The 144,179-nt window shown below is 39.2% G+C and overlaps 4 protein-coding genes and 1 long non-coding RNA gene across 12 annotated transcripts; 2 read left to right on the top strand and 3 right to left on the bottom strand.

The window, feature by feature from the left end:
* Nucleotides 1-57,890: 57,890 nt before the first annotated feature.
* Nucleotides 57,891-98,519, bottom strand: bcl11ba (BCL11 transcription factor B a). Its single transcript, XM_028000020.1, has 3 exons — nucleotides 97,707-98,519; nucleotides 91,337-91,813; nucleotides 57,891-62,815 (listed from the first exon to the last, which is right to left on the bottom strand). The coding sequence occupies exons 1-3, from the start codon at nucleotides 97,759-97,761 to the stop codon at nucleotides 60,813-60,815; spliced, it is 2,535 nt and encodes an 844-aa protein (XP_027855821.1). The 5' UTR covers nucleotides 97,762-98,519; the 3' UTR covers nucleotides 57,891-60,812.
* Nucleotides 98,451-100,587, top strand: LOC114133889 (uncharacterized). 2 transcript variants are annotated; one of them, XR_003593304.1, is made up of 2 exons: nucleotides 98,451-98,550; nucleotides 99,667-100,587. It is a non-coding gene; the product is annotated as an uncharacterized LOC114133889 (long non-coding RNA). The 2 variants fall into 2 exon arrangements; XR_003593303.1 differs by having other exon boundaries at nucleotides 98,484-98,596.
* A 10,458-nt stretch (nucleotides 100,588-111,045) lies between these two features.
* Nucleotides 111,046-124,109, bottom strand: setd3 (SET domain containing 3, actin histidine methyltransferase). The gene is made up of 13 exons (XM_028000021.1): nucleotides 123,983-124,109; nucleotides 121,925-122,063; nucleotides 121,751-121,843; nucleotides 121,520-121,668; nucleotides 121,345-121,417; nucleotides 120,631-120,887; nucleotides 117,194-117,252; nucleotides 116,961-117,075; nucleotides 116,201-116,275; nucleotides 115,818-115,984; nucleotides 114,297-114,382; nucleotides 113,350-113,510; nucleotides 111,046-112,350 (listed from the first exon to the last, which is right to left on the bottom strand). The coding sequence occupies exons 2-13, from the start codon at nucleotides 122,025-122,027 to the stop codon at nucleotides 111,922-111,924; spliced, it is 1,767 nt and encodes a 588-aa protein (XP_027855822.1). The 5' UTR covers nucleotides 122,028-122,063; nucleotides 123,983-124,109; the 3' UTR covers nucleotides 111,046-111,921.
* Nucleotides 124,110-124,738: 629 nt separating this feature from the next.
* Nucleotides 124,739-126,850, top strand: LOC114133827 (protein YIPF7-like). 6 transcript variants are annotated; one of them, XM_027999926.1, is made up of 6 exons: nucleotides 124,739-124,935; nucleotides 125,158-125,260; nucleotides 125,600-125,721; nucleotides 125,983-126,128; nucleotides 126,219-126,400; nucleotides 126,503-126,850. In XM_027999926.1, exons 2-6 carry the CDS (start codon nucleotides 125,169-125,171, stop codon nucleotides 126,663-126,665), a joined length of 705 nt encoding a protein of 234 aa, XP_027855727.1. In that variant the 5' UTR covers nucleotides 124,739-124,935; nucleotides 125,158-125,168; the 3' UTR covers nucleotides 126,666-126,850. The 6 variants fall into 6 exon arrangements, with proteins under 6 accessions (XP_027855727.1, XP_027855725.1, XP_027855726.1 ...); XM_027999924.1 differs by having other exon boundaries at nucleotides 125,597-125,721; XM_027999925.1 differs by having other exon boundaries at nucleotides 125,148-125,260.
* Nucleotides 126,851-132,894: 6,044 nt separating this feature from the next.
* Nucleotides 132,895-137,799, bottom strand: LOC114133731 (retinol dehydrogenase 14). 2 transcript variants are annotated; one of them, XR_003593258.1, is made up of 3 exons: nucleotides 137,219-137,799; nucleotides 134,211-136,650; nucleotides 132,895-134,123 (listed from the first exon to the last, which is right to left on the bottom strand). XR_003593258.1 is itself a non-coding variant. In XM_027999776.1 (2 exons), the coding sequence occupies exons 1-2, from the start codon at nucleotides 137,459-137,461 to the stop codon at nucleotides 136,033-136,035; spliced, it is 861 nt and encodes a 286-aa protein (XP_027855577.1). In that variant the 5' UTR covers nucleotides 137,462-137,799; the 3' UTR covers nucleotides 132,895-136,032. The 2 variants fall into 2 exon arrangements, 1 of the variants encoding a protein (XP_027855577.1); XM_027999776.1 differs by having other exon boundaries at nucleotides 132,895-136,650.
* Nucleotides 137,800-144,179: the final 6,380 nt, after the last annotated feature.

Here is a 144,179-nt window from a genome sequence, read left to right as displayed (position 1 = left end):
TAGAAAATTGCAAAATGACATCCACTGTCCATCATTCCTCATGAAAGCCAATTTTGTGTAAGCCAATATTATTGACCATTGTAGTACTGTAGTGAGTTGTAGCTTCATCAGGATATGAAGAAGACATTCAACTGCCTGGAGGTGAGTAAAGCAAACAAAGAATAAGCTGGTCTGAGACTGTGTTGTGCATAAAACATGTGTCAAGAAAATCCGAGCTCATCCCACTTCCCCATGCTGGAGATTTTAGTTTAACAGTAATAATAAATAAAGTTATCTTTAAAATTAATCACTCAAGTGACATCAGGGCCCAACAGTAGACTTAAGTGTCAATAAAGTTAGTTTAACAGTAATAATAAATAAAGTTATCTTTAAAATGAATCACTCAAGTGACATCAAGGCCCAACAGTAGACTTAAGTGTCAATAAAGTTAGTTTAACAGTAATAATAAATAAAGTTATCTTTAAAATGAATCACTCAAGTGACATCAAGGCCCAACAGTAGACTTAAGTGTCAATAAAATAAATCTAGTTGTGTGTGTTGTTTTTGTCTCATGCAAACTTTGCTTTAATTCTACTTTTTTCTATCTAATCATAAGAAATCATAGTCAGTCAGAGAGATTCATTAAACAGGAAAAGCAGGTTTCCTGGAAAAAGAGGAAGTTTCCAGCCTGCAGATTTATAAAAATAGCTGAGACTATTTTAAAGCATGAAAGTTTTAAAGAATGAAATCTAAACATTATTAGTAATTGGATAAGATTCAAAGTAAAATACTTATATGAATATTGGTTTACTTGTAATAATACACTTATATTTGTGGGAACTACAAGAAAAACAAGTAACTGTAACTTTAGTAGTAAATAATTAGAATCATGTATTATTCTTGGTTTCTTTTCAGAAAAACATCTGTAATAACTCACATTAAGATTATAATAAGAATAATTAATAAGTTATGGTTATAAAATCATAAATGAATGATAGATCAGAGAAGCTGAAGAAAATAAATGTGATATAAGTTATGGTTATAAAATTATAAATGAATGCTAAATCAGAGAAGCTAAAGAAAATAAATGTGATATAAATGTGATTTTGACATTAAACTTGAAATGGTGTAAAAAGGTGTAACTGCAATTAAACATCACTGATATGTTGGAGGTAGAGAGTAGGTGAAAGGTTGTGCAGGCAAGGGACACAGGAGGTTGAGCAACCCTGAGACATTGGCACAGACATCAGGAAATGTCTGTAAGACAGTGATGGATATGAGATCATCTGTCTAAGCAGACAGCAGGCGCACCAGGGGGGTGGATAAACCCTATAAAAGGTGGGTGCAAAAGAGGAACCTTTTGTTGGATCCTCCGGGCAGCTTCGAGCCAAGATCGAGATGGACAAAGAACTCTGCAGCTGAAGAAGAGCCGGGGCCACGGAGCCGGAGACTGTCCTGCACATGGAGACCAACCCGTCTGGCCCACAATCTGTGGCTTCGAATCGCACTTCTCTCATCGGCTGGGTTCAGACCCCAAAGACAAAGATGAAGACAAAGACAAGGAAGAAGAACTGGTGCCTTTTTTCCTGCCAGCACCAAGTCCTGTGTGACCTCAGCATCCATGCGGAGAAGAAGCTCATCGGACCTGCGGAGATCCTGGCCTTCGCCGATCAACATCTTCCTCCTGCTGCCACACCTTCTTCATCATCAAGCCAGGTCTGGGGTTCGAAACGCCAAACTCCGTCCGTCTCGCTCTAAGGTTCCTTTTTTAGTACTCAGTATCAGCAGTAGGGAAAGATAGACTAGATGATTGATTTTACTTATTTGATTATTTCTGCTACTGAATTAAGCTGTACTGACCCTTGCAAAAATGCCTTACTAATAAAATATTTAGCATAAAGAAAATCTAAAAGATGTTGTGGACATTCAGTTAATGAGTCACCTTAAAGTTCTTTGATGGTTGTAAAATAGCTGTGATGTTTGATTCTGGAGAGGAAGAGGTGGAAAATGTTTTTAGGTTGCTGGTAGCCCATATTTAAAACCTCATCCTTGGGACTCGACCGAGTCACTAAAACCTACCTGGTTCAATAACAAATGCAAGTTGCAAAATAGAGAACGAGCGACCGTTAACAGGTGTGCTCTGTGAAACTAGTTGGCTGTAGGCTGCTCAGTCTGGCTAATTCACAGGGGGAAGAAGGGTGGGACACCTGGATGTAGGCCGTCAGATAACCAGGCGAATCGTTTCTCGAAACCAGCTTAAACAGAGTTTACTTCAGTTCTGGACAGGGTAAATCCCAGCAGATTTAGGAAACTCAACGGACCCGTTAGACGGAGAGCTGGTAGCACATCTCCCCTCTCAGAAGAGGAAGTACGAGAGTGAGAGAGTATAGACAGAAAGAAGGGGGGGGGGGTGTTGCGCAACAACACATGTCTTTACATATTTTTGAGCAAAAGGGTTAGGGTGACTCACATTCAATGGTATTTGACTCTTTATCTTTAACCCACATTGCTTTGGATTACTAATCTATTTATTGAGAAATACATCTCTGAATTATATAGTATGACTCAGAGGCCTTTTCACTCAGTTTTCTCAGGGTCAGAACTGAACAAGGTGAGGGAGCATTTAGTTTCTATGCTTCTCAACTTTGAGCAAAGTCCCTGAAAATCAGAGGTGTCCAGAATCTGCTGGTTCCTTTGGAATAGGAAGTAAAATATTATTGTTTACTGCAGCTTTTAATTAAAGTATCACTTGCAAAATTTTGTCCAAAGGCTGATGAGTAATACATGGGAAAACCTTTCTTTTGAATGTTTTCATGACAGCATTTGTTATTTTAATATTTCTTCTGTGTTTGCAAAGTACTTCAGATTGCCTGGTGAATGAATGGTGTGATATTAGCTATCTCTATATCAACTTGTCTTGTCTTCAAACTGAGGATCAGTGAAGTTTGCAAAGCAACTGTGAGGGATTAATTTCAAAGTTTTCTGCACGGTCGGCTGTAGTTTCATCTTCACTGATTCAATGTCTGCACCTTCAAGTGAACAGCTCTCCCTAACGGTCTGTAAAGTCACACACACAGAGTGAGTGAGGCTCCTTTTCAACCACGTGCAACCAGAATTACAGTGTGATATTACAGCCTAGCCTGCAGTTGTGCTATATTGATAGGCCCATACATCAAAGCAATTCCTGACAATCACAGATGGCTAATTGGGACATTTTACAACCTTGCAGTTTACGCAGGGATTTTGGTATAAATTAAGCACACAAGGCAGCGTCCCCTTTCATGAAGCTGTACTTGGACAGGGCTTCATCTGATGAATACCTGCTTTTATTGGCACAAAGACCTCCCAGCCCTCTGTGAGTTGGAATATTGTTTTTCATACATACCTGTCTATGGTAATTAATTATAGTTTACTGTTTCGCCTACAGTCAAACTTGGAAGAAAAATATCTGCCTTCACCTCTCTTCTTGACTCTTCTTCTTCCTCACCTTTTTTTATTCTATTTGTCTGTCTTTTATTCCTCCCATCGTTCAGAGTTTGATGAACCAATAGTACAGTTCTGCAAGGCAATGCATCTACCTTATTTTAGCTGCTCAGCACTTATAGGGCTCAGTTGCAGCAAATTTTCACATTGGGATTTATTGTTGGACAATTTAGAAAGTATATATTCAGCTTTTCTTTTCATTTTGTCTTTAACTGTTGCTTTTTATCAAATTGGTGTACACAAACTTAAGTTCTCTCACACAAAGTAATACGTTTTACTTTTAAATGCACTGGAGAATATGCCCACCCACAACCCCCTTTTATCTTAAAAAACTTCAAACATTTGTTCCCTAAAATTTGTATTTTTAATACTTAAGGCCCAACATAAATGTTAGATATTCTCAGCATCAATTCAAATAGACACTAACCTGATAGATTTAATCCGCTTTTTAACACATTATTATTTGTTCCCTAATTGCTAAAAACACAAATTCTCCAGAGATGTAAATAAAGTAACCATAGAAGAAATAGCTGCTATTTCGGAAAAGCAGAGTTCAGAAAGGATAATAACAGGAAGTGGAGAAGTGTTTGGAGAAAAAATGAGATCTGAATTGGAAGTTGGAGGATAGGGGAGGATGGGAAGTGGAAGAATTGGTTTACACTCTCCAGTTTTGTTCCACTTTCTTCAATTACCAGAACATCATTATAGGATAGTCGGATAGAAGTGGAGGAAGAGGGATGCTCCAGAGAAACTGTGTTCAGCCAGCTTAGGCTGTGAGTCAGCAGAGGAAACAAAGAACCAGAAAAACACTTGTCTCCTGACCTGGACACACTGATCTGCAAACATATGCACACACACACACATATTCTACAGCAGTCTGCCTGGTCCCAGGTTAATATAGCAGCACCCCCTCTTTATCATTACACAGATGGCCATGGGAGAACTTAATTCTTCCTCTATTGACTGAGTTTGCATCCCTGGTCCCTGCTGTAATGACTGATCCATCAACAAACTGACTGGTGGATCAGGATAAGGAAGCATTACATTAAATGAGATAGAGAGACTGAAAAAGGGATATGCCACCTGCATATATATTCTGTATGTGTTCCTTTGCTGGATCATTTTTACATGTATTGAATTTCTCCTGCAAAGAAAGACTTTTTTCCTGATATATTTCAATGTATTTGAACCCCCTCAGAGGACTTAGTTTTACATCTAGTAAACACAAAGAAAATCTGCCACAATGTATAAAAATATAAATGTTTTGTTATTAAGAGCATTTTATACTGAAGATCTGCTACAGGAAAATTTTGTGTGACCAATAAACCTAATGTCCAAGTTTTTTGTATAGTAGAGTACCCATATATGCAGGGACAGAGCATACAAATGTCACACAAAGAGGCCTGGGAGCAATACAATTCTACTAACATAATCTACTTGCAAAGCTAAAATGCAAATTAACAGAACTTTTGATGAATAAATTTTTGTTTTTCACATGTTGTCCCATGAAAACATATCACAGTTTGAGTACAAAATGGACTTTTTGTACTCAAATTCAAACTTTTACCACCGTTTGTCACCGTTAGAGAAAGCGAGTCTGAAGAAGCTTCAATAAATCATCATAGAAGAGAGGAAACCTGCTAACAATAGTCTAACTTTTCAGCAAACCACCCAGCCTGAAAGCCAGAGAAAAATTAGATATATAATTAGAAACAAATTATGAAGTTATGGTGACGTGAGAAAAAAAACGAACCTTGTTAGCCTAGTTAACCTGTATTGGAACAGATCATTGATACTGAACTGCAGAAACTATAGTCGGGATTTAATATCTGGTGCATTCAAGAAAATAAAAAAAGAAGGAAGAGCAGGATATGTATATATATATATGGCCCACAAAGTGTGACCTGCAGAAGGTCAATGATTTCCATCTCACTTAAACTGTGGGTTTTGTAAACCTTATCTGTCTTTAAAAAAATTAAGCCAAATATTTTTTTTTAGAAAGAAAAAAATAAAGTCTCTATGTCTATGCTTAATGTCTGCATGCTTCAAGCTCTTGAAACCGAAGTCAACTTTCTTGTTTGGACACACAATCTTGCCATATAAAGCAAATTCTTATTCACTTCCAGGTAAAACAGTTTCTTTGAAGTAACAGCAACAACCTATTTGAACAGTTAAATCTTTGTAGACACCCCTTCTCAATTAGTTCATGAGAAGTGAGTTGAGATTGTTGAAAGCCAACCAAAGGATGGCTTGAGCCTGAACAATTGTTCTCCTGCACCAGTACTTCCCTGCAAACATCTTCTAACTCCCCCGCCCCCACCCCTCAACGTCAGACAGATTAAGCATACAGTTTTATCCAGGTTTTCCCTCAATCCATGGAAGCACACTCCTAAAATTTTTCTGCACTCAAACGCAAATAAACACTAGATGATGACACACGTATAATTAGATTTAGTCCCATTTGGGAGACGTCACTATGGCCGATTTGGTATTTAATAAAAATTGTCTGTGGTTAATTCCCCAAGGATTATTCCTAAAGAAGTGGAATGCAGTTAAATGAACTCCTTGCTGCCTTTTAAAGCCCACACCAAGAGGAGGCAAAGGGTTAACCGACTGCCTCATAGGCCTGTTAAATTCTGTTAACTCCGACAAGTCCAGACTTCTGCAGCCAAATATGATGGATGCTGTCTAGCTGTTGGTCTTTTCCACTTTGCAGACACATGCAGCCCTGTCGCTTCTTTGCTTTCACCTTTTCTTAAAGATGCCTGCGAGATGAAAGGCTGCGGCCCTTCGCCTTATCACTGTCTTTAGAGCTTGTGAAAACTTGGCAGCACCTCAGCTTTTTAAGGGAGAGAGAGAGAGGGAGAGACGGGGAAGAGAAATAGCATTGGGGATTATAGTTCTGAGGACAAACCTGACTATTCACACTTGGCATTAGCAAGACAGCCCGGGTACAAGAAGGATATTTTTTATTCCCTTCAATTTAACTTTAATTACTCAAATCTCGGCGAGGGCACACAAGAAAAGCCCAGGCATTTGTGTCTGGGAGATTAGCAGACTGCCCTGCCAAGTCCTCGCCGGCGCTGCATCGTTAGATAGAATTCAAATTCAAATCCAGGCTAAAGACAGTGCAGCTGTCGCCCCCCTGGCCTGAAAACCCCCTGGATCAGGAACGAGCTGTCCTCCCTCCTCCTTGCTTTCCCCAGGAGAAACCTAATCCTGCCTCCCTCGCTTCCTATATTTCCATTGCTATGTCTCTGCCTCTGATGACTGTGACAGCTCAAATAAAGCCATTAAAGCCTCTCTGAAATAATTAGTAATTAAAAATAAAAAGTGGGTTGTTTTGTATTTCTCTGGCATCTCTCCTCAGGCAGGAAGAAGAGGCTGAGTCTGGAGGTGTTGGGGGGCTGAGGCGCCTTTCACACCTCTTCAGATCGTTTTTCCAAGTGTGGCTAAAGGAAGGATTTCTTCATGGACATATCGGGTTAAACAAACACTTCCACTTCACACCTCCTCCCGACTCTCCAGGGAAAAACTTGCAGGGCTTTCCTCTCCTCAGGAAGTTTGATGACATGCCCAAATTCTGATTTCTGTGACGTGTAATACTGCAAGTCCTCTCTGTGGGCTTTATAATCTTGTCAGTGTGCCGCTTTTTCTCCTCCCCAGCTTCTTTTCTTACTCCTCTATCCGGAGCTCGTTTTGGTAGGTGGTTCCAATGTGAGGATGTCTCATAGAACGCCAAAATCCCCACTAGTTGTTCGCCTTTCACCCGCAATTGACTTTGTGAACACCTGCAATGTCTTCGATAAGTAGCTAGTCTTATCTTCTTTGGGTAGAGCAGACCCCATTATTATGGGTTCGAGGGCAGATACCCCCGTCGTGCTTCAGGCCGCAAATGATAATCCAGGCTGCCACACCGCTGAAATCCTGCTAAAGTGATCCTAAATTGACAAAACCCTTGGATCTTCTGGAATAGGTTAAGCCTCATCTATTAGTGCTACAGTGGCTTGGGATAAAGGTTTGTCAGCCTCTTGCCACCGCTGAGAACGTCGTCGGCAATGCCGTCCTTTCACTTATCTTTTAATCCCTGCAGACACAGCAATGCAGAAAGGGGCAAAGAGTTTATCTCACTTCCTTTAAAGTCTTTAGGTAATTTCTAACTCAAGTTCTGTAGCTGTCTGTGGAAAAACATCATTGGGACAAAAATATTGGAGGAGACGGCTCAAGCAAAGAGTGCTGCAACTGTTTTTTTTTTTTAATTGCTCAAGATGCCATTAAAACAGAAACTGATTGGCATTAGAAAGAGCACTAGTGGTTGTGAATGTGAGAGCAGACTATGTTTCTCAGTTAAAGAGCCTCAAGAGTCCCCATAGGTATTCACAATGCTGGTAGGAGGAGCAACAGCTCTGGATTGAGTCATGTCAAGCCAGCCTTTTTACAGATTCTGGAAAAATCTGAAATAATTTGGGGTGCCCACATATTGCTAAAGAAAAGGGATTATAGGAAAATATCTATTAAATTCCTGCCTGACATTCAAATAAAGAATTTATTTGGATGTCTGTTGGATGTTCTTACATCCAGACAGACATTTTGGCTTGAAGAATGTCTAAACTGCCCGGAATATTAGTGTACTTATTTCATAGCCAGGAAAATCTACAACAAAATAACAGCAAAGTCAGTGATAACATATAGGTGACCAGGAAAAACTCGCCGGCCTCTGCATTAAGGTCCATGGTAAGTAAAGAATTTTAAAAAGCTGGAAGAGTCAAGTTAATAACCCCATATCCAGACTTTTTTTCTGTTCCTCCATCCCGGTTTTCCATCATCCCTCCTTACACCCCTCACTCATCCTCTCTCCCAGTCTGCACGGGCCTAAGGGAGAGAATAGCGATTAATATCAGCCTAAGTTGTTACCTAATTCATTATGGAATAGCAGTTAATTTGATTTGATATTATTTTAATAAAATTCTGTAATATATTAGATTGTTTCAGGCTATCAAAATCATTTTCCAATTATTACGGTTACTCAACCAAGTCCAGCTTTCCCCTCCCTTTGTGTCAAACGGCAGTTGGTCTCAGTGTGAATACATTAGCTACTCCGATTCCATCCCTCCGACTGATGGGAGACGAAACGTATGTATATGCATGATTAAACTCCAAATGTTATTAGTGTTATTGATCTGCACTGCTGCAGTAGATTGGTGTGTGACTGGCTCAGCAAGGTGTCTTAAATGTGTTTGATTGAGCCCTGCACAGAGGAATGAAGAGACCTAAATTTTTTATTTTATTTCTCTTTCTCGGTGAGTGTGTGTGTGTGTGTGTGTGTGTGTATGTTACTCTAATCTTTTGACTCTGTATTAATTAGAAACATGCTTCAGTGACCCTGCCCTTTTCTGAGGCATCAGGACTTCAGATTGGAGGGAAGCGATCTAAGTCATCCCTAACCATGGCCAAGCAAGTTCAACGCAACTTAATATCCACACCTCAGCCAGTCCTGCTTCCAAAATCTTTACTGAAAATAATAATAATAATAAAACTTACCATCATAGTTCTGATTGAAAAACCTTAAAACATACAATTGTCCATTTGTACTTTACAGTTTTACATGCCAAGTCGAAATTCTGAGGTGAAAGACGGAAACCAGGGGAATCTTGCTTATGCCATTTACAACATTACTAATCGGGCTCATTTCTATCACCGCTTTGAGTTATTTCACTGCTGGAAAAAGATGGAATGATGGTTCCTGGTTAGGTGTGAGATTCCAGTAAAGAATTGCAAGTACATTGGTCCCCAAATGGGAAAAGAAGCAGAAGATGAATTCATAAATCAGAACTTTTCTTGGAGTTATGAGAGTGATCATCCAATTGATCATATTGAAGAAGGAGATGAGTTATGATATGAAACTCTGGATTGAGTGGTCCATCTATGTTTCACAATCCAGAGAGAGATTATGACCAACAAAACAAGACTCTGGATATAAGCTTGCCTCTGATGTGGGTCTGTACTGTCTTAAGATCTCAAACTATTGCTATACAAATGGTTTTTAAATTTCATCTTTATATTTTGCTAAACTGCTAAAATGAGCCCTACTTTGCAGAAGAAACTCAACATGTTTGTTGCTGTTTCTTCTCCACTTTGAAAAGCAGTCAGCTTTCATGGTTTATATGGTCAAGATTCCTCCCGATGTCCATTTTTTATAGACATATGGAAAAGACTTTATTGGTCTTTTCCAGGCACATCTCAAAGGCAGGAGAACTTAGAACATATTCAGAACTCATCACAGGGACAACATATATCAAACTGTATCTCGTCTCACAATAACTTGAGATCTTACAGGAGGACCTAAAGAGTGTTACAGTAGCGAGTCTGGGCTTCCCTCATGAACGTCTATAATCCAGTGTAGGATAAATAGGAGATTTTTGTGTGGACTGCAATCAGCTTGTCTGTAGACCATAATCTACATTGAATAAATAGAATGGAAAGTTTAACAAAAAGAAAACAATTAGTGTGCTTGATTCTGGCTCTCTAAATTAGCTTTTAGACCAAGTTTATACATCAGAAACACCAAATCAGGGAACAAACTTTCACTGTATGAAAGTTCTCTTGTGAGATTTTTTCTATCCTGCTTCAGCTTGTTTAATAATTAAAAGAAAATGATAAGACCAAGTTATTCAGTTTGGTCTCCATTTACTTATATTGTATAGGGTTTTTAATCAAGCCTCAAAGTTTTTGTTTTATTTTTTGTTCCCACATGAAGAAATAAAAACTGATGCAAACAGTGTTCCTTCATTCGTAATGCATGTCCTCACAATTTAACTTTGAGTCCCTCAGGGCAAAAGGCTCTTAAGGCTCAGCATGAGTTCATACAACTGTCATCTCTTTAGTTGGTCAAAAAATATGCAGAATTAATAATACAAAGCACAGTTTCTCTCCTAATATAAGCTTTGTACAGTCAGGGATGGGGAAATTTCCAAAGCCCACCACGTCAAGACGAGAAATGTCTGCATAATTATGGGCCACACACTGAATTACACCCAGCTGGAACAGCAGAGGCAGACTGATACCGACAGCCTTTATTTAACCACAGACCGGTTTACCGTTTCACCTCTTTGTCCAGCAGCTCTGATGTCTGTCCCAAGGGTTGCCCCAGGGTAGCCAGTGAGGGGCCCTGTCTCGTTTCAGGATTTCTACCTCTCTGAAGCTCGTAAGTGTTTTGATGAGCCATTGGCACCTTCCCATAAGGACGCCGGTCTCCGGCCAATGTGCACATTCCATTTTACTCCCCACCCCCCGCGCAACGACAATGGAGTTCACTTTTTTAACGCCCTACTTTTTATCTCTTATTGCATAGCCGCCCCCTTCTCTTTTCTCCCTGCAGTCACAGTATTATCATGATTTATAGAAGAGTCCATTTTGTTTTCGGTTCCAAGACGCTCAAATCAAAGTACCAGAGCTGTGCTTTATCTTGCTTTATTGGAAGCCACTGCATACTCCCCTCTTGGTCAGTTAAATGTATTTAAGTGTATATTTAGATAAAAAATAGTCTCTGAGCCGCAGATTTCATTGTTTTCTGTGTCAGTGATGAATCTCTCTCTTTTGATAGTTACTCAGGGAGAAGAGAAATGCAAGCTTGAGTGTGCTGCAATTTCCTCTAGAGGGAGAAAAAAAAGAGAAGCAAGGCTACTCATGGCACAAGACAAAAAGAGCCAAAAGTACACTTATTTAACCACCCGGCAGACTATGGAGTTCATCCACAATTGTCTTCTGATTGATCTTAACATGATCAAATATTTCTCTTTATCAATGTTGGGCCAAAATTATACCATTCAAAGTGCCTATCTTTAAAGAAACCAATGAAAAGTTTTGTTCATTTCGTCTTGGAGAGCACGTCAGAATAAAGCAAAAGAAAAAAAAAACTGCTTACTCTCCAATTCTCCGAAACTCATGGCGCTTCAACAGTCAAAGAATTGGAGAAAACCACTCACTACACAGAAAACACGAAAGCCTACCTTTGTCTAAATCAGGTAACAATACCACGCTGTCTGTCAGGCCAACACAAAAGCCTTAAAGATACACCCTGCTGTGTCTACGATTCTCGGAGAAAGCATCTGTATAGGTGGATGTCGTTTTATGATTTATGCCACGAGGACACGGTATAATAGAACAATGGCCTGAGTGTTTGGCTGTAACAAAGAGGACTGCAGGAGAGCTCCAGAATGGCAAGACGCTGTCATTTATTGCTGGTATTATGAATGGAGAGAAGCCAAAATTGATTTCCTGGATACAATACCTGCGTAAGGTGTTTGTTGGTCATCACTTGAAATGGGGGAAAAAAGCGGTGATTAAGGGCCACAAAAACCTCACACGCTAAGAAAAATCCAAAGGTAAAGCTGAAAAAGACGAGTATTTCAGGTCCAAGTTTGCATTTATTATATGCTGTGCTGTAAAGATGGGGAAATTTTGAATAATCCTACCCCAGTTCATGATGAAACTGCAAGAAAAATGAACATGTGGAACGACTTCCACAAACAAAATATTTAACTGTTTTAGGAGGCGACGTTTTCCCAATAACCTCTATATCTGAAGCCATGCTCAACACAGAAAAAAATGTCAGTAGACTTAATGACACCATTGTTAGATTGGATATCAGGCAGATGCCACTGATCCATTCACTGATACAGACATAAACCAATGCTTAAAATATTTCATATAATTTTAAACTTTGGCAGATTCCTAATGTATTTATTTTTTTGTTTAAACATACAAGCAGAGCTCATTTGCAAAGCATTCCCTTCTTGTCATATCTGTTAATTATAGAAGTGAAATTTAGAGAGACATTTAATTCCAACTGTGCTAATCACAAATAAAAGCAGTTAAAATTAGCTTAATAAATGTCAAAATTATATGTATTTTATAACTTCGTTTGACTGAAAAAGTACTAATATTGAGTTGCTACGTGTGACTTCTTGCAAGCAATCTCTTATGAACACACAATCTCTTATGGTTCATGAATAATTACTGCATATGGACTTAGCTGTGTAGCATACTTCTAATGCAATCATAACGGAACTGGTCTGAGGCTTAATTTGTAATTTTCAATCATAAATTCCAGAAACCATGTGTACAGTTTTCTTTAATTTGTTTAGAACAATGGAAAAAAAAAACTTAAATAAAACTGTTCATTAAGATTATCTAATCTAATCACAGTTGTTGCAACTGTTGAACTCCAGCAAGAAAGTTTCACATTTGAAACCCAACCATGGCCTTTCCGTGTGGAGTTCCCCATGATTTCTTGGCTTTTCTTTGGGTACTGTGTTGAAAAACACACATATAAGGTTAATTGAAAGTTAAATTGCCATTTGAAGTACATTGTGTTGACCTGTGTTGACCCAATGGAGAAATACACCATTGGGTGAACCTAAAAACCTTTCAACCATCAGGCAGGTATTAAAGATGGATGGATGTGGGTTTTTTAATGATTTGTGCAACTTATACAAGAGAGCCTGTAAATATGAAATAAACATCCTTTATGAATAATGCCTGTTTAAGTAAAAAAAAGAAAGAAAACAAGAACAAACAGAGTCCACCAGTATGCTTCCATTTATCTGTTTGGTGTCTGTTTCTTTTTGTCGCTGCATGACAAGATTGTGTTTTCGTCTGGGTACGATTGGCTTATTCAACGCAGAGAAAGCACAGAGAAGCCAGCGATGTTGGTTTTACATTCAGCCCACCTCTTTGGTCAGCCCAACTTTTGAGTTTAACCTCCATCTGACTTCAGCACACGTTTTTTTCAACAGCTCTCCACTGAGGCATCCGGGGGCACTGTGTGCGCTTCCTGCACCCTGTGCATTAAAACCTTCCTCTTATGTTCTGGGAGATTGAAAGTGTCCAGCGTATTATTCAAATGACATGCTGCCTCACCGGGCTCCTCTTTTCTTTCTCCTATCTCTTTCCCTTCGTCCCCTCCTTCTCCCCCACATTATTTTTGAAGACAACTGGAGGCTAGAGGATAAGAATACTGGTTGCGGTGCTTGCCGGCACTTCCTCCTCAGCCCTGATTTGAATAAAGAGCTTTGAAATTAAGTGGACAGGCCCCGTCAGGAAAGCAGCGGTGCGCCTTTAAGAAAGCAACCGTGCCTGGGTAAATTATTTTGATTGACGGTACCAGGATTTTTTTTTTTCCTTTTTTACGAGCTGGCTGATTTAATTGTGAGAGCCAGGGGGCATCTTTTGGGGCCAGGTACCGGCGCTCTTCGCTGCAGCCCGTTTGATCTCCTCTAGCCGTCTCCCGGTGGTACCGGCAGCCTGGGCACTGAGGGCCAGAGGGCAGACGAACAAAGGCAACTGTGTCTGTGAGCCACACTCCGTTCGCCTCCTATGAAATAGAAAAAAAAAAAATACAAAGCTTTGGAATGGGCAGCCAAAAGTGTGAAAATGGATTTCCAAGCTCATTTGATGTTAAGTCTTTAGTGTCAGGAGTGGTATATTCATTGATAAAAAGAAAGGAGGGAAGGAGGGGGCCAAAAGGTGGATAGAAGAGACGAAGAGCAAGAGAGCAAAGGCAAAAAGAGCCGGAGCATCTTCTAACAAATAGCTTTTCTTTTTTTCTCACTGACGGAGAAGAGGTGTGGACCGGGTTTCAAACGAGGCAGAGGATTAGGGAGAGGGGGCTTAATGAGAAAAGGATCCCTTGTCAATGGACAGGCCCTGTCAAAAAAGAAGAGGCCGATATTCACTCCCAAAAGCCAGCAAATACACACAAATGTACAGACCCGTCCAGGAGCCCAAGAGCAGCCAGAATAAGCTTCTATCTGCAGCCGCCTGTCTGCCTCACACTCACTCTGTCAGCAGAGTAAACCAGCTGCACACTCGGCCGTCCTTATCAGCGCCGCTGCTCAAAGTACCGCGCTCACGTCAAGTCTCCAAGTCCACACGCCTCTGCTCTCAGACTCAATCCTGCTGCGACGGCTGCCTGGCTGATTTACCGCCTTGTTTACTGACAACATTAGCAGAGCCATTTTTCCTCCATCTGCTGTACATCAGAACAATGCCTCAGTGCAATAACCAAAGACTCTGGAATAACCTGCAAGCTAAACAGCACCAAAGCCAGGTTGAATGTTGACGACTGCACAAAGTACCACATATACAGAATAATAAGAGACTAAAGTTTTGCTTGATGTACTTTTTATTTTTTTTTATGTTTCCTACAATATATCTAATTATATAAAGGGCTTAGATATTTTCTTTTCAATAATTTCTTCAAATAATTGTTCACATGCCTTTGTTTTCTGTTTACACCCATAATTGTTTGTTCTACATCTTTATGTTTTCCAGTGATGGGCAGGTAACTTGTCCAGGTCCGCTTCTTGCCAATGACCTTTGCAGACATGCACCAACTCCCCTGCAACCACGCACAGATAAGAAGGGATGAATGGATGGATGGTGATAAACAAACACTGAATTTGGGTCCACCAACCCAGAGTGTTGTCTTTCTTCTTAAATCAAATCTCTACTAAGCAATCTGTTGCCTAGAGCTCATTCAACTCTGAGTAGTTGCAATGAGATTAATTCAGAAGTGTTGTAGGTCATATTCTGTGAATAAAGAGCTAAATTTCCCATCCATGAGTCACTCATACTTCACACTTATATTCAAGCAAAAGTAAACAAAGGTGATTCGTGACAACATAGTAGGAACAAAAAAGGTAAATTTTCTTTTTTTTATCATACACAAACGGTAAAAGGTCACATTCATTTACAAAAGAAATGTTTCTGTATTTGGATGCAGAGGAAAAGGAGATAGCTAAACAGCTAAAACTCAAGATTTCTCCACAGCAGTTAGAGTTGGGAGTGTTTCTGGAACAGTTGTGTAATGCAGATCCTATTTTTGTTTGATAAGGGAGCTATAACTTTGTTTTAAGTTGACACTTGATTGGCTTTGGCATCAAATCTTGATAGTTTTGGTTAGAAAACAATATTTGTTTGAGAGCACACCAAGTACCAAGTAATTAAACTTTATTTGTGGTCAGTACTTGTAATTTAGAGTAAAAATCTCCAGCTTTTTAAAAGTAATGAAACTTTGCTGTATTGGAACTGCACCACTGGCGGCATTTATTATTTTTATTTTTATTTGCATACATGGAATCTTAGTTATATGGGATCTTGAAAAAAAAGCTGCATCCGTCTGTGGGCTGAGACGTTCAGTATATTCTAATCTACATGTCGATAAAAAGCAGGGAGATTTCCCATTTCCTCTTGGAAGATGCACCCTTTTATGGAAAGATTCCAAAAGGCAGAGTTATAGCTATACATGTGATTACACTGCTTCTACACAGCAAACAGAAAGATGGAGCTGCTCATGGTTGATAGAGAGGAAACTGTGTGCTTATGAAAATCTCACATACCAGTTGAGGAAAATAATTTAATTTGCAAAGAAAAGACCCTAAGTCGTCCCCAAATGAAAGCCCCGGGGCTTCTACCTCCGCACAATAGCCCTTTAATCCAATGAGTCTCATGCACACATACTTGCACAGTTCTCAAAAATAATGTGTTGTTCTTTACATTTTTAAAGAATATTTGTCAATGCTTCATCTTGCTATATTTATTTTTTTGTCTTTTGCATATATAGTCAGAATTTGCCAGTATAGAGTCTTTAAATCTTCTCTGATTCTTTTTTTTCCAGATATTTTAATCAATGGAATAAAGAAAAAATGTATACAAATGTCTTGTTCAGAGGCATATTTCTCATAAAAATGCGAAAAATTAGGACTATTTAACTAATACTATTCACTTCAGATATATTTTCATAACCTCTACCTTTAAATTGTTCTTTAGGTCAAACCACAGTTTTATCCAGAAACCAGGAGATACTTGATCTTCACCTGCCCCTGTGCATTTGAATTCAAATCCATGTTTAAAGATCCTCTAAAATGATCCTGTTTATAATGTAAAATGCCCTTGTGTCTCTAGTAGAGAACTGATGGATGGATGTTCAGAGATTTGGCATTTTGAGGGAGTGATTTCAGATTTAGATGTAGATTTATGCATTATCTTTTGAAATGCTCACCTCTTGTAAAAGGCTTTGTTTGCTTCTGAAATCCTCCCCTTCTCCTCTCTCAAACACAGTTCTCCTTTTATAAATCCGTGGAGCATTCCTTTGCCATTTAATTGACTTTGAATAAAGAGGCCTCCTCAAAACTGGGGTAATAATGTCAAGTTGACCCTGTAAACTTTGCATAGGGAAATTGAGCGTTCGCTGCAGATAAATCAAACAGAATAGAAATTATTGCAGCAAACCATCTGGATTGGGCAAGAGAGAAATTTGTCATGTACCTTTTATTTGACACAATATCTCTAGAATTTGATCAAGCTCAACATCTTTTAGTGCAAATTTAGTTTTTTTTTTCTTTAGAGCAGCGTAGTGTGTGGATAAACTCACCAACCGTCTGCTGTCTAACTGATGCTGTTCATCTAATTCCCACAAGCTGATTTTAGCCCAAGATGATTTAACCACAGACCTGCATTGTTTATTTTGGTAAATAAATCAGTAATCTCCCCACACACACCCTTCTCTCTTTTTGTCCCTTTACTAGATTTAGAAAATCTGTCTAATTATAAATTAGCATTCTTCACAGAAACATCCAGATTTTCGAATGGGGATGAAGCTTACTGAAGACGGCTAAATCTGTTGGTGTTAGCTGAATGGAGTCTTTGTGTCAGACTGTCGACCTGTCCTCTTTCTGGAGGACATTATGATAACTCTACCTGGAAACTTAACTTGACTATCTGCATTTCACAGTAAAAACATTCACAGTAAAATAGGAGAGGGGGGAGGACATGCGGCAAAGGTCTCCAGGACCGGGAGTCAAACCTGCAACGTCCACGTCGAGGACTGTGGCCTCCAAACGTGGGGTGTGCTAACCCCCTGCGCCACCACAGCACCCCCCTGCATCAGCTTTTTAACACTGTCAGCAAGCTAGGTCAGAGATGATGCTCTTGCGGGGACTTCAGGTTTTTTTTGTTTTTTTTTGCTTGATGTAGCATGACATACTCTGTGCTTAAAGTTGAAAATATATATGCATCTCTACCAAGTCAGGTGTGTGAATTGTAATCTGTCAAAATTAAAGATGGACTTGCATTTTTTTTGTCACTGTTTTAAGAACAAAGACCAAAAATCGTCGTTTACCATGACCCCTGCTTCAAAGAGAATTGTAGCAAATAATAGTATTAATGACTCAACAGGGAAAAGAGAAACAAGTAAACATCGAGACGCTGGATAAGGGGTACAATTCTGTGCAAAAGACAAAAAAGTAGCACAAAAAGTTAATTCCCCTGGGTCAAGAAGCACTTCTTTATGAAATAATGGATAAATGGAAAACATAGAGTAGAGTGCTGAGTAAAAATAGTGGCTAGTATGTCACTACATAATCCAAACTTTTGCTGTGTTGAAATTAGCTTAATATTTTCATAAATGAGAGCTAAAATATGTTTTTTCTAGTCTCAAAAATGTTTTTGTAATGTTTCCATAAACCGAAAATCAGGAATACGTACTTTTATCACCTGAAGGAACTCTACCTGTTTTATCCTATCAAAAAAAGCTGTGGTTTCTTAGCATCATGCTCTTTAAAAGGTTAAAACCTTTACACAACCCCCCCCCCCAAAAAAAATTAAAAAGAGGGAAATACACTACCCCTAGCACCAAGAGAAACAGTAAAATGCTATTTAAGGAAAACACAAAATGATTTTTGTGGTAATAATTGTAAGTTGTCTATTACTTTTCTTGCTAACTCATTTGTTGGTTTATAAGTCTGCTCTCATTAACATCTTACATTCTGATGTGTTTTGTTGTTTCTGTAAGTTTCTGGTTTACCTTTCCTCACTGCTGTTGGTGGAAACATGTTGAATTTTCTTCAAACTGTTTGCCTGACTTAAATGTGGTCCCAAAAACTGAACTGACAAACAATTTTAGCAGGGAAGTCAAAAATATTCAGCAAGATTAACTATATTAAACTTCCTCATTGATCTGTGCTCTGTAAGGGTGCAGCAGATTATTAGGGTTGCCAACTAAAATATTTTTTGGATGAACTTCATAGATGAGAAAGGTAACTATGACAGTCAGGAATCAGATATGATGAACTTGATCAAAGCGGCTGAGTTAGCATGTCTTCCAGCAATAAAAAAAAAAACAAGCTGTGCCCTTTTTTTGCCCTCGACTCTGGAGTCGAGGGCAGCGGGGCAAGAAATACACAGATTTCAGAAAGCAATCAACAGCCCCTCTCTCCACCCCATCCCGAGCTGATTTGCATCTGATCCCCAGATCATGTTTTATTTATCAGTAATCACAACCAATCAGGGAAGAAATTAATCAATGAAGGTGCAAGGCAGGAGCGATATCCGCCATCTGGGGGCTGCGCTGATCCCTCCACCCCCTGGAAGGCGCACACGCTTCCACGCACACAAACAGGCATGTCCGACAAACGGATACACTTGTGTTCGTGCATAGATACACACACATAGACAGGAAGCAGAAGACGCAAACATGATGTGAGAAAAACATGCATTCACACATGCATGGACACACAGAAGACCCAACAAAAACAAGGGCCAACATCACATACACACACACATATCCACTGGCTTGTCATAGGCCCATATTTAGGTGACTGATATTTTTCTCTCCCCCTACCAATGAGCTCCGAGCAAGTCCATATGGCCTGGATCAAAGGTGTTGCTGGGTGCATGCTTCTGCTTTATTGCCAGCCGCTGCTGTTAATTAGGAAACAAGATCACAGGCAGTATTAAAATCCAATTAAATTGATATGAACAGATTGCCAAGTGATGTTCGCTAATGTATAATTGAGCACCATGCAAATTTCTCTGGCTGCCTTTTGTTTTGCCGTGTCTCTGCCTCTATCTCACTGGCCCACAATGAGCAGCGAAGCTTGAAACTTTTCCTCTGTCGTCACCAGCAGTGAGATAAACAAGTAAATGTCCATTGCTTTCATCGGATAACTGATATCCATCCCATCATAAATCAACAGCACTGTGGAGTCTCCAAGCAGTAATTATAGGGTCCACTTTACATTTAGTTAGGTATACAGCAGGCTCCAATCCAGGGCCTTGCTTCAGGAGAGTTCCCTTCTGCAGGTGAGCTGAACTGTGACTTTCAGTCATCCTTTACCAAGGTCATGGATAAAAGTTAATAAAGATTTTCAGGGTAACAGTTTGGAGAAGTCTAAAAGCTAATGCATCTTTGTTGTCTTGTTATTAAATAATGAAAGCAAGTGAAAAACAAACAAATCAATTCCCTGTATGCAGTAATGAGGTTGTTGCTCCACTTGGATGTGGTGAAGGAGGAGCGAAAATAAAAAGGAAGACTCTTGTTTTACTGGAGCATTTATGTTCAAAGCCTTTCACATTGTCGTCAGATATACATCATGATTTAAAATGTGCTTTTTGTAAGCAGCTGCAATGAGTGTCATGTTGTGAAGGACTTGTGTACATATATACATATATATATATACTCTCCCCTGTATATATTTTGCCCTGGTTTGGTATTTTCTTTTGTAAATACCTTTGTCAAGTTGTCTTCTGTTTCTACCTGTGTCCTCACTGTGGTTGGATTTTGTTGTCTACTTTGCTGTTCCATAAGTTGGACTTTAAAAACTTTTACTTTATACATTTTTATTTATATGACAGAATCTAGTTCTTCTAAATACAAAATTATAGAGTGTGGCCTGAGCGCAGTTTTTAGTCTCTGGAATGCTTTTGTTTGGCAAACTGCCCAAATGTAAGAATAGTGCAATTGTTTTTACAAGATTTTGACAAATTTTTAAAAATATATATATTAGGCAAAGTTTTTCACTTTTATTTTAAGCTAATTTCCGGTTTACAATAATTTTAAACAAAAGTGATTTTAGAGTGACTTTTATAAAAGCAGCCCCTGGCAAACTCACTCAATAAAAGTGGCCATATAAAAAAGACAGTTTTTATAGACCACTACACCAAAATTTGGGAAAGTTGTATGACTTTCTTTTTGTCCTCATGATTTATTTGCTCTTTTCTTGGCAAATCCCACATTGTATTAAATATGTGAAAATCTTGTCTAAGATGGTATAGAGAAGCAGTAAATATAAAATATTACTTGTAGCAAACACTGACACTAGGATTTAGTCATAAGTAAACAGATTGCAGTTTGTGTTTTTAGTGTTCATGAATTGCATGCAAATAATAAAAACAAATTCTTGTAATCTGCTGTCTGCTGTTATTTCACATGGTATTGTGTTTTTACCATAGAAACCTATCAAAAGATATACAACATAGAACATGCATAATGTTTTCTCAATTCCCTCTATGAAAAAAAATACAGTAACTATACTGTTTTACAGTTAGACGTTAGCTATCTGGTTTGGGTCAGAAAATGATCATACGTAAGGCTCAAATACTCTGCAATCAGTTGTTGCTGGTTACATTTTCTTCCCAAAAGCTCATCATTAAAAAAATAAATTGAAATAAATCTACTTTTGGTTGATGTGACTTGAGCTACCAAGTTTAGCAATAAAGAAATATGAATCTCAAATATTTGTTAAATTGGAAGTAATTTCATTTATACAGGTAATAGAGCGAGTAGAGCTGGCAGAGAAGCAGGAGAATTGCACATGGCAGACAATATAAGCTCCCAAAGTCCTCAAAAGAAAGTGAATTCCTCAGTCAATGTCTAACTTTAACACTGATCTCATCAGCCTCCTGTAACATGGCAGGGCAGCCAGGTTATGAAATTGGACACATTAGGGATTAAGGATTAAAAAGTCGATTATAAGGTCCCCCGACCCAGGATTTGCTATGCGACATACCCAACACATGAAGATGTGACTGGTCAGACTGGTTAAGAAGAGATGGATTTTCTCTCTGAGCTTTAATCCAGTCCATCGTTGGACTGAAAGGTTTCAACAATGGGACTTAGTACAAGGGGAATTATGAGTGGCTCGAATGATGATCAGGTTGTCCAACAGTGCAGCACAGTAAAGCTGTCTTTTTCCTCATCTCCCTTTTTACTCAGACACTTTTGATAAGTAGTTTCTTTGATTATGTTCTATCTATTTTCAGAGAACAATAGACAAGGCCAGTGTTTGGATTTTCAGAGACAAGTGTGTTTTTATGAAGACTTCCTGGAGCTCATTATGAAGCCTCATGTGTGGAATCGGTTAGTTTATTTAAAATCTATGGGCCGCAAAAACTTTATTCATTACAGATTATTAATTTTCAACACTTGGTTGGACATGGACAGAGTTGCATAAAATATTCAATTTAAAATGGTAAGAAGTGATATTTGCTCATATAGAACTTTATTTGTAATACTTAGATTGTGGCATTGTTTTATTATGTTTTTGAATGCAAAATACAGTAACGTTAAACTAAAAGTATTGTTAGCAATGGTTACCACATGTTACTTTAATATACAAACTACTTATATGTTTATTATTATTATAATGATCTAACTTTGGCTTCAGAAGATGTAAAGGCACAGGGACCTATTTAAAGGGCATCCATTATCCTTAATTAGAACAAGTTTGTGGGCTATGCAAAACATATTCATTACCCATATTGAACCAAATAATTTTCAGATAATGAGATTTTACATTCTCAGAAATTTGTTTAGCTTCTCCTTTTACATTCCCTTTTTACACATAAAAATGGATGCACACAGATTTGCAATTGTCTAACCATACATTTTTGATCTTGAGTCCTGAGACCCAGTAGAAGTGAAGCCTTCTGCAAAACCATCAAGGACGGCGGAAGCAGTTTCTAATGGGAAGTCAACAACAAAACACTTGTGTTTTCCAGCAGTCATTGGAAAACATGGCTGCTGGAAAACACAAGTGGGCGGAGCTCCACTTCAGTATTGCTATGTGGAGTTGTTATGTGAGGCCAAATGTAAAGTTACACTTGGAAGGTTTTTGAAATGGCTCATTTTCCACACACCAAAAAAAGATGAACTTATTGCCAGAAAACTGCAATAATTGCAGGAGACCCAAATGAAAAAAAACATCCAAAAAGTGACATCTGCATAACAGGTCCCTTTTAATACCGCAAGTTTTAAATTTACTGGTAAAAATAAACAGTATTTCAGGTACGTGCTATAACCATACTATTTCAACAGTGTTCATTACAAATTGGGGAAAAAAATGCTCAGAGATCCATAGTGAAGTTTCAGAGGAGAAAAGAGATTATGGTCATTTAGAATTGTTTGCCAGGAAGGATTGAGGATCTTCTAGAAATCATTGCAATAGGCCCTTTTGAGGAGTTTTTTCTATGTTGAAGGTTTGACTATGTTAGACTTTGAGGGCTACTTTGATTGGATTTCAAAGGTTTTGCGGGAAAGTCACGCTGGAACTTGATTTGCCAAGGTCCGATGGGCTTTTAAAGGGATTTTGAAAGGATGTCATGAACCACTTTTACAGCACTGCAAATAATGGGGGAAGGTGGGGAAAGGGCCAATGTTTCATTGGCTTTTAGATGGTTCCAGTAGTCCCAAATGAAGGATGCTACAGTCACATGGGCCTTCTGGGAGCTCCACTATATTCCATTCATTAGGAGTTGGCTCACACATCCCCAAACATGTCTATCTGTTCTGGCTGAGTCCGTTTAATGGTCCCAAACCTTTTCTGGAAAAGCAAACTGAATGATCACAGAGTCAGGGAGGTTTGCCTTTCTCATTCCAAGCCATGCCAATTACAACATTATCAGCTGTTAAATACTTCTCAGCTGAATGAGCCTAATCACATATATTGTTGGCATATCATTTCACACTAAAAACAAGAAGCAGAAACGCTTGGATGTAAACTGAAAAACAACAGTTTCTCTGTCAGATGCCACGTTGCCAGAGTCTCGGCTGTTGGCCAAGTCCAAACCTACAGAGAATGTCTGGATGTCTTTAAGTCAGGCCAACCATGGAATGGTGGAAAAAAAGACAGCGATGAACAGAGAAAAGAGGTGGATGAGAAGTGGGTGCAGCTGGTGCCCTTTGTCGCTCTTGAGTAGTGGATGGTCCTTGGAGCATCAGATCCACTGGGAGAGCAGAGAAAGCCCCAGTAATGACATGCTAATGTGACTGTCAAGAAAGAATACTGGAGAGATCGGAAATTGCGCCAATTCTCCACTGTAAATGGGCAACATTGCAAAAAGGAGGGGAAATACTCCCACTCCCTTTTCCGTGAAACATGATAAAAGCCTTGATAAAAGCTCAATAAAAAGAGATTTGGGGATACGAAGAAAGCACATAAAAGTGGTGAAGTGGGATGCAGGTGGAAGAGGATGGATAAAGGTGTAATTTTGGTTAGAAAGAGTGTTGGAGGCCTGCTGGGAAATCTGCATGCCGAGCTGACTGTTTTTTTGGCATTGCAAACAAATTGTGATTACTACCTGTTTGAAACTGTGAAAAACATTGAACAATGATCTCCAAAGGATAGGTTCTGAAATTCATGTGGATATTTAACCAGGATGCTGCAACACAAGGAACAAGATAAAAAAATAAAATAAATAAACATATGGCACTGATTTTGGGCTTAAACATCAGTCCCAAACATGAAGGATCCATGTTTAAAAAAGTCAAGATCCGACTTAATCAGATGCACTGCAAATATAAACCAATAATTTCATCATATTCATGTGAAACAGCAACATGATCAGGAATTAAAAGCGCTGCTTCCAAGCTGTTATAAAATAAACTTAATTCAGATTTTCCTACTTGCTCATTAAAGAATCTACCAGGATACTAATTCCTACATGCTGTCTAACAAACAAACACGCATGACCCTACTTCTAATTCAGCCGCTGATAATTCATTCACCAATAGCTCTGCATTCAATTCACACTGTAAAAGCTGTTTGTCTTTTTAAATATCACAACACTGCTTTGTAAGAAATAAATTACCAGTGTTTATAGTTGCTTTAAAAAGATTTTGTGTTTAATTAAAAGATCCCTAAATTTCCCCAAGACAGTCACCACCTCCCTCTCCTCTGCTTTGTTAAGTCTTTGTGATGAATAATTATGCCATTACCTCTATTAATACTTCATGGTACTCATTTTTCCAGATACAGAATGGTGTAATTAAAAAAATACAGTGAAGATTTGAATAAAAAAAGAATTAATAAAAAGCATTGGGGTTCACCCAAAACTCCAGTGTGGGAGTAAATGATCAACTTCTGTACAGCAGCTAATAGAAAGGGTGGTGCACTGACCAGCCATTCGCTAAAGGCCATTTGTGAAAAGGTCTTTAGGGAAGTGTTATTTTTATCTACCGTCAAACACCACATGTAGTCCCATCTTTTCAGAGAACACTTCTTGTGCAATCCTCTCCGCCTTTTCTGCATTTTCGTTTATTGTAAGTGGTGTTATTTTCTGAAGCTTGTGTTGAAAAGTAAGATCGGTATCAGAGGGCTACACTGAAGTGGACAAACAGTTATTTCAAACCAACGCACCTTTCTGCTATACTAATCTTTTTATGGTTAAAGCAACAATGGTAAACATCTGCGGTATATGTGCAAGTAGAAGGAACTAAGAATTAACATCATCCCATGGAAATATGTTAGCTCCATCTCTAATCATGTGTAATTTAAGATCTTTTGGTTCTGATTCTGTATTGCTTTGTTTTTATTTCATGTGTTTTGTTTGTGTTTGCACTTTACAAAGGGACACTCATTTAAGTTGCACTTCAGCTGATGTATACCGCTGATGTGTACCAGTTGGGAGTAAAATAGAGGAAAATATGTTTTAAGCTAGCATCATCTTTATCTTCAGAGAACTTATAAAGCAGAATATTAAATGAAAGCTTTCAAACTTGCTCTCATCTTTGTCATAAAAGCAAAAATATTATTTCTGCTTCTGTGTAATTCTTTGCCTAATTTCCCTTCTTTGCTGCTGTTGACCTGCAGCTCAGAAACACTTCCATCCGACACGGTGAATTCGGTTATAATCATGTGTGTCTTTTCTCAGCATAAGACCCTTAAAAGGTTCCAGCTCGGATAAAAGAACAGAGAGAGATATTGGGGTAGCAAATATAGAAAGGTGTTAGGGTGCCTGTGTGTGTCCTAAATATGGCAGATGAGTGTAAGGTGTGGGCGTCTATGAGCACCTAATTGGCCCAGATATCACAGAATGAAATATTCATGGAGGCTCGGCGTCTTGTGAAAAAGGGAATCTGGTGTGTAATGATGGAGTTGGACTGTTTTATCTGCTGTGCACCCCACTGACACACTTACAGCTCGCCACACGACACCACCCACACACAGACACACAGCTATGTTAAGCATCCACATAAACCTGTGATCTGGGTTGTATACAAACCATGAGTACACTTCATATAACAAGTAAACAAACCCTCTTTGGGATAAATCTAAGCAAAGAGGAATGATGTTTTAATGAGCTTAAACTGGATTTATTTAATGTTTATTGTTGGACGTGTTCAAACATAAGGCCCATCAATATGGAGCTCACTGAAGTGCTAAATGTAGTATTGGGTTACAGCCACTTGATGCGTTTTGTTCAATTTAATGTTATGTAGTTAAACCTCCCTTGTTTTTTTTTCCCAAACTGAAAACCTGAGTCATAACTTAGACTCCAATCCAGATTTCACTGAACTAAAACTGTTTGAATATATCTAAGCACCAATAGGATTTTTTTTTAAAAAGGTGCTAATCCATTGGAATGGGATTGGACAGATTAAAAAATACTTCTGGGTTGGGAATGAATGGAGGAAGTTAACTAACCTCAGGTTTTTCTTTAACGAAAGGGATTTTGTACAGTTAGAAAATTATAGCTGGATTGGTAGGACTCTGTATCGGTCAGTCAGTTCAATTTGATTTAGTTTTTTGACAGTGCCAATTTACAGCAAATGTTAATCTTATCTCAAGACACTTTTACATGCAGAAATAATTGCTTCAATCCAATGACAAAGACAAATTTAATTCAGTGAAATACATTCCAATTATATTACCATGCAGTCAAGTCACTTTACTACACCGATGGTTAAAGAAGGTATCTATAAAAAGGAAACTCTGCCATTTGTATTGTCAATGACTTTGCAGCAATCCCTTATACTGAGCATGCATGTGGCAACAACAGAAAGGAAAGACTTTAACAGGAAGCAACCTTTTGGGTCAGTGTGAGCAGCCATCTGCCACAACCAAGAAAGAGTTTGAGAAGACATAGCTAACACAAAAAACACAGAAGCACTGGTCTGAAAGAAAAAGTGAAGGTGACTGTAGCTCTTTCTGTGGTTTTAGCTTGTAGAGAAACAGCCAAGTGGACACGCTAAGAGCCAGTAGATGTCCTGTTAAAGAGGAGTTTGCGCTCATTAGCCGTAGCTTTTATTTTGATCAATGTTCTAACCCTGACCAATAGTCGTGAACTGTGGGTGGTAACTAAATTCAAGGGACTGCTGGAAGTGACCTCCACAAATAGTGATGGACGACAACGCTGCTCCTCTTTGCCAACTCCCAGTAGGTTAATTTATGCTTCAAAAACAATCTGATGGGATGCTGGGAAAGACTGTTCTGTTCTGTGTAACTTGTGCAAAAAGATCACTGAAGCTATTCAAGTCTAAAATGCAATTTCAATGCAAAACAATTTGCAGCAACACACATCTACACAGTTAGTCAGCAAACACAATCCACATTTCTTAATATCTAGTTTTATTTATTTTCTATCTTTTCATCTTACAGTTCAGATTTGGACCAGGATAGACTATGACTATTCTGCTAAGTTGCAGAAGCAGAAAAGTTAGTTTTAAATCTGAATCCAACCCCTGCATTGACAATTAGAAGTCAGGTTTTTCTAAAAAGGCATGAACTAAAAACAAGCTCTTCGAAGAAAAATCAATAAACATGCTGAAAACCTTCCACATTCTGAAGCAGAATAGGTTGGAAAATAGCCAGACCCCTCCGTGGAAACCTCTGGAAACCATTGCAATGGGCTCACACTCTGATTTTCCATCATACACAGCCACTAAAGCTTTGGCAGTGAGCAGTTCAGAGCTTGGCACAGTTTATCTTAATGAGTGGCAGCTTTGAGTCCCTCACCACTGCTGTATGGGCGAGAGAGGTGGGGAGACGAAGACAAACCTAATTGAGCCGAGTGCATTGTGGGATTGGCACGCTGTGGGACTCTGCGCGGCCTTGGCTGGCCGGCTGGCTGTGGAGCACTCAGAGCCTCCCTGAAGTGGTGCCCAACACAGACAGTAAGAGAAATGGAAAAAATAAAAAAACTAACCACAGTGGGGGGCTTTGGCCTTTGTGTGGACAATTAATTAAAATCCATTTGTTTCTTTGATTCATACATTCTGTTTTCATTGTAAACACTGACCACAGAGAGAGGAGATTGCGGCCAAACTGGAAACGTCCCATCCAAACCACAGCCAGCTGACAGCTTTCAGGGAGCTGCTGCTGAATATAAAAGAGAGAGAACAAGTGGCTGCTCTGAATTAAAAAGGACAAAGACAACTGCTGGGATCTATTGGTCCTCTGCAGGAGAGTCAGATCAAATCTGATCAACTTTTAATTTTGATTTAAAGATTCAATTACGTAAAAAAATACTAATTTGTATTTGGAAAACCGACTCATGATGCAAATTGCACTTTGACATCACACTACCTCACTGCACTATATTGAAATTATACTATAAACTGGACTAAGATATAGGTATTGTCATCACATGTCTTGGCTCATGGTTTGTGGTGCAATCCCGATTGATCTGCCTGCTCCCTCTTAAACTCGTCTGTTGGAACCAAAAGTGAACAGCTGTACGGGTATGGGCAGCACATCACTTCTCTCTGTGTCAACTTGTATACCAATTGCCACTTTGAGCAAAGTTGCACAAATGATTGCTTTTGAAAACCTAAGAATTAGATGTATCCATCGTTCATTATGAGTTCTTGGTTGGTCACATCAATATTTTCAAGAAAATGCTTAAAATGCCATAAATAATAATGAAAAAATGTGCAAATGCCAGCTGTGAATTTGCCATTCGTTATTGATTAGAATCAATAATGAATCACAATAATGAGATGACAGAGAAAATGACCAAAACTGCAAGCGTGTTCTCTGCCTGTATGGAGGATGAAGTAACCCAGCAATGGCCTTTAACAATTGTTATCTGGGCTTTCTGGTGTCCTTTAAATATTATCTATTTACTTGGACTTTGGATGCTTTTTCAGTGAATTTCAGTTCTTTTACATATTAAGACTTTTTGTTTTCCCTATTTGTCTTTGGCCTAAATGGCATGACTTTCCTTCTGGTCTTTCTCGGACATTAACTTTAGGTTTTACTAGTCAGATTGAAAAGTTTTCCTGCTAAGTTAACTTGTATAAACTTTATCCCCAATTTTAGATTTTCAAACATTTAAAATCAAATTGTCCTCAGTCTTATGAAAAAAGAATTTTCTTAGCCAAGGATCAATGTTTGCTCTTTCACATGTTTTGTAAAGTGACTTGTTTTGGCTCAGGAGGAGCGGCAACATTTCTGCTTCTTATACGGACGGAGGAAACCTCAGAGGGAGGAAGGATGAAGGCTTTTCCTCCTCCTCCACCTCCCTTCAGCTCTGAGGATGAGACAATGAGAGCTTCAAGGTGGACTTGCAGGATACACACACACACGCACTCATAGTATGTCTTTCTATCTTCACAAGGACTTTGCATTGACTTCCATTCATTTTTTATTCATTTCTCTAATCTAAACCTAACCCTAAGCCTAACCATTATCAGTACATGTCAAACACTTAACCTTACCTAAACTCAGTTCACACATTAGTTTTAAACCTAACCCATAATCCAAAAACAGCACTTCTTCCTTTCCTGAAACAAGGGCCCCTTGAGGAGCAGTTGGTCCGCACAACGTAGTATGTGTTAGGAAAATGGTCCTTACAATGCATCAAATACAAGGCCACACAGACATAGACGTATACACACACATGTGCAGATCCATGACCATGATCCCATAGGGACTGAGAGTAACACCATTGGAAGGTGAATAAAGCAGTACCTTGAAGCTTGGATTTGAATAATTCTGCATCGTAGACACAAGCTGCATAACAAGAGAAAATGGAAAAGGTAAATTAAATTAGATAATAAAGATGATGAGAAAATGAAGCTTTTGTTTCTGTGGCCTTACCTTTTATCAAAGATCAAAGCTGATGATTATCAGTGAGTGCCCCCAAATTACAGTTATTGTTTGTTTTTTTAAATTAATGTTATTTTATTTTATCCTAAACTTCAATTAATAAATTCCTAAACCGAGCAGCTTGTTCAGCATTCCTATACCCTGTCTCATACTTATAAGTTGCATGATCAGCGCCCCCATCTGTTCTTCACTTGCATTAAAAGCTCTTCGTTGGCGGTCTGAAATGTATAATGTGATAACTGAAGCACAGAAACATAAAACATGTATTGTCGCAGTTACTTAAATGTGGATTTCAAAATGCGAGTTCATTACCACTCAATTTCAGCGTTGGTGGAAATCACAAATGGCCGTCTTGTATTGAAAATGATGAACAAAGGATAATCACGTTTTGCAAACTGAAAATATTACCACCTATTAAACAGTAATCTCATCAAGCGCTGATATGTCGAAGATTACAAAAGCCCAAAGAAGGGTCTCCAATGACTGTAATTAAGGCCAACCCATCCAGTTGCAAATAAAGGCTATAAACCCATTATTATGTGGAGAATTAGAGGGAATTCTCTTTTCAGAAATGACTCAAGAATGGAAGTATGATTACCCTTTTCTCTCTTTTACTTGGTCTTTTTTTAATCGCAGCAGAGGGCTAATCTTTGTGCAGCCTCAGACAGAACAGCAACAGCGCCCCGGAGAAATATGTTGGAATAAATGGACGGGGGGATTGTGTGTGTGCCCGGTTGCGTGTGTGCGGTTATGTGTGTGTGCATGAGAAAGCAAGGCAAACCCCCCAAAAATGCCATTTCCTGTTCAACACTCCCTTCTAATAAGAAAGTGAAGAATCTGATGGAGTTTCTTTAATCACAAAGGGATGGATTTGGTGTCTTCTGTGTGCTAATTTATTCATTCAAAAAGTCATAATATCTCAGCAGCAGGCAACGGATCACATAACACGCACCGGGCTTTCTCTCCTCTGTCATTTTCTTTTACTGAAAACCACAGAAATTTTTTTTTTGCTCTTCTCAAAAGCCGGAAGCAAAGTCTTTATTTTGCAATACCATGGAAAAATGTTGTATCAAGTATTTCATAGACAAAATAAAATGTAGATAAAATTTGTAACTCTACTTTAACTTTTCACATGGCAGGCAGTAGAACATGATGCAACACATTGCAAATAAAATGTTTCCAATCATTTTTACAACATTTAAACGTTATGTAGTGTGACTTTTTGGTAGTAATATATCATGATGTAAAAACAGTAAATAAAATGACATTAATTACAATGGGATTGTAATGGGAGAGAAAGCCAGCTCTTTTCAAAGCTCCATTGCTTATTAATAATTTACAGTGAAAACACCCTTTAAAGTTTCTTTATGTAAATGTGTCAAGTGTGTTAAAAAAAAAAAAGAAGGCAGCTTTTCCAGTACTTTCAACATTTACTGTGGCAAAATTTTTGCAAATAGCCTTGACAGGACTATTATAATTATCTCCTTTATTAAGAATCAAATAAAAAAAGACAATTCATTAGGGAAGATATTACCTCTTATTTGTCTGTATAAGCTTTTTTGAGGCATTTAACTTTTCTCTCTTGAAACTCATAATACAGTGTTAAAATACAACACTGACATGTATTTTAAGTATGAACCTGAAGCTTCTTCCTCAGTTAGCTGTGTTTTCTCTTGTCAGCCACCCCAGTTAATATCCAAAGTCAAATTTCCTACTGTAGATCAGGTTGATAGGCTCAGGTTTTTTTTGGAAGGGTCAAAGACTTATTCATTAAAGACATGTCAACATTTTACATGGTGAGCTACCAAAAAACAGCAAGTCTGTAGAGTTGCTGAGAATCCAGGATTACATGTTTTTCTAAAGCTTTCTAAAACACATCGATAGTAAAGAGACATAAATCTGCCCGATTTCAACTTAAACAGGTTTCTGGTAGTTCTTTAACTCTGTCACTCGCAAGTTCTAACAAAAGGGTTGAATTTGTATTTAACTTGGTAAGTGAACAAGTAACTCTCAAAAAAACAAAGGACTGAAGTATGAAAATCTTCCTTTAGTGTAACTTAAAAAAAACTGTTGTGAATTTCGAGTTAAAAATATGTCACAACAAACCTTTTTTTTTTTTTTCACACAAACACACAGCAGCCATTCAACAGTTAAAGCAATTCATCTCCGACTGGTTTTATCTGACCTGAGCCGAGTGTTTTACTCAGCATGGTCTGGCGTGCCGAGCACTCTCACTCTTGGGGATTTGTGTGTGTGTGATTATGTGTGTGTGCCCTCTGCCTTGTTCACCGGCCCTTCTTACAACCTGTCTCAGAGATAAGAGGCAACACTTTTTCATTCCAGGAAACTCTCCGTCTCTGTTCTTGTAGCTGGGACCGGTGAGGTTTCTGACTTCATCCCGTCAATACGATGGGATAAGAAGTCCGACTGAAAGTTCATTAATTCCTGAGTAACCTCTGCCTGGGGTAGGATAATATCCCCTCTGCTCTATTGATGTTGCTGTTCCCAGGGCGAGAGTGCTGGCAGCTTCATCCATGCAGCATACATAGTCATGTCTATCTTGATTTGACTTTTTCTTTCAGCAGTAACTGTCCAATTTTCAACCTGTAGTGTGATTTGCAGGTTGTGAAAGAAGATATTAAAAACATCTAAAGTAAAAAAAAAGAAATAGATCAGAATAAAAAAAATGACCTGAAAACATGTTTTATAGCCCAGGTCTTAATCTTTGACCTCAAATAGAAGGAATAATTTCAGAAATCTGTCCTCGTATATAAAGTTTGAGAGTATGCCACATTGGTAAATCTTCAGAAAAATAAACAGCATATCCTAAATTCTAAAAAGTTATTTTTTTAATAGGGCGGTGTCTCTGCTTTTAAACACTCGCATTAAGAAAATTTAGCCTGTTTTTTTTTTTTCTTCGTCTGCATCAGCAGTTGCAGCTGCCTCTGCTCTAGCGGCACAGTGCAGGACCTTGACCTCTAAGGTCATGCTCCAGGAGGCGTTTCAAAAGCCTGACATGTGTTGCCTCTTGATCAGGGATAACAAAAGAACAGAGTGATGGTCTGTACTGAACATCACCCCTCATTCCAACTCTTCACCCTGTCAGTAACAACATAGATTTGTGATTCTTTTGAAAGTAAAAAGCCTGACACCGCCCGATCCACTATTTTGTTCACAACTGTTTACTCAATGTTTTGCAAAAAAAAAAAAAACAGAAAGTGGGCAGAGATTAAATAAGAGCTGTTGCTTCAGAAGATAGTACAAACAGAAAACTTTTTATTAAAGTCATTTTCTGCCAATATCCATGGCTTATAGGGGTCTTTATGAAATCTCATGGGCACACTGTAAAACAGCTCACCTTCGAGGCCAGTCTTTACAGTTCCATAGATCTCAGGTTAGGTCCTTGAATATTTGTGATGCAGCACAGCAAAACCACAAACAAGCCACCAAAACACAAACGTAAAAACAACGTAAAAACCATAAAGTTTCTAGAAAATATGGAGTGTGGTGATTAAAATACTGGGCTTTACTGTCTAGTCAAACACTGTTGCTATTGGTTTCAGCCAATAAGATGGAAGTTTGAAAGGAACGCATGACTAATTTTCATCACCAAATCATCACGCAACCCCACACTGGTCTGAGCTGTTGGAGGAAAAAGATCCCAACCCAGGTTTACAGGTTTGCTCACCTATATTTAGGTCAGGAACAGAGCAGATAACTTTTGCTGTCAGGGTAAATGCTATGAGAGAAGCAAAGGGAATTCGCTACACTGTCATCCAGCTGCAAACTTTCTCCAGAGTACAACAATCAGATAAATTTCTTCGGAGCAAAAACACAGTAGCAAGACAAAGACACCTTGAAGCTGACAGCCATACAGTCTTACTTTGGAGATGAGAACATCCACCTGAAAGATACTACTGAAAGGAAAACAACACCAAGATAACTTATATGACCAGAGGCATTCATGTCTGAAGGAATAATGTTCAGTTTGGGCAGAGTTTTGGTGTTTATCAATACAATGATACTTCTGGCTAGAAGTTTCAAAATAAAGTCCCTTTTGTTCTATTTGTTCAGAAATTTAACAATTTAGTTTATTTACCAACTGCACTTCGCCTTGATTATTTTGTAAAGTATATTTAAATTTTAGCATTACTATTTAGAACTGAGAACCAATTCCTCCATGTCACCAAATTTCAAACGTCGATTTGCAAATTAGTGCCCCATTGTTATAAATAATTCTCAAACTCTGTGTGAGGAGAAGAAAACCCTATTACAAAATATAATGGAGTTGACAATATAAAGAATATAAAAAGGTGGTAACCTTGTAGATGCTTTCAGAACTTCAACATTAAACGGGTATTCAGGCCTAATAGTTTCCGTAAAGCATAAATACCTGTATTTCTAAAAGCAAATAATACATTTGGTCAATTTTTTTATACAATATAAAATTTGGATTCACTCAGTTTTACCAAAAATACATTCTCTTTGTTGTATGTCCCACATGAATGAGTTTAGGTTTCATTGAAGTAATGGTGCATTTTTATGGGAATTCAAAATCTGCTGCTGAGAGACTTATTCCAGGAGCTGCGCTGCTTATCCCGACCAAAAAGTTATGGAAACAATATGTATGAAAATGAGTCAGAGTGTCAAAAGTAGTTTGTACCATAAGCAGCCTGCTGCTCCCAAACTGATGAGAGGCTTATCCTGGGTTTGTGGGGCCAATAGACTGACGTTTTTCTTCCTTCTTGGGGGTATCTCTACTTTGCCATGCAGAGCCATTTAATAGTTTCTCAGTGCAGTTGGCATGACTACCGGTGCGGAACGGCAACTTAAATCTGCCATCTGAATCTCAGTGAACCTGCAATAATCATCGGACAATCTCTGTATTAACATCCGGCTTCTGTCAGTGTTGCTCGTTCCCCTGCATGCCTTAGACCAGCACAAAGAGGGTCTTTCCCTCTAACAGGAAAATGGATGGAAAATCAGGGTTCTAACATCATTACCTACCAAAGCCTTTCTTATTTTCCCTGACCCTACTCCTGCCATTTGTGTCTTACGATATGAAAAAAAAGAGACACAAGGCGGGAGCGGGTTAACAAAGGGCGGATAGGGTTGTTTCAAACAATAAGAATTGGAATAACAAGGAAAGACAAGAGGCTCTGGTGGATCCATGTAAATCCCCGGAACATGGAGGGGAATGTTACAGGGAATGTAGCAGGCAATGTGCAAACCTAAGCCTTTTAACAGCCGCTGGCCCTGATTAAAGCAGCACATTAAGATGCCACGGGCAGCTGAAAAACATGGCCAAACCCTGGTCCAAACTCTGGGTTATTTATTAGCTGGCGTTGCTAACAAGTATCGACTGGCCTGAATTAATGTGCTCTTTCCTCTTTTGCAGCTCTTGATGTGTTTAGTGCCACAGCCATTTGTAATGGCGCTTAACTCTTGTGACCTCATCCCATAATACAGCGCAGCATGTGAACTTGTGGGCACTGTATTTGATGTCTGACGATAAGGAAACATTGTCCAAAAGAAGTAGACTATGAAGGCTGACACAACAAACCCACAACATCTCTGTCCTCATGCTTTTTAAATCGTCCTGCTTCATCAGTCATCACTTATTTTGCTTGATAAAATGTTTTAAAGATATGCACATTAATCATTTTAGGGTTGCTCATCATTTTGTTCATTCAGTTAAAACGTTGTCATTGTTTGATCTTGGTTTTGTCAGGATCCTGGTCGATGTGTGCGTTTGTGTGCTTGTTAAACTGCTTTCTGGAAGAGAAATGTTCTGCTGGAGGGCGTGGCCAACATATTACACACCTGGCTGCAATTAACTTATCACTTCCAGGAGATTTAAGGAGCTGCTGGAGGATCATTTCTTTGCATAATGGTCAGCCTTTTTCAACTGAAGACTCCTTGCTGGTTTCCACAAATGCTTAAAAAGTCAACAGTCTTACTGAAATATCACCTAAGATGGCAACATATTTCAATCAATCACATTTTCAAAGACTCTGCTTTACTTTTGAAATAATTTTTGATTAAACATTTTGTACCATGATAAGTACCTTCCCCAGAGTTCTGGTACACTTAAAGTTTTCAAAGGCATAATTTACTTTTCTGACTTGACTAAGCCTTCTGGTCCCCTGAAACCTTCAAAGAACATTGCTGAGGTAAAGCCCAGTTGAAGTCACCTTTCAGATACTTCCATCTGTTGCTGACTGGTCTCTCTACACTCGCTCCAATCGCTGCAATGCCATCTGATGTGCTGACCTCCAGAGACCCCAAACAACAAGTCAATATGACTAAACTTAAAGTAGCCTAAACTAAGTTTCTGGGAGTGTGGCCAGCTAGCAGAGAGGCACTGAGGTGATGGACAACAAAGAGAGACCCTTCTCTGCTCCATATGGCAGGTTTGAAAAGGGTGCAGTTGGTAAAGACAAGACATTTTACGCCAGTAATGTTCAGTATTAACAAGCTGGTATGTTCACAAAAAGAAGCTTGCAGAGAATTGAAAGATGGGAGCATTAGGACAAAATGTAGCAGATTTTAAGATTTGTTCAGTATGTAGAAAAAGTCTAATCAGACACATCTTTGAATGCAAGTATATTGCATATAGCGAGTACTGTAGGCTGTGACTAACCTCAAAATACTTTAAATTTTATCCTTCAACCACTTAAGTCTGACATCTGCGATCATAAACAACATCTTTACCAAATATCAAGTCCTATATTTCTATTGTGTCATATACATTTTTCATGTAATAAAGTGATAATTAACTTTAAAAGTCATACAATGTGATTTTTCTGAGTTTTCTCAGATTCTGTTTCTCAAAGTTAAAGTGTACCTGCAAAAAAAAAATTATAGATGTATCTGTGCTTTGTAAATGGAAAAACTGAAATGTCAGCGGTGCATCAAATATACATTTTCCCCAATGTTCAGAAAGCATTAGCAGCATCTAAGAATTAATGGGAGTTTGAAATGTGTAGGATTTGCTATTTTAAATGCTAGAGAATTAGCTGATCAGGTTTAGGATTAAGCAAAAATAAATAACAATGTAGTTTTCAGTGTTTTGCTTTTAGCAACATGTTCTCTAATTGAGGCTATACAGTACCGGAAAGAAATGCTTAATAAGACTCATATCATCCAATGAGCAAAAAAACAACAACAAAATACCTGTTGCTATCACAAAGTCATGTTGAAATTTGAACTCAAGGTTTGTGAGACTTTTCCACTTCATATTCCACCTCTGAGGATACTTCTGGGTAAAGTTTATACTATGTAAAACTAGGACCTGGTGTTCAGGGGGGAATTTGTTTTCAGAGGGAAACTCCGATAATTGGGATTTAATTTTTATACTTAACTTAATCTAAACTAAGAACCTAGAAGTAAACTAACACTCATCTTACGAGTAGGGAAACGTATTTGTCCATTTTGAACCAACAATTGATGAAGACATACAGTATTCCTCAATCAATGCACCTACTTCATGACCAAGTTGCAGGTAGCATGTAAAGGCCAGTTTCTATCCTTACAAATCCCTGAATGTCACCCATTCCATTGGATTGACAAAATAATATGCACCCTCGCTTTATGCCAGCAGATTGAAAAAAACATAAAGGAAAGGACGTGGGGTGCATTTGGACTCCCCCCTTCTCTCTTTTTAATCAGAGGAGGAAGACTGACATGTCCAATCATAACAAAACATCAGCTGGTAAATGGGCCTTCGCAATCACTGTCAGCCAGCCTCCATTAGAGAGACCCTCTTTCCTGGACATCAATCAACGCTTTATGGACCGCTTCCTTCATTCATTATTTAATTACAACACTTTCTTTATTTATTTAACAACTGAAGACTTTTTGTGCGGCTTAATCACTTCTTTGTTGGCAATCACATTTTTCTGTCTTGTTTATATCTGTTTTTTTTTTTCTTCCTTCTTTTATCGTTTTTTGGGTAATAACTTTGTTCTTCTGTTCTGTCCCCCAGTGAATAAAAGCACAGAGAACAACAGTGCTGGTCCTGTCAGCTCCAAGCACGACTGCTGCAAGCTCAAAGCAGAACCGTCAAAGCAGACTGTGACACATTTGATCAATTTTGAATGTGTTAAAAGTGATCTTCTAAACAGCGCCGTTCTGCTCTCCAGTTCCACAACACTCACTGAAAGGAAAACAGCATCCCTTCAAAAAGTGGCACGGCTTCGGCAGAAATCATATGCAAAATAGCGGAGTGTGGAAATGTGGAATTATTTCCTGAAATTAAGCCCATTAGCCATGAAATTATTTGCTTTCATTTAAGAAACCATGCAATCCAATTCGAAGTGGCACGAGCACACTACATCTCTTTCCAATTTCCCGCTGATCCTGTGGAACTGAAAAGAAGGTGCGTGGGTCACCTAAGTATAGACATCAGGGATATATCCCACTGAGAATCAGATTGGAACGGAAGATTAGCAAGGCTTTATCAAGATTTTATTCAAATCTCCTCAGCAGCCAGTTAAGTTTTTTTTTGTTGTTGTTTTTTTCTCTTGGTAACACTTGAGCAAAGTTTCAATAAAGAACAAAAACTGAGCACACAAAATTGAATGCTAAGGAAAAACACAATCAATGAAAAATATACCTTGTACATAACAGATTTAGTTGCAGTCCATTTATCCCAACAGCAATTTTTTTTTTCATCCATTGTCATTGTCTACGCCCGCTTATGGTATGTTTTTTGTTAAATTTAATGTGGTACTGTAATCAGCATTTCTGTTTGTCTTAGGTCACATACTGTATATCTCATCTATGACCCAGTAAGGTGGATATGGTTTCATATAAATGAAAGAGGATGTTCTCACTTTTCACTAAAGTCTGTTGTACTGACTCTGATGAACATGTTTATTATAACAGTGAAGCAAAAGGGAAGGTGATTTTCACTCAGTCTGTAGATGTTTTTTCTCAAAACTGTTGCTACAACAATGAGGATATTGCTGTGGCTTTGGTCAAAGCACAAGCACACACAGGTGGCAATTCTGAAACTCATGCATGCACCAGTTCAAGCTTCATCTGCAGTGCATGGTCCTGTTACCAAATTTCCCATACCTTATCTGAGACAAAATATTTAAATCTACAATTGTTTTCCGGGTCTAAAAACAACCTCATCTCACAGATTTGCTTTCATTTCAACATAAAAAAGGATGTCAAAGGTTAGGAAAATCAGCCTTTTGAGCACATTCATGTTTACTACTGGCAAACATACAGGTTAATATATATGAGAACAGGTTCAACAATAAAAACAGTAGAAGGTGTGAAAGTCTGAGGCACGCTGTGCTATCAAACCGTTAGCACAGGTGCTGCTCAGTCAACCTGTAGCCATAAGCTGTGGTTTGCTGACACGGGAAGTTCGATTCAGACATATGAAAAGACTAAACGAGTGCATGCATCCAGTCTACCAGCAAAACACATGCAGATAGGGGTTGATAAGCCGCATCCTGTGTCTGGGTGAGAGCGACCAGTGTGCCTTGATGTGCACATTCCGAGTTCCAGGGCCATGAGTGCTCACTGCACACTAACGCTAGAGTTGCTCTGGAAGGAAACCAGAAGATTTCAAATCAGTATATAAGTTTTTGGAAATGTTTTATCTTGATTCAAGCATATTGATTACCAAATAATATTTTACTTCAGAAGTTATTGTTGTTATAATCTCAGTCTGTTTTTATTTGTATCCATAGGATAGCTTTTGTTAAAGATAAAAGTTCAATCAGGAGAATAGCCCTGAGCAAATCTATCCACTCTTTCCGTACCACGTTACAGATCCTCCTGAGATATTTAAAGGCATCCCCAGGATACCCACTGAGCAATAAGAGTTATTGTTCAGTGTTATAACACACACTTCATTTAGACATGATATACAAAATTTTCAATCTCTGTGATATTTTGAACATCAACAAACCTCTGCACACTACAGCTTCGGTTTATTTGAATATTGCTGTGGCATAAAAGATAAAAGTTACTTTTAGAGTTTAACCAATTATGACAGTTAAGAGCCAGAATGTTCAACAATTGTGTTACAGTATTTATTATTTAGCATGACATTTCACAGAAACTGAGTCTGTTTCATCATGTAACATCAGAATTATGTTTCCAGGAATAAACTGAACTAAAGAAACAAAGTGTTAGCTGACTTGAACAACTAGAAACACTGCAACACGTCTTTAACACCTGCACAGCCTTTAGCCCCCTCACCCTCATTGTCTGGCATTCCCTTGTTCACAGAACATCCTCCGCCATAATCCCACCACCCCTTCCATATGCCTTAATCATGACCTGCTTTGGCCTCCTTTGGCTGAATAAAAAGGGATAATTGGTTATCATTGTCTTTCTGTTGCGTTGCGGTGGCAGTGACAGCAAAACGCAGGTGTCCAGATGCCCAGACCTTGGCTCTTAAGGCCTTAATTAGGGCAAACCTGAGGACTAGGAAAAGGCCAATTAGACCCCCAAAGTACACAAACACAGCAGACAGAATATACTTCTGCTTGCTGTTGTTAAAATGTCTTATTTCTTTTGTTTTTTTTATTCAGATACATGAAGACTAATGTTTTAGTCACAATAAACTAAACATTAACCGGTGTCTCTGTCTGAACTATACCTCCAGGGTCATTTCATGTGCAATCTTTCTTGATCACATGGCTCAAGTCCATTAAATGATATGTGTACAGAAAGAAAAAAAACCTGAGGGAATAATTAATTAAATGCAATTTAAAAAGCATAACAGTGTATCACCATCATCTAGTGTCAGTGGTATTCAAATGACCTGGTCTCTTATTCCTTTTCTCCCTGTGAATTTGCATTGAGAATTCATTCAAATGCATCTTAGATTAATCAGAGCAAACGGTTCTGCATGCCATAAAAAAGGACCTTTTAGAATGGTAACCAAGCACCCGTACATGTATCTACATTATTCATGAGAGCGATTTGGATAATGCTGCCTCTGACTATTAGTCCCCTTATGGTGTGTTAACATGTATTAAGAGTGATTTGATGAGATGTGGATTCATAGGGAATGGGGCTGTCAATTACCACTGGAGTTAATAGGGTTGAGTGAGCAAATGGTGCGAGCAAATTTCATGCAGTTCGCACTCATGCAACATTAATGCGGATCTTTAGGAGCAAGACTTTGAAATCCCTGCATGTCCACACAATGCACAACCTAGTAAAAGCTGCTACTAATCAATTATGAGAGTTGGAAGAGACAGTTCAGATGGTTTGCTAATGTGCATTAAGTTTTGAAAAGTTTCAGCTGCTCCACAGGTAATTGGATAAATGTCACAATAGAAGGAAAATACCAAATTGCTTCAGCTGACATCCAGGTAATTAGGTGATAAAGGGGGAATTTCTAACATATTTGAGAAAATTTGTTTTGGTGTTTGCATCTTTTAATCACCTTTTTGTACTTTTGTTGGACAAAGAACTATGGCAAACCAACCTAAACATATTAAAAATTCATTGGGTAGATAACAAGGTGGTGCTCAAGGCTATAGGAAAGTAAAAAAAAAAAAAAAGGGCATACTCCAGGTTGCAACTTTTGTTCCAAGTCAAAAGATTTACAAATATCAAGATGTTTCTTTGAATTGGTATGTTTTTCTCTCTTTTTTTTTTGTTTAATTTTTACAGTCTGTCATATGTAATGCTACTCACAATAGGTTCTTATATTCACTAAGTTCCTTTCCACCTTAAACTCTAACCCTAAAAACCATTCATGCTTTAGTAAACCGATTTATTTTTATACCATTCATCTAGTGTGGGCAGGACTTGGTCTTTCTTTTGGCTACATCAGCTTTTCCAAGAGGACAAGAACTTAATAACTCACTTAGCGACTGTGAGGATATAACATGATCAATACAAAATATCTGAAACTACCTTAACATTGAACCCCTTCATGATTAGACAGACATATAATAAATAAACTTGTGTTAAAATATGAGCTTGTCCAAGAGAAACCATTTCAGCAGAAAGTTAATTAGAAGATATTTGAATACTAGATTCCTTTTTGTGCTGCACAGTGGTACAGTTCTCACTTGCATTGAGAGGGATTTGGGTTACAATTTTGGCTGGCGTCCTTACGTAAAGACTATGCATGTTCTCCCTGGGCAAACATGGATTCTCTCAGGGGTCTCTGGTTCCTTCTCACCTTCATGTTAGGTATATTGGTCTCCCTCTCATTTGATTCTGTGAGTGGATGATTGTTTTTTATTGTATAGCAAATATGTATTCATTCACTAAATCAATGACATACACAATCTTAAAATGTGTTAGGAATTTGATACAAATAACTGCAGATCTGCCTTGCACTTTAATGCATTAAAATATAGTGCATTACGCCGTTTTAGGTAAAAAAAAAAAAAACCTTCAATATTGCCGTGTTACTCATTTGTCACAGAAGAATACAAATCCTCACTAGCAACTAATCTAAACTGTCATGAATTTCTTCAATATATCGAAAATTCTATGACATGAGAATTACATCTTATATGAAAGCAGCTGCTAAGGAGGCTAAGTTTCAAAAAGAACGTTGGAGGTAAACTATCCTTCACGCAAAGGGCAGAGGTCAGCAAATATGCCTTATGGATTAGCTAGATTCCCCAATTGAGTTTGTCATCTCATGGCAAACTCAATTGGGGAATCAAAGATCCTCAAAGTCTTTAAGTCTGATCATTGAAAATCTTGTGCAGCAACAATTTATATAATACAATTTTGTATGAAAAATTGTGTATAACCCTGACAAGAAATCCATAATATGACTGCTGTTTAGAAAGGCATACTGTGGAAGATTAGTCTTAATGTGTTAAGCATTTTTTTCCTTAATTAAATGCTACATATTAGTTACTTCCAGTCATTCAAGGAAAAGTTCTATTTGGCTATTTTCCCAGTTTAAAAAGTAGTTAAAAAAATCGGCAATCTCGATCAATAATGTGTGGAAAAATAAAGCATGTTTTAATAAAAACTGAAATATAAAATTAATACAAAAAAAACCCCAAATACTTTATGAGTACTTAATAACTGAGCTTCCTCGGGGCACACACATGACCCGGTTAACAAGCCATGTGATTGGCTAAGGATCGCTTCATCTTTACTGTCCTTTTTGAGACTTCCTTGAAAGGACAGTTGTGCTATAAGCTTTGACGCTATCATGCTAATCTTTTGCCAGCCGAATATGATGCTTATCTTAATAATGACCATCAAAAGTTTATTTTAATGCTGAGATCGGCACTGGCACTCGTCCCCTGGGGAAGGACTTCTTAGAGATTGGAGCGGCTAGATTTTATCCAGTTTTGCGGTTATCAGATCTGCTGCAGAGAAAGTGACTTCCCAAACTGGGTTTACTGGAGTAGAGTGTGGAGGGAAACCATGTAGAGAGCAGGTATGAATAACACTGTGCACACATTGCTGAAAGTGCACTCCGAGGTGCTGCTTTCTTTTCAATTAAATCTCTAAAATGCAGCTCACCCCTACGATAGAAGTGGGGTTTAGCGATCACATTTCTTTATCTACATGGCTGACACCATGGCTTGAACCAAAGATTTCCCCTCCATTCCCCACCCCTTCATTACACACATTTTGTTCAAACAATATGGCATCAGAGATTTGGAGACCTGATCAAACCAGTTTGCACTAGATGGAAACCATATTCCATCACATTGTATCAGATAATCTTGTAAAAACAGTGGAAGAGCCCGAATGCCCGAGGCAAAAACAATTTAAGCCGCAGCAGCAAAGGCCCTTCAGTCGGCGAGGAGCCCCAAATTAACAAATTAAAGTGTGAAGTCCTCTGCTAAAGTTTTAAAGGAGGCATTCTAGTGGCTTGTGTAGCTTGCAAAATGACTTTTCAGTTACGACCCATTAGCTAATTAGCTAAAGCCTAACAGGGAAGCAATTTACATTAAAAATACAAACATAGAACCATACAAACCTGAAAGCATCCTTTAATTCTTTTTACATGGACAATTACAAATAACATGCATGTGCTGTGCATAGAATTCCCATGATGAGCATTCATTTTAATACCCTAATGATGGAAATGATCTTGAATAGGAAGCTGTCAATTCAATTTAAATAAAAAAAAAAAGCTAAACTATAACATTAAACTTTTGTTCATGACATATTTTAGGGGAAAAAGCAACTTATACCCATTGTGTATTTATGAGCCAGACCTTCAGAGATGCACTGCAGAGCCAGAGTTATTAAGCTAAACAGTGAATTACCCTGATGAATGAGCAGCAACAGACACCTGACATACTTGGGTTTATCGAGCAGATCCACATGGCTTCAGATGAAACCTTTTGTAAGTGAGTGCAAGAGAAAAGAATAGAAACCAAAGGAGTGGGAACAGGATGGAAAGGAAAAAGATGAGAAGAGGAGAAGGCCTATTTATCAGTCTAATTATGAGAGACAGATCAGAGGCCCCAGCGCATAGCAGGATGGTCTGAGTCAGGGAAAAGAGTCCAGCCAGTCACACTGAATATTAATAGAAAGATGAGAGAAGGGAGAAGCATTTTATTAGAGAGACTAATGGTGGGTGTGAGTAAACCTCTTTTCCAATATCTGAGTTGCTCTGACCTCTCTCATCTCTTGGCCTCTTTTGAATAGAGCAGCTCTGAGATAAGATGGACCACTGCAGGGCGACCTTCTCAGATTTCAATATGAGACACCAGATCTTAACCCTGCCTACACTAGAGAGAAGAATATGAGGCCAAACTGGGAGCTGGACAGAGTTTGAATAATGATCTGAAGGATCCTTTGAAATTTAAAATAATGACAGCTGTATGCAGAATTGTTTGTTCACTCTGAATGAAGCTCACCTTTATTTCTTCCCTGTTGGCGTTTATACTTCTGTGCACCTTTTCTAAGGTTAGAAAGGTTGCTGAAGTCCCACTTAAAAAGGCAATGAAGTATTTTTAGCTTTTCAAGAAAGACTCCAGATGGAACAGAATCTACCGCTCACTTTCTTGGCCGAATCTGGAGAAATTTCAGAGGCCAAGCTGAAACTGAAAATATGTACCTTCCAGCTCTAGTATGGACCCTCACACAGTGGAAACATGGATTGTGTTCAATTGTCTTATTAAAAATGATCTTAAAACAAAGACAAAAAGGAGCCATCCAGTCTGCTGTCAACAACAAATTCTGAAGCGTTTTTTTTTTTTTGCTGAGGTCTATTAAGGCCTTTAGCAAAGTTTCCTTCTCATTTTTAGGCAACATGCCTGACTTCAAGACCATATCCTTCTCAGGTATGTCCACGTGTTTATACCAAGACAATTACAAATCATATTCTGCACACATTCTAAAGGCATCACAGAGGATGAAGAGAATAAATTACTAAGCTGGGCTGCCTTCAAGCCTTCTCTTATCCGAATAGAAAACATCAGAGAATTTAAAAACCAAAATGTTCTTGCTTTTACTGTCGGATGGATGCATGTTTAAAAAAAGCACTAAAATTATTCTTTCTGCAGATGTTCTGAAAGACAACGTCCCTGTAATAGAGTAGAAGATGTTTGCAAGAAAAAGTGAAAGGTGATATAAATGTAAAGGTTATCACAACTGTGCAGTAATGTGCAAGCACTGTTTCTAGTGCTTTTGTCACATCTTCTGATCCAAACTAAGCACAAATATGTACTCTAGTTTTAGTTTTTCATGTTTATATCCGTATTCTGATGAAGATGATGAAAATTGAATAGCTATTTTAGTCAGGCCAGATCTATTCAGTGTCTTCAGGAGTAAATCACGGATTCAACCTGTCATGGTGCTGGTTTCTTAATGTTCCCACAGTGTCTTTCCCATTTGACCGAATGATCCTGCTACATAGCTCCAACCCTCAGGCCTTCTCTCCATAATTGCTGCAGTTCCACCACAAATTTATACAAGATTATAAACAGAGTGAGGAAGAGATTGAAATGCAATATCTTAATTGAGGACATTTACTGGGAGCATCTGCATTTTCATCAATAAAACTCCCTCCATCGGTGGCGTGCACCTTGTCGCTTTTCTCCCTGTCTGACTGACCTCAATTTGTGGACTTCATCCAAAGGTGGACAGATATCTGCCCTTGTAGTCTGGGAAGTAATTACCAGTGTTACCGCCTCTTCCTTGGGGAGGGAAGATGTGACGCCTCGGCCAACGTTCCCATTTGGAGTTGGGCCAGTTATTTCCTGTGGAATCAGACAGCATTAACCTCTTGGATGCAGATCCATTCGGCTGTAAATTAGCAACTAATTAGACGGTGTTTGTCATCTTACAGAAAAGCTGCTGATGAAAAAAAGATCAATAAATTACAATAGATATAACAATATGCAAAAGAGCTACAGTGGACTGACACAGCTTTAACTTTTAGTTTAAGCAAAATTGGTCACAGTCACTTTCCCAATGAGAAATGGTGAGTAGTATAATTGGTATACTGGTCATGAATGTTACAATAAATAGATGTGTTGTCTAAGCAAATAAACTGGTACAGGCTGGATGTCTTCTCTCAATCCATTATGAAGGGGGTGGGCATCCATGACTCTGTTTTGAGAACAGGACATAGATGGGCATTGCACAATTACATATTTGAGTTAATCATCAATTTATGTATGACAACTGAGAAAATGAGCTAAAGAAATATGAAATGGGATGTGTAGAAGTACCTTAAAAATATAGAACTGGTGGTTGAGTCACCAAGTTAATCAATCCTGGGGGTACCATACCCATTTTTTTCTGTCTGTGATCATGATTCCAGCTGATTTGAAGATCCTGCTTAGTCTCAAAAAGATTTTGGCATCTTTTTGATTGACACAACCAGATATATCAGTTGTATATTAGTTAAGTTGAAGTCGTCACGAAAATGTTTGTTTCCCTCAACAGTTCACTTGATCATATTACTTAGTGGAAGCATATTCAGAAGTACCAGGTAGCTTTGTTCTGCCGATCACTGAATTGGAAAACCATCTGCTGCCAAGGAAAAGCTGAGTTCTGGTGTGTAAATTATCCGCCAACAGGGATTACCCAGTGACAGTGAAAGTCTCTTGTTGTTTGTGTTTGTAGGTGAGCAGGTGAGATGGATTACAAGTAGGGGGTGTAATCCACAAGTTCTATTGTCTTCCTAGAAGAATAAGTATTCCTTTTTGTCCTGCAGGCCTGTGACAAAGTGCTTCAATTTGTGTTTACCACTTGTCCCTTATTCCTATTTCTGATTCATGTAATATTTGTATAGTTGGTCATAATGCTTTAGTTTAAGTATTGCACTTGTAACTTGCTTCACTCACTATCCCGGATTTATTTGTGGAAGAATTGTTTTGCAGTTAACATCTATGTTTATGTTTTGGTACAAGTTAACACTTTTGGACCGTTAGATGAATACGAATGTTTATTTTATGGTAAGCTACTTGTTTTTCTTTTTTACTCACCATTGCTTGTCCATTTTAGATGCTGGATTCTGAGCAGGTTTATGGAAGGTGGCCGGCCCAGCATTTTCTGCTTACATAGCCGTATGGCACTGATTGCATCACTAGGTTCTACCAAATAGAGGGTTTTCTTTTTCATATTGTTTTTCTTTTTTTCCCTTAAAGTAACATTTTGAGTTGCCCTGTATTAAATGCTTTATTTTGCAGACCATTTAGTTATGTAGATGAGTTTGTAAATTGGATTAATAATCTTATTCATGTTTCTCTGTTTAGATTTTGTTGTTTGGTTTGACCTGCTCAATTATGGTATGGTCTAATAAAGTGCAGGTGTGTTGCCAGTTTGGTGTAAGTCCTGTAAGACTTCAAATCCTCTAGATCAGGGGTGCTCAAGTCCAGTCCTCGAGAGCTACAGTCCTGCAACTTTTAGATGGATCTTTACTCCAACAGATCAGGATCAGCTCTGAACAGACCTGCTGATGAGCCATTTATTTGATTCAGATGTGTTGGAAAAAGGAAGCAGGATGGTAGCTCTCAAGCACTGGACTTGAGCATCTCGGTCCAGATGGATGTCAGACAACAAAAAAGCTAAATAATAAAATCACCAGAAGAACCTGGAACTGGTGGCTGATACTGTTTTTTTGTTAACCTGTTTTGACAATTTGACTACACTACCTCACAAGGTCAATACATAATTATAATCAAAGACCCCATCTACCTTGTTCTCTTTTTTTCATGGCATTTGCCTTTCTCTGAACAGAGAAATTCTGTAGTTTGTTAAAAGACAAATGATATTTGTTCTTATAAGTCCATATATCTTCAAACTGTTTATCACATTTATGAATTGAACAGCCTCATTAAGCTTGATCATGCGGACACCCTGCAGGCCAATCAGTGACAGGATACATCTCTAAAGTTTTTTTTGTCTCCATGTTGGACTTTTGGCTTAACATTCGTGGCCTCGGGTTTGAAATTGTTGACCTTTAGCTCAGACACCTCCTGCCAGGCCAATCAGTGGAAATCTGCAACACGTCAGAGTGCACCAGCATAATATACCATTAACTCTTGTTTTTTTCATCCATTTTTTTTTTTCAAACTGCTGCCTGGGATCATTTCCCGTAAAAACATTGACATTTAATCAGAGCGCCCTCGTTGGGTCAATCAGTTTGAGAGTTGTTTCAAGTCACCAGAATCAAAGCTATTTTAGAAGGTCTATTATCTTTTTTTTAGTGTTTTTTTTTTGGTAGAAAAAATACAAAAAAAATCTTATTGGAATTTCTTTATATTCTCAGACTGGCAATGCCTGCTAATTTGATTAACTTTATATTGCTGTGCAAAAAATTGTCATATTGGTAAATTTCTCTCCAGGCACCATTTGCAGAAATATATATATATATATATATATATATATATATATATATATAGTATATACAGTATATCCTAATCAATCTCATATATGCTGAATGAGCATCTTCATTGTGTATCTTTGTTTATTTTTCGTTATGTCTGTTTTTTCATGGTGGCTTGGTTAAAACAGACAGGAATGCTTAACATACAGTGAGATTTATTCTTTGCATATATGTTGTTGTTTTTATGTTTGTCATGTTTTCCATCCACAAACTTGGAACCATGTAGGAAGGAGCCTGAAGGTTTTGCTGCAGTGGAGTCGGAGTTGAAGTGAAGCATTCAGTTTGAATGGGTGAATCGGGAAAGTAAAATGTGTTCCATGAAATTGCAAAAACAGAAAGAGCAAGTCCAATTGATGTGAGCATCTTATCTGGTCACCAATAGATGGACAGTGAAGAAATGAAGTGTATTGTAGTGAGTTAGTCTGTCTCAATGCTGAAAACCTAAATCCATTTATTTTGTTATTCTTCAGAGGCATTTAGATGTATGAACTCATTCTGGAAGGACATTTTATTGATCACATTTATATTTTAAACACAACACTTACTTCAACTTGGTTGCCCCTTGTCACTAATTTTGTTTGCGGTGTTTGTGGAATGGATCTCAAGGCCCAACTGTGGAAAGGAGTAACCATGAAAGAAGATATGGCATGAAAGGAAAAGAAAGAGACTGAAACGAAGGATGCAGGCGAACTGCAACAAGAAAAGACTCGTAAACATCATCTCTTCTCTGTTCCTGAGCTTCCTCTTTTGCTCTCCGTTATCTGATGAGTCTTGCTCAGCCTGTCATGGCTGACTGATTGAGGCAGCCAGTCACTGCTTCACCACCCCCAACCCTCCCCTCCTCCTGCACTACCTGATGTAAATAACCTCCCTGCTGGTTCAAGGTGGGACGTCACTTCGACTCCATTAGTTTATTTTATTACCACAGAAAGGCTGGACTTGGAGCGTTTGTATGAAGAGAGAAAGAAGGGTATGGGGGTGTCTTACACAGAGACTGAGGCGGTGAGGATGGAGATGGGCAAGAGAGATTAGGATAGACAGAGGAAGAGCTAGTGAGAAATAATGCAGGATGATAGAAAGAAGCAATCTGCAGGAGACAGACAGGCCTGAAAAAACAAAAGGGATGGCGGCAGTTGATGCCAGATGGTGTGGTTGTTACACCTGAGTTTTATATAAAGACACAGAGACTTTGTTTCTTTAAAAATATGAATAACATATGGATATTTTTCATACCATAACCACATGAAAATATTCTTCCTGCTGCTAATGTAAAATTCTTTCACATGATGGGGTGTTCTTTTATGGCATTGAATGTTTTCCCAGTGTCTTCTACACAGTGTTGTATAAAGTACTGAAATCTCAGTCAAGTAAAAGTATAAGTACCTCTCCAAAATATGACTTTGGTAAAAGTCCAAGTCACTGACTGAAATGTTACTTGAGTTAAAGTCTTAAAGTATCTGAAACTTCTTGTACTTAAGTATGGAAATTACTGTAAAAATGGATGTACTCAAGTAATGTAATGAAAAGTACAAGTAAAAAGTAAAACAAAGCAAATGCAGTTTGAATGACATTTTTTATATTTTGGTAAACTTGTCAAATACACTTAAAATAATGTACACAACCAAGTGCAGGCAAAATTAAACCTGCTAATAGATATACCTGCAGGCATCATTTAGTTAAGAAAATTAGGTGCTTCATCTATAGCACAAGGTTAACTTAACCTGCTTTACAACTGAACCAGCTTCTTAGTAAACCCTCCAGGACAGAAAATAGAAAGTTTTTGTAAGCCTTAAGTTCAAGTAAGGTCAGTGCTGAAAATGAGAAAAATAAATAGTACAGAAAATGCGGCCAACATGAAGAAAAAGAGCTGTTACGATTACTCTACTTCACAAATCAGTGAATCAGTCAATGCTACAGTCAGTAGGTGGTGCACACAACTGGTCATTATGCAAAAGAAAAAAGAATTGGGAGGGAAATGCAGCTTATTGGCATCTGTAAACCTGGTTTTGAACTTGCATGCCTTTCCTATATTCGTTAAATTTAGTCTAAATTGCTATCGCTATGGCTTCTGCCCCCCCTTGAACAGAGGAGTCTAGGTAGCCTGCTACAGTCAACATTAGGCCTAAGCTAAATACACCACGTGTGGAACTGAAACAATGCCAAACAAAGTTCATTTATGGTCAACGTTTCACAATACAGTAGTGTCTAGTGACCAAGCTATAGTTACTGAAACAGGAGGATTATAACCATTTCATAAGATGTTACCTGGACGGGGAGTTTTTGTAAGATAGAATTTCCACATCTTCGGGCAGGAATAACATAAACTGCATGCGGTACGACGAATCTTTAACACCCACGAAAGAGTATATTGTGTTTAAATAAGGCCATGGGCTCTCATCACCAGCTGGTGGTTCCCCTGGAGCCGTGTCCGACGTAGTTGCAGTCGTTGTGGTCTCCGTCTCCTCCTCCATGTGACTGCTGCTGATTGCGAGACTTGCTTTGTGTTTAATGGGAGAAGCGAAACAGGTGTATCCTATTGGAGGTGATGAACAAGCCCAGGCAAGTAGGCTACGGACTTTGTTCGGTAGCCTACTTGCTAATCAGTAGGTGGGGTCAAAACACTTGCGTTTCTCTTTCTCGCTTTTTTGTAACGAGTAACTAAACCACACATTGAAAATGTATCGGAGTAAAAGTACGCAATTAAGTTCGGAAATATAGTGAAGTAAAAGTGAAAGTCATCAAAAATTTTCATACTCGAGGAAAGTATGAAGTACTCCAAAATATACTTAAGTAAAGTAGTGAAGTGTTTTTACTTCGTTACTATACAACACTGCTTCTACATTCAGATGTTTTGGTTTGGTGTTCACCTTTCACCACCTTGGGTCAAAAATTCCTTCCATAGCGACGATCTGCTGGTGATGTGGGCTCACTTTTCTCCAGTGGTGCATTTGGAAGAAGCTCAATGTCTTTTTAAGGACCAAGATGAGCCTCTTATTGCCTCTGGAATGGCCTGCAGATCTGAGAACTTGAGAAATATAATCAACTGCCACCAGGGTGTGTGGCAAAAAGAGGTTGCATAGCTTTATACTTTTTAAAGTCAAGATCAACATGATAAAAGTTGAGTCGACTTGTTAAAGTCTAATTGACTGTATGTATTATAGAGCTTTTGAAAACACACCACAGAAGCCCGACCCAAACACCAAGTACATAATTTTGGCCTGACCTTGCCCGAATTACAGGTTGGGTTTGGGATGTAGCTCTAAACTCTGCCACTGTACCGCAGTGTTAAGACACCAGCTCACTTCTGCTTCCACCACTCTGTACAAACAATGAGCAAAGATTGCTAATTTTTTCTGTCATTCCTGGGTCTCCTGGAAACAGTGGACATTTAAGACATTTTGTCTTAAATGTAACAAAAGGTGGTTATAAACAGTATTCAGTCAGAGAAATTGAATAAAATTACACACCATACCTTTCAGATTTTTGTTTGATCTCAGTGGTAAACCAGTGTCATTCCTCTGAGCTAAACTTCATTCATCATCCTTTGGTCATGAAGACTGCATTGCTGGCTTTTGTGAAGGATTCCTATGATATTGTTGGCCTACTTTATCCTGGCAGAGCCAAATCAAAGCCGGAATTGAATTTTGCATTTTGTAACATGATTATTATTATTTATTTATTTTTTGCTTTCTTCAGTGGTCTGTTCATGTTCAGCTCTTTTTGCACACACATTCTGATATATCTTTTCATTGCTTTAGGAAAACATTAAAACTCACCAAGCTTCCACCCTACCTGCTGGCTGTCGCCCGGATTTTTTTCTTTTTTTTTTTTTTCTTAAAGGTTTCCTTTGTAATCATGGCCAGTGTGTGAAGTAAAGGCTGAAGCCAAGTGATAATGATGCTGATAGTGTCAATCATGCTTCACCTCTCCAGCGCTGTCTCTCCTGGCCTATCATCTCTGGGTTTCTTTCACTTCTCTATTTCAAAGCCAAAAAAATAAAAATTACCTTCAGTGGTCAGATCTGTCAGATCGTATCTCTTCTCTCTGGCTTTAATGTAAGCAGATTCTCAATCAGCCAAGATGAATCCAATCAAGGAGGGAGAGGGGAGGTGCGACAAACTGGGGCACTTTTCCCAATGACTGCTGGAGGCCTGGAGATTAGAGGACAGAGAGAGTGTGATGGAGGTTAGAAAGCCACACTTTCTGTGCCGTGTGTAGGAGAAAAGGCCTTTCAATTCAGAGATGCATTCATCACCTTTCTTTCCATTTGTCTAACCTTCCAGGCTGCAGAAATGCACATTTTTGGCTCTTTTTCTCTTACTTTAAATTATTTCCACCACATGGTCGCTGAAGGGGAAAACGGGAGGAGGCTGCTTTCCTGGAATCGGCATGACTACCGGTTGATTTATCCAAAAACTTTCCTCCTCTCTCTCCCTCCCATCCCTTCATCCCTGCACCACCAACGCCCGGTAACGGCTCTCCCTTGTCTCCTCCTCTCATTTCCAAAGCTTAACTTCATTGTCTCAAGCCCCTCTCTGCTTTCATCTTAAGACAAAGATTTATGTAAATCTTTGGGCCAGCGTTAATGCGGAGCGCCTTGTGAGAAATAGCATCCCTAAATCGTGGCATTGTTGTTGGAAATGACAAGGCAGGCCCGTTAATCCTACAATGCGATCATCCAAATGTGTCATAATGCCGTGTGTAGGCAGGCGAATCTGAATATCAAAAAAGATGCTGCACACCTCTTATGCGGCGCCTTCAGGACTTCCAGCGCTAACACACTTCTGTCTCCTCCTTCCTCTGCCTCTTTTAAAGAACTCGCCCTGCTTTGTCACCTCGCCTGCATTCAGAAGAGGGAATAAAAAACATGCGAGATGCCTCAGACTCGAGAAATCCTCCTCACATTAAGCTTCAGATATGAGGCTTTGATTTACTTCGATAGTGACGAACCGCGTTTGTATAATTAGGATTTGGAATCAATCGATAGCTTCTGTTTTGTCACCGAGATGTATTCATCACAAAATGAGCAATGTGACGTTTTGTGCTGGAAACAATATGCAGAATGAATGCAAAACAAAGGACTCCCTGGCGTAACGTCATGTTTGGAGCATTTCACTAACAACCAGCTACTTTTTATTCATTTACTTACTAGATGATGAGAAAGTGGGTGAGAAAATTTTATTTTCTCATTTCTGTTTTAGAAAGAGCAATTAAACAGCTATTTTAATCAACTGGACAGTGTCCAGAGTGGTGAATGGTAACGGAAATAATTAGGAGCGCCGCCAACGGACTCCTTCTTGATTGGCTGTGAGTTAAATGGTCGGTACCTCCCAGTCTAACCCCATCTCCTTCCAAATCCTTCTACTTGATTCTGGTAGTGAAGGAGCCCCAGGGGTGGATTTTGTCAGGGAGAATAGTAGAGTTGATCTGGAAGGCTTAAGACCTTACTGTACCTGTCAACAGTGTGGCTTTGGCACTGACGACCAGCAGCTTAAGTCATTTCAAGTTTTTTTTCTTTTTTTTTTTTTTTAAACGAATAGGGGAGAAGGCACAGCGAGCGCTGACAGCCAGTCAGGGTCTTGAAATAATTCCATCCCTCTGAATAACCAGAGGTGTCTGTCTGAGTTAATCCTCCCCAACACACACACGCGCGCACGCACTTTGGCTATAAAAGCATGTTTTGGGGCTGATAGTGGCAGAAAGGCAAGTCTGAAGTCCAACTCAGTTCTATTGACTGATTAAAGTCAATAAAACCCATCAAAGTAAATTGCAGGTTTTCCCAGAACTTGCTGCAGAAAACACAATGATATTGTAGGCTCAACAATGACTATTGCAGCACAACAGGGTGACGTTTTAAATTTTATTCTTTTAGTGATATGTCTAAGCACAAAAAGAACAGCTCAGAACAAAGGTTTGAATTATTACTAAACTTTATCTCTTTTCTTGCAAATATAGTAAGCTAATCATTTGACAAGGAGTGTTTGTTTCAGTTAAATTGACAATATGCAGAAGAGTTTGGGCTCGAGTGCATAATGAACCCCCATCATCAACCCTCTACTGCCGCACTTGACAGTTGGCATGAAGTATTTGAACTGACATTCTGTTTTTGGTTTCTCCAATCACTGTGCTCTGCCTTGTGGCCAAACATCTCTACTTTGATCACATCAAACTAAAGGATATTGTTCCAGAAGGCTTTTGGTTTATTCAGAGGTAAATTTATCATTTGTGCTACTATATTCTTTTTAGGAAGACGAGGTTTACCTCACACTTGCAAATAATTTCCACCCATTTCTTACCGTCATATCTTGAAGCTGAACATCCCTATGTTATGCTTTTGAAGACTGTGACATACAGTATATACATATACCCTATATATACTCTTATATTGATGGAGAGCAACACCTGCATCTCTAGGGTCATTACTGACGTTCCATGTTGGCATTTTATTAGCACACAGTTATATGCTCTGCAGCAGTGGTTCTTGGTTCTCAAGGCACACAGCCCTGCATGGCTTAGATGTTTCTCTGCTTTAATGCATCTGATTCAGACGACTGCAGCTCAGCAAAACTCTGTTAATCAGCCATAAATTGAAATCAGGTGTGCTGAAGAGCCTAAAATGTGTGTTTTAGGAGTGTTTTAAAGACCAGGGTTGGGAAACAACACTCTAGAGCAGCAAACTGGACAAACTTTATTTATAGAAATGGTTACTTTTATGATGCTCTGACGATCAATGCATTTAATCCACAGTACATACTGCAATATTGATTTGCGTCCCAAAATGCTGATTTCACAAAATAATATATCTGTAGAAAACACTGTTATAAATGTCAAGTTCTTCTCAGTTTAATTTTTTTTTCCCTAACATAATCTCCACAGATACTAATTTATGATTATGTAAAACAAAACAAAACTAAATGTTTCCCATGTCTATATTGCTGATATTTAAGCAATTATTTTGTACTAATTAACCAGTTAGCTCTAATTATACCATCTCTACCATAAATATATCTTATATTACTTATGCCTGGTGTGGTTGCAGTCTGCCTGTCTTTGCAACAGAAATCTGCCATTTCAGAAAAAATATTTTTGATTTTTTTAATCTGCGTCTTCATCGAGGCTTCACTCCCTGCTTCGCTCATTTCCTCCCCCTCTTCCCGGGTCTCATTACTTCCCTTCTACCGTCTTTCTCTTGGCTGGGATAATCCCCCCTGTAGGGGACTTCAAAGTGCGGGCCGGCCAGGGAAAAGCCTTAATTACCCATTTGCCTTGAAACTCAAGCCAAATCACAACTCGCCCGGGTCTGTCCGACTCCACACTCATGCCTCCCTTGACTAATTGTGCTTCAGAATCCCCCCCCTACACTTCTTTCTCTCTCTCTCTCTCTCTCTGCTGTGTGGAAATGGAACGATGAAATTAAATCAGAAAAGGAAAAACGGGGAAAGATGTGAAAATGTTTAAGGAGGTGATGAAAGTAATAATGGCCTTATTTCAGGGGGTATTATTATTTTGGATGCTACACTGATGCTATGTAGATTTTCATGTTGTCTATGGCTGTCATTCAAAGTGACGCTGCTGCAGAGCTTTGAATGACAGATAAGAACATTGTAAATTATCCCATCTAATTTGCCTTAGTTTAACCTGAAAAACAACAGTGCTGCTTCTTTACATCAGGTCCAACTACTGGGAACATTCCACATCTTTTTATAGGTTTTGGGGAATCTAACTGAGTTAAGGTAAGGTTCAACATCTTAATAAGTAGCACCGCCACCGTTTGGATGGCACACTGTCTTGATAAGAGACACTAGGGCACACAAAATATATGCTTTTGTCGATGTTGACTGTTTTAGATGAAATTATTTGAGGTTAAAGCATATATTTCAGTCAGAATATGGGAAGAAATGAAACATAGTGAATGATCTTGCCTTACTAGTCTACTATTAACTATTTAGATAGATTATGCTCACCCATAGGCCAATAAGTGTTTGTATTAAAGTATTCACTTTCAATCACAGTGAAATCTGACATGTTAACTGTAGGTTGTACAAGGTATGATTTCAGATTATGCATTCTACTAAGAATTCTACTAAAAGTCACTTGAAGCTACATTTTTTACACATTCAATAACTTAATTATTAAAGAAATATTAAGTAGGTCCATTTATTTACAAGCAATTGCAGGATGACGTGCTACACGTGTCTTTCTACCTCACTGCAGTTGATGACTTCGGACTTCATGCATGCATGTATCCATGCATACAAGCAGATATTTCCTTAGCATTTTAATGTGTACCTCCTCAGCACTTCTCAGTTACTAGCTCTTCATCATGGACTTGACTGCTAAAACAAAAATAAACAAACTAAAGGAGGCTTCTGTTTATTTGTGACTAAATTGAATTGTTTTTTTTTTTTGCTTCTTTAGTAGCAAACCACTCAGTGAATTCCACTCCATGTCACAGATTATTTGCAAGGCTTTTCCCTGTAGCTGCTCTGTAACCAAATGTGATATTTGAATTTGTTTAAACTAATTTAATAATTCCTTTGCACCAAGCAAAATTCTAAATGCAAGCATAGAAAGTGTCCTAGGTGCATATCCTTGCAGTTTTGTTAGTGGTAAAACAATATGTTGTGCTACAGTGCAAAATTCACAATAAATTGTTAAAAATGTGCTCTTTCACATCTAATTGTATCCATTTTATTGACAGAGAGGCAGCTGCATGTAGTGGTGTACTATAGTATTCTGTATGGACTTTTTAAAAACTTACTACAGTAAGATTTTTCTGCACAAACCTCCATTTTCACAAGTTCCAAATTTAACAAACGCTGTGACATCAATATTCTGGTTCTGCTCTGCATCCCCCGAACCAGAACCAAACGAGGAGAAGCAGCATTCAGCTTCTATGCACCACAATTTGGAACAAACTTCCAGAAAACTGTAAAACAGCTGAAACACTGACTTCCTTTAAATCTCAACTAAAAACCCATCTGTTTAGAGTTGTATTTGAAACATAATCAATTATGAATTTAATCTTGGCACTTGACTTAATGTAATGTTTTGATTGTTGATTCTATGTTGCATGACTTTGTGTTTTTGTGATCATGTTTACAAAGACGTTTCAAAAACAAAAATTATTGTTGTGGAAAATTTGAGACCTGTATGTAAACTTAAGAGACAGAACTGCTGATAACCTTAAGTGTAGACCTCATGGGCAATTTGATCAAATGGAAAATATGAGGGGTTGATTTTGAATTTACAGCATGAATCCATCTCTTTAGAAAGATGTTTTGAATCTAGCCTACCCACCTCCATTGGCACTTGTTCTTGGTGCTGTGGTTTCCGTCTCCCAGTTGTTCAACAGTAAATATTTCCTTGCAAAAGTAATATTCTTACTATATTCTGTCAAATCATCTTGAAGAATTTAAAAAATGAGGCAGACAAGCAAGATGGACGTTTGTAACATCTTGTATTTGTGCTCTGTTCTCATGCTGAGGCCTGGAAACTGACATGGAGAACCCCCAGCCTTCCACATCCAGGCCACTGCCAGTGCCGGTCAGAAATCACAAACAGAAAGGACAAACCAAAGGAAAACAGAGTAGTCATAGAAAAAACTATGTACAACCAAAACATCAAGGTGTGTTTTTGTCACTAAAAGGCTGTTTAACAACCTTTATTTGATCCCATTCTGTACAACATGATTCAGTACAACAGTACAAATTGATCAGGTTCTGTTTGGACAAACAGATCGTGGCAGCCCGTGAGTCGGATTGGTCAGAAAGTCACCCCTATTCATTCACAAAGGATGCACACAGCCTACAGGTTAAAAAAAGACAAGCTCTTTAGGAACGACAGCAAGCGCCTACACATGTAATTCAAACCATCCATGAAGAATAATCCATTCCAGAAGAATAAAAATAGATACAGGTCAGGATTCTCCGTGATTCTTCCTGAAAACCAGAACCGACGCTCCCAAAAACTTCCATCACCGAGTTCGTCTTAGCCCAGGCTTGTTTTCCGTTCATTTATTTTTTATTTCTTTACACCCAAGCCAGAAGAAAAGCTACTAAAACTCAGGAATTTACAGTTACATTGACAAAAAACAGTTTCAGAGACCCACAATTTAAATTGGACTGTAAAATAAACGATTTAAAAAAAAAAAAAACAGCATTTTTTTTTATAGTTCTGTAAAATGCCCCAGCATTCTCCAATATTACAAATACTGTTATACTTTTACAGTAAACCAGAAAAATGTCATATATATTCATATATATTTATATATATACCAAAACCCGTCAAGAAAAATGAGAAGCAATGAAGAAATAAAACTCAAAAGTTTTGAAGCAAAACTAAAAAAGAAAAAGAGATTTACATACACAAAAATGTATTTTAACCCTTGTATCAATACTGTAAACTTCTTCCAGACAGAGTGCACTAAATTCTGTTCTAGTTTCTGTTTTTCCTGATTTTTCTCCAGTTTTTGTGAGGTTTTTATTCACTTCCTGATGATCCGGTTTTGGGACAGACTTGTGTCGTGGTCTGTGTGGAATTTGATATAGATCTATATATATTCATATAGGTTGTGCATTTATATGTACATATGCATACATATATATACACACAGACACATTATTATTATTGTGCCGGGTAATCTGCTAATGCTAAACCTAAACTCATAATTTTCTGCTGATTTTTTTTTTATCTGTTTGAGTGTCAGATTTCACTTTACAGTAAATTTGTCTTTGTTCAAATTTGATGCTTCAGGGAAACCGTTGCATTTGTCTCAGACAATAAATAGGAAGATCACAATTCAAGGCACACTCAAGTCAAATTGAATGGCAGTACACAAAATATCCAGAATAAATTAATATTCTAATTACTCCCATTATTCAGTTATTACATTTTTATAGTGCCAGCTTTGGGAAAGCTAAGCCTAACAATTGTGGCACTCCAGCATCAGGAGATCCCAAGCTCCACACCCTTTTTCCCGCTTAGCTGTTTTGTTCGTGTGCATTGGATGGATAAATCATAAAGTGCCGGTTTGTTTCTGAGAACGGTCAGCATTTGAAATAAATGCGATTTGTTTATTTTTAATAAAAGTGCAACTATAAAGTTGGAATGGCTTAAAGCAAACAAATGGATTGGAAATTCAAAACATCCCAAGGTGATAGAGAACATTTAAATCATTTTAATGTTGGTAAAATGTTGCTCTGCAAACTTCTAGTAGAATGTTGTTTAATTCCAATATTTGTCAGCTTTAAATAATTTCATTACAGACATCTACTTAATTGTCTTTACGTACCTAATCCCTTAGAATAAATTAAATTTGACTGAGCTAGCCAAAAAAATGTAAATGTTGAAATTTATAATATGATGTAGATGAAATGCTTTGAAAGGCAGCATAAGAACGAGCGGGTAAAAAATAATAATAACAATTGAGCTGCTATATTTTACCCTGAGACGTCTATGTGCTCTTTCTGTTTCTCTGCCCTAAGTATTGCTCTCTGCAGACTCATCATGGCTTCATGCTCAACAACTAATTAATAATAACACCTATAAATCATGAGGCTTGGTGAAAAATATAATGCAGAGGTGTTTAATGTAGTAAAAGGAGGTTCGAGTGAAAACTAGTAAGTTGTAGAGTTGTAGGATTCAGCAGCTGTCATGTCGAGAACCTGTTTCCTCAGGCTGGTTAGGTTGTTAAGGGTTTATGAATCTTGGGATCTTCTTTCGTTTGACATTTACTATTTGTTATGACACTCAGTGCTACATATCCAATTATATTGAAATGGTTTACAGTCATTTCATGCTACAATGCCAAAAAGGATTGTTGTCCGCATATCATCGTCACGCAAAATAAATTAACTCTAGCATTCGCAGTTGACTCTGAAATTGAAGATTGAATTCTGCTTCTTTTCAAGATACTAAACAATTATTTTAATGTACAACTTCCTACAAGCCGTGTCCGAAAAACAAACAGCCTAAAATTTATTTTTATTTTTTTTCTGTTCGGTTTGCTGAAGAGACTCTCAGGATGTCACGTGGGATAAAAAAAATGCAAACTTAAACAAAACAGTAAAAAAAAATTTACCTGCACGTGCCAAAATACAAAATCCAATAAATACAGAAATTATTGCACAGTTAAAGGCTCCACATATTTAAAACTCATCAGACTGATTGTTTAAAAATGAATGCCAAATGAGGCAGTTTAGACAGCTTCAGTTAAGATCTCATTTTTTTTTCTCAGTTGGCAGTTTTTTAATCAAAAACACAAAGTTAAACTAAAATCAATACAAAAGTATCCAGCTACCCCCTTAATTTGTTGTCCTTTTTTTAGAGTCCAAGGAGAATGGTGCAGAGCATGAAAACGTGTTTTAGACTCTCTCTGCTTGTTCAATTTTGACCTCACTGGTCATCAAATGTTCTCCATGCCACTTTTTCATGTGTTTCTCCAGAGTGCTGTACACACTGAAGGGCATTTGGCAAATGTCACAGCGGTAGACCTCTTTACCAAGCTGGCCATGTGTCTTCATGTGGCGGGTGAGCTTGGAGCTCTGGGCGCATGCATAGTTGCACAGCTCACACTTGTAGGGCCTTTCTCCGGTGTGACTACGCCGGTGCACCGTCAGGTTGCTGCAGTTCTTGAACACCTTGCCACAGTATTCACAGGTGTCGCATCTCCTCCCATCCTTGGAGCTCGGTCGACCTGGACCAGGGCCTCCACCTAAATGAGGTGTGCTGCCCCCGCTGGCGGTGCCGCTGCGGCCGGATAGACCGCCGTCCAGCAGGTCTCCTGGAGGTGTCGAGAAGCGCAGGCTGCCGTTTTCCGATGAGTGCTCTGAGGAGGTGGCAAAGGGCGATTGTCTGGAGTCAGTGAAGCCTAAGAAAGGGTCTTTGATGAAGTGGCGAGAAGCAGCATAGCCCACCAACCATTGGGAGTACACATTCTCAGAAGGGATATGTGGTGCCTGGGGAATGTCCAAGTCCTTCTCAATCTTGATCCTCTTGTTTGAGGAGTTGGAGAGAGCAGGGCTGGTGATGGGGGTGGGCTTTCGAGGGAACAAGCCTGAGAAAGAGTCACCGGAGCCACAGTTCCGGCCATTAATGGTTGTCCGCTCTTCCTGCTGGTGGTGATCCATCGCTCCAGCCACAGAATTCTCATCCATAGTGTCCCGCTGGCCATCAGAACCCCTTTTGGAGAAGGGCATCCTTTTACGATTGTCAACTATCAAATTATTATACTGCTGAATGGAATTGAGCGCTCCACCGTCTACCATTTTGTCAAGGGAGAGAGATGTCTTTTCTTCCGAAGGAGGCTTAGAACCATTTTCCCTGTTCCTGTAGAACTCAGACTCCATACTGAAGTTTGATTCTGGTCGACTTTCGTTCTCCAGTTCCTCTTCTTCCTCTTCCTCCTCCTCTTCTTCATTACCCTCCCCGTGGAAGTCCCCATCACGATTTTTAATGCCCTCCCCAGTGATATCACTGGTGCCTGGTTCTGGGGAGCTTGTGGTTGAAAGGCCATCGTCTGAGCGTCCCGTCATGGATCCAGCCTTGTGCATGTGCGTCTTCATGTGGCGTTTCAGCTTGCTTGCCTGAGAGCAGGCATGGTCACACAGCTGGCACTTGTATGGTTTTTCTCCAGTATGGCTCCGCCGGTGCACCACCAAGTTGCTTTGGAACTTGAATGTCTTACCACAAAACTCACAGGACTTGATCTTGTTCTGAGTCTGGGGAGGGGTGGTGCTTTTTGGGGGCATTGGTGGCAAAGGAGGGGTGGTCAGAAAGGGAGATTTAGGGCCTTGTTGAAAGGGATTGGGGTTTAGCAGTCGATGCATAGGGTTGGGCCTGCTGGGGGATAGTGGTGGCGTAGTGCTGTTTGTGTTCCCTGCCAGTTCACGTAACCGCCGGGAAAAATCCATGGACTGGGACTCCATGGCCATCGGCGTAAGCCGCATCACCCTCTCAAAGGCACTGGGGTGCTGTGAGATGAGGCCCATTTCCTCGGCGCTAAGGCGTTCCAGCCGATGGGGGTCCAGGTGATGGCGGGGAGGTGGGCTGACAAACGGTGGGGTGTTGGGGAGACGGTTCTCCACAAAGCCTGGGGGTGGTTCTCTGAGTAAAGGCCCTGTCATCCTCAGCAGGTGAAAGGGATTGTTTTCCCCCAGGAAGCTGGTGAGTGGGGACTGTGGGATGGAGTCGTTGCCCATGGGCGGAGGCATGGTGAGTCGAGGGGTGAGGGCTGTGCTGGAGGGGTTGGATTCCAGATAGATGCGAATGCCGTGAGTGTTCTGGGCATGCTGCAGCAGGAACCAGGCGCTGGGGAAAGGCTGCTTACAGGTGGTACATATGTAGTTGGAGGGCTCATCTCTGCCACCTGCAGACACACAAAAACAGAATAAAGATTTTATAGTTAATATTCTCAGAGATATCAGCCCTAAACATAACTCTATACTATCATGAAACATTAACAATAGATGTTTTATTAATAAGAGCTCAATTGCAGTGTGTAAACTTTTCAACTGAGGCAATGAGATGTGGTAAATACTTTATATTCTATGTAATACTCTCAGTAGCTGAGAAGACCTTTTTCTCATCATGCTGTCGCAGAAATGCGATGTACTTATCATGCTTTTGACAAGTGAATTTTCACAGTCGGCCTACAACGAATATGTGTTTAAAGAGGTGCTTAATCTCTCACTAAGGGAAATATCTTTCCTTTCACTTCAGTTTAGTCAACCTGGGATTCCCCTTATTGGAGACATATGCACTGTAACTCCAACCCTGAAATTATTTTTAGCCTTAGTCTTTAGTACATTTTAGGGGGGAAATGCGGCCGCAGAGAGATATTTAAAATTAACAGCAATTAACCAGAATTCAGTGCCGTCCTCAGGCTTTATTTTCTTTAACAGAAATTAATCTACTTGTTTTTCTGTCTGATTTAAAGATGCCGCAGACACACACACCAAAAACAAAGAGATGATGCTAATTGTGCTTTTTTATTCTTGTGTATTTATTTAATGAAACCTTGTTTTCTTGACCTACTGCACTAATTTCACATTGCTTGGAAAACATATGCTGCTCTAATTGTTGCCCTTGTTTGCGGGCGTGCATGCGTGTGTGTGTGTTGGCTCATTGGGAGTAAGGCTGAAATGCATTTACTTTACGAGAAACATTTATTTATTTAAAACAAATAGCAGAAAAATAAAATTGTGTGTCCAATTTGCAATCATTGAAATTTAAGATATTTAAATGTAAATTAAACATACAAAAACACAGACAAAGGATATTTGTTTTACAATAATATTAGTAATAAAAAATAATAAATAAAACCTGAATTATTCATGAATTTGTCTTACTCTGAGTGTGTTTGCATTAAGGAGGAGCAGCGTGGAGGTGGAACAGCTGTTCTCCTCTACAGTCCTGTAAGGCCTTTTGACTTAATTATAGCAGACAGGACGTTCACACACACTCACACACCCCCACTTGTACAGTGAAAATAACAGCTCCCCATGTCTCAGCTTTTGTCTCCATGCTTCTCACAAGCTGTTTTAGTGTCGAATCTTAACACTCCAAAGAAAGAAACATTCACTCCCTCTGCCCCTGCCTCCATCTTTCTGCAAACTTCTCATTTGATCAGTGAAGTCATTTAGGAGTGTGTGTGTGTGTTTTGGAGAGTGAAATAATGCACCGAGACGCTATTTGTCTCCGGTCACAGTGGAAGCAGAGAGCCACGGTTTTTGTCTCGGGCAAGTGTGTGTGGATGCATAGGGGTGTGTGTGTGTGTGAGTGAGAGACAGAGTGAGAGGAAGAGAGAGAGGGAAAGAGAGCGCCCTCCCGGGGGAAGGGAGTCTAACGCAGATGGCAAATAAAGTATGCAGCCTGAGGCGAGAGCACATTATGCTAATTCTAATGTCAGCTGTACTTTAATATACGACTCTATTTAATCACCCCATTATTTTCTATTTCCATATGAAAAAGCAGGGAGAGCGAATGAGCTGCTCATCACTTTATTTGGTCGAATGCTGAGCGCTATGCTTTATAGAGTGAAGGAGAAAACACTGCACGGATACTTCCCTCCTCTCTGAGTGTTACTGTACACGCACACACACACACACCCCACGCATGGACACGCAAACTCTTTGAATTATGATCTCCTGTATGAGTATTTACACTCAGTATGTCTGTAAAGGTTACACAAGTTCACTGACATCTTTTTTATAGAAGGCTTTAATGCTCACAGGGTGAACATTCACAGAGAGATAAACTATCGTATGCTTGCAGCATCCTGGAAGTCAAAACATTTTATTCCAACTTTTAGCATGCATCTGATTTTAGTGACAAACAGTAGATCAGACTCTGATGCTCTGCAAGCAGTCAGGGAAGTGATTAAGATTCTACCAAGTCAGAGAGTGATATCAAATATTTAAGTTTCTAACTACTCTATTGGAAATTTTCTATGGAATAAAGATTATACACAATAAATGGTTTTATTAAATATTTTGAAGTAAAAATATTTGATGTAATAATTTTTAAAAAATTAAGGAATAAAAAAGATAAGTGATCCTTTTAGAAATGCATAGCCTTACATGTTCAAAGGGTTTGTTTAAAAAACATGAGCATAAGTTTGTATTTCAGTGACTAATTTCCATAAAATAAATATATTGTTGCATGAGAGTAAATAAAACATAATGCAGCTTTGAACATTTGTTTTTAACATTTTAAAAATATAAACTTTGGAAATTCACTAGTATTACTGCCTACTTCTAGAGTAAAAAAACAGAAGAAGAATCAACAAATATTCAGTTTATGCACATAATGAAACTAAATAATTCAATATATATATATATATATATATATATATATATAGTGTATATATATTATTTAAAGAAAAACCACATTCATTTGCATTTTATGAGTTTTCATTAACAGCATGGAAGCAATAAAAAATGAGGCAAGGAATAAAGATAGACAATGTCTTGGTTGTGTTTCCAACCTGATATTCTTACAAATTTCGCCTGAAGTTGTGCAATAAATCCATCTGAGAATAATCCAATTTTCTTACCCCGTTGTACTTCAGTAGATGGGGTTACTCTAGCCATTTTTTAGAAAAGAGTGTCACCTCAAACAATGGTTTTGTCAAAGCTAAAATATGAAGTGTTTTATTTCCTTCTATCCTTTTACCATACCTGAATAATTATGTTCACTGGAAGAGGCTTGTAGTAGTTAACAATTGAGAGGCTGGTACACCCAATCACACTCAAACTTAAGGCCGATTTACAGTCTCAAATCCAACGTGTTTGTCATTTGGACGGATATAGAAACCTTTAGAAAACGGGGGTTTCCTCTCAGATACACAGAGAGGACATGTGAACTCTGAATCATCTTTAGCTCTTCAACTCCCTCAGTCTGATTGGAGTCTGTTAGGCATTCATTAAAATCTGTAAAGTTTTGTCCAATATAAAATTATTTAAGGTCTTTGTGTAATAAAAACACTCATTAAAAAATTATGAACATGATTGTGTCTGAAGCACAATTTAATTCAATAGTTATTTGATGAAACCTAATAAAAAGAAGCAAAACTGATAAACAGGTGCATGTATACACCTTTTGCAGCTACATGAACTAGGTGAACAATGCGTACTTATTATGTGAAGAAAGTTTACTCTTCAAATCATTTTCAGAGTATCATTTCAAACAATCATATAAAAATTTACACCAGATACAGTGGAAAAAAGGAAAAAGTGGTGGTCAAAATTATAAAAGAGACAAAGAACGATTTACACTTTGCTTAAATTTAGGTTCGCTCACACATGGATTGCTAAGCTTGAGCTTAACATATTTCTACAGTATTTTAAAGTAGAAAGATGATGACGTGGTCATATTTGGAAAATAAAATTCTATATAATTGACCTTATGTCAGCCCATTTTCAAAAGCAGAATAAAAAGAAGCAGCTTCATATTTTCTGGCTCCGGTTCACAGCAGTTTCCTAGCTTGTAATCCCATCATTTTCCTGCAGAGATCTTTGCTCTGAGCTCTAACAGTTCATCTCTTCTGTTTTGTTCAATTTCAGAACCGAGACACTAAATAAATCTGATTTTTTTTTTTCTCTACATCACTGATTGAGTAGTTTCACAGTTTCACATTCAGGAAAATTTGGCTTATTCTTTACACTTTCTCTCATTCTTTATCTCTGTGTTGTTGTTTCTGTGGGCTGATGATTAAGAAAAGGGATTGTCTTCATCTTCTTCATGTTCCTTTCAGTAGTCTCCAAAGCGGATCATCTGCTTTTATATCTCCAACATCCTACTCTGTCCCATGTCATATTTTCCAATGCACAAACTTTATCTGTGATGTTCCTCTTTTTCTTCTCTCTGACATCGCCATATTCAACATCTTTTGTCCAGTGTATATATCCTCTGTCCTTCTGTCAATGTAAATTTATCTCCATATTTCTCCAAAACATTTACACATGACTAAAGTTGAGAAAAAAATATTTGTGACTCTCCACAATATGAATGGAACTTGAGTGTCACTTTTTGAACGGATGTTTTAAAAAAAAAAAAAATGATCAGCTGGAGATTGGACAAAACATTAAACTAAAGACCTCTCAGTTATCAAGTCAACAGGCTGCATACATGTTGCACACATGCTTTAAATATGGTTTGTAATTATCTCAAGTTAATTGTGTTCAAACAGGACTTTTATGACAGAGAGAGGGCAACAATGGAGGAAAAGCTCTAATGTTTTATATTGCTTGCATTGATGGATTATTACTTGTTGCAATTACAAAATGAGTAGTTTAAACTAAAAGGGAAATTTCAAAAGTGCTCATAAATGTCTCTTAATTTGTGATCAACTTATAGTTCCTATAAAGCACAGAGCATATTGTTCTCTGTTAATGATAGAGGTCAGAATGAAAAAGAAAAAGACATGAGTGAATAACTGCTTTACTTGTCAGTAGGATAGAGGTGCATCCTAACATGATGCCGAGGAAGAACAACATAAGCATTGATTTTAAAGGTGCAACTATTTCTCTACATCAATATGAAAATAATTACGAGTTTATTTTCAAACTCTTTGAATCGTCACCTTCATTCTGCAGAGAGAAAACCAGAAAATGTTCCAGCTAGTTGCCAGTAAATTCAACTAAAATTTAGACTGAGCAATGCTTAGACAAGTGATTAAAAAAAACTGACTCCACAGGCTTGAATTAGAATGTTGAATGGTAAACTTCATGGCAGCACAATTAAAATAAAAACTGAAGAAATTTAGCTTGTTTAGAGAAGTTGGAAGAGAAAGTTTTTCTCTCTTAATGTTTGAATAACTCCATCTAATTGAATGAAAACATCTGGATCTAACTGATTTGGATGAATGAAATTTAGAAAAACTAAAGATGGACCTATTGTAAGACAAAGATCTGCTAAAGACCAGATATTTTTTGAATGACTTGCAAACCTAGCAGTGATTTAGCCATCCTGTTAAGTTCTTTGCACACCAAAGTTTAAGTTTGAGGCCATTTGTTCAAAGCTTGGTCCTAACTGGTTCATTTCAAGCAACTGGGGAAAGAACAAGTCAAGATTTATGGCTGCTAAAGTTGCTCCCATGAGCTGCGTATTTCACTCCCATGAGAGTGTAATTAGCTTTTTACTCATTATGTTTTTGTTCTTGGTTCTTCTTTGTTTGGCGAATACTTTCAATGTGTAATTTCAAGTTTTTCTTGTACATTTGAGGATAATTTATAAGAGTTTAGAATCTGTTAAAGAACTGATCTTTTTGTGTGCTATGGTTTATTGAACCCTTATAAATTGTTAAAAGTAACCATAATATTTACCCAAATCTAATTCTGCATCCCACATCTTCCCATCTTTCCTTCAGGTGAAACTCCACCTCCCATTTTTTCCACACAGAATCAAACTCTCATTACACACTGATTCCAGTTTTCACTATGATTCAATTTGCTGTAATTACTGCTGCTGCTGCTAATAAAAAAGGAGGAAGAGAGAGTAGAAAAGCAAAGGTGCAGAGGTCAACTGGCAGTTAGCGGCGTTCATTTTCATCACAGTGTATTCATCTGGGGCGGCTAATGGTCCAATTTTCTCCCCCTCGGCCCTCAATAAATATTGCTGGAATTACAGGTTAAATAGCTAAATTAAATCACAGCTATTACAGATGAAGGAGGGAGGAAGAGTGGGAGAGAGGGAGTTAAATATGTACAATTACAGGGGGGTGTGCATTGCTGCAAAGAGTGCGATTAAGGCAGCGAGGGTCGGTGGAGCGCTGTGGGATTATTGCGTCCAGTTATTACGCAGATCCCTGCAGCAGGCTGATGTATCACTTTTATCTAATGTGATTTATTGTCTTGCACTTTGGTCATTAAAGCTTGAACATTAAACCCAACCAAAAACTGAGAAAAATTTGCTGGTATGAGAAATTCATATGGGTTCCGGACAGATTCTTCCTCCTGTCCTACAGCTGCTGAGCCTCATTTAACTCCTCACTCTGCATTGCTGTCCATCACTATCAGTGCATGGCAGCATTTTCTCCAGTCATGTCAAGTAGCACACATCCGAGCAGCACCAAAGCTAGTTGCTGCTTGTGGGGAATTAGGAGGTGTTTATTTCATGTGTCTCTGAGCTCATTTCAAAAACGGAGCTCACTCGGCGCCGCTTTGCCAGTATTCTTTAAATAGTCTGTTAGCTCTGAATGAAGTGGTTTGAGTGCAGCCCAACACGCACTTTAAATTGGTTTTAATAGCTCACAACTAGAATCATTACAAGACCACATACAGTACCAGCAGCAGCTTTAATTAAATCTCATCAAGATCTTTTGCTCCAACAGCCGAATTTATCTGCTGCATGACGCGCCGGCCGGCCAGAAGTCTTGTTGAAGCTCCGGTGGGAAATGTGAGTCATCTCCGAGCTCAGATCACCGCAGATGCTGTTGGCCAAAAACCAAGAGGCAAACCCCAAAGTCCTTCTGGTTTTTAGGCTCTTGCTGTCAGACTGCAAGCTGCAAAACAAGCTGCCTTCTAACAGATTTTCTCGTTTTTCAGCTAAAAAAATGATGCAAAGTATTCAAAATAAAAGGAGTTTAAATTGGGAACCAATAAGTGGATTTGATCTACGAGGTACTTTGAATATTTATTTTTTTTCTCTAGCAGACTATGTTTGAAGATTCAAACCCTCACTTTTCCCTTCAAAACAGTTATGTCATGTCCCACCTAAAGGAAATTCAACATTATAAAATAAATACCATCTGAATGAGCAGTCTCAACATATTAGAAACATCCTATGTTTTAATAATTTACAAATATTTTTTGCTTGAAGATTTTTTTTTTCTGAAAGACCTGTTAACCGACAAAAATATGGGTGAATGTATAAAAAATATGGATTTGAATGTCTGGTCAAATAATTTGAATGCAATGATGCTAAACTCCTGAATTCAAATGTGCAGGTGGTGGAAACAAAGAAGTGTTTGTATCCAGCAGGCCATTCTGGTACAACCATAATTAACCAGATTTAAGATAATCAACCTGAGCTCTGTTGGTTTTTATTTCTAATTTTCTATACTTCTGTGTAATTTTCCTCTGTCCTTCTTCCTCCTGGGGTGTGTGTTGAACTTTAGTTTCATCCCATCTTCTCCTCATGTTATCCAGCCAACAAAGGATTATCACTGAACAAGGTCTGTACGCATTCCTGGCAAGAAAAGACGAGTCTTATTGGTGTGGGTTTGAAAGGAAAGCTGAACAGATCAGAACCAAATTAGATTGAATTTAGCTCATTAGAGGAAGAGGAAGGCAGAGGGAGAGATCCGCGGTCCCTCACGCCGTGCAACGAGTCCTGCAGTCAGAACAAGGCCAATCCAAAACAAACTGCTTTGTGTTTGTGTGTGTTGCTGCCTCTGTGCCCTGTTAACAAATTAGAGGGATTAGGAGAGGAGAGTGCCAGAGCATACCAGCTAATCCCACACACTGGCCTGCACCACTGCACCTGGGGAGCCTGCGAGAAACTGTGAGGAGCAGCAGGAGCCTCTACAGCCGCCTTTATAATCCTGCACAATGCACACACAAACACACGACACCTGATACATGTCACTCCGAATGTGTATGTCGATGAAAGACAGCGATGTGACAGATTTGTTGCGCTTCGCTGCCTCTCAGGTGACTTCCAAAGTAGCTGACATATTTGTTGCCGTCTCTTGTAAAGCTTCAGATCTCTCTCCGAATATCTTTATTCAGTAGTTGCCATTTAAATACAGTAAAACCAATGAAACTTTTATGATACTTTGCATATATCCAAAACAATCCGTATTTAATGTCTGGAAAGAGAATAAAATATAGCAGAAAAGTAGATATGATGGGATTTTTCTGCCTTACAACTAACTTATTTCAGGCATTCTGTCATTGTATGTCATTTAGAAGAAGCTGCTGAGTAATGCCACCACTGGAGACTCACAAAATGCTGAGTCACTGGTTGCTATGGTAATTCCATTATTTTCCAGGGAGCAGGAGATGGCCCACAGCATGACTATTTTCATCAAATATAAACAAAAGTTTAACTTTTAAATATCTCAGTCAAGCATCGTGTGAAACACAATTATTGAGGGCAAATAAATATTTGAACTGTCAGTAGCAGAACCTTCTGGATTTAAGTTGATCCACACTTAAATCTTTAATGCATGTGCAGTTTTTTATTACGGAGATATGATAGTTAAAGAAACTTCAGTTACATCAGTTTCAGTTTCTATTTTTTTAGTGCAGCTATTGACCTTTGTTCACATTAATCGGACAGGAAATGAGTAAAGGAAAAAAGGGGAAAACCTGCAACAAAGGTTTCAAAGGCTGAAAATAAAACCACGCAGGTGTGTCAAGGACACAATAAGTAATCTCAATAACTACTTTGACCTAAAATAACATGCTGAATTAGTTAAATATGACAAAAATGTATTTAACCTGACATCAAAATATTGTTCTTATTAACTGCATCATAATATTGAATAAGGACTGAAATAAAATTGAATTGCCATTATGGAGAAGATTGGAATTTTATTTGTGAATTTATTTGTTCTGGTGCTTGATTTTCTCCCTTTAAATATAATTGTTAACATTTAAATTTGAAGTAGATTCTCAGTTCTCACAGACATCTCTATGGAGAAAACTGTGTTTTTGTCTGTACAGGTTAAGTCACTGACATGCTGTCAGGTGGAGAGTTGGCATAGTCACAATAGAGAAACTCTGCCATGAGCTTGATGTGACAGGGACAGCAGTCCAGCACATTTTTGGATCCCTCGCTCCTCTTCCCATCTCCCATCCCGTCCAAATTCCATCCCCCTCCTTCCCGAATGCAAGACTCGTCCAAGCTGAGCTCGGCCAAGTGGGAGTCTCCTGGAACACGCACAAGCCGGAGAACCATCCAAGACTGTGATGTAGCAGTGCCTCTCCTGTCTGAATAAGACATATTACAGCTTTGTCTGACAGCAGCATCAAAAGGAAAATCTCTCTCTGTCTGCGTTGGTCCTTCACTGCTCGCCTGCTCTTCCTTATTGTAGCAGACAGGTTTATGAATTCAACATTACGCCCTCTGATCAGTTTCACCTTTTCTACTCTCAAAGCAAGCAGAGATCTTTCAGGTGACTGCAGCCTAATATACAGTGTATATATATATATATATATATATATATATATATATATATATATATTCTACTATTCTACATATTACATTTATTGTGGATGTAAGGCAGGAAATGCAATATAATGCAGATTTGGCTTTAGGGTGAGAGGAGAGAAAGACAATCAGGGACTGAACTCTGGGGTCTGAGTGGACTTGTTTATCCAGAAATAACACCGGGATGAGGGAGCAGGGATAGAAAGGGGGGGACAAGTAGAGGAAATCCAGACCAGAAATCGTGAGGGAGGGTATGGATGGGATGCAAGAAGGATGAGGGGACAGGTCTGTGCTGCAAGACCTTATAAGGGCCGGATGAGTGCAGTGATATTAACAGAGTCGCAGCAATGGTATATATAGTGAACAAAAACCGAGAGCAGTCACTCTGACTGACTCATGCAGTTTTAAAGTGGACTACATAAATGTCAAGACTTAAATTAAAGCTAATCTAAAGACTCATTTGTGTTGATTATACCTTTGTTCTCATTTATCCTCAATTTCTCCTACTTTAAAAGCCCTCTATACACAGCACATAATTCAACTGCACTTTAAAAAAAGGAATACAATTAAATTTACCACTTTATATATATATATATATATATACTGTATATATATATATGTTACTGAGCTGAGTTCAAATAGGCTTGTAGAAACCTGGTTGCTTGTGCAAAATCTCCAAAATCACAGCTGTAATTCTTGCTAAATACGTCCTTCACCTACATGGGTGTCCCTCAATAAGACCTTCCACTTTTCTTTCCCAAGGACTCAAAGATGGCTGAGCAAACTACAACACTGTGAGGCATATGTACAACAATGGTGGTAGTAAGACCATGTAATACATAAATACAAGATTTGGTCAATGAGAAAGGGGCCTTTGGGAAATCTGCTTTCCAGTTCAACACTAGATTTGTCAAACTGCAGTCCTCAAGGACCAGTGAGTGCAACTTTTAAAAGCATCACTGGTCCACCTGAATCAAATGACTGAATTGCCTCCTGAGGTAGAAGTTTGAGACCGCTTTTTATATGATGATCTTGACTTCCCATCAGTCAGGTAATGTTTTTTGACTGAATGTCAGTTTAAGCAAATTGAACTTTTACTGCCAATGTCTTCATCTATGTTTGTTTTCAAATCAACAATGTACTTGATCCTTGAATCTCTTCCCGCATTGGTGGAGTGACCACATGGTGGCTCTATAAAACTTATCTGGCCTACACCTGACCAGATCCTGGTGAGTAAGATTCACCAATGAGTCTCCCCTTACACCTGGTTATACCTGAAAGGTATAACCATGTCCAACAATCTTGAAATTGTCTACATAGATACTGAATTGTGCCATGAATCAATTTACCATTGGTAAATTGACTCGTGAACAACAGCTTTGGTTTTAAGGTAACCAAGACATTCTAACCCCACCACCATGACAACATAGTGAAAGTAACGTGCTAACTTAAGTAGGGGTAATAAAAGGTTAGGATGCTGGCTATATTGAGCAAATTATGGCATCAAGATTTGTTTCTATGCAAGCTAATCGAATAAGACAGAATACGGGAGAGACTGAACACAGCTTCAGGTGAAAACTGTCAGCACATCAGTTTGGAAAACAGCTCAAATTTAAGCTTCACTGACTTCATCCACAACTCCATTTCTATGCCTCTAGCTTAGCAGACAAGAAAATATGACAAAATCATATTTGCACCTTGCAGAGTTTGATCTTTTATTGCAACAGGTAAGTGATCTGTGTTGGTTTTTATAAAAACTGTTCTGCAGCCCCTTTTTGCCTTTTAGTTTGTACTAATACAAACACAAGCAAAACAAAACAGTAGCCTTCATGTTTTAAAGCAGAAACGATAAGGATGCATTGGCATCACACGTTTATCATAAAGCAACAACCAAACAGAAAAATAATTTTTCCTTACAAAATCAAATTTTTAAGGAGCTAAGGGATTCTGTTTTATTCCAAGGAACCTTCAACCATTTTATGATTTTCTGCAGATTATGTCAAATAGCTGCTACTTCACACTTGATGGAGCTCTCTCTTGTAAACCCCAAAGAATGTGACAGAGAGCAAGGGTCAGTCAGATGCTGCTTTTATCCAAGAACTGACCATTTAGGTCATAACATTTACTGCAAGAGCTGCTTTCTCTGCATGTTCCTGCTTCATCCAGCTGTCACGACGGATGCACTGATCTGATTTCCCTTCACCGTGGCCAGGCAGATGGCACCACGGAGCTCAAACAAACCATAAGAGGCTAAGCCCTGCCAGCAGTTGGTCACACTTTATCCACTGACCAATCACAGCTGCATGACAATGGCTTGGACCCTGCAGTTGCTGTAAATGGCTGAATGGGTGGTTGTAATCTACTGCAAAGTACCAATGAATTGAGAGAACAATCCGGTGTAGGGCAGTGAGAGGAAACAGAGCAGAACCCCGTGGTGATCTGGCAGCCACAACGATTGAGAAAATTCTACCTGCAATTTTCTCCATGCAGGTCTGCCTTTTGTTTGTAGGTCTAGAAATGGCACCACAGGGGACTTAGGGGGTTCAGCAGGGGCAAAACATGTGCAGACAGCATCTTTACACATCACATAAAAACCTCATGGTCAAAGCTGTAAACCATGTCTGAAATTATCAATAACTGTGTGCTTGAGTGTGTTTCTAAAGCAGCGTTTTTATTCGCAAACTCTGCCCAGATTTCTGGGTGAATAAAGGCAAGAAGCAGAAGAAAGAATGGGGAGTGGTCTGCCTGTCTTTAATCAGGCGGCTGCTGCCAGTTTTTGGCCCTCAGCCAGTATTGTTTACTTGGCCAGCCCCCAGCCTCGCTCTGCATTGTAAATGATCTTGCAACGGGGGCAATTTTAGCCCCTCCAACAGGTAGAAAACAAACCGTTCCCACATGGGAGGGCCCTCATACACAAACAGCTCTCACAGGCTAAACAACATCAAATAAAAACTATCATATAAATTCATTACTTGTTGTGCTGGGAAACAGGACACGGGCTGCTTTCTCAGGAGAAAAACTACACATGTTATCGATTTATTTAAAGATTTTAAAAAAAAGAAAAGAAAAGCAGAGACGGTAGCATCCCAGCTCCTTTCCTCCAGCCTTCTTTTTGTTATCTGTGATGTTGCCCAGAGAAATCAATAGAACAACTGTAGCTGGCGAGCTTTGTTTATCTTTTCCTCTAAGTGAATAATTCAGGGGTGTCAGCAGGGGTGAGGCGAAGCTTTGATATAAACCAAAGAGTTTTGTGTTCAGGGGGGATCTATCTCCCTCTTTATCCCACTCTTCTTCCCCAGAAAGTCACAAGGAGAAGCTGCAAAAACTCCTACTTTGGTTCACCAGCCTCAACAACAATCCCCCTGGTATAAAACTGAAGCTCATAGGAAAAAAAGATGAGGAAAAAGTGTGGCAAACAGCTTTGGGAGAACTGAGAGTAAATGGCTTTAATTTGAAGGTTTCAGAGTTTCTTTATTAGCTGATTGAGGTGGAAATAATATACGAAAGGTAAGGCTGAATGATCAACAAATGATTTAGCATTTAATAGAAAGGTGGCGTCCAAATAATACATTTTGTTTCTATTTTACCAGTGGTAGCGAAAGTGTGAAATTTGTAAAGACTGATGAAACTATAGTTCTGAAACTATGGTAAAACTACCATGTAGGTACATGGGAACCTTGTGGTTTTCATGAAAAATGTTGGCATTAATTATTTTTAAGATAAATGTGATTTACAAAAACAATAAATTTATGATGTAGAGGCAATAACAATCAAACAGATAAGTTGTTCAAGCGCACTAATCTTTGCTTTATCAGAAACCTGTCAGATAACATTCCCAGAACTCCCAAACAGAGGTTGACAGTACAAAACCGGAAAAGTGTGGGTGGAAACAGGATGTGGAATTATATTTTGGAGTTTGGAAATTGGATCTTGGAATGAGATCCTACCCAGCCGAACATATTCCAGCTCCAAATTGGAAAACTGCTGGGATTTGCTTATACATATGCTGAAATAGGCTAGCTGCTGTTGGCAATAGAAGCAAAAATGCCCTTTTGTGTCATTGTTTTTACTTTAAACATGTTCACTTTGCAAAGTACTGTCAGTGAAAGTTTTAGTTAGATAAAAATGATCAGCCGTGTCAAAAATCTATTCTCACTGCATATATGAGGAATATTTGGGTGCAAGGTATTCTAGAGATCTTTTCTGTAATTTTATTTTATTTTATTTTATTCAAACTCCAGGCTGGCAAATTTCAACATACATGGAAGAATGGAAAACATAATCAAACTGCAATGTTCCAAAAAATAATGTTTTTTCTCTTTTTTGGGGTGAGTTTTTATGACATAATACTAATGGTTTTCAAGATGGTGATACTTGGAAAACATTGAATTTTCTGGGGTGGTACATATAATAGGTTCACTAACCACCACCAACTAAAGTAAATAAACCAAATTAGTTAATTAGCCTACAAATAAAAATCCAGAGATTTTATTTGTTTAAAAAGACCTGGCTCAGAGATTCTTAAATCACAGGCCACAATTCAGATCCAGACCTGAATATAGCATGTCTGTGCTTAAGTGGTTTCAAGCAGAACACTTTTTTTAATGGCTATGTTTTCTTGCATTTATGGTAATCCAATGAAAGCAGTGCAGCATTTCCAGCCTTTATTACGTCCCTGTTTTTGGTACTGTTTGTGATTGGCAATGTCTCAGTGGGAGCCTGTTTGGTTGCTGCTTTAGCAGAGACCAGGAAGAGATTCATAGACTCCATGACTCCTGTGGTTTTATATTTGTTGAGATTATTTAGGTATGAAACAAAAGAAGAAAATTTAAAACATTTTGCACTGAGGGCAACGTTTAAAGCAATCTCTTTTGTTGTAGCAAAGTGAGAGTGGTGGCAACCTATCCATGAGGTGTGGCTTGGGAATTTAAAGCCCTGATGGAGCCATGCCAGAGGTACAACCCATCATTTCAATTGAACTAATGCTGGCATAGATTTCTGCATCGAGACACAGTTTGACAGAATTGTGCCAGGACTTTTGTTGAAGAATCACTGTGGGAGGTTTTCTAAATTTGCCCTCATCCCAGTCCAATCTAATAGGTCTTGAATAGTTTTGAAATGCCCGTCCACTAGGGAGGATGCCTTACAAGTTAGGCTGCTTTTCTGGAAAACAGATATTGAATTACAGATTTAATAGAAAGTGTCTAAGTCCAGCTGAGAAAATTATGAATACTAACAGCAAACCACTTCCTGACAGAAAAACCTAACAGGATTGGTTTAAATTACTGTTTTGCCATAAGCTGTGGTTCTGTGTTGTATAGCTTAACAGTAACTGGAGAGATTTAAACCCTTCCAAACAAGGGGATCAACATGTATTTGTCAGGCTATGTCACCCTTAGCTGCAGGAACATATATGCACACACTCCTCCACACACATAAACAGACATGCACACATACGACGAGGCGGCAAACACATCCAGAGAAGTCACTAAACCTCTGCGTCCCACCTTCACCACGGACACACAAAACCCTCAGTCCCTTGTAATTGAGGTTTAAATCCTTTCCTAACATCCTTCCATCCCTCACTCTTCACCAAACATGGATTGGGCCAACACAGAGCCCCTAATCCCTCCCAGTTTAACCAAGTGAGAAATTAGCTTTTGTTAAGTGGTGATTTGGCCGGTGCTAAACGCCAACAGACTATTGTAGAGGAGAGGGGCAGCCATGAGTTGCAAACACTCAGAGAAAAACTGTCCGTGCAGCCCAGACTGAACTACTGCAACAAAGCTGTCAAATTGTTTTTGCTGAGATTTCCACCCCCCTCCGTTTGGTTCAAGAAAACCTTGAAGAAAGGCCTGTATCTACAACGTTTCTCTGAGGTATTGTGTCTGTTCCCTTGCCTCTAAATTCCTCCCAGTTTTTCTGCCTTTATAAAACCAAAACATGTACTCAAAGCTGCTGCAAAAAGCCACTAGTGTCAGGTTGATAGACGACACAAGGATTCGGATCCTCAAAGCTGCAGAGAAAGAGCCGGCTGTTGCAGCAGGAGGAGACGAGACAAAGCCCGGCGTGTATCTGAGACTCAGCAGGGCGAAATCTGCCACAGACCGGCTCAGAGACTTCAGGAGTTCATCAGAGCTGCTGTGATACATCTACAAGGGAGAAAGAAAACTGACAAACCTTCTGTTTTCAATGGCCAATCCAATACTAGAATCTTTACCACATCATTGGATTTATGCTTTTACTTTTGCTCTCGGTATTTTGTTTTTTGTTTTAGGTCCAAGTTCTTTATTTCAAATTTCATTAGTTGTTGATCTCTCGTTGCTGTGATTGCTTCCTGCTTTCCCATCATACTTGATCCTCATTCCTAATCTTTACACCTGCTTTGGATCCATTCATTTATTTCCTTACTTTATATAGACCCTAATTTACTTATTCTGTTTCTGCAGCCATGATCAGTTGTGTTTCATGCATCTCTCAGCCCTGCTCATCTGCTGTCTTTCCTGTACTCTTTGGAATTTAGCGCTTGCATTTCACATTTTTAGATTCCCTCCTTCATTAGCATTTTTTGTGTTTTTTAGAACTTGGAGCACACCTCAGAGAAAAAGCATGGACATGGTGCACAAAGACACCATTATGAATTGTCTTTTGTCACTCAATCAGTTCCTGTTCACACTCTTTAATGAAATGACTTTCATTTTACTTTTCCAGTAACATTCTGAAGTTTGTCCTTTAGACATTTTATTGGGGAACATAAAAGCTTTAATGTTTCAATTATGCTCCAAAAATTAAGAGCTCCAAGTTATGCTTAAAAACATTTAGTGAAAAAAAAATCAATAAAGTGAAATTTCCTAATACATAATTTCCCATCAGTTGTACTGAGCTTTAAGGGAATAATGTTCTACTCCATTCAGAAACACATCATTCCTTTGCGTAACTGTGTAACATCAAAACCCTGTTTTCATTTTATTAAAGTTTTTTTTTTGTTTGAGACACCACCCAATGAATTATTGAGGGGGATAGGAGTAAAAACGTGACTAAACAAGTTTGTGGTGCACAAATATGTTTTCCTCTTCTGTTGTTCATTTGCCAGCTGCCCAAAATTGATCTTGCTGCGCACTGTGGGGGTCCTGACCATCAGGCTGGGAACCATCGCTCTATTTCACTCACATTTAATGAGGACCAGCTCACAGGTTCAGAAACAGCTTTAAAGTTTAAGTTCAGACTCTTCTGGTGCACATTTGGCATGAAATTATTACCACATTTCCCCTTACTGTTGAACCAACTCATAATTATTTGCACAACTAAATAAATGTTCTGTTTTTAGATCAGTTTTGACTTGCATATTGCTGTGATAATCATGAAAACATGACTTATTAAACTGAAAATGCCCTGAATTTAATGTCCCATAAATTAATGAATAGTCGCCAAGAATACCAGGATGAAACACCCACCTTCATTCTGTCACTTAGCCCACGATTGTTGGAAAACTTTCACAGCCCTTAAAGACTGGATCATATGGAGATAAGACGAATCCATGTTTTTTAAAATCTGATGCTGGAAAGATATTTCTACATATGACCAGCTGCCATATCTATGACCTAAATGTCTACACTCATTAAACAATTCAACATAAATGGTGTCACTAAGAAAAATTGCAGCTAAATATGTGAACATACTAGTGTTAACATTAAGCACACACTAAGGAGAGTCTGTGGGTGCATGATTTTTTTGAGAACACAAACACACACACACACACACACACACACACACACAGTGCAGCAGCATAGCATTCGGAGGGAATGCCGTCACAGCCTTTTTTTGCAGAGCCTGCATCCTTAAATATCAGTAACAGTGAAAGTGAATTAAGACGGAAGGGAAGCTCCACATAGCTTCCCAATTCGCTTTCTTCTCTCTATCCATAGTCATGCTTGACGAAAGCTTCACATAAGACAAAAGGTAAAAACATGAAAGAAACACAACAATGATATTTTATGGTTTCGTTTAAAATCTAGAAGCTATATTTCCTTAATGAGAGCTCACTGAACATTGAAGGAAAAGCTTGATAACTTTACATGATAACAAAAAGTATTTTTAATAAATTGCTTTCTGCAAAAATGTAGATGACATTTCACCAGTTTGCAAAATGCTATTTAAAAACTGTTGATGCAGCACGGATAAGCTGTTGCATGGATTAAACACACAATAAGTTTTCTATGCATGTGCAGCTTGTCTCACCCAGCACTACACAAAGTATTAATTTGAGGTGTGATTTATGCAAGCCAGTCTTTAGTTTCTCAGAAGACAAATAATTCAAAGAAGAATCTGTCTTCAGTCAAGACCATGTGTTTCCCAAACTTGACAAAGTAATTTTTGATTCTAAGCTATAGCATGTCGTTTAGGGACTACAACGACAAATAATATAAACTGAAAATGAAAACATAAAACATAATAATAAACAGAAATATGAAATGGGCATAAAAACTGACTTTGGATTTTACATAAATTGGCAGTTCTTGTTTCCCTTAAGTTGTCTGTATCTGCAGTGAGAAATGTTTCATGAGGCTGCTGGAAAAGTGTTTAGTGGTGTTGCCTCACAGCATGAAAGAAGTGGACACAAAACCAGTACAGGTTTCCATGTTTTTTTGTGTTTTAATTGGAGCTGCTGAATGTCTTGAAGTACAGAACAGAAAATAAGTTTAGAGCATATCCCCACAGTCTCTGAGGGAAAGATGCATATTGTTTATCTAACCGTAAACAAGAAATTGTTGGTGTCTAAAGCTAACTGCAATACATCTAACGCCAAAAGGAACATAAATCAAAAATGAAATGTTTTAAGATAATGAATCTCAATCTCTTCCCTACAAGGCCAAATTCATTTAATTTTATTAGATTTGTTGAAAATGTTTCACTGTTTTTCGTTTCTCCCAGAAAGCTAGTTGCATTGCTAAACTGTTGCTAATGCTTCTTTGTGTGTCTGGCAATGGATCAGATAAGCTAGTTCTTTATTAGCTTTATTAGGTGAGCTCATGGAAACCACCACCAAATCACATTTTTGATCTGACAAAAAACAAAAAAAAAAAAAACATGGCTTAAATTTTAACAAAAAAATCTGACTGGTATCAAAAAAACTGACTCTCTCATGCTGCCACTCGTAGATCAATGCAATGCACAAAGCTGTGGTTCAGCTGAATCTATAAACACCATTTCCAACTGAGTTCTTAAACACTGTTGGTCAATAAATCTTGCTCTGAATGATGTGTTTATCTCCTTTTCCAGAGCTTCTGGTCCCAATTAGATTAGTGAAGAACTGGGCTGCATTGTGAACCGTTCATAAACACTTCATGTAGTTAAAAGCAACAATGATATATAAAAATCCTGATATCAGGCCATCTGTTGGAGGAATACTGAATAAACAGTGTATTTCAAGCTAAACTATTAATAGTTTCACAATACAGCCAATAACGTAGCTGCAGGTTGATTCTCAGATCGTGGCAAACCAGTTTTTTTTTCAAATGCCTGCTGGATCTAGCACTGGGCCTAGTTTAAGTCCGGGAACCGCTATTATGGAAAACCCTGTCTGTGTCAACCCATCAAAGCTATACTGTGTTACTCCTCTTTGCAGATTGTCGACAACGCAAAGTAAAAATTATGTTTCATTCTATTATTTTATGAATGAGGCGACAGCTTCCATTAATGTAAGTTTCATTCACACATTTCTGCTAATTATTGCCCAAGTTTTCACACGTTAAAGTTTCACATAAAAAAAGGTGACCATTTGTCAAGATTTTGACAAGATTTATTCCTCCTGTCAAAGAGGAAAAAAATACCATACAAACGGTCCAAACTTATTGCTCTATATTTCTTGATTATCTGAAAAGAAGCATATGATCCAGGTCGTCTTCAAATATAGCTCTCATGGAAAATAAGTTCTTCACACTAACTATTCGCCAAATAAGTTAACACAGTGCCACCTACAATTACTATAGCAAACCATCTGTTTCGGTGCAAAAACACACAAACATGAACTCTAAGTGTTGAAGAAGAATGAAACCAGGATTCCTCGGTATTATTCAAAGCTGCCCTGTGATTTATTCCCATCCTGTTGATGGTTTTATTGGCCGCAGCCGGAGACTCTCCATGATCCCAACAACCTCTGACTGAGTTTTAATAAATCAAACCACAAAATAACATAGTTTCTCTTCATTTCTCTTCATTCCCTTTTGATATAAATTGAACTCCACTAACACAAAATGGCACACAAATGCACTGTGGATCAAACTACCCCCCAAGAAATAAAAATAAGCTTCTTCTCGCAGAAGACAATTTAAAATAAAGGCACATCTTATAAAATCAGTGTCTATTCACTTTTTTCATGATTATTAGAAGTATCACATGTATGAAATCGCAGGCATCTGCATCACTGAAATTAAATTGTAATCTCCAAAATTCTGCGAATGTTTTCATCTTCATCAAACCCGGCACTGTCTGAGAAGTCTTTGCTGTTTTGAAATGAAGAACTGTGAGTAAACAATAGATTTACAAATGGCTGCCAGCCAGTGCTCGACTCAGTGTGCGTGTGTTGGTGTGTGCGTGAGATAAATTTAGGATGGGAATTTACTGAAAAGCCTTCAGTTTCTCGACAAATAAAGCAGATTTCAAGAAAGTTACAGGCAAAAAGAGAGTTGATCTGTCATCTTTGATAAAGGTCTAACATTCCTTTCACCTCCTCTTCTTCCTCCTCCAGGCCTCACCTTCATCCTCCCTCATGCACACACGCAGATGCATACACACACACACCCCTGCCTCCTCCACCAATCTCATCACTGACGCCAGGACATCAATTTTGCAAGTCGCTGAAAATTACCATGCATGAATGCAAAAAAGGCTGATCAGGAGTAATTAACACGGCTTCATATGCAAATTTTATTAATGCAGAACTACAAAGTCATTATGCAAATGAGGGCTTCGCCGAGCCTCTTGACAAATACTCGCAGCTCCAGCCATCGAGATGGATGACAAGTCTGCTCACTCACTTCGGACTGGAGGGATGCCTGTGTGTTTTAGTCTAGTTAGTGGATTAGCACCGGCTATTGCTGCTGGCTAGCTGTGTGTGCGTGCGTGAGCATGTCCGTGCATACGTGGCCAGTCTGTGCGTGTAAACTGTGTGATTAGGAAAGTGGCTAATGGCTGTGTGGCAGAGTAATGAACCTGAGATGCAGGGGATGGAGGCATTTGGGGGGTGAGATCATATGAATATGCATGATGCTCGCTGGCTTTGATGATTAAAGAAAATTTTAATATTTAAATGAGTGCATGCAAAGTGATTACCGCTGCAGAGACAGAGAGGGAGAAGACAGGGCAAAAATGGCAAAAAGGGATTTAGAAAATGCAAAGAAGCACATGATGTTGTATTGATGGTGAAGTTCCCCCCGCAACCCTCTACCCACCTCCAGCCTCTGTGTTTCCTCTCTGTCTCAATCAGTCACCGTCTTTCTCTGCCGTCATGTGTCTCATTTCGCTCTGGGTGCCTGGTTTGTGTCCAGGATGTTGGATTTTTACAGAAGAAAGATGGAAGAGGAGGATGGAGGGAAGACAAGAGGGGGAAAAGTATGCTCACACGGACACGCAACATCTCATCCTGTGATGCATTTCTAAGGCTTGATGAGGAATACACGGAAAGAGCCAACGGTTAAACACGATCATTCTAATGAACTAAAGATATTCTTTGTAAGGAGGAACCAACCTGATGAGACAAAAGTTATTTATTGAGTGCCTGGAACATGCAAACAATTGGACTCCAGCATATTTGATGGTTCTCTTCGTTGTGAAGAATGAACGACACATAGGAATATGTTAGTATTTACAATTATCCCAAAGTTTTCTACCAGACCTGTTCTTTCCTATCAGGATTTATAGACCAAGTCAGGAACAACAACCATCAACAGGATCAGCATCAACAGGCTAATGGATAAAAGCAGTGTTACTGTTCCATTATGAGTATTTGTTTAACAAACTATGTATTTAGTGACACTGGGTTTTCAACTAGCTGGAAGTTGTTTTTAAATTTTTTAGTGGAAATGTTCCTCCTTTTGTTTTCTAGGTTTACATTCAGTCAATTTTGGGCTATATTAGGATCAAACAGCTTTGGACTAGCTGAACAGGAGATGTAAGATTTTAGCACCAGACTGACTCAACATCTCTTCCAGCTACTAATTCGTCCCTTTACTTCACTTGCTCCTCTTTGTGTTTGTCCATCTCTAAAACTTGGCTTTGGGCTTGAATGCTTATGAGGGTTATATATGTTGAAAACTCAGAGAAAACTATTTTATATCTGCTCATGATGCCATTTGGTCCTGATTAAAGGGAATGTGACATTTTATAAATATTAGCCATCGGTGATCAGTAACGGAAGGGCTCAAATGGAAGAAAAAAAGTGATTTGGCCTCAAAGTTTTCTACTGGTCTTTGCACATCCAGGTAAAGGGTGTTTCCATGTCTTGTAAATAGGGTAACACTGTACAAAAATATGGTCGTACAAATTTTTGCACAGTGGTTTCTCACTCAATAATCCCTTTTATTGATAAAGGGCTGTTTCGCCATTTTAAGACTCTACAAAGAGCTAGAAGACTTCAGGGAATGCTGCTCTATATTCCCACTTAAACTATTTCAGAACAAAAAAATAAATAAATAAGGAACCCCGTTATCCAGAACCAGATGACATTTCTGTAAGTTCTTATCTGAGCAAACAGGAAGTCCTTTTTTAAACAAACTGTGTGGTTAAACCTTGACCTGATATGTGCATGCACCTTTCAGACCCTATAAAATGCATCATGGCTGTACTATCTAAAGATACAAACACCCAGGCTGGGGTGAGAGAGGCAAACCAATACTTGCAGAGGGAGAGAGAGAGCGATACAAACCAAAGTAATTACCACTTCAAACAGGCCATCGCTTCATCCGAGAGGCCTCCCAGCTTTATTGAAACAACGCACACACATACACGCACACAAAAAAAACAAGAGCAGTGGGGCTCCATAATGCCTCTAAAGTACAGACTGCTGTATCAAACACACACACACTCTAGGTTGAAGCTCTTTATGCAGTTTAATTTGGAAGACAAATAAGCATATGGTAAATATTTTCACGACCCACCACCGAGTTCTGTCATTATTTATGAAAAACGTGTGTGAACGTTTGAAGCGTTTTCGTCATCGCCGCGTTTTAATATTGGAATTACAGCTGGTGGTGTAAGAATAAATGAAGTGCAACAAACAGAAGCGAAAAAGGCTGTGAACGCAGCACACATACAACCCGTCAGATTGAAAAAAGGTGTCATCGTCTCGGAGTTTGTCAGAACTTCCCCCCTCTGCTGCTCTTCTGTGTGTGTGTGTGTGGACTTGGTTAAATGTCTGAATTAAAGCCTGGCTGATGGGGCTTTAAGGGCTGCACAGCATCGTGTCAGGTACTGTTAAACACTCCTCGGTGAGAAGCACTCACACAGTGTGCAAACCTTAAAGGAAAACTGACATGTTTCTTTATTTTAATCTGCTGTCACTGTGTGGTGCCTGCTAACCAGGCCAATGCTCACCTGAGACTATGAAGGTGTTTGACCTGACTGTTGCCAGTAAAACTTCAGCAGATTGGCTGCAATACGTTTTTTCAAACTGCCTCCAATGATGTTTGGTTATCTGTGTTGTCAGCGCAGATAAGAAATAGTCATTGTCTGCTTTATTGTTTATTTTGACTAATTCAGAGGCTTCGTGACCAACAAAACCTTGAGTCGGAGAAGGACTTGCTGTATGCTATTAGTCTGTCAAATATTTTATACCTGGACTCTGACTACTTAAGGCCTGTCTTAGCAGCTTCATGAACTTTTAAGCTTCTGCTATACATGAATTTCTCCTGAGTCGGACAATAAAGGCCATTTCTATTTTATTCAATGCAATTTTGCATTTTTTTTAGGTTTTCTCAACAGTTTTTTTTTCTACATCTTTTATTTATTTATTCTACATAAAAAATTGTATGGTAGCAACGGGTAAAAACAATTATATTATAAAAGTAACATATTACATTATACTTACAGAGTGCCTACGGTGTAGTTATTTGTGTTTTCTTTCAGGGTTGAAGAACCCTCCTATTGGTGGTATATGTGAGGAATATCTATGAAGTATGTAGTAGAGAACTTAAAGGCCCCAAAATGGTAAAGAAAAATGTCTCTTGTTTGGGTTCCTGTTTATCGTCATATTGATTTTTAAAATGTTTAGAAGGTTAAATTTGCCTCGCATCATCCTGTGGATCTCCTCAACATCCGCACACCTTCATGACCAATCACATCAACCAGCTACTTTCTTCACAAAGTGTTGAGATGAAAGTTGATGCTAGTAGCATTCACTATGACCCCACTACAACTGAAATACCTTACATGGTTTAAATCACAACAAACCATTCCATTTCTACCCATTGTTATCTATTCAATGAAAAAATACAATATTTATCAAAGGCATATTATTTATAAAAAATAAATTAACATAACTTTTCATACAAACTAATAACAATGTATCCTGTGAGCACCAGAATGTTATTATATATTGCTTCTTACTATATCTTGCACACATGTTTATTATTTTTCAATCTCATTGTTTCATTTTGTTTTGTAAACTTTATATTAATATCAGTAGATTTTCTTCTTCTGAACGTGATTCATCTTTGTTGTTAAAGAAATATAAATCTTCCCGCAAAAAGATAGAAGGCACACCTTGCTCTGAGCGGTCCATTTTTATTTAGCAAAGTTTTTAAAAAGGATATCATTTTAAACATGCTTGACAATATGTTGAAGATAAGAAATGAACTAGAAGAACTTATAATCATGCACATATATGTTTTGCTTATCAATGACATAAAATTATATGTTTTAAATTTATAATTAAAAATGAAAAAAAAAAATACTACAAGAGGGAAATTTGCCTGAGACGTGAGATTACACCTACTGAACCTTGTCAATTTTTCTTAAACTGTTTAAAAATTGAGTTTCATTGCATACAATAATTATCTCTTTAAATATTTTTCAATCAAATGTCTAATAAATCTATCCTTGCCTTATGGATCATAAATCATTCTGAGATGTAGTTTTTTTTTTTTAGAAGGTGAACTATAACTCGTGCTAAAATTGGTCACAGAAAGCCTAACACTGATAGAGAAGCATGTTTTTACTGCTCAGGAGGGGGAACACTTCATGCTCCACATTTCTCTCTTATGTCTGACTTTAACACAACCGGTTAAAGACAAGCTATCAGTTACAGAACAGGAACACCTTTTCTAATTTAAAAGTTTGAAATAAAACAGAGGACTGCTTCTGCTGCATCAACCTGCAGGGTGCCAATTACACCGCCCTGATCAGTTTTCCCTCTGCTCCATCTCTGTCCCCACCTACAACACCAGGTAATAAAAGGTGTGAAGGGAAAAACTCCATCTAAGTCAGAAAGAAAACTTCTTTCCCAGCTTGTCGCTACCCTTCCCCCCCCAGTGGCTGCAAGTCGTGCGTTTTCTGCAAATTAAAGCCCGTGTTGATTAACAAAGCGCTCTGTCCTTTGCTTGTGTTAATAAGGTGCAGCTTGGACGTATGCATCATGTGGAAACTGTGAAATACCGAGGGTAATTTTGCAACATAAAATCTTATTGGAGCAATATAGTTTACAGCTGCCGCCGCAGTGCACGTCCAATTGAGCCACTAATGTTTTTGCTTTTAATATGAAAATTATTATTACGCTTTCTGTTATAAAGAAATATTGTGCAATTACGGTTTCCAGCATGTGGGGCTGATTCCACTGGAGAATTGCAGTCGGATATATTGCAAGCATTTGAAGCAAAGGGAAAATATATTTCTGCACATAAATATGAAAAACTAATGACATGAACTCAATTAGCACCGAGCTAGGGAGCTGTTTTTTTTCTTCTTTTTTTCTGTCGTGTCCACAGCAGTAAAACTCCGCCTTACAGAGACTTTAGTGCTTGATGAAATAATAATGAAGTTCAGGTCCAAACACCATTTCCACCAGAGGTCAGACCACAGACTGACATTTTCGCATGACATCTTTAAAACGGAGTCTGAGGTGTTACCTCCAGGTGGCTTTGAACAAGAGTTTGCAACTGTATCTACTTTTATTCATAACCATGCAGACAGAAAAGGTAGCGCAAACTGTACTATAACAGAGGAAATATGTCAGTCTTAGCAGACAAACAGAAATGGGTCTACAATTAGTTTACTTATGCAAACTAAGTAAACTTGTGATAAAATTACTTCTTTCAGCAGTTTGCAAACATATTTTTGACATTTTCTTATACACACTTTCCCTGGTTGGTCTGTATTTTCTGTTCACTTAAGAAAACATTTGTGCAAATCTCCTGATCCAACTTAATAATGTCCTAAAATATCTTTACAATGCTGAAAATTGTCAATGAAGCTTGCACTTATAAGCAAGCCTTTAAGTCAGCTTTTGACATCAATTTAAATCTTGTTGCATTAAAATTTTGCTAGAGAGTCTGAGGAACATAAAATAAAATGAAAATTGTAACATGAATCTGCAAAAGCACACTAAGCGAGGGCTAAAATCAGAACAGGAAACAGAAAAATGTAGCAACATGTTTCATGTTGACCACTATGGCCTCAAACTACACAGAATATCTACTTTCATTTGAGATTCAGATAACTACAGTTTGGAATCAAACAGCATTCCCTTTTGTTATTTAATAAAAATCATAAAACAACACCCTTCATCATCTATAAACACAACTAATATCATGACTTTGGAGGACTTTTTTCAAACTTAAAAAAAGTCTGATTAAGGTTAGGGACAAATGCTTTCATCTAAAGTAGGTGTCTCTATTAAACAATCAATCAGTCAAATTTTATTTGCATAGCACCTTTCAGCAGCACTGCATTTCAAAGTGCTTTATATCATAAAAAACACAATAATACAAAGTCAACTTAGAGAAAATGTTTTGTTGCTGGTATGAATACAAATCTGAACTGGTCAAAATTTAAGCAGGGCCATACTTGCATAGCTAATCAGACACATTTGGAAACTTTTATCTTTAAGATATATGTGAATGCATTCTGAGTCCTGACCCTTGCTTAACCGCTGGTTTGTTGGTGATTTTTACCTAAATCTGGATTTTGGTGAATTCCTGTGGATTTCTGACTTCCAAAGTTCTCTGGGAATATTCACCCTTTCTCCTGTGGAGTAATTATATTGACTGGTTTGAGAGATAACTGAAAAAAATGGAAGAAACTTGCCTCTTTTTAATCCCCCTCTCTGCCTTCTCCTTCCACTGTGTTTTTCCTCTTTCTTTCTTTTCCTGGCTTTGCTTATTTGAATTTTAATGAGCTTTTCACCTTTTTAAGCAGATGGCTTAGGCTGGATTTCTCCACGCGAGTTGGGGTGAGCCTCTCTGTCATGTTTTTGCACAGTTTGTTTCAACGAGCCGAGTCCTTGAGGGGGTTTAGAGCTCCGAGTGTGGAAGGCGTCTGTCCTCTCTCTGTTGTCCTCCCTCTCTAATGAAATGAACTTCTCTCTCTTTCTTTCTGCAGCAGCAACACGACGGGACTGATCCACAAAAACTGAAAACATGTGTGCTCAAAGATATGCAAACCCAAATACTCTCTTTGTAGCAGACAGACCTGAGAGTTGGAGGTCAGAATCTGGAAATGCTGTTTTCCAGATCAGTTAAACCCTCAAGGATCTCATGATTAAAGTGAAGATGTTCCAGCATGTCTTCCACTCATTTTGCATTCTAATTTGCTTGTGGTAATATTAGGTTTGCAATTTAGATCAAAATTCAATCAGTTTCTGATTATCATCTCATTTTGCAAAAACTGACATTTTCAGCTGTTTCTGAGTACAGATACGCCTCTTTTCCAAATGCAAAGTATATTAGTATAATGGAGCTTCTGCAAACAAATTCTGTTGCATCCAGTAAGACTTGAAAATCAGAGCTGATTTGAAACAGTTGCATGCTCTCCACATAATCTTCTGCACAAAAGCAGCAGAGCTTTTTTCCCCCATGCTGTCAGTCTATACAGTGGAAAAATATCTATTATGAGATGCAATTTTCAAAATTTACCTGCAAACAAAAATCTGATCTGTGTGCATGCCACACACATTATTCTAACTGGATGCCAGAAACTATTTCTCATCTGAGCAGAGCACCTGATTCCACATGTTTGCTGTGCCTCCTACATGGCCTGTCAGCAAGTCGCTGTAAGAAATTATTTTGGTTTTCTATCAACAATTCAGCAATTTTACCATTCTACCACTGAAGCAATATTGGTGTTAAATATGGCTAATAGTTATCATGTTAATAGAATATCCCTCCTGAGCTGCGGATCGCTTCAGCTCCTCCAGAGAAACAATGGGCCTTTTGGCTGCTTTCCTTATAATTGCATTCATTGCCAGGCCTCCCTGATTAGGTGGAAAACCACGTTTTTGTAGATTTACCGCTACTTTTTCCATTTTCTACTGATGAACTACAAAAAGATCTCTGAGAAGTTCAAAACTTGGGACATTTTTTAAAGACCTAACCCTGCTTTAAGCTTCTCCACGACTTCACTGATCTGCTTTGTTCCTTGGTCTCCATGATGTTGATTATTTACCAATAAAACTCCAAGGCGGTCCCAGGAAAGTTGGATTTATACGGAGATTGAAGTAAATTAAATAATAAGGTGGTTTTTGAAAGTATTTTGGTTTCAAAAGAATTTAAATGGGTTGGAAATAAATACATGACTTGTTTACAAAAAAAAGGTATAAAATCAATGTATTCTAATACTTCTTAATGCTAGGTTTGTTCTATCAATTAAAATTGTGACTAAATACATAGAAATCTGTGGTTTTCAGGTGAAAAAATGTGACAAAAATCAGTGCTGTTCAATATTGTACTGCTCATTTAGAGAGTTTGATTTAATAAAAAATAAAAACTGAGTCTAAGCAGACCTATCCGACTCTGTCTCCAACTCTAAAAGTTAGGAAAAGTCCCAGTTTAGAATAGTGGGAAGGTTATGCAATGTTGAGAAAATACACTTGCAAGCTAAAATGATTTCGAAAAAATTCTACAAATTTTACTTAAATGAACTTTGTTTTTCAGATTTTATTTGTATAAAGGTGTTCTTTTTGCATGCGTGTGTCGAAGAAAATGTGAGCTTCCTGAAAGTAATAGTGTGTCTCTGTCCTGCCTACCTGCTGGAGTGCTCTCCTGCTTCGGGCAAATTCCTTTGGTGGGCGTCTTCTCCCCTCTCTCCACTCCTTCTCTTCGTCCTCTCCCTCCCACCGCCTCCTCCTCCTCTGGTGTCACCTGGATGCCGATCTCCACCGGCTCCACCACCTTCCTCAGCTCCCCCCGCTGGGCGTAGTGATGAAGGCTTTGCAGACCCCCTCCTACTCCTGCTCCTCCTCCTCGGTCATTCAACTTGTCGTAGCAACCGTTGGGCAGCAGCGGTGTTTGGCACTGCTTCTTCTTGTGCTCGATGAAAAGGAGGATGTCGCCCAGCGGGAAGGTGAGTTGGCACTGGCCACAGGTCAGCAGGTCGTGATCGACGTGGAGGCCGGGCGGCAGTGTGTGGGCCAAGCTGGGCTCCAGAGCGTGGCCAGGAAGGCCGAGCGGGTGGGGGGGCGACGGGTCGGAGAGCAGAGCGCCATCTGGATGCTCAACTTCCGCTACAGTTAAGAGAAGAAAACAGGTGACAGGAGTCAACATCAGTCTGGATTAACTTCAGCAGGAGCTGTGAAAAATAGTTTATCTTTTTTTTCACAGACACATCTTTAAGTCTTCTCCTCTAAGAACAGAGACAGAAAGAATAGAGAAATGGACAGCAGCAGGAAGAAGCGGCCGAATGACACAGATCCAAACAGTGGAGGTTATGATTGACTCTGAATTGTGACCTTTGCTTTCTATTCATCCACTCTGCAAACTCTGATGCACTCAGCAGGATTTGATCATAAACTCAGAAAGACTTCAGACGCAGCAGCTGTCTGTGAAATCTGATGGTAAGATTTCCACAGACACATTTTCCAATCCAAAAACAAAATCAAATCAAGTAGGCTTCCACTTCCACTTATTTTTACTGAAGTGGCATTATTAAACTTATTAATGTCCGTTTTGATCACAACAGGTTGATATAAGCCGACCCACTTTTGTCTCAAATTCAGCTCTCAGTTTACTCTGCAAATTCGTTGTTGGTATATGAAAAAGAGGAGGCTCAGGGGAACTATAAAAATCTGGGTTTGATTCCTCATCATGCCTGTAAGATTCATTTAGTTTCTCTTAGTAAAACTTAGATGAGGACATAAACAATCCTCCAAAGGAGAAAAACTTCATTTTTCTAACTGTATCATGTCTGTGATTCATGATTCTCTAGTTCATGGACGTGGTGTCCAACCAGACTATAAATGTTACTCCTCATCATCACCTCTGTTTCTAATGGACGAAGGATTTAGCTGCAGATCTCAAACTCGATAGACCTGCTGCTTTTTAACACAGAGCTGATCAACTTTCAATTAGAGATATAGTCTAGATTTGATCCTCAGAATATCAGTAGACAGACTGAAGACAGATGCAGGCATGCTTATCTGTTTTCTACGGCTGCAGGAAGTGTGTGAGAGTGTGTGAGCGTGCGGGGGTGGGGGTGTGTGTGTGTGAGCAGGTGTACAGCATCAGAGCTCCGTCAGCCCACAACCCTGCTTCTTCTGCATCATAACATGTTTGTCTGAAGCACACACACGCATACACACATGCACACATGCATGCATTATTGTGTTTGTGGCCTGCAGGCTGCAGCCATCTGTCCTCTGAAATGATCAGCCATGTACAGTACGGAGTGTGTTTCCTAATAAACATCAGAGAGAATAAAGCCAGTTAGCTGACCTGGAACAAACCCAACGCGCGAACACACCGCAGACTCGATTTCATCTGACATGTCAGTTATTGTAGTAATGCGATAAACACCGACAGATGTGAAATAGGCAGCTGTCTTCCTGTGGGTTGATCAACTGGAACAGAACGATTCTCTTAAAACCACAAAAAAATTATCAAATTTACTCAGATGTTTGTTAGTTGTACTGATAAATCGCTGTGTAACGTTACATTCAGCATGTCTGAGGAGACGCTCTGCACGAAAACAAAACCGTAGGTTTGGTTTTGAGTATTTTCTCTTCTTTTTTGCACGCCGGCACGGCCGACAGTTTGTATGCAAATGATGGCGTGGAGGAGGAAGCGACACTGTAGCCTGATTTACCTAATAAGGTTTATGTGAGGCAGCTGAGAGCGCTAATAGGATGAAGGAGGGGAAAAAAACAGAAATGGGCAGAATTTTTAAAAATCAGTAGAGATGCGGAGCTCCGATGAAATGCAGAGTTAAAAATATTCCGTTTGCAAATTTGGCCCAAGCCGCCTACCGTACCTGTGGTTTGGCTTCATTTGGTGGCCATCTACTATTGCAGCTTGAGATACCAGCAAATGGTATAAAATGTTTCCTTTTATTCTGAGCGACTTAAGCTGACAAAAAAAAAAAAAAAGCCAGTGTGTGTTTTTTTGTGTGCAGCGAGCTCTGAAATCAAGATAAAAATGTTAGTAAGGCGACACACTATCACACACAACCACACACTTTCACGCAGGATGGTACTGAGATATCAAAATTTGATTTAAGTTAATTTCCTCTAAGCTCATTTTGCTGCCGCATGCAGCTGCAGCTGGATGCAGAAGCTCTGCAGACACAAAGTTGTTCTTGCTGTGCATCAACTATTTTTACTTTGCAACTTGTTTTGACAGAGCAACTGGAGATGAATCTGACTGTGTTTGTGCAGAGTGTACGATGTGTTTTTCGGTTTGCAGGTGTTTCAGGATCAAACCATCACCTTCTCGCTCTTCTGTCGTTTCCTGTCTACTGTCAACCATCAAAACCAGAGCAAGAAATACATAAAAAAGTACTCATGTTGAGTAGCAAATGATTCCAGGACAAGAACGGGAATCGGATGATATTTGTTCCCCTATTCTGTGGACAAATCCTCCCTGTTTTGAATAAAACTAATTTTAATCCACAAAATGTGACATTTTTATTTTTACTTCTGTCTGTTTTGTCGTTAGGTTTGTCAAATCAATGAAGCATGTCGTTTTAGTTATACAAAAATCTGTAACATTTAGAGTTATTTTGATTTTCATGTACAGACTCGAGTGAAAAGAAAGATCCAGTAGTTTAAAAACAGTGTTATCTCAACCAGTGCTGGATGATGCATTATGACACCATGAATGTCTCCATTTTTCACAAATCAAAGTGTGTTGTTTTTGTAAGCATGAAGAAAGCTGTATTTTTCAGACAGCTGACTGGCAGTTCACAGCCACAGGTTTATAGCACTGTGCTTTACGACGTCAGAAGAAAAAATCCTGTCACTCCTGCGTTTTTCAGGAACGGTATGGTGGAAAATTTTAGCAGGTTTTAAATGTCTTTTTTTAAATACTTTTTTGATACCACTAGCCAGCCCATGTCTACTACAAAACACTTGGTTCAGCATAAAATTACCCCAAATTAATCACTCCCACCCTGAAAAATGTGTGGAGATGAAAGACTAATCCCATAGGGTTGTTACTAGAATTATTCTGTTATAAACTAAAGAAAAAGTCCAGAAAATATGCTTAAATCCTTGCACTAAACGCACAGTGAGTGAGGCCTTGTGAAGTTTTCACTGTAAATAAGACCCAGAAGTACACAGTGTGCAGTTGCTGACAGTTAAAGAGGTGAATGTGGTCTTCCAGGACTGATGTCATCTGATTAAACACACACTCACACACGCCACACCACACCACACACACACTGCAGCAGCGCTCCCAGCCTGATAGCTCCCCCTAGCTTAAGCCGAGTGAACACCAACAGGAGGAGGTGCTGAAGTGCAAGCAGACAACAGTAAACCTCAGCTGAGCACGCCAGTACTCTGGTATGCAGGCGTGTGTGTAAGCGTGTGTGCAGCCATGAGTTCAGACATGCTCTTGCGCATTCGTGGACTTCCATGCAGGATTTAAATGCTACAAAAGCAATAGGAAACTGCACCGGTTTACAAAAATCAAGAGGGGGGGAGGATGGGGGGAGGACAACAAATATCCCTTCACGTTCTGGTTTAAGTAAATCAGCACGCACATCTCACGCGTTCAGCTGCTGTTTTAGTGACCCTAAACTGAACCGGTGCGTTTATCAGAATCCGCTGAGCAGGAGAGCAGTTTCATTTGTGGCATTTTAAAGGCTCCTCTCCGCCTCTAACAAAGACTTCAACCCCAGCGGGGTGCACGGCTATTTGACAAGCCGAAGGGAAACATGCATCTCAAGTGGGCGACTGCAATTTACACGGAGCACGTGCGCGCGCGCGTGCGTAATGAAAGCTGTAGTCCTGTTTGCGCCTCTTCACACTCCATCAGCCTCCTTGGAGGAGAGCCGGGCTTTCTCTTTCTTTCTTTCTTTTTTTAATTCACCGTGCATCAAATCAGACAAAACCCGAAACTGTTTTGATTCTTATTGTCTCTGAGGGACAAACTCTGCACATGATCAGGAGATTTCTCACTCTGGATTGATTTATTTTTTTCCTTCCTCCTCTTTTAAGTGCTTGATGTGAAAAATGTGCAGAGCTGGATTTACTGGAGACGATAAACATGCATATTATTCCTCAGATTCATTCACCAGTTGGTTCCAGGACCAATTCATTACTGAATCTAAAAAGAAAAGGCTGTCACACTTTAAGATGGAAAAAGTCTCCATAAACAGAACATCCCCTAAAAAAAAAAAAAAAAAAAAAAAAACATCTGAGCGCTTCATGACCAAACTTCATTTAAAAAGTTTAGCTTCACCATCTCCACACGCTCTCTCTTAATGCAGAATTCAGATTTTAAAATGCCATTTTTTGAGTGTTTTGCAAAAAATTTTGAATAAAACCCTGCGCATTCAAACCTACATCTGATGGATTTTAGCGCATGCCAACACAAGAGGAATTATGTAGATTTTGGGGGAGGTGTGTACATTTACATGTCTTAGTTCTCATATAAATATGTGCATCTGTGTGTGTGCACATGCGAGTTGTCAAGCAGAGTAAATCCAGGACCTTCGCTTGCACATAAATTACAGAACGTGGTAATGCACAAGAGCCTGAACGCGGATAATTCAGACGCGTCCGACCGACCTGCACACAGAACAACTACGCAAACAGGAAGCTCGCTTATTAACCTGTAATCTTTCGTTCCACCTGACTTCCTACATCCCCATTTTCAGCTTTCTGATAAACTTACAGAGCGCACCAAGTGACGCTCGGCAGGCCTCCCGGGAAGCTGCTGCGCAAAGTTGCGGCACTTTTCTTTAAAAAGAGAAAGAGAGAGAGAAAGACAGAGAGAGAATAGTTTAAGATCAAGCATTCACTAAAATTCCTTTTTTCCGTGCATGCAGGTTGGCCTTACAGCAAAGCGGAATTTGTGCACAACCAGGCTGTGGAATTAAAATCACATCCAGTGCAAAAAAGTTTGTTAAAACATTTAAGGTAATTCAGTGCGTGTTGTCCCCCTGCTGCCAGGACAAATCAGCCCGAAAAGTGATCCGAGGCCATAAACAAAATAAATATCTTCATGCTTAGATGTCTGAGAGAAGAAAGTGCCAAAAGAAACCTAAAAGCTTCACAGATGAAAACTGTTTGGAGTCTAAGGATTAATATGAGGGAGTCAAATGTCACACAAGATTAAATGTCAGAGATGTTTGTCTTTTCTTTTGAAGAAAAACTAAATTAATCAAATTTAATACATCATTTCTCATTTAGAAGATAACTTTTGACCTGTAGATTGTGTTTGTCACTTATTAAGGGAGCACATTTTAATTTGGTGTCAAATAATCCAAACGTTGTGAACAGGTTACATATGGTGGAAAATGAGCTTTGTAACAGTCTGAACGGCACTAACAAAGTGATGGGAAAAATCCCATATTTACGTAGCGGCGTCTGTTTAACTGAAGCCATTTTTCTTAAACAGTTTTTTAGAAAAGTTATGTTGGTGATTTATTTTTTAAATAAAATGAAAACAAACAATCAGTCTCTGAAATGAAACAAGAATAAACTGTACAAAAGTGTGTTTTCGTGTAGAAAAATATGTCAGGAATCTGACAGATTAAACTGCCTTTCTTAATCTAAAATATCCATTTCTCTGCTGAATAAATCGTAGCTTCACAGTCAGCCAGGAGCGGAGCACCGATCTCGTCTCGGGACGGACCTCCGGCTCCTCCGTGCGCGGCTCCTTCAGCTGCGCACAGTTCTTCGCCCTCCTGAGTTCGGACTGTAAATTCTGAGCTCCAGTGACAGCGTGTTATTTTGCACCGAGCAGATCAGATAAGCGCTTTAAAGAATTTGACTAATTCCTACCAATTAATTATGAAAAATGGGAGAACAATCCCTCAGGGGACACTTCACAAAACTTTCCGTGCCAAATCTGAATTTTTTATTTATTTGTTTCTATGCACTCAGAAAAGACAAGAAAAAAAGAAACAAAAACAACATCGGAATGTGAGCGTGAGAAAAGTGATGCAGGGAAACTTACGCGTGATTTCTCTCTGGGACAGGTGCTGCGGGTTCCCCTGCTTTCGTCGGGACATCGCCCTGGCATTTACACTGGCATCGCCCGGAGAGCTGCGCAGGAAAGGTCGGCTCTCCTCCTCCTTCTCCCTCTTCTCCTCCTGCGGCTGCTGCTCCTGCACACGGCCAAACTGGCCCCAAAATTCACTGGTCACCCCCAGCTGACCGCTTCGCACCGGCCCCTGGTGCGGCCCGCGGACTGGCCCCTGCGCGGCGGATCTGTCCTCGGTGGGCAGCGGCTGCTGCGCTCTGCGGTCACCGGCCGTGGCGCAGCGCTGGGCGCCGGGGCACTCGCTCGGAGCTCGGTGCCAAAGTGGTTGCGCGCCTCCCTTCTTGGAGCGCGGAGGGAGGGGGGGACAGCCGGGCTCGTTCCTCCGTAGCTTTCACACCATCCCCTCAAAGGAGCGCGGAGGAAAAAAGAGGGGAGCGGAGAGGCGGCGGGGTCACCTCCTGATGGTCTGTCCGTCTCAGTGTCCACTCTCCGGACACTGGACACTGTCCGGTCCTGTGTGGAGGAGTGACGCGGGTGGCTGGACTTCAGTTGACGCGTGTAAAACAGGAATCCAGATTTCTTCTCGCCAAGTGGTGGGCACCTCCAGCGCTGCACTCAGCGTCGGCCTCTCAGACTTTAACTCTTGCAGTTAGAGCCCGGCACTGGTCCGAGGACGGTCTGTCACCCTCTTTTTCTCTTTGTGCTCGCGGAGGAGTCTCGCATCCCCCCGGCGCGCGCGCGTGGCTCTGCGCGGCTCTCTGGCTTCTACGGTGGGAGAAAACTCAAGTTCAAGTGCGGACGTGACGTTCAGTCTGCGGTGAGAAGGGAGAGTGGAGACTGAAGAGCACTGGGGGCGACTAGTGGTAGCTTTCACACACACTCTCACACACTCACACTCACACTCGGGCATGTGTCGCGCACGGCAGCAGTGGCCACAGTCGCTCAAGTCATCTCCGCGCCACGGAAGCGTCGCTGCGTAAGCGGGATTGGTGTTTTCAGTTGGAGAAGTGACCCGAAGCGCGTGCACACCTGCTCGGACACTGTGCACGAGCACTCCGTTTGCAGGGCAGTCTTTTTTTCTTTTCTTTTTTGTAATTATCCGCCGTTTAAATTCTCTGTAAAGCTTTAAATGCAACTGATTGTTAGATTTATTCGGACTTTACAAAAATGACCTTTTTGTGTTGCACGTGCACAGAAGTAAAACAAATTCACCCTAGAAGCGAGTAGAGTATTTTACTAAAATTAGAACTGACCCTCAATTCTTTTATCAATTATACAACTGATCAATTTGGGATGAAGATGCCATGTCTTGCTCTTCAGTTGTGGCCCTTGCTACACGCACACAGACACTGTTCACACGCAAATATTGATCTCACTCAGATTCTAATAATATAAGTGGCAAAAACTGTTTCCTAATTTAATTCTTGTTTATTCGATTGTAATGATAAGGTATGGGCGTCGGAGAGTTTTTAAAAAATAATTTAGGTGGAGATGTGCGTTAACGTGGCAGCTTTGTGACCTCATAATGTCAAATCAGCTTCGGAGAGAAATGAACATCTAGAGGTGTGAATTTAAGAGTGAGACCCTGTTATTCACACGTTAAACTGGATTAATTTAATTTTACTTTTTTTATTTAAATGGGGTTTGGATAGCACTGAGGGCTTTAAAGGCGGCTGGAAACTGCATTTCCGCGCTCCTCCCTGGCACCACCTTCACTCTGGCTCCCATCCTCACACACCTCCCTCCAGGTGAGACGCCAAAGCAAGAGGAACATTTAGGATGTTTTTTTTGTTGTTTTTTTGCATTTGATGGGAACGCGCCAGTGTCAGAGGGAGCGGGGTTTTTTTTAATTATTTTTTAAAGCCGTGGTCGCTCAAACTGACCAGAGAAATGAAATCGCTCCTCTCCCTTTTTTTTTTCTTTTTTTTTTTAGTTTTCTCTCTGAAGAGCGTGGAGGTTGCAGCAGGCCCGAGGTTTCTTCTCATCCATCACAACCTCCAAACCTGCGGTTGTTGTCCTGATTCCTACAGATTTCCGTACTTAGTTGGGGAGATTGCAGGTGTATTCTGCAGATCAGCCATTTTAACGTGTGGAAGAATCCCTGCAGCCCCTGTCTCCCCATCATCAGGCCACAGAGTAGACTTAAAACATTCAAATTCTTTCAGCAATTAAATTGAATTAATACATCAGTCTTCTCTGCGATTTAAAAATCAAATTGCAATCAACTTTTTGGAGAAGAGAATGAGGCTTTCTTCACTGCGGCCAGCATCAGCATCAGCATCATGGGCTTCTTGTCCTTGCAACCTGATTGGCTCATTAGTCAGATGGGCGACAGGTGCATCATTCCGCTTCCTTACTGGACGTTTTTCCAGAGGTGATTTCTCACTTAAAGGCCATCAGTGTGAGTTATGGCGTCCTGCTTCCATCCGTCCCTTCATTTGCATATATATGTATGTGCGTGTTTGTTTTTATGTTAATTCTAAATAATTCCTTCCTTCACTTCTTTTTTTTTTTTTTTTTTTTTTTTTTACTCCATCGCATCGTTTGGCGCGGTTAAATTTTAATTAGAGGGACGTGGAGGTGTCCTTTGGAGTTTTAAGATCACTTTGCCGGCAACTGTTCACCGCTAAACTGCTAATATTGATGTTTACGAGTGGAGATGCAGGCTGGCAGATTAAACTTGATGCGGGGAGAAACAAATGTGCACTTTAAGAGGATCTGAGCTGTGAGAGGAATGTTTGATGTGTGCCTTCACTCTTTCTTCTTCTTCCACTTTTTCAGCCAATCAGGAGCTCTTTGTTTATTACAAAGACATCCATCTGAACAATAGCCTAATAAACATCCTTTATATGTGTTCGCTTTCTTTTCATAAAGAAACTGATATAAAAAATAAGTGATTAAAGTGTATTTTTCTGCTAAAATATTAAACACATAAAATCACACTAAAATATAATTCATAATAATTTAATGTAGATTGAAACTTAAAATAAATTTTAAAAGCGACACATTCTGTAAGAAGGCGTCCTTCTTAACAGCAGCCATCAAGTCTTAATGTCAGCTTCGTCCATTAAAGGGACGATTCGCTTCTCTGATCCTGTCTCCAGTGATGAAAAGCAGAAAAGAAAAGGCTGGAGGTGAAGTGATGAGCTTCCGAATGATGACCCTCGGAGCTCCGACCAGCGGTGCAACACCACCCTCTGTTGGTGATCTGCTGCCATAAGCGAACACTGAGTTCCTCTGATTCAGCTGGAGTGTACGCCACATTAATAACTGAGACTGATTACCTTCAGAAAATTTCTTAAATTGAATCAAGCAATATGTGAAAACCATGTCCAACTCATGATCACCCAACATGTTAAAGTCTCAGTTGTCTTCTCCTTGACTTTACAAGGTCCTTATTTTGTTGTAGAGGATTTTGGCCCCATGAAGCATTGCTATACTTTAACTGACATTTAATTCAGTTGTTTCTGCATAGCCTTTATCATAAGTCTGGACCATTGAAACAGTTTTTATTTTCTTATTGAGACATCTTATTGTATATTTACTGCTGGGTTTGGGATGATGGTTCAGTTGGGGACAAGCTTCATCTGTAGGGACACATTACTTCATATTTGACTCTAGATCATGTCAGTATCCAGCAAAGTTCATGGTTGGCTCAATGACTGCAAGGCTTGACTAAAGCTCAAGCCTGTGCCATCAGCGCCCCGACACTTTGTGCTTCATTTGAACCTTTGCAAACATAAATCATGCTGCCATACTATATTTCAGGAGAAAATGGTTTGTCCGCCAGTCCTTTGTAACAAAAACATAGTTCAGTCTTCCTGTTCTGTCATCAACTTTAGCATTATGCTAACTGAACCCTGTGGAGTCTGAGACGGGGTGTAAGATGCTTGTAATATTCCCCAATTTGATTTTTGGGGAACATTCAATCCTACAATGACAGGCAGTTGTCTCAGTGTTTTTCCACTTTTGAGTAATATTTTGCCTTCCAGAGAGAACAAACATCAAGTCAGAAATGGCCTATTACACAATGAGCAGCTTCAACATCTAACACATTACCTAAATTTCTGCTTTCATTGAGGCGTTTATTCTTATAATCATTTAAAATTTGCATTTAATTAGCAGCATCTCACCAACACTTGTCAAGTTAATATTAAACGCTTTTATAACTGCCCAAACATCACTAAATCTAGCTCAAATAACTTCAAAAGTTTGGCTCCCAGTATTAAACCTTGTGGAACACCATGTGTTATTCTCTTAAACTGACTCTGAACGTTGATTTTTATGTACTCAACCTATTTTCCAAATCAACTTTAAACCAACCATTTTCAACAACTCCTACTCTATGATGTTCACATTTTTACAGCACCTGGCTAACTTTACCTCAACTCCTGTAGAAGCAGCAAAGGGGCTGTGAATGAGTGTGAAGTGAATAAAAAGCAGCTGTGATCATCTCTGCACAGAGCAGAGAGCGTTTGAGGGCCAGCGGAGGAGCGCAGAAGCCCTTAAGCACAATTACAGATATCAAAGTTGGAATTATTCCGTTTAAAGGGAAAAATGCTAATCACTGATTTATTTAGAGCAAGTTAGCAGAAGTCTCATGACACAAACAAGTGTGCGCTCCCACTTCAGGACCTTTTATCCTCCCCTCCTCTGTTTTCAAAGAGAATTATTTTCACCTTCATTAATTCCAGCAGAATTAAAGCAGCGGGTAATGCATGTGTTGGTCGGTATTAATTTTCATATAATGATGCTGAGAGAGGAAATGAGAAAAAGGGATACGTAGCGTCCTAATTAGGTTTGCCTTCAATTAGAGGCTATAAATGAGAAAGGCAGATCTCCAGGGCTTCAAACGTTCACAATACTAAAAAAATATTTGTTTTTCCAAACTAGAGTTTTGAGGGTGATGGGTGGTGTAGTGGCTATTTCAGAAAACACCCAGATAAAAGAAAGTGAAAAAGTTTTTGGAAAAGTTGTGAAAAATCTAAAGTAAAAAAAGCATTTGGTGACATTAGATTTTACTACAAATATTGACCACTACATCCTGCGTCTCATTTAGTTTAAATTGACCAATCAATACTTTTATTTCAGGCTGCAACAGAAAAAGGAATTTAGCACTGGTGATTTTTTTTTTTTCAATCAACAGGTCAGCAGGTGATCATGACTATGTGGGGTCACAATTCTTGTCACTGTTATTTGTGGGTCAGAATCTTAAATGTTTACCAGCTTGTCACAATCTGAGGCATTTACAGAACAATTGGTTTTAAGTACCGATGGATCAGTATTCAAAGAGATTGGCTGAACAAAATTGACACACTCAGCTGATTAAGTGCTAAACTTTAAGCACTTCTCTCACAGGTGAAGGAGTCCTGCATGTGAAAAACCAATCAAGGACTTAATAATGATCTGAAGCTAAGTGACCTCAGCAGAAGGAAAACAACTAAATCAGGTCCTTTTTGGCAGTCTGACTGCAGACCCTTTTCCACCAGAGCCTCTGGAGGAAGCAGAGAAATACACAAACAAAAGAGTGAGGGAATGCATGACTACACACAGACACACACGCCCACCCACATTATAATGTTGGCATCTGATAGGAGAACGAGGCACTGCCAAAGCTTTGCATTCACCACAATTAGCTCCGTCCTCTGACACTCGTCCCAAACGCAGCAGAGCCAAATCCTTGCTTTTGTGTTAAAGGACCTCTTGTGTCTTTTTCATCCTCCAGCACTGACACGACTTTTGGCTCCGCAACCTGCCTCTTTGTCTTGTTGTGGGCAGGGAAAAAAAAGAAATAAAAATCAAGAAAACACACAAACACGGTAGCCAAGTCACACAAATCTACTGCGGCTTCAGTTAAACAGGAGCAGCAGTGAGGTTAATTAGGAGAAGAGGGCTGATACAGTACAGCACCGATCAGGATAAGAATCTGAAATCTGGAGATTTGAACCACTTCTTTGGTTTGTGGTAGCCAGTGTGTTTATCTGACATCTGTTTATCCTGAAAGCTGAAATCTCAGTTTGAGGGAAACTAACAATTTTAGACTGAATGGAGCAGACCTATGTCTTGTTATACATAAAACTCTCAAACAGGCACAAAACCTGGAAACGAGCAGCACATCAAGATTCCTGTCCAGAGGTGAAATGGGATCAACTTCCTAAATCCTAAATTGCATATAAGAGTTGATTTTTATTGTTTTAAGTTTGTTGTTTTTTTGGTATACAGAGAAAACTGTTGAAAAATGTCAAACATTCTGTACACAAGCATGCAGATTTTGGGTCCAACTCACTAATAACTCCTTCATTGGGATGCCGAACAGTGAACATCAAGTGGCAGAGACCATCAAAATCTCCACAATATTTTTTTTTTGTTTGAGTTTGTTGCCTCTTTTCATTTTATACCACTCTGACCATTATCCTCCGCCATCAATAGGACACACAGCTGCTGCTCACTTCATATTTTCTGCTTTTCAGAACCCTGTAAGCCCCTGAAAAGCTCAAATCTTCCTGTCTACCAACAACAACCACGCCGCCATGTTCTACATCATTCAAATTTCCTTTTATTCCTGGTTCTGATACTCATGTTCAATTTCTGTACGTTGTCTTCACCACTTCTACATGCTTGACAGGCTGTGCTGTGATCCTGAGCTTACAAATACACTGCTCAAAAAAATAAAGGGAACACTCAAATAACACATCCTAGATCTGAATGAAAGAAATATTCTCATTGAATACTTTGTTCTGTACAAAGTTCCATTTGCACAACAGCAGGTGAAATTGATTGTCAATCAGTGTTGCTTCCTAAGTGGACAGTTTGATTTCACAGAAGTTTGATTTACTTGGAGTTATATTGTGTTGTTTAAGTGTTCCCTTTATTTTTCTGAGCAGTATATTTGAGCACATGGATCAATGACAAATTATGTTTTTCAAACCATATGGAACATCTGTTGGAAAAGCTCAAAGCTGTCCGTGGCTTCCTATATAGACACCAATCCTGTTTGAAGCCTGACATAAGGAAAAAGCATGTAAAAATAACTTTCCTGAAGCTGCTGAACAATGGAGACATGATCTACATGAATGCAGCTTCCTCAGCTCTCCATTGTCTGGATACAATATTTCACAGTGCTTTACGTATTGTCACAAGTACTGCCTGAGGACCCACCAATGTGAACTTAATGCTTTGCTCTCGTGGCCTTCACTGAGACAAAAGAGGCAACGACATTAGCTTTATTTATTTATCAAGCGGCCTTGGGCAGACTACTACCATATTGTGTCGTCTTCTGTCTACCAGCAGAAAATAAAAACAGAGGGTTTTATAGAGTGGTGCAGGGCATAAAATGTAAGTTTTCATGTTGATTACCAGCCTGAGTGTTTGGCAGCTCTGATTGAGATCCTCAAGTTCGTAGTCAGCTGGTCTGAGGTCAGATTCCAGTTTTGACTGATGTTGTTGACCTGCGGTTTACTGTCTTCCGCTGCCCTCTCCTGGTGGATATCTTCAGGTTGGAGATTTGATCTCAACATAACTCATTAGTCTTTTCCAACCTGCAATAGGATGACAGGATTCTTTTATTCAGTGAATTGTTTAAGGATGGTTTTTCCTCTCTTCCCCATCCATCTATCATCCTCCCGATCCCTTGCTTCTTTTCATATATTTGGGCTGACAGTCAGGCTACTGGGCACAGGAGCCCATGGTGCCAAAGCCATCATGTCACAGAGTGTGTGTCCACCTGAGCGACCGAGCCGTGGTCAGAGAGAGCGGTGGATGGCAGGTCGTGGGGGAGAAGGGGGATTCTGGGTCAGAGCTGCTGAGGTCTGATGAAGATTAGGTGGGACACCAAGTCTGGGCCTCTTCACCGCTCGCTGGTCAGCACACCGTCATGCCTGGCCGGTTGTGTGTGAGGAGATCAGGTCTGATCCGAGCTGATTTAGTCGACTCTGTCCTCTCAGCTGCGTCTCCTGACAGGCCGTCACACCATAACCAGGACAAACACCAGAGAGGTGGATCAAAGCCACTGCGTGCACCTTTGAGCTCTCCTCCCAACTCTGGGGTGTAAAATAAGCAGCATTAGAGTCAGAAGTTTGATTGAAGCCTCCTCAGAGTGTTCTCTTTACATCCTTACATGATTGGTCCGCTCTGTGCGCTGAATATAGATGCATCGCCAATGGTTCAAACCCAATAAAAGAGTACAAACTGTTTGTAGATGTGGTAGTAATGATGTATGGAGAGTGGGCGACAACTTAGCATATCGTTTTTTTTCTTTTGTTTTAGCTATGTGTTGTTGCAGATGGTCAGTCCATATGCATGTGGGTGCAGAACAAGAGAACTTGACAATCCCTCACTAAATTTTGAATTCCGGTTTAGATGGAAGAAATGAGAGGTAGCAAAAGATGGAAAGAAATGTGTTACTGACCAGAAATCCAACACCTGTCAAAAAACTGGCAGTGATTTAATATCACAAAGAATAATATATGAGTAACATAAAAACCAGAGATGTACACAATGCTCGTCACTTTTTGATTGGACACGGCAATAGAAACCTCAAATAATCACCCACTGTGTAAAATATACTGCTCAAAAAAATAAAGGGAACACTTTAAGTGTTAAACACCTGTTTAAGTGTTCCCTTTATTTTTTTGAGCAGTGTATATGCCTCTATCAAAAGTCATCACAGTCTTTCGTGACGTCATGTCAATAACAGTTCATATGCTTAGGACTGGGCTTTGCAACGTTTCATCTGGATGACAGTATAGCACAACACTGAGGTGGCAAGACAAACCACGAGAACCTTAAAATAACGTTTTCATCATCAATCTGGGAAAATGTAATAAGGCCATCTCCAAACTTGAAAACTCTAAAGATCTTCATAGAAAGAGATTATTCACAAGAGGAAGACATTTAAGACAGCTGCCAGTCTACTCAGGAGTAGACATCCGATATAATTCACCCTAAAGACAGAGTGTGCAATGCTGAGAGAAATCATTGGTACATTGAGGAGCTCAAAATATTCTATGATTAGTTGAAGCTTGAGCAAAAATGTAAATGGAGAATAATCAAAAATTCCTCCACAATCAGGTTAGAGACAGGTCAGATTTGTATTTTTGTTTTTATAAAAATCTGTAAATTATCTTCCAATAATTTACAGATATTGTTCTCTAATATGTAAAACCTTTAAACTGAAGCTACCTGAGGTTTTACTACAAGTGCCAATAGATACTGTATATCAAGGACAACACATTTATGTGAGTAACTCGTATGTCCTCTGCTGCAGACTGATCTTGTTGAGGGCATTAGGGATCAAGTAAGTGATTGATCTACATGTCAGGTGACTAAATAAGGCTTCTGCCCACATCTTAGTTCTATTGTGCAAGACTGAAAGAAAGAGGCTAAATGAAGGTGTAAATTGGGTAGCAGGAGCAAAGAAACCAGTTGAGCTATTGGTTTATTTCCACTACTGTAAAATCTACAGAAGTGCAAACATTTGTGCTAGTTTGTTTTTATATACATCCAACGCGGCCGACATCAAATAAAACCCTAATGACGTCCTACTATGAGAACTGGTAATAACACATAGAAATCTCCAGCTTACTAACTAGAGGGAAGCTGTTTTCAATCAAGCTGAGCTGATTTTGTGGCTGTTGGTCAACATAGTGATGTGCTGATGCTACCTGCAGTGTATTCCCCATGGCAGCCAGTTGTCCTCAGGCCTCCATCAGCTCTAACAAATGAGCCTCTCTGCTGGGCAGGTGGCTGTGCCTCCACCACCTCCTCCTGCTGCTGCTGAGAAATGATTCTGGAAGGGTTAACCCCCTTTCCCCCTTCCAGCTCTCTCTCCCCCTCTTCCTGCCCCTGACTTTCCTCGCCTCCATCCACCACCCCAATCCACCCCACCCCACCCCACCCATCCTCCATCTCCCAACATCCATTTGCAAATGATCCGGCTTGTCTGCATATTGTCACTTGCAGCCGGCCTGGCCATTCATCACCTGTCAGCGACTCCCAGCGCCCTCCACACTTAATTGTTCCCTCTCTGACCTGCAGAATAGAGAGTGATGTTCCTGCTCCATGAGAGGAGAAAGAGAGAAGGAAAGAAAAATACAAGAAAAAAAAATCATGGTCAGTCTTCATTTTTCTGTTTCTAGGTCGCATCAGAAGAACACACTTATGCATACAGGATTTATGGCTGTCATCGTCCAGTTTCCCTTTTCCTTATGTTCTCTCCGTCATTGCATGTTCTCGTCTTCATTCTGTTTTTACTGTCCAGTCATAGCTCAATATTTAGTAACTTTACAGCAACTGATTGAAGAAAAAACCAAACCAAAAATAAAAAGAGTATACAGCCCATTTTGTTCACTTCCAGCAGTGTCTCATTTTTCAAAAGCACTGGCGATGTTTAGCCTCTTCAGACATTATCCATGATACATGCAGTTCAAAACATTGTATACAGTTGGAGTCGCAAAGAGGTGATTCAAATTGAAATCAGAAGAAGGATTTCCAAGTATGTAGAATGTTTGTGTCTTAAATGAAACCTTGTAAAAGTAAATGCTCTGTTTTTGTGGACTCTTTGTTGAAAAATGGACTGTCACAAAGTTTTGTGAAATAGCACCCTACCTGAATCTGATTTTAAGCAAACCAAAGCAAATAATAAATAAGCAAATATTCCCAGAAACAATCCTAAACACTGACAGCCTTCACAGAACAGTTCCAAACAAATCCAAAGTAAGGGATATGTAAACAATAAGCCTCATATAACAAGATTCTCCAGCCGGTCGTTCTGAGAAAAGCGAAAAGCAGGTAAAAGAATTATTTTTAACTCCATTATACAGAAAAGTGTCATTTCCACCCTGAAGGTATAAATGACTTGCATCCTAAAGTGGGGCAGATAAGGCATGTAGTAGAATAGATTGATGGATCAATAGACAACGGCAGAAACAGAAGTTGTAAAATGTAACACTTCCTTATTTAATAAAGAGAAAGTCCAACCCCCATTTGGATCATGAGCTTTAAGTTACGACTGAACAAATAAGATCAAAAATACATGAACTTAGATGAGCTTCCATGGATGGATGGATCAGATGGGGACATTGTCTCATTTTCATGGTATGATTGTCTCAATGGACAAAAAAACATTGCATTAGTCCACCAAAGGTTTTTGTAAGTGAGGTAAAAGACCACCATTCTTTCATGGCACTGAGAAGCCAACCCACTTCATCACCATCATTCTGACATGAAAACTTTAACTGTCAGTTGTCTTTATGTCTTCATTTGTCACACTCTCCATCCCTTAAGCCAGGCCAGCCCTCCCATCCATTCACCTCCTGAATAATAAAAAGATGCTTCCATTATGAGATTCCAGTAGCGTTACATCACAGTCAGTCATTTTCCACGGAGGAGAGGAAGATCTGGGACATTTTTTATAAGCACGGGGAGCTAAAAATGCTTATCTATCTGGGAGGTAATAAATCATTTTAAATACTTATATACACATGTAAATCCTCTTTAAGTGAAGCAACACATCTGAGGCAAAGAAATTACCAATCGTGTCCAGATGACCAAAGTGTACTTTATCAAAAACTCATGGTCGCCCTGATTTTCTACCAACAAACAGGAACCAGCTTAGAAATGAAGCTTAGGATGCAAAATAACACACAAACAAAGATGGGAACACAGCTCTGTCCATAATTTGACCTATAAATACCTGCCATCCCTGCAGTGTGCTCCCACAGCGAGCTGGACCGACCTGGCTGAGGCTGCTGATTGGCAGTTTATAATTCATACCCAAGGATTTGACAGGATTGCTGGTCCCAGGTCTGTTCGTTGCACTGACACAGAGAGCACTAACAATAGTGGACAAGCCTTGCTCTCTGCTGCCCATCATAGTGCCCATTATAATAATATATTCAAGAATTAAAGGGCTTTTATCTTTGGCAGCCATGAATTATAAATAATGCACTTCAAAATTTAATTGCTCTGAATTAAATGATTCAAGATAATGTTTCTTTTATAAATTTATAATAGGGCCAGAGGGCAGGAGATGGGAAAATACACTCAATAAACCTTTTTTGCCCAGCAGAAGGTGAAGAAAGAACAATAGATGGATGGAGACTTTGTGTCATAGAAGAAAAGGTAAGAAAACTCTTGAGGAATAAGAAATGACTGTTTAATCTTTGGATTTCTGGACTGGATCTCGCTCTTTTGGAATACTACACGTCTTTTGGGATTTGATAAAATAACCAATAGCATCATCCGCTGAAATTAAGTTACACGTAATTTCACAGTCGTCTAAATAAGTTTTAAAATTGCATGAAAACAGATTGTTGATTTATCGTTGAAGTGCTGAAGTGATAAAACATGATAACCCTCACAGAAAGCTTAACGATATAATACCAAATACCAAGAAATATAAAAGAATATTTAACAAGGTCACGCTTTTTTAAAAAAAATCATATGAATGTTTTCTTTGGGTGACCTCTTTCCAGATTAAAATTGAAAGTCGTGTATCTTACCTTTATTTTATACGACGTCCATGCACCTTCTCCACGAATATCTCTCGTCATCCTGTTCAAAACAAAAAAAATACGTTTTTGTTTCAAGTTTCCTGTCATTAAAAAAAAAAATCTTTCAGAATGGCTCTGTAACATTCAGTCCCCTCCAACCGTTTGCAATTTTTTCAATGCGTAGAACACCTGTTGCTCATTTTGTCTCTATGGGGCTCAGCACTGCCCCCTGTCAGTGAGGCACGGTACTTTCTGCCTCACCATGCGCATCATGGTGACCGCAATTATAGCCGATCAGAAAGACTAAATATGTTACACGCATTTATTAAATATATAAAGCAGACCGTGGAACGCGAACATACGTAGAAAATGTGTAATTAAACAAGTACATTGACGATATAAAGACACAGCAATGGGCATGCGCCAAGTGCCTGCTTCATTGCCTGTGTGATACCGCGCCCCTTAAGGTGAGGCAAAGCACTGCACTGCCTCACCCCGATCTTTCGAGTATTTCAACAGGCAATGTGTCAATTCAGTGATTTTGACCATGAAAATGTCGAAATTACCAATAAGAAAAACAATTTGTAGAAAATTCAAGTGGACAAATTGATTTTCTCTCATCATTGTTAGCATCTATTTTACAGTTGTGCTTATTGTTACTTACCAGGATTACAGTTGAGGCACCCAGATATTTTATTTTTCAATTTGGCTTAATCTTTGTGGAAAAAAAAAATGCAGCATGTAATTTGCCGTTTTTGTATATTTGAGGTTAGATAAAAAAAAATAAATAAATAAATAAAAAACACTATTTACCACAAGTATACAGTATCTTTGGCATTTATGCTCTTTAATATTGTGTCGAACAGACCCAGCTGTGTATAAATTCACACAATTGTAAGGACATGGTAAACCATCTCAGTCTCTCTACCTTTTTCCTCAGATTATCATTGTGGCCTATCAGGTCTTCACACAGAGGATTATTTTGTTCACTTTAACAATGAACACAAAGCATAATATAAACAGAACAGTGTTTCTTTGTGTTTTTTAACCATCATGCTGAAATGAGAAAAAGCAAACTTCCAACAGGGAAAACAACAGAACACATTTCTGTTTCTCACTGAATCCTCAGTGCTGTTTATGGCTTTATGAAAAAGAAAATACAGTGATCATTCCTAATGGATCACCACTGCAAATTTGCACTTGATACATTCAAAAAGTTTTAAAACAGATGTCCCATGAAGTATATCTTCCATTTCAGTCCGAAACAACTGTCAACAAATGAGTTGGTTAAACCAAAACTAGAAATGGCAGTGATGGTGGTTGCTCAAACAACCAGGCAATGATTGTCAACTGAAAATAAAAACCACATACACACAGAGCCAAACCGCTATGATGAAGCAGCTAAATCGCTAAACAGGAGAGGTTCTTGTTCTGTAAAAATAACATCCACATAAGATAACAAGCCACCTTGTTTTTTTCACTTCTGACAAACTTCTCATGACTTTCTTAATGTTTCAGACTGAAACCAAAGTGGATTTTCATCCGAACCTCTCCTGAAACAAGGCTGAGAGAGTTCAGCAGGAAGTCACGCTGGATGAACATACAGTTTTTTGTTTTTTGACAGCTTCTACATTTCTTATCCATTTAGAGACTCAAAATAAATAAATAGAATGAGCTGTAGCAGTGAGGGGGCCGAGTTATTCACTGTTCTCTTTGGGGATGTCTTCAGTTCGATTGGCACTCAGTTCAGGTGCTTGTGTCTGACCCATCCGCTCTGAAGCAACATCTCTGCTGACCTGCTGAATCTTCTCCGTTCCAAAGCTAACTTTCTCCCCATTCAGCAGGGGCTCCTCCACCTGGAGCTCATCTCCTTCCTCCACCTCCTCCAACTTGCGCAGGATAATGGGAAGCTTTGCATCCGTGTCACTGTTTTCCAACAGAGCGATGTCGCTCTCCTCAAAGTGTGGCAACGGAGCGCCTTCCTCCAGTTTCTTCTGGAAGTGGAGTCGTTTGTCCCGACCACTAGCTGACACTTTCTCCAGGATCTCCTTCTCGGCCAGGCGGAGCTGGACTGCCAAACAGGAGTGGAGAGAGAGATCTGGTTTCTCCAAAAAAGACCGGTCGTCCTGGAAAACCGGACAGGAACAGGATTAACTCAATTATCAATTCAATTTCACATATTCAACTCATGAAAACTGATCTGAATGATCAAAAGTACCTTCTCCAGGTGAGGTTTCTGAACTTCATGGGTAAATCAACAAGTAAACCTGACTGGATAAACTCACCATTTGTTCCAACACTTGGGAGTTCCTGGCTAAGGCTGAAGTAGAATTTAGTTTTGGTTTGTTTCCATATAAATTAAGTGAAGTTTTATCTTCTTTAAGACTTCTTTAGAACCTGCAGGCAGTACGCTCTACTGCAAAGTTTTAAAGAGCTGCAGGCAGGCAAGCTTAAGGCCAAACGCAGCAGGTGGTGACAGAATGTTCTAAGTTAATTTTCAACTTGGCTCTCAGGTCACACAGAGAAAAAAACCACAATATGCAAAGGCGTAATTAGCTTTACTTGTGAGACATTTGACTTTGTTGTATGTAAGAGATGCGGATACTTTCTATTGAAGGTTACATAATGACATTTTTTGCCTCTCTGCAAAACACTATTTGGAAAACTATGACTGTAGACACCATCTCCATGGTGAGCTGTCTCTAGTTATGCTGACAGCTGTTTAGGCTTCTGGAGGACAGACTGAGCGCTTCTCCTTGCTCTGCTGCATCCTTCTCCCCAATTTTGCATTATTTGCTGCTATTTCAACTTTAAAGTTTATGTCATTGACCTGGTCTGGCCTGTTTAGATGTGACATCTTCCCAGAGCATCGGCTGAGCTCCTGCTGCTAACAACTTAACATTGTTCTTTCAAAGAAATGTCTTTCAGTGTTTAACCCCATCTCTCTCTTACACAAAGCTATTGTCTGGGCTTCTGTACTGACTAACTATATCTGCTCTCTTTCATCCTTTAAAACTTCTTAAGTCTCAGAACTTAGCTTTTGGCCTACATATCACCCAATCTGTATGCATCATTAATTATGGATCTAAAATCTTCATACTGATGAATAGCTCATGCTGACTGACCTCTGACGTGGACTTGTAGGTCTTCAACAGGAGAGCTGCTCTGTTCTCCAGGAAAGTCCACAGTTTGATCTCATTCTCCCAGCTGACAGGGAACTCACTGTTTCCCAGGGTGAAGATCTTGTTTATAGCTCCGTCTCCAAGCAGGTAGTCCTTTAGTTCCTCTGGAAATAGGAGAAAAGACACGACTTTCTGTTAATTCAAGAAAACAACCCAACCCAGTCTAACTCAAAGGGCAGCAGAACCAGTTAAACTGCAGCTACAATAAAACTATCTTGCAAACTGACTCCTTCCTAATCCCAGAGAATAATCCCGGTTTAAATCTGTCACAATGGGCCCATTCCTCTGGACCTGAATGCTGGGTAACTGCTGGTGGAAGATGAAAGAGGAAAACAGCAGTGTCCCAGTTGTGCGAACACACTTCTTTGTCACATCTGTTAAGATGTGGTGGCACGCTTATATTCATGCAGAGGATGATACTCTCTCACAGACAGCTCCAAACGCATACGTTTTTTTTTTTTTTTTAAATTAACATGGAGCAGAAATGTGAATAATATATCATCCAGGGTCTTGAGTATGAGTCCTGCGATGAAGGAGGCGACTGTGGCCTTGTGCGACAGGGGATTTATGACATCACTGCCTTTCTGCATACATGCCGAGGAATATTGCAAACCCCACAGTGGATTGCTCCTGCCACACATCTGGTGGCCTGCCTTGATCAATTAACCAACCCGGGAACGGACTGGCGCTGCTCGTCCCCTGTGACTGTTCTTCAGCCCAGTCTCTGTCTCTCGAAGAGGAAACGGTCGCTCAGAGACGATCTCGGGGAAGCAGCGGAATATGAGGCACGTTTTATTGGTTGCGAGCAGATTTGAGGCTGTCTGTTAGACGGGTGATGGCCTGCAGCTGTTATTTCACAACGTGTTTGTGCGTGTGTCTGTTTTTCTTACCTTCTGTCATACAGAAGACTCTCAGGAAGGCCAGGAGCTGAGCTGATATGGGGGGCTCGTTACAGTGTAGAGCAAAGACACAGGAGCTGAAAATAAAACGACATCAGTCAAAAACATAAGCCTGGGATGAGCACAAAACAGCACCAGGGCCCTAAAGGATAAAGATTTCACTTTACACCATTGATTATGAGCACAACGTCCGGAGTCGTCCTCTCCTTCAACTGCCTGCAGCTCAAAAGGTCTATCAGCAATAATCCTGAAGGATTAAGGTGGATCAAACTTATTGCGTCCTCTAATACTTGAAACATGTTGGTTACTTTGGTATGTCTAAAAACATTACCGAGTGGCCACTTTATTAGGCATATCAGTTTAATAGAACAACCCACTCACATGGCAGAAAATGACAGGCCAGCTCAAAGCTTTAAAACATCTAGACAGGGTAAAGATAAGTGAATGAAGTTCAAAGTGAGCCTTAAGAGGGGAAGAAGCGGCTAGCATGGTTAGTTGGAGCGGCTGCTCTGAGAATCTAGTGGACAGATTGCTCTGAGAACGCAGAAAAGCAATAGTGGGTGAAATAATTTTAAAATCCAGGGTTGCTTCCATCTCCAAGTCTGAGACAATGGTCTTGACATGAGTTGGAAAAGGGTAGAGTGCTGTCTCTGGGTCGGGGACCAGGAGTTCAAGTATCTCGGGGTCTTGTTCATGTTTGTCTCTGTACCCGCCCCGCAGCAAATTAACCAATCAACGGCTGACTTCAAACCCTGTCTGCCCAGCCCAGATGGAAACACACCTCTTTGAGTTCCAGGGAGTAGGGAGGGACCAGGCTCTAAGTGCTAATGCAAAAACACGTTTTTATTCAAGTACAGTTTAAAGTTTCCCAACAATGTGTGTAAATCTGTAACCAAGATGAAACCAACATGAACAGCAGGTTAAATAATTATACACAGACCAAACAGATCCTGGCCAATTCCCACTATTTCTTTTAAATGATCCCTCAGCTCCATCCTCTAGCTCAACAGAGCACCTTATTTTTCTTCCCACAATATCCTACAAGGGAGGATTTGTTGAAAGAGGAGTCTGATGATAGCAGCTACTCAAAGCTGAATTTAAAAATGATCTGCAAGCAAATCTACCAGCTTAATAAAGTGCTGGTGCAACAAGGGAAATTGTTTCACTTAATTTCTACTGTTCAGATTCAGAGCGTCATCAATAAGAGATTAAAGGCTTCTGATTAAAAATGCAGAGTAGAGAATGCTGCATAAAATTATGGAGCTAATGATAAAATGATTAAGCTTCTCAGTGATGAAAGTATCGGGGCGGATGACTAATTTTTCACTCGTTGGGGTGAGAGGAGAGAAATAACGTGGATCTGCTGCAACATTTAAGTTATGTGCTTCAGTTATGGCAAAGTGGGGTCTAATTGGAAGAAATATCAATCGTTTAACAAGAAGCTAGCGGGGAGCCTGAAGCCCTCTGTGACCCATATTACAGGTTTTCCAGGTCTAGAAGGGGAGAACTTACGCCGGGATGCCGGCTCGAGCTAGGACTTCGGCTTTCATGGCGTACAGACGTTCACTCTTGCTGACACCCAGTTTGATCTTCACTCTGTCATGGGCATTGTCTTGGAAGAAGAAGCCGTTGTGGATGACGAACTCCGCATTGGACCGCGTGCCGTAGAAGATATAAATCTACAAGAAGAGAAGATTCAGCTTCAGCGTCATCCATCAGCCATTTTCATCCCAACCTAAAGGATCCTTGAATTGCATTGATAATTAAAGAGAAAAAATTCTAGGAAATTTATGGGAAAAATGTAATTTTCTTCAACCTTTAGCCTCGTCATTATGGTGCATTGTTCTAGATTAATTACCAGGACAGAAACCCAAGGCTGGCATGAGTCTCCTCACCTGTTCGTTCTCCTTGTAGTCTTGCAGAGCCACGCATTCACAGCGATCATCCTCCAGGTTGTAGCCTGTAGTGATCTAGAAGAGAACAACAACTTCCACTTATCAATCCAGTCCATTCAGCATCTACTAAATTCAATTGACACACAAATTACCCATTCCTCTAATGTATTTGTACTGTTATGAGAATGGCAGTATCTCTGAACTAGTAGTAATAACCTCCGGCTGGATTTAATTCATGGAGCTAATATTAGGATGTGTTGATGTGAATAAGAATTATCTAAGCCCAAGCCTTCTATTGAGTTCAGTGTTTGACTTATTACAGCCAGCTGTTTCCTTAAGTATAAAATACAAATGTATTTTAGTTTTAAGGTTGATTCAAAACTTTACATATGCAAAGAAATGCAAGAGTTGGATCCAATCCGCATTTCTAAATATAACAACTTGATTAGATTTGCTTTGTGAATTGGCTAAATTGATCCATCTACAAATACATTGATCTATTCACTGGTCCAAGTCTTCCTCATGTTGAAAATCTATTCATCCACCATGCATCCGTTTGTCTGTCCAGACATTCAATCCTATAAACAACTGGGGAAAATATTAACTTGTGGCAATTGACAGACTAAAATGAGATTAAGATTAAGATCAAGACCAAGAACTAGACAAAAAAAAAATAGTAGGATTTTGTGTTTTTTTGCAGTGCTATTAAAAGGAGTTGTAACATTTTTTTACAGTTAAAATAATCTAAGTTATTAAATACCAGTCCATTTGTGTGGTTACACATGTCCCACAGGGGGATAAGTGCCAGGGTGACCCGGCTTCCGTCCTCAGTGGGGATCTGGTTCTGGCGTGTCATCACCGACGACACCGCCCACCTGCGGTACACAACACAGATGTGGAAGAATTAAATGTTGCCCATTTACAGTAGGAAGTGATCACTGAGGAATCTAAAAAGTGGTTTTGTTCCAGTTTACATTAACAACACACACTGACCTGTAGTCATCAAATGTGAAACTGTCCTTCAGGGGCAGCTTGCTGGCGGCGGGATGAGTCTGGGGATGAAGAAAAGGAAAAAGGAAAAAAAAAAAAACACAAATCAGTCCAAGGAATTTCATTATGCAGGCATGCTGGAGGGGGGCTGCCTGACAGGGAAGCCTAACAAGAAGAACTGGGAGTAGGGGGCCACCACTGGTGTGTGTGTGAAAGTGTGTGTGTGGTCTGTTGGTGCAGCGTGACACTCGACCCCCCACATACATCACTGTCAACTTAATTTGTTGTGGCCAGCAGCCGTCATAAATCTGCCTCATCAATTTGGGCATGAATATATGTGTGTGTGTGTGTGTGTTTGGAAGAGTGTGTGTGTCCACCAATGTCACTGGTTTCTCCGTTTAAACCCACAGGCACCATCGACCAACAGACACACTTACACTGTCCTAGTTTGATGCAGAAAATGAAAATGTAGATTCTGCTACTAAATGGTTCAGATTTTTATAAAGATCAGGATGAAAGCGAAAAGCATCCAGTAAGGTGTTTTCTTAACGCTGTAACTTTCATGTTCTCCCAACATCTAAGTCTTCCTGACATCCAGGATATCGAGCCATGAGGGGTTTATTTTCCAAAATTCTCTTCAGCAAAGAGGTCAGGACTGCATGCTGGATGGTCCAGTAGAAGAGCAGTGGAAGTGATATATATCATATATCCATGAGGTGGAAGCTAAAGAACCATGTAAAGAAAATAAAATGGGGCCAAAAGTGGAACCTTTTAGAACTCCAGATATAAACTAGGGGATTTGAGAATGACGGCTGTATATCTTAGTGTTGCTGCCTTAAATTCCTCTACATTTCCAGAACAGTTTAGTGATATTCTGCACTGGCTGGGGAGACATATGCAAGTCGCTTTTGATCTCTCTTTAAGGATCATTGACAGTAAATGTAAGAGAAATTCTGGATTTGAATTAAAGTCAAACTGGAGATTCTCTAAATACGTATTCTCTGACATATTTAGTGAAAACCTTTGTCAGATAACTGAGAATATCTTGTTATTTGTTTGAATTAGTCAAGGTCTCCTTTAATTGCTCTGATGCTCTTTGATACCACCAGCAGCACAAAGAAACACACACACACAAATATGCATATTTCTACACTTTACTGTTGACATAAACATGGAGCATCACACACACTTTTACACACAGTCTCCAGTTTCTGCCCTCCCCATTCGGTCCCCAGCTCCTTCTTTCTCACCCCCTTCTTCCTCCTCCTCCTCAGATGACCGGGCTGGAAAATTAGCTTGTCACTTTGGCTTTGAATTGAACTGACCTGAATGTACCTCGTTCTTTTGCTCCCCCACCCCACCTTCTCCTGGCTCTGTCTCTGTATGTGCCCACCATTTTGGATCTGTGAATGACTGGCTGAACAGACTGACGCATGTTAATGTGCACAGATAGAACAACCATCGCTAATATCCCACTAACTGCAGAAACATGGGGCTTTGCGCATCTAAATACTCAAACAAAGTCAAAAGTGAGCAGCTGGAAATTTTCTACAAGACCATTATTCAGTCTGTCCTGTTTTCGTCCAGCACTGTGTGGTTTGGCTCAGCCATAAAACAGGACAGGACCATCTCTGTGCAAGTCTAGGATTAGGAAATGGCCAGCCAAAAATCTCTGCAGACCCCACACATCCTGGACCTTTGTCTTCAGGTCATTACCACAGAATACTATTTTCAAAACCAAGCTGTAACATAAATGTTTTTTTCCCCCCATGAGCTTAACAGTCAAAGTGCCCAGATACTCAGCTTGCAATAAACACTATGCATATTTGCACTAATTCTTCTTTTGTGATAATATTGTATATGTAAATGTTTTCCTTAAAAAAAAAACTCTTGAGAGCAAAGTGGAACCAAATTCATACATCTTGTCTGAGAGTGGAAACTTTCTAAGTCTGAAGCCAAGGTTAAAATGATTAGCAACTCCAAATGCATGTAGAAAACCACACAACACTCACCCTCTGCTAATTACATCCCTGACAGAGAAGCATGGTGGTAGCAACATTATGCTTTGGGGGTGTTTTTTTCAAGCCTGAGGAAGAGCCTCAACTTAAACTGAATTTCTCTAAAGTGATCTGAAAATTACTATCCTTCAACAGTCCCCATCCATTTTGACTGAGCTCAGGATGTCTGGCAAAGAACATGCGATGAAAGTATGTTCAGATGTACTGCTCCTCAAGTCTCCTCAAAAAGACTTGAGGATGAATGGGCAGCCAAACATGCAGCAACTAAGTGCAGATGAAAGGAGCTGAATAACTCTGTAAATCAATATTTTTTCTTCTTTGGAAATAATTTTATTGAACTGAGTACAACTCTTATCACTTTGTCATCATAGAGTTGAGATTAGAGAAGGTGGTTTCATAAAGGTGGTGGCTTGAACACAAATCATTGTGGATTCTTTATAGGTAAACGTCAAGACTAGTTCAGAACATAATAGTGCCCTCTGGTGGAAAGAGAAATTATAGAAGTAGCAAACTTTCCTGAAAAAAAAAAAGAAAAGAAATTCTGAAGACAAAGACCAGGAAGAAAATACTATACCTGAAATCAGGGACAATGTATTCAAAAACAGATCTTATAGTTGCCATTTAAGTTTAAGTTTTCAGCAGACAGAAAAAGCCAGAAACTCTTTTGTTGCGACAAGACAAAGTGGACGACTTCAAAGAGAGAAGCTGTGGAGAGCTCTGATCAAAGCCAATTTAGATTAATAAAAAAACACCATAATTTCCTATTAATATTCCACTATCGGTTATCAGGGCCTGTGAACTGATATTTCATCAGAATTCACTGCATATGTGTCTTAAGGCTGCATGAAAGAATAAAATGAGCTTAGTTTCAGGATGTTAAAGAAGACGATTTTGAGGGGTTTAGACACAAATTAGAAATATCCCAACATAATTTATCTTCATCCCTGACAGATCAGTCAAACATAGATATGAAGTGTGTGGCTCTAAATAGGCCCTATGGTTCCCCCTCCTGGCTGTTGAGCATTATAGGAACAAAATAAATGTCATCCTCAGACCAAAGGGATTTGAGACCAAATTCTTGGTCTCAGTCTTCACACCAGCCCATCTCTTTCTTCATGTCCAACATTATTGACCAGTTTTGTTTAAACACAAACTACATGAAAAAAATAATGATTTTTTATTTTTTTTTGTCCAACTAAATTTCCAAAAGTCATTCAGAATCTCTTTGTTTAATTCAGCAGTTGTTAACTGAATGTCTAACAAATGACTCATGGTTTTCCTTCTTCCAGGATGATATCGTTTGTTTTCTGATAAATCAACTGAATGCATTTCGTACAGCCAAATTTAAAACAACCAGTTCAACACTACAAAAGCAAAATAAATCTTCAGCTGTGTGTAGATGAAGCAAAGCTGTCTGGGTACCTGAACTAGTTTGTAGAAGTAGGCGTACTGCCGTGCAGTGTTCTTGTACTGGCTCAGGACATCCTGCACCGCCTGCGTTCCCAGCAGCAGCTGAACATCATCCTGCTGGTAGTACAGCGGCGTGTCGTACTCCTGAGGCAGACTGCGGATGTACGGCAGCCAGAACGAAGAGGGGCTGGCACGCTCGCACAGCAGGTGCAGGGCCAGCGTCACGTTGCCCATGGCCTGCATGATCCGGTCCTGACCGTACAGAGGACCTGAGACACACAGTAAGGTCAACAATAAGATCAACAGCCTGGGATAAACATTTAGGAAATGCTAAAAGGATCAGGTATTTTATTTTTTAAAACATGAACAAACAATTGTTGAGCTCAGCTACAATGGACATTTTTGAATGTTTGCAGTGTTTATATTGAAAGAGATAAATGCAGAATATTTCCTATTTGCAAAAAAAGGAAACAAAAGGGCAGATTCCCTCAGGCCTCTAGTACAGTAATGTTTTATCCCAGCTGTGCACTGCACATTGAAAATAATTTCCTCAAAGACGTTTTACTGCATTTTGTAGTCAGTACTCTGACCCCCTAAATAAAAATGTAACTGCATTTCATGAATGAGCCCTGATGTGTGTAAAGAAGATCAAGCTCATTAATCACGTGATTAATTGATGAATTGCAAATTGTGGCAGGTTTACTCCAGTGTACTTCTAACTCTTACCAAGCAGAGAGTTTTGGGCTGATTCCACAGTCATCAACATCTTCCTTGGAATCCAGAGGAACAGCTCTTCTGCCTGTAAACACACACAAACACACTGGAATGAGTAAAAGGGGGAACTTCTGCCTTTATTTTACTGGTTAAACATTTAGCTGACAAATTGTCTTTTAATTCACACCTTAATGTCTCTGGTGGCTCGCAGGCCGTACCCTTCAGTACCAAAATTGGTCACTGTGAAGCCGTCACAGGATGCCCCGTTCTCCTGAGCCCAGCACATCAGATCAGGGAAGTAGTCCTCCCTGTTGCCATCAAACACCATTGACAAACCTGAACACACAAAAACAGAAAACCGGTCACATTTTATCACCTAGAAATAAATGTGTTTAGGAGATGTTGTGTCCAGTCTGACCCTTCTGTTTCTTTCTGATCTTCTCCACCAAACCTCTGATCTGGATGTACTCCTCCCACTCTTTACCAGCAGAGGGTGCTGCACTACTGCATTCTGGGAAAACAAGTTTTTGCAGGTTATGATTAAACAGTTTGTTAAGGAGCAAAGGAGGGAAAGGTCAAAGAGTGAACATACTCTGCAGCAGTTCGGAGATGAGGTTCATCATCTCCTTTGGGGAAACCACAGTGTTGGCTCCAGAGCCTGACTTCTGAGTCTTCACCCGACTCTTCTTTCCCATGGTGCTGGATGTACAACTGAACAACCGGACACGACGCTGCCACACAGCAGAACAACACATTAACAGGTCTGTTTAAATCCAAGACCATGTTCAAGAAAAACTGTTGAGAGAATAAAACGTAAGGACAGCTAAACCAGTAATTACTGTATAACTGAAAAAATGGGGAGGAGACAGGGCTTCTTCAGATTCTTTGCAAGACTGACTGCTACCAGAGATCTTACAGCCCACAGCATCACCATGCACAACAACTCTTTGATGATGCTTGGATGATAAGAGTTACAATATTTAATTTTGCTTTAGGATAAGTAAAGTATTTCTGAAATTAATTGAATTCCAAGCTATAAGAAGTAAGGAAAAGGGCAACTCAGGGCAATTAATATACCATATCCAACCCTGTATAGTGCAGAACATTCAGACAGTAAGCCTAAGATGAATATCCATAATATCCGTTTCCTCAGACAGCACAGCAGCTGTCTGAGGAAACGGTTGTCATCAAACAGTTATCAACAGTTGATAAACCACGTGGACAAGCAATGACTTTAGGGAGCTTGCCAGAGGTGTATCTGAGTTGTGTTCACTTTTCTGGGAATTGAGGCATCTGGGATGGATGATCTGTAATACTGAGGCCAGAATTAGATCTTTTTTAGGTTTTCTCCAGCTCTAGTGGCCTTTACTTGATAGTGGTTAGACAGGAAAGCAGTTTGAGAAAAATGTGGAAGACGTGCAGCAGAGGTCAACGGGCCAGGACTCAAACCTGTGGCGACATCAAGGACTGAGGCCTCTGCATATGGGTCGCGTGTTTTACCCTGCTCCATCACCGTGGCCCTATTACAGATCTTTGATGGAAAACCAGGAGCAAAGCAGAAAAAGTGCATCCAATCTGTTGCTAGCAACAAGTCCTTGCAGCCAGGTTGTCTGAACATATTTGGTTGCATCACCCATGTGAAAACTCAGCATCTTTCCTACACAAGTTCCAAAGGGATGCTGATAAAGAGGAGGTTTCTGTTATTGGACGATTCAGTCACTAATAGAAAAAGGTGGCAAATCTGGATGAAAATTTTACCTGAAACTGTGTGGATTGATATGGTCAGTTTACGTTTTTGGAGCAAGAATGAAAACATTGTTAAGTAGGAAGAAGTTGAGACAAAAAAAACCTCAAATGAAATGCATCATCGAATAGAGAGTTATTAATAAAAATACATGAAACATCTTATGTTTAATTTCTTAATTTCTATTTTTTCACACTACTCCAAATTTTTCTAGTGTGTAAACTAAGTGAATTAGGGGAACATTCTGGAGCTCTGAACGGTTGTAAACTTATGTAAATTTCTTGACAGACACAAAATGACTTACAAGAAAACTTGACTGGATATAGTTGTGCAATCTTATGCAAGAGGTCGCATGTCTCAAAGCTGTGCAAAAATCTCAAACCACCCCCTAATTTTGCAAAATGCAAATCAATCTAGTTTCTGATCTCTTTAACCTATTTCAAAATTACCTTTTTATTCAAAAGTCCATTTTTTGATTGTAGACCCTAATAAATGGAGTATGGGTGACTGTTTAAAGCTGCAGGAAGTTTCCAGCATGGAGGCAAGAAGCTAATAGCGATGTTAGCTGATTGTTTTCAGTTGTTTTCTGTCAACAAGGAATCCCCCAACTAAACTCCAGTTGATTTCAGATTTGTGCAGCTAACATGGCAACATTAGCGCCGTCAGAGGAGAGCCCTAACCCGCAGCAGGTCACGGGAAACGCCCGCAGCTCATTCATCCACTGATCGTTAGCCAGCTAGCTCTTAGCTTCTAAGTGTTAGGAGCCGCTCAAACGTAGCTTTAAATGCTTCATTGTGGCCTATATAACCCACAGGACACCTTCAAACTCGCACATGGAGCAATCCTGTACGGCTGAAAAAATACTTCGTGACACCAACCGTTATGGCTAACTCTGCTCGGTCCTACCTGTGGAAGTGACAGCAGCAGCTCCTTTTCTGATCCGGATCCAATGTTGAACGAGCCGAGCTTCTGATTGGACCAGCGTTTCGGGCCCAAAGTAAGCTGAGCTTTTGATTGGAGCAGCTGAAACGGTCGACGTCAAATAGAATGGGCTTCTAGCATTCTGATTGGTTAGTAAAGCAACTACGCTGAACTTGCTTGGAAAGCTGCATTCGCTGGAGCACAAACTCGAATATTTTCCCCTTTCCTCAGACTCTGGCATCAAAATTTTTTAAAATCTTTTCATGCGTTTATAAATAAGTCCCTTTTCTCACTAGTCTTTGTAGAGCAAAAACTAAACTCGACGGAAGGATACTGAATATAATTCTTTCTACATACCCGTTTCCAAAATACATGAAACGCAACAGTGCATGTACATTTTAAAAGTCCCGCCCGTAACTCGTTCCTATTGGATGGTCGCTTTTAGTAGAATAAGCTGCACCATAAATGGTCATTTGTCTACTAATGTGATTGGCTAAATGACAAATCAGCTAAAAAGATGTGCTTACTGTCACTAAGAAAGTCATTATTACTGTGTGGAAAAAGTAAAAGAAAGTACACACATACATATATAATAAAAACAAAAATATTTAGTATGATTTTCAGTTAGAATGCTTAGTCATTTTTGTGCAGTCCATAGGAGCCAGTATTGAGACTTGCTGAATGCAAATATATGGAATGTATTTTTTACTGATTTATATTCAAATGATGCATATTTTACTCTACAAATACTCCAAACAAGCTTTTGCAAAATGGTTCTGGGAGCAAACTGACCAGTTGTCAGTCCATTATTACACTGTCCAAATATAGTCTGCTATTAATAGTCTAACCTCACAGGCCTTCATGTTTTCTGTCCTGAATCTCTGCAGAGAGGCTGAGAGGAGAACGTGTGCTCGACTTGAGTGTTTATAGAACTCCGGGTGAGTTTTTCAGAGGAAAACAATTGTGTACTGAGGACTTTGGCCTTTTCTGATATTTAGCAACCTTAATGCAGCCACAATAAGATCTGACAGAGTTGAACTTAAGAGACTATTTTGCAATTGTCAGTATGTTTACTGAGAATTGTTAACATATTGAGGAAAGGGAAACAATAACAAAAATAATGAATGCCTCATATGCATATCTTTTGTAGTTTGTCTCAGCCTTTTGCAGGATGGATGACTTCCAGCAATTTGAGCAGGACTTCTACCAAACGGGATATTACATAGATGACCAGGGTCGTGCTGTGGCTTACTACGACTCTGAGTAAGTGCATCAGTTGGCGATCTGAATGGTTATTGGAGCTAATCTAACCCAGAGTCACAGAAGAACCAAGATATTCAGAGGTTAATGCTTCAGTCACATTCTTTGATACGTAAAGCTAGCAGCTTTATAAATTTTGGCCTCACATTGTTAAAATGTATAGTCTTTTAAACAAGTTAAATATTATGTAAAAGCCAAAAGGAATTCTTGGCCCAAAATAACCTTAAAAAGAAACTTTGTGCAACACTCAAAGAGGTTAAATCAATGTTGGACTTTTGTTCTACTTCAAAAAATACTTTAAATGTAATAACTGATGTTTTTATGATGATGACTATCAAGCAGTGCACAAAATGCAAACAATGTGGACCCTTACATGGAACAGCAGTACCCTGGAGAGATCTACCAGCCAACCATGCATTCCACTGGAACCGAGTATCTAGAGGAGGAACCTCCACTTCTTGTTGGTAATAGGCATTGTTTTGCATCTAGACCACATGAACACAAATCTAGTTGACTGAACAGATTTACTTATATGTAGTTGTAAAGAAATAGAGCTCAAAATGGTTCAGTTGGATGAGAGTGACCCCAACTGAAAACAACATTCTTAATTCTCTAAATAAAACCTACTAGTGAGGAACTAGTGACAAATTGCTAAATAACTATAAAAAAATTATGTTTTCTGTGTTGTGGCCAACATTTCCTGAAATCGGTGTGCATTTCTCCAGAACTGGGAATTGATTTTGATCATATGTGGCAGAAGACCCTCACAGTTCTGAACCCTTTGAAGCCTGCAGATGGCAGCATTATGAATGAGACAGATCTGACAGGTCCTATCCTCTTCTCCATCGCTCTGGGTGTCACTTTAATGATGGTAAGTGTGATTCTTGTGATGCAAAGATCTCTCCACTTGGACCTTTGTAACGGAGTTGTAGTTCTAACGTCTAAACTATTTTCAACACAGGCAGGTAAAGTTCATTTTGGTTATGTATATGGGATCAGTGTCATTGCCTGCATTGGTATGTACACTCTGCTGAGTCTGATGAGCCCCTTGGGAGTATCTTATGGCTGTGTGGCTAGTGTCCTGGGCTACTGCCTCCTACCCATCGTGGCCCTCTCTGCGTTTGCTGTTTTCTACTCCTTGCAGTAAGGCAGTCTAGTAGTTTTGTTTAGACTTGATTTATTTAGGCATTTGAGGATGAAAGCTGAACTTTTGTATTTTAACTTTCATGGTTTTTGTTTTCTCAGAGGCATCGTGGGAACAGTCCTGGCTCTGATGGCCATTTGTTGGTGCAGCTTCTCAGCCTCCAAGATCTTTATCTCCACCCTGGCAATGCAGGAGCAGCAGCTGCTGGTGTTCTACCCTTGTGCTCTGTTGTATGGACTTTTCACACTGCTCACTGTCTTTTAACAAACAGTTGATCAAATCCAACTTCCAGTTTCCATGTAAAGGCCTACTGTCTGTGATTCCTGCATTTTGTGAATGCCTTTGGAAGTGTGAATGCTGTTAGATATTTGCCCTCAAAAAACAGGAGTAAATGAGTGTGAAGATTTATGTTTTGTTTTTTTGCTCCAAATCAAAATACTCAGTAATTTTTTTCTAAATGTCTGCACAGTTAAGAGAGAGGCTGTTAAAGGGCAATACAAATATGACAATCCATTAATCCCAGTACAAACATTCAGCTAGCACCAAAGCAGCCATTCGTCTTTGTTGCAGCAGGGGGCGCTAAGCTTCCACAAATTGATGAAGTTATGCTGTTCTTGATGTACAGAGAACGTGCTTGCTTTTTCTTCTCCCTTAGCATGTGCAGCAGTGTTTAGAAAGTATATGGAAACAGGTCGAATTTTCGGTTTTCAGTTGTTCCTTGTGAAGACGTTCCAGTTTAATCAAGTTCGCTTCAGAAATATCACTAATTAGAATAATGTTCTTGTCACATTTACTTTGTTGTGCAAGTGTAAGTGTTGCATGACCTTACAGCTTTGAGTCAGTCAAAAATGAGAAATATTTTAGCTTTCTTTGGATGAAAAATACTATCCAGACTGTTGTTGGTGATAGAGCAAGAGTATCTGTTGTTGACATACAGATGTGTGAAGGTACCACTGATATTGAGGTGTGTAAAGAAAACCTGTTATGGTCAATAAGAAAATGTATTGATCACAAACATTGACTATTTTCAGTTAGAATACTAACTGAAAATAGCATTCTATTTTCAGTAGAATGCTATACAGTAGAATTTATACTGAGATCAGACTTTATCTCAGTATAAAGTCTGAGATTCAGAAAATAAATGCAACAGTGAGTATCATCAGTTACCAAATCGCTTAAAAGTGCCATTGACAGGAAAACGGTGGGAAAAAGTAGAAAATGTGACGCAGGTTTAACGAATCTGCTGTAAAGTATGAATTCACCTTACAGGTTTATTCTAAAAGTTCCCATATTTCCTGTAAAACCATCAAAAAGGAGACATTTACCTGAATTATTAAAGTAACAAATCATTTTCACATCACATCTAAGTTGTATGGAGGCATAATTTGACTCTGATGGCTTCAGACTCTGTGATCTTCTGCAGACAACTCAGTTGCGGGTTAGAGGAAATGGAGAGAAACAAAGGGGAAGCAGGGTGTGGAGCTCCATACAGTTTACTGTGATATTAACAGTGACTAACTTCTAAAGGGCCCCTAGTCAGGTGAATCTCTATCCAGGCATTATCTATGCCCACTTATACTAACATGACCATGGAGGACTGGGCACCTACCTATCTCCAGAAGCCATTGGGCGAGAGTCAGGAAACCTGGACCTATTATAGTTTGACAGGACAAACTATGATGCTTGCACACTCTCATTCCTAATGGCAATTTAGACTGAGTCACTCCTAACAGTCATGTTTTTGGACTGTGGGAGGAGGCCAGACTGCCCAGAGATAACCAATATATGCATAGGGATAATATATGAACACCCCAGGTTGAGATTTGCCTGGGATAATTTAGGATGTTTAAATGTTTTAAGCCTGTGTATTCTTGACTTAAATTTACTTAGAGGGGGCTTTAAAGGTAAATCTTATTTCCATCAAACTCACTTGGCCCGGATTATTAAGAGAGTTTCTTCCCGGGCGCCATGACCTAAAGTGTGGTTCTAGCCTGAGCCCTAACTCAACCCTTCAATTGATGAATTCCTCTGCTGACCTGTTGTCAAAATACTTGATCCTATATCCTCAATCTGAACTGAGGAAAAGCACACAGTTAGTTGAAGTGATGGCATAAACAACAGCCACGGATTGTGTTTATATTAGTGAGAACAACCTCCCTTCCTTACAGAGGCGATATATATGAGGGAACATGTGTGCATGTTTGACAGAAAACAGAGGGAAAAGAGAGGACAATCCCACGGTGGGACTGTGAGGAGCAAGCCCGCTCTTTCTTCTCCTAACTGTTTGGATTGGTTAAAGCAAACAAATCCCTCCGGCCAAGCGGTAGGCTCAAGACAAGCACTCCCCGGGCCCCGCACAGTCCTCTCGCTACTTTACACTAAACTCTTCCAGATGATTTATGAGCTCTCTCTTCTTAGAGGCTCTTTGCTGCTCACCTTTCATTCGGCAAAGCTCGGCTGACGGGGATCTGTACTTGGCGCGCTGGAAGCCGTCATTAACCAGGGAGATCTGTTTTAACTCGCGTCCTCCTTGCAGCGCTTTATAGTGTTTAAGGATGTAATATGGATTAGCAATGTTTGCTGTACTTCCTGCTTGTACAGTCTGTTGTCTGTAGGTTGAGATGAAACTTGAAGGTTTCATAAGAAGTTTCATCGGTCTTGTGAATGACCACACATTCAGGTCCATGAATGATCACAGATGCAACCAAAGGCCATGTCCTTTATTTATAAAGAGTTTTACTTCACTGTTTGAACCCCCCCCCCCCCCCCCCCACACACACACACACACACACTATCTTTATTTTAAGGTGAGGAATCAAGTTGGAGAAGATTTCGAGTGTACTACTTCTATGATGTTACTTTTTTGTGTTTTGTTCTCATTATTCCTGTCTTTGTTGGATCCCCACATTCCATTATCATCATAAGGATTACTAATCTGTTTCAATTTCTTTGCTTATTCCTGACAGACATTCACTACATTTATGCCGTCACACTAGAGATCCAATTTCCTAATCCTGTTTTACTACCACCCTTTATAATAAGTTTAAAAACTGAAATAAATTATTAGAAGGTGCAATTTTTTTGGTGTGCCGCTGTAAAATGATCTAGATGTCTACAAAGAAAAGAGCAGTGTTTGGATGAGATGATCAACTTGACTCTCTATGTCAGTGCTGTTCAAAGCCAGTCCTCAAACCAATTTAATTGGATGGGTCGCTACAAGACCTTTGCAGAACTTGCTGACAACTGACCAGCTGAGTAGGAATGTGAATCAGGGACACATCTCAACACGAACCTGGGACCACAATTCACATGATGCTGTACAAGAAGAAAGCCATAGCATGGTTTGAACCACGTGTAGTTTAAACATAGGCTCGGGAAAAGAGCCACACCTCAACCACACTTCTAATTACTTAGCAATCTACCCATACTAAGTTCAACCATCTTTCACTTTCCGTTATGTTCGTTCAAACCAACCCTCCCTTATCCACATCCGGATGTAACCTTATCCCTATTTATGCTCTTCATCCCTACTTTATATTTTCATTCTTCATCCGCTCTTCCTTGTTCAAGATTCCGTCTGCAGTGGTCCTAAGTTATGCAGGGAAAAAGCTAATTCCTGAAGACACCATCCCCACACTGAGATTCCTCTTCCCAAGTCTTCATCAATAAGCCTCCCCATATGACCCATCCACTCGACCCCTTTCTTCAATAAACTTTTTATTGTGTCCTGGTCCTTGCTAGTGAAGGATTATTAACTGCCTGGCTGGCCCTGCCTCAGTCTCAGCCTCAGCCTCACTTTAAAGATGTGGTTTAGTTGTCTTCATCTTGTGTCTCTTTCCTGTTTATTTGAGCGGTGTCTTCAGTGCAGTTACCTTTTGTATCACCTGGGTCTCTCGTCGGGCAACTTACGAATTTTGATAAGTGGTTACTTAAGTCAGGACCCACCAAATAACGAGTCCTTTAACTTTTCCACCCAAAGACCACTTTTGTGCTGACCTTTTCTGGGCAATGACAATCTTTGGCATCTTTGTCTAGTTCTTCGTAGCAAACTGATTTCATTGCATTGCACTCAGAAATGCTCCTCATACATTATGCCAAAGTCACAGTTGGGTGTTTAAACATGACAAAAAAATTGGAACTGGTTAAAGCAAACTACACTCCAGGTTTTGGAATAGCTTTCGAAAAGATTTGACCTCAACCTTCGTAAAAAAAAAAAAAAATGGAGTACTCATAAAGGATGAGTCATCTAAGGGAACCAACCAATTAAAATAAGTTGTACCAATTTTGTAAAGAAAAGAAGTCAAACATCTAGTCAGAATTGATCCAGAAGCTTGCTAATGGCAATAAAAGCATCTGTTGTGCAGGTGCAACTTTTTAAGGGATATTTAACCAAATATAAATGGATGTTTGTACATTTTTGATAGTTTCTGCATAATTCTGACCTAGTGTGTGTTTATGATAATCCACAGTAAATTAAAACCTGTGAATACAGTTTTGTTGTTTTAAGAATCGTTGCAGTTGAAAAGTGGCACAATCCTCCTATCCTGCAAATAAATGGTTCAAATCTCATAATTAGGGTGATCTTGAGCCTATCTTTTGCTTTCTTCAGATCCACCAACTCTGTAGCAATATTTTCTTACATGAAGCCAAACTGTTCCTAAGTGGTCATCTCCTTTCTTCTTAACTAAGTGTTATCAACACTTTCCAACATTGTACTGTGGGTTCCAAACCCATATAAATTGTCAGGAATCACAGAGTTTAGTTTCAACACATTGGTCAGTCTGGTTCTTTTATAAGATAAAATATAAAATAACTATAATATAAGTATCCAGGGTATAGAACAATTGTCTTACAGCAAAAAGGTATTGGTTCAAATCTCAGCCTGGGGTCTTAGAGTTTATCTGTTCTCCCTGTACATTTGTGGGTTTTCTCCAGGGACCACAGCTTCCTCCCACAGTCCAAAAACATCACTGTTAAGTTAATTGAAATTTCTAAATTCCCCTAAGGTATGAGTGTGCATGGTTGTTTGTCTCTGTGTTGTCCTGGAATGGACTGGCAAACTATCCAGGATGTACCTTGCCTCCCTACCAGATTCTCCACCCATGGTAAAGCTTCACAGACAGTTTCGTATATAGACAATTTATTTTTTGTATCAGAATTTTTCTCAAAACTTCTTGCTGTTTTTTTTTTGTTTGGTTTTGTTTTTTTTACAATAGAAAAGGGATATCTTATCTTTAGGCAATTATTTTCAATTTTTAAGGTTTTTATTTCTTCTTTTATAAAGTATAATTAAAACAATCAATTCTCTAGCAAAACACATCTGTAAAGAGTTTCATGAAGCGTATATGGTTTGAATTTTCTAAATGCATTGGCGCGCATTTTAACAGCAAGCCTGAAAATGGATAACATTCATTTTCTTTAGTTTTGGAGATGATGGAATCTGACTTTGGTTGTCAAACTGATGTATGTTGGCTGATGGCTGTCAGCTGTAAAGTGAATTATGGCATCAGGCAAAAAGAAAAGAAAAACACATTTCCACATCACTTGTTAGGGAGTTATGAAACTAATTTTAGAGGTGCTAGGAAAACAAACCTAGGTACATCATTAAAAAAAAACGTAGACTTCGAGGGAAGGTTGAAAAGTTCATTTTGGTGAATTGAGGAGCCAAACTAAACACCTAGGTTGTTTTCCTCCCTCTTGCTGCAGCATTGGTCATGGTCCAGCTGGTGTTAGGAAAGAAGATGAAAGAAGCTGATAAAAAAGGAAAACCCTGGCATGCTGCTGCTGAAAGTGTCAGAATCAAGACCTATTAGTGCTTCAAATCATTCAGTGAAAGTCTGAGATTTAGGGGATCATACTGGCGGAAGCCTGGACACAGAAACATTGAAACCTCCTCTGTCTCCTGTAAATCTCGGGCTGTCAGGTGAAAATGCAGCTGGAGAAAGTTTAAAATAAGGCTGCCGACTCAGATAATTTTACTCCCAGGGTCCAAACATTTTTTGGTTTAATATGTCTAGATTCAAACATGAGAGATCATAAAAATATACAGCAGCAGCAACATGGAGCATAAGGATGAAGAAATTTAAACCATTTCTTCCCTGGATTATTTTGCAAATTGTTCTGGCTTAGAGCTCCAATAAGTATGGGGGAGCATTACATGTTTCAAAGAGACATGACTGCAGAAACATAAAACTCCTTAAATCACAAACAAGGCCTGAGGCCTATTTCTTCCAGACACTCAACCCCGACATCTTGATTTAAAACTATGATCTTCCCTGGCATTTTTCCAAAATTTTCATTACCTTTTCTCATTTGTATGCAGAATTCCTTCATTTAGAGCAGTACAGTAAGTCTACATTCAGTCTGAAGATTTCTATATTTAAGATCTCTAAAATCGCAATTTTTAGAAATCTTAAATCTCTAAAAATTGAGAAAACTAGTTTAGTTGACATTTTGAACAGTACTGAAAGTCACACTTTGTTTGATCACATCAAAAATCTCCACAAGAATGCAATTTATTCATCAGTAATGCAACTTGAACTTGAACATTAGAAAACACTGACAGTATTTAATTCCTGCATGACCAGGGTTCTGAGTATCCAGCAGGGAACTACAATTGTGCTTAAATTTATGCATGACTTCAGCAGGTCTCTCGGACATGTACCCCAAGTGAAATGGAATTGTTTTGTTGAAAACCATCAGAGAAAATTCCTTACAGTGAAATGTAACCAATGTTGTGGTAGGGCTGCAGCCAACAACCAGAGAAAAAACATCAGAAGGTCAGCATTGCTCAGAGATAATCGGATGTAGTTGTAGGTCTAAAAATCAAGTAAACACTTGTACGATTGATTATAATACCATAGTGCATGATGTCCCAGGATTTCTATCCTTGATCGCATTCTCAACATAAAATAGAAAACAGCCCCTTAAGCCCTTGTACTCTATTGCCTCAAGTTCACCTGAAATCCCTTTAGTTTTATTAAAACCAAGATGATGTATATCTTCCACTAATGCCTCCTGACCACTCCAAGTACCACACATAAATATTGCATATTTACACAATAAATACATACACTTAAGTCTACTTTATGTGTTCTATTAAAGATTAATGACCTCTGCATAACGATTTCTAAAGTAAATGTGCAATTAATGGACTGCAGGCTTAAAAGCATAGAAAAGACTATTATTGACAAATTAGTTTTTTATCTTTATCACATTGCGACTCCATGCCAGTGAGATAGTGCTGCTCCTTCCACACCTGAGCAGACAGTTGTCTGTATTTCTCCTGATAATGACGTCAAAACCCAGGCCCGGTAATGTATTCCCTATAAGTGCTGACAAGGCACCTTGACCCTACATCTTTTTTGAGGTGAATGAGGTTGTAACTACATGCGACTACAAGCCTTATTAATGTCAGTACTGATATATTTCAGACGCTTTTGGGTAAGGCTGGTATATCTAATCAGGCTATTGTTCAAATTCCCAACCAATGAAAAAAGGTACAACTGTGATATTTTTATCCATTTTAAAATATAAAAGTTGATGTTCCCATATATTATTATCCGGATTTGCTCCACAATAAGTTGTTGTTTACATGTAAGAATGTAGTTCTGGAAGTCACAATTCACCTCATCAGTCTGCTTTCAACTTGGAAAATCAGCAGCTTTACTCCGTGATCCCCGCAGAAGATAGCGGTCCTCAATATATCTGAGACCTTGGCCACTTTCCAGAGAAGAAGTGGCAAACGCAAATCCTCGAGAGCCTTGAGGGACAGTGATCAGTCACTTTAGGATGTATCCCAAGTCCAACACACTTGATTTAAATGTCAATCACCTCACCATCATGCACTCAAGTTCCGGAGTCGTGCTCATGACCTAAAAGTTACAGGAATGGAGTTTGACACCTGTATTCCAGAGGAAGCTATTTCTGGCATTTACATTGAAGAACTAGACCTGGAACAATAATTCAGAACCCCTCCTTTCATCTTTCATTCAAAGACTTGAGAAACTCCCTCTTTACTGCAGACAAACTGTTGATCCATCTGCTGCTATTTCCAATATACTTAAATTTATCTAACTGAGGAAAAGACTTTCCTTAATGCTGAAGGGACTATTTCATGTTTTCCAGTTATTTAGCATTGAATAGAATAATAATAGGACTGAATTCTTGGTCAGATTTGACACAAGACAAAAATGGCAACTTTCAAAAAAAAAGATGTTAAGAAAGGAGGGGGTGAAGGGGTAGTAAAATTACAAATAAAGTAATTACTGAAGATCTGCTTGCCAAAATACAAAAATGTAAAAAAACAAATTTTTTTATAAAACTCAGTGTATGAATTAATGAGCAAAGCCTTCCAACAGAAGCTCAGAAACAAACAGACATAGCGCTCCTTTAATTTATCCATTATGTGTTGGATAAGGAGCCTGACTGAAATACTCAGATCTAAAGTAGCATTCAAGGTCCTATCAATATTACAGTGCCCATTAAGAACATCAGATTCTGTAATTACACTAATTGGAGTCATTTGTAAAACAAATAGACTGGAGCTGCTTAAAAAGTGGCCCAGGAGCATTGTGTGTGAGATGAAGTTGATAAAGTGGCTGCCTTTGTGTTTCTACTTCGTTTTCCAGCTCACCATAAATGATCCAGAAAATGTCCTAATGAACAATACAGGTGGGAAAGTCATGAATCCTGGAGGTCCCGCTACCATTTGGAAAAAAAAAAAGAAAACTGCTGTTTTCGGGTGACTTGGAGAGCAAACATTCCCAGCTAATGACCGGTTTTTAGAGCAACCAGTATGGCTGAATGAAGCCTAACTAACCTGCTGGGGGAAAAGTGATATCTGAAATGCGACCCTCCACAGGCAAAACCTCTCCAAACCTCTAGGGGCGTGTATAGATGAGGGAGGCTGCTAATGAAGCAAGTAAATAAGAATTATTCTGTTATGTGCACCTGCATAAAAAGCATGGGCCAGCCCACCCTTGCTGCTTCTATGTAGAGGATTTAAGAGGGAACAAACCAGCCAGGTGCTCCTGATTAAATGTATTGATTGACCAGCCATCATCTTTGTGGCCATCTCTATAAAAAGAAGAATTTGAACAGTGTGGAAAAACTTCAGCAATAACAACAGAGTAGCAACTGTTGCTGTTGATTGATAAGAGAAGGGTTACAAGGTCATATCCAAAGTATTTAAAGTCAATTTTTTACAGAAACAACGTTTTTAAAACATTCAAGAAAGCTGTCAGTCTTCTCAGGAATGGACATCCCAACCATGTTATTTCAAGGTTTACACATAAAATGTAGAGAAAGTATAAAAAAAATCTACAGGCCTCCAACTTCTAGTGAAACTCAGGGCACTCATTACTACAGCTCTGTTAGAAAGGTTACACTTTAAACATTTGATCTTAGGAGTTTATTTAAAAAAGAACTGAAACAGAGATTCTAGAACCTGAAACAAGATGCTGCAAACAAACCACCATGTAAATGGATACAAACATCTCCATAAACATAGAAAGCATTTTGATATTTCAACACCACAACTAAAAGTTAAGGAAATATAACCAAGGCATTGCATATCTTTCAGTTTCAGTCATTACCCTGCTAAGAAAAACGTGCGCATCTCAGACAGTTCTCAAGTCGTTATGCCCACCATGACTTCACTGATGTCCCACAGTTTTGATGCCACTTCCTGATCTGTGGCCTTATCCAGAAGTTCCAGAGGCTTACAATCTGCAAAGCACTTTCCCTGCACACCGTCAACATCCAGGCTGGAGGCCAAATACACCGAAGTCTGAGCTCCTTCCTCTGGGCTTTTAAACAAGCCTCGGGAGATCAGGTTAAAAAGGGGCTTTGCTAAAACCGGAATGTGCACATGCCGTCCCAGGTTAGTCCTCACGATGCCTGGAGTCAGAGCATTCACTGTTACTCCACTGCCCTCCAGACGGCGGGCCAACTCGCAGGTGAACAACAAGTTTGCCAGTTTGCTACGACTGTAGGCAAAAGCCTTGTCGTAGAACTGCTCACTGTCCAGGTCTTCGAAGTTAATGTCACCGTGTTTGTAAAGCTTGGAGGAGACCACCACAATGCGGCTGGGTGCTGAGCGTTTCAGGAGGTCCATCAACAGGTGGGTAAGCAGGAAGTGACCGAGGTGGTTGACCCCGAACTGCATCTCGAAGCCGTCCTCTGTTTTGGTGTAAGGACACTGATAGACTCCAGCGTTGTTGATCAGAACATGTAACTGAGGTTCCTCCTGTTTAACAGCACAAAGGAGAAACTCAGCACATTTATGCTTTCCAAAACTAATGAACTCAACAAATGTAGAGCCTCAAAGAGGAAGGAAACAGATGCATGGATTTCAAAATCTTTTACTGGTGAAAATCTATTACTTGTGTAATTTGTATTTAGGCAAAAAAAAAAATTCAAATTTTTTTTTAGCAGAATAGCTAAAGCTCAGTGAGGTTCCACAGAATGAATGTCAGGTGGCTTGAGAACTACCGCAATTGATTTGTTTTAAAATTTACCTTACAACTTCGGTAAATCCTGAAGACAAATAGCTATATTAATGCAATATGACATGTGACATGATGGGAATCTGGTGTGTAACTAAGCAATGCAAGTTTTTTTATAATGCCTTTGGGTAGAATAAATTACTTGTTGAATGCAATTTATTTTAGACTCATGTTTTGTGGACTGTGGACATTTGAAACATGTATTCAACTAATTTAAAAATTAGACCTCCGTTTTTAATTCAACCTAAACTATTATCCTGCACTGAAACGTATAAAGATGTGCAGTTTAATGATCAACAATCTATTTACCTTTATAATGTCTTCACAGAAGGAGCGCACAGACCTCAAGGAGGCCAGGTCCAGCTGTTTGACCATGACCTGTCTGCCGTCTGCCCCGGTCTCCTGGCGGATGTCCTGGGCAGCCTCCTCCGCCCTGGTTTGGTCCCGACAGGCCATTATCACCCGGCCCTGGAGCTTCACAATCGCCGCTGCTGTAGCTTTCCCGATCCCGCTGTTCGCTCCCGTCACTATCACAGTCTTCCCCTGCATCATGTTAGCTGGTAAAGCCTGTTTACAGAGCTGCTGCTACAGTTAGCATCACGTGACAATAACAAGGAAGAAAGACTTCACTACCCAGAATTCTCATGATGGACAGTTGGCCAATTAAAAAACCGGGAATAAAATCTGTTTGTTTTTGAAGATAACATCTAAATCAATTGGACGTGATATTTAATACAGACGTTTTAAAATCATTATGCAAAATTATTTGTATTTCTTCTAGACGTACAGACACAAAACCATTGAAAAAGTGCAATGACGTCTAACTGCACATGTTGCTAATTACTGCTAAGACTTAAACTTAGATCTTAAGTAGTCCTGGAGAAATGGCAGGGAAAATATATTTATAAGGTTAATGACAATAACTAAGATGTCTGCTTATATTTCTCCCTTCATATATAAATCTGTCAGATAAAAACATTCATCCTACTATCATTTGTTATTTTTATTTACTTATTGGAGCAATCAGCATTAGGTGGTCACTTTATTCTGACACAGGTGCATAATATTGGTAAGTAACTTTAGAGCTGCCATCTCCAACTGAGCTTCTGCCTCACAGAACCCCCCTCCACAACGCCTTCCCCACTCAGTTCCTCCAGACTAGTGGCAGGAGCAATCTGGGAGAACTGCAAGTTTTCTGAGCTTGTCATATGAAGTACCTATGTAAAAACAGTTGTAAATGGCATAATGGAAAGACATGGTTGTGATGATGTGCTGAAGGCAGAGTGTCAGGAAGATCAGGATCTCCTTAAAGAAGCAGAGAAAACTTTCAAGGCGTCAAATTGTGGAGTCAGATTTCTTCAAGTTATGTTTGATATATACAGCATTTTTACAACAAGTGAAGGTAATATAGTTACTCGATTTTGCTATAAAATTGTACTAAATGTGCCTTGAAAATACAATACTGTCCCTTTAACAATTGATGAATATGACAGTGACCAGATAGACATACATCTGTGAGTTACAGATGGCCTGAAATCATTCAGTGGAAAAAATACATTTTTCATGATATGTTAATTTCTCTGAATATAGTTGTAGATTCCTTTAATCAGACTGTAGTGCCTGAATCTTCTCCAATGACAGACAACCAGGAGATATTCTTCCAAAAACAGGAACCATTTTGAATGTTTTCTTTTATTCAATCATATCACCAACATTCTAGGTCAGTGGAAAACTTTTATTCATATTTCTTTGGAAAGTGAACTAAAGAGGATAACAAAATTAAAATGAAAATCAAAAAGGTAATGACTTAAGGTTTTATGCAGGTTTTTTTGGGAATTCATGTAAAATGCATGTTCTTAAAGGTTATGAACTGTTAGGAAATTAGTACCGATCCCCATAGTTATTTTTAAATATAGTTTAATTTCCTTTGTGGCTAAATGTTTATGCTTGACCATCCCAAATAGAAACCAAACCCCACTACATACAAAATGAAAGCTGTATGCAGCTTCCAATAGTTTTTTGTGAACTTTTGACTTGATCTCATAAATTCCGTCATCAAACTGTTCAGTTGTCGCTATGTGTCATGAATGTATGGTTTCATTTACAAGCTGTAAAAGGGTGTGAATCAGTCTGACTCTGGTCAGATGGTCTCTAGTGTCTCACATTATTGATTGTTGTACTGACAGACCTTAAAAGGCACTATGGTGACCTGTGTTATGATTTGGCTCCTTATAAATGAACTGGGATGAGGAAGTCGAAGACGTGGTGATTTTCATAGACAGATGTGAACATGAGTATGTTGGGTTAAAGATTACTGTCTGTCCACAAACCATGTTGAAACCCCCGCATTTATGCTGTACTGAGGATCCATATTCACAGAGTATGAGAGACTCACCACATTGACATGCTACTGAAAAACCTCATATTATTCTCACTGGATTCTCAGATTTCCTAAATAAATCAATGAAAACCTTTAGAGACCCCAGTGGCCTCATGCCAAGAGAAACATGGATTCAAACCCCTCCACTTCCACCGCTGGTACCAAGGCCGAGCCTGTCGTGGTTGGTTTCACAGTTGGGGCTCCACCAGCAGCAATAATGTGGTAATAACATCTGTAACATCTGGAAAGCATTGGAGCAAAAGCCGAGCTTGTAGCAGACAAATTAGCCTGGTTCCAGCAGCTGAGAGGGAAAGCAGCTCTGCTCTGCAGCTTCCCATCACTCCAGTAGCTGCTGCGCAGCTGCCTATGGAGAAAAATAACTGCTGGATGCTTGGACAAACTATGGGGAGAAAATGAACATATTTATGAGTGCACAGAGGAACTAAACAAAACAACAGTGCAAAGGGGGATCTTATTAAGGGAAATGGTTTAAAGGCCACAGTGATGCTTAAGAAATAGGATAAGAATATGATTTTCCATCTCAGTCTTAGTTGTTAATAAATAGCATCTTCATCTATCAGTGCAACAAACAAAGACTGTTCATTTGCTGATGGGTGGAGGGAGTCCAGTGGCAACCATCACATCTGTTCTTGCTGTGACAGAAATTGTGGAAAAGTGGGCGGTTTTGAACTGACTGGAATTGGTAGGAACTTTTTGAAAGTAGATTAACTTCAGGAATTAAGGATTCAGTTTAAGTTCAGTCTCCAGCATTAACAGTGAGTGGTCTGTTTACACCGATTCTCTACCATTTCCTGAACAAATGTGAGATGATCTGATAAAATCCCATTTCAGCCCAGTCTTAATACCTCTGATCAAAGCAGTACTTTTCAGGTGCTGAAGAGAAAGCATTCCATCCCTCAATCAGTCCCCCTACGCTTTATTTGCTTTATTCTGCAACCCTGTGGCATATTAATTAATTCTGATTAACTGCACAGGAGGTTATTAGAGGCATTTTTGAGGCTGATTAGGCTAATTTTACTTTTCTGTCCATCCATACTCTGCTGTTTACCCAAATCCAGGTAGCAACTGCTAATGGCGAGAATGTAGACTGACTGATTCACTGAAAGCTTCACATTTTTGATTCAGAACTCTGTTCACCCTAAAACTGTTGGTCCATGGTTTGCTTATCGATTTCCATCATTCAGCAAAATGGCAAAGGGTTTCTTTTATATAATTTATCAAAAATTATCAGGCTGAAGCATACACTTATAATGCACATTCTTTTCAAAATGACAGTTGTTTTTTTTCTCTTTTAAAGTTTTAAAAAGCCAAACAGAGTTTCTGTAAACATAGGTTAACATATCAATACCATTTTCAGCAACAAGGTTCTGGTCTGACAACATATCCACCTCTGACTATTGTCCCTAATGACTTCTGGAAAAGGTAGGACTACCGAAGGACAGCCAAATTAAATTTCAGGATGTTCCATATAAGGTCCTGCTGGTTTTCACTTGGTTATGATACAAGGTCCTAGTTTTGCTGTTCTGAGGGAGTTTTTTTTTTTTTTTATCCCTCCAGGGGGTCTTTTGTGGGCTCTAGTGTCCCTTATATGACAGTGGGCTGACAGGAAACGGGGAAGACATGCGGCAAATATCGTCGAGTCCGGGAGTCGAACCCGCGACGGCCGCATCGAGGACTCAAGGCCTCCAAATATGGGTCGCGCTAACCACCATGGCACACCCCTGAGGGAGGTATATTTTATCTTAAACACCAAACCTTCACCAAAAACTGAAACAGCAGTGTTATATAAATAGAACTAATTTGCACTAAATGTGCTTTCAAAGTAAGATTTCTGTGTGACTTGAAGAAGTCTTTATCCCAGTTGACAGTTAAAGCTCTGTCCAACTAACATTTTCAACTTGAAAATGTGATGCAACTATCTGTCCAGGGTACATTTTACTCTGTCTTTATTTTCAGCTCCACCAGCAAGAAAAAAAGAGATGAACTCATGTAAGAGCTTTCAGACTGGGTTGTTCTAACATTAAGTTGAAGAAGACGGCAGGCACTGTTTATTATCTTTTCTTGACAAATGAGCAGATCGTCATAATGATAACTGAAGATTTCAGGCCAGAAGATGACATTTTAAATAAATCTTTATGTTTTGAGTTTCGTCATCACATGAAGCTCCTCAGCAGTGACTCATTCACCTCCTCGCTCAGGTTAACATGTTTATTTATCAGAAACAATGCTCTTCAGCTTCCAGCACATCAGCAGCAAGTCTCGCGCTCCCTCCGTCAAACCCCTTTTTTTTTCTTTCCAAACAGCAACAGCAGAGTCCTCACATTCCCACGTTCAAATCCGTGTTTTCACACAAGGAGAAAAAAATAACTAAACAATTAAAGAACTATCTATCATCCAGCTAATAAGAAACAGCTTTAACTGATATAATGTATGGCCTGGACGACAGCAGCAGTCCCAGCGTGTCACTCGGCTGAGCCAAGACTGTGCTTTGATAAATGGAAGCCGGTGCTCGATGTGGAGGTGAAGAAACAGGGCCAGGTCCATCTCAGTGGTGAAGCTGAACATATACAGCCCAGTGCTCCCTATATACCTCCATCTGCAAGCAACTCTGAACCCGCTGTGTCCCTTCAGGTGTCCGACACGCGTCTCCAACGTGTCAGAGACAGAAATGTGTCAAAATTACATATTTCCATCGTTATTATAGGCTACAAGATCTCAGTTGTCATGTTTCTTTAAAGCCTTGTTGAAGTTCAGCATGAGACACTGCAGCTAATATTTGGCTATGTTTGACGACTTACACAAGTAAACAAAAGGATCCCTGAGTAGGAATATCACTTGGTGAAAGTTTTTCTCAGTGTTTAACTTACTTTGAAAAACACAGATCTTCACAAAAGAAAACTTTTATTCAATTTGAGAAAATTCCAGAGTTGGCCTGCGTATCCTCCAGCATTCCAAGAAGCTTAACTATAGGAATAGCAAAAGAAAACCTGAGCCACTATAACTTTAAGCGCTACTAAAATGAAAAGTTTAAAGCCTAGTCGATGGACAAAATCTTGGAGCTGGTTCCACTGGAGAGGAGCCTGATACCTATAAACCACCAGTACATTTTTACTCTAAGAGCCAAGTGTTCCGTTGGGAACATGGGGAACAATCAGTTCTTCGATTTGAGATGGAGCTTATTTATTCAGAAATGTACTGTATATCTAAGCAAAAAACATTTTAAAATATTTTATATGACAGGGACCTTGTGAAGAGAAGCTAAAATTAGACATTTTAATCTCACATTTGTATTTTTCTTCCTGTATTTTTGATTATCAAAAGTTATTTCATTGAATTTATGCCCTTGCTTAAAGAATTACAGCTGTCAGGTTTAGAAGTAACAAATATATCAACCAGTTTGTTTTATCATCTCTCTGGAAATGAAAGATTTTAATGGTATTAGAGCTGGAGGATACTTCTATAGAAGATCTCTGACTAAGCAGACTGCATCTTTTCTAAATTTATAAGCATAAAATTTACATCAGACTTATGATTTATGACATCAGACTTGCTCTGCTCTGATTTACTGAGTTGACTTTTTGGATAAACATATCTGAGCATCAGAAAAAATGCTCCAAACATAAAACCTTGTGTTAGAAAACTCAAACTATAATGATACATCCAATATGTATTTATAATTTCTCATTTCTAGTTTGAAAAGGGTGTATTTTCATGGATATCTGAAGTAGTACATGAAAGATAGAAGTGAATAAATCTTCATTTTCACCTGGAAGAACTGATTCACTATAAGACTGCTTCTCCATTCATTACATGGAAATATACATGTAATGCATGTATATTGTATTACATGTATATTTACAACTGCAGCTCACCTTCATTTAGACACCATAAAGAGCTTGATAAGTTTGCCCATATATAAATAAGTTGTTAAGCATGAATTAGAAAACCATAAATTCATAATTTACTATCAAGGAAAAAGATGCCTTATTGACAAAGTCCAGTTCTGTTTGTGATACCAAATATTCACCACCTTCTGGAAACTAGTGGCATTTGGGTGACTAAGATATACATTTTGAATAATTTCTTGTGAAGAACCTTCTTGTTTGTGGCAAAAAGTCATATTTATATCAAGAAGTGAGGACATCTTCTTCTGAACGTTTTGTTTGTGTTTGTGCCAATATATAAGTTGTGCTTTGTGAATTAAATATTAGGATGAAGCACATAGCGGACAACAATTCTAAACAAAGCCTCCCGCTCCCCCAAATTCAAGCCAACACCACCTTTAGCACAAAAATAGTGAATCAGGTTCTCATAAGAAAAATAATCTATTTGTGCTTCAAAAAATTATTAAAAATTCAGCATCTGCACACTTCTAAAGTTTGAGAGGTATGGAAGAATTCCTGTGTCAAAAGTATCTTTCAGTTGCAGGCTGATCGTCTCGTGTGAAACAGGCAGTTTCCCAGATGATTGCTCAAAGCTGTTATGTCTGCTGTGATGTTATTGAGAGCTGCTATGCATTCTTCATTATTGCAAAATGAATCGCCTTTAAGAAAATGGGCAAATGATTATCATGTAATATCAAGGGGCTTATATTTCAGTATCACTGTTTTATTCATAAACAACAACACTCCTCCACATCTGGTCTGCAGTCAGCGCCATGGGAACATGGAAATCAGCAAAAAAAACTTCTTCTGCAGCCAAAGAAATGTTTTACGAAATGTCCGAGAGCTCTTTTATTATCATTCCTCTTTGAAGCAAATACTTTTTTCCTGTCTTTGTGTGTGAACTCAGAAGTGCTCACAGCAGCTGTAAGGAGATTAAAATCTGCACTTCAGCCAGTTCCTGCTGAACATATACAGACATTTGTAT

This window comes from Xiphophorus couchianus, chromosome 19 (genome assembly GCF_001444195.1).
Source record: "Xiphophorus couchianus chromosome 19, X_couchianus-1.0, whole genome shotgun sequence".
Taxonomy (NCBI): Eukaryota; Metazoa; Chordata; class Actinopteri; order Cyprinodontiformes; family Poeciliidae; genus Xiphophorus; species Xiphophorus couchianus.
This window is presented reverse-complemented; position numbering and strand designations above follow the sequence as displayed.

Bases quoted from the DNA above. Each gene is read 5' to 3' on its own strand.
- LOC114133731 (XM_027999776.1), bottom strand. From the start codon at position 137,461: ATGATGCAGGGGAAGACTGTGATAGTGACGGGAGCGAACAGCGGGATC. The intron at 136,651-137,218 runs GTAAATAGATTG...GCTGTTAAACAG, and splicing joins TCTGTGAAGACATTATAAAG to GAGGAACCTCAGTTACATGT.
- bcl11ba (XM_028000020.1), bottom strand. From the start codon at position 97,761: ATGTCCCGACGAAAGCAGGGGAACCCGCAGCACCTGTCCCAGAGAGAA. The intron at 91,814-97,706 runs GTAAGTTTCCCT...TCTTAACTGTAG, and splicing joins GTCCCAGAGAGAAATCACGC to CGGAAGTTGAGCATCCAGAT. The intron at 62,816-91,336 runs GTAGGCAGGACA...GTGTGTCTGCAG, and splicing joins GCAGGAGAGCACTCCAGCAG to GTGGCAGAGATGAGCCCTCC.
- LOC114133827 (XM_027999924.1), top strand. From the start codon at position 125,169: ATGGATGACTTCCAGCAATTTGAGCAGGACTTCTACCAAACGGGATAT. The intron at 125,722-125,982 runs GTAATAGGCATT...GCATTTCTCCAG, and splicing joins GGAACCTCCACTTCTTGTTG to AACTGGGAATTGATTTTGAT. The intron at 126,129-126,218 runs GTAAGTGTGATT...TTTTCAACACAG, and splicing joins TGGGTGTCACTTTAATGATG to GCAGGTAAAGTTCATTTTGG.
- setd3 (XM_028000021.1), bottom strand. From the start codon at position 122,027: ATGGGAAAGAAGAGTCGGGTGAAGACTCAGAAGTCAGGCTCTGGAGCC. The intron at 116,276-116,960 runs GTATTTAATAAC...GTTCTCTTCTAG, and splicing joins GTAACCACACAAATGGACTG to ATCACTACAGGCTACAACCT. The intron at 115,985-116,200 runs GTGAGGAGACTC...CTCTTCTTGTAG, and splicing joins ACTACAAGGAGAACGAACAG to ATTTATATCTTCTACGGCAC.